The 144,179-nt window shown below is 45.1% G+C and overlaps 1 protein-coding gene across 1 annotated transcript; it reads left to right on the forward strand.

Moving 5' to 3' along the window:
- The first annotated feature begins 5,575 nt into the window (after positions 1–5,575).
- Positions 5,576–115,316, forward strand: GINS3 (GINS complex subunit 3). The gene is made up of 3 exons (XM_069654531.1): positions 5,576–5,837; positions 80,616–80,849; positions 114,668–115,316. Exons 1-3 carry the CDS (start codon positions 5,670–5,672, stop codon positions 114,896–114,898), a joined length of 633 nt encoding a protein of 210 aa, XP_069510632.1. The 5' UTR covers positions 5,576–5,669; the 3' UTR covers positions 114,899–115,316.
- Positions 115,317–144,179: the final 28,863 nt, after the last annotated feature.

Consider the following 144,179-nt stretch of genomic DNA (forward strand, 5'->3'; position numbering starts at 1 on the left):
ACCGGACATCCTAGAAGCAGTAAAAGGGGCAACTATTTACACAAAGTTGGACCTCAGAGGGGCATATCACCTCATTAGAGTTAAGGAAGGGGATGAGTGGAAGACCGCATTTCGTACCCCTTTTGGACATTTCGAATACCGAGTAATGCCCTTCGGACTCGCGAATGCCCCGGCAGTGTTTCAAAGGTTCATTGATCATATATTCTCAGACCTCCTTCTTCATACGGTAGTGGTGTACCTTGACGACATATTGGTATTTTCCAGGAATCCAAAAGAACATCACCGACACGTATGTCAGGTATTACACCGATTACGGAGTAACCACCTCTATTGCAAGCCTGAAAAGTGTATATTCCATCAGACTACAGTCACTTACCTGGGGTTCGTTTTGTCCCCTACTGGAATATCCATGGATCCTCGTAAGGTGACCGCTATTCTGGAATGGTCCTCCCCTAGTTCTGTCAAGGAACTACAGAGATTTCTGGGGTTTTCGAATTTCTATAGGAAATTTATAGCTGGATTCTCATCAATCGTTCTGCCCCTTACAAGACTACTCAAGAAAGGAAAGCCCTTTTGTTGGACAGAGGACGCCCAGTCAGCCTTTGATACTTTAAAGACACTCTTTACTTCTGCTCCTCTCTTACGAATCCCGGATCAAAACTTACCGTTTATAGTAGAAACTGATGCCTCCCATTTTGCATTGGGTGCGGTGCTTAAACAAGCTTTTACTCAAGGACCAGAACAGCCTGTGGCTTTTCTGTCCAAGACTTTTTCTCCCACTGAGATCAATTACACGGTGTTAGAGAAAGAGTTGCTGGCTATAAAACAGGCCTTCCAGGAATGGAGACATCTCCTGTTGGGTTCCCAACATCCCATTGAGGTCCGCACCGACCATCAGAATCTCAAGAGTTTACAGTACGCGGGGACACGTAACAGCCGGCAAGCAAGATGGGCCCATTTTTTCTCTCCCTACAATATCACTTTCACTATTATTCCGGGTAAAATCAATCTTCAAGCTGATGCTCTATCACGTAGAGATCCTGATTGCAAATCTGGTTTTCAGACCGAGAGATTGTTTCCTCATGCTACGTTCATATCTATGGTTCAGGACTTTCTCCACTCTGTAGCAGCCCAAACTCTAGTCTTAATGGACTCCATTAGAGGTCAGGCAGACAAATGGGGACTAAGTCTCGAAGACGGATGTTTCTACCGGGGTCATCTGGTGTACATTCCCTCACTCCAGCTCCGAACGGAAGTCATGCACATGTGCCACGATTCTATGGTGGCTGGACATCGTGGAATAGCCAGTACCCAAGAACTCATACTGAGACATTTTTGGTGGGAAACCTTAAGAAGGGACGTGACTGATTACGTCTCTTCCTGTGTAGTCTGTTTGCAAGTCAAGGTTCCTCGCAGTAAACCATTGGGAAAGCTGGCTCTAGTCCAAATACCTACTCGTCCTTGGCAATTGATTTCCACAGATTTTATAGTTGACTTACCTGTGTCTAAAGATCATACAACCATTATGGTGACAGTGGATTATTTCACCAAATTGGCTCATTTCCAATCCCTACCCTCAGTACCGACAGCACCACAGATGGCAAGACAGTTCATAGACTCCATCTTTTCCCGGCATGGTCTTCCTGACAGCATAGTGTCAGATCGAGGTTCCCAATATATTTCACGATATTGGCAACAAGTCTGCTCTGCTTTAGGCATAAAGAGAGCCTTGAGTTCGGGATACCATCCTCAAACATATGGGCAGACTGAACGTTTAAATCAGACTCTGGAGACGTATCTGCGCTGTTTTGTATCAGCGGCACAGGACAATTGGAAGGATTTGTTACCCTTGGCAGAGTTTGCCTACAATAATGCTCCTCATGCGTCTATCAAAACCAGTCCCTTTCATTGTACCTATGGGTACGATCCTTCTTGCTATTCATCGTCTCTTCTCAGAGCTTCGGCCTTTCCAGATGTGGACGCCCTAATGGGCGATATTCAACAGGGACATCTTTTGGCCAGAACCGCATTATTAGAAGCTCAAGAGCATTCTAAACGTTATGCTGACTTGCATCGTTCATCGGCTCCTGTGATTGTTCCGGGGAATATGGTCTGGCTCTCAGCAAAGTTTCTGCCCAGACATCTGGTTCCCTCTAAATTGTCTCCGAAATATTTTGGACCTTTTACAGTATTAAGAGCAAAAGGTCCTTTGGCTTTCGAGTTACAGCTCCCACCTTCTTGATCCAGGATTTACCCAGTTTTTCATGTTTCGCAACTCAAACTTCACAGATCGGATCGTTTTGGCCGATCTACAAGGTCCGACCCGCCTCCAGTAGCTACTACGGAAGGTCCGGAGTTCGAAGTCTCGGGCATTTGTGATTCCCGTTATCATCGCGGTCGACTGCAATATTTGATCCACTGGAAGGGTTACTCGGTGGCCGACCGTACGTGGGAACCAGCTTCATCAGTTCACGCCCCCTTACTGGTTCGCCGTTTTCACAGGTATCATCCGGGCAAACCAGGAGGTGTTGCCCTTGGAAGGAGGCATACTGTCACGGCTAGCTGGCACCGGCGTTCCCTGTGGCAACGCTGGAGATTGCGGGCACTCGCCGCTTTTCCCTCTTCCAAGATGGCCTCTCATCCTCTGGGTTACGGTGCAGTGTTTTCACGTTCGCGAGTCAGATGTCCTCTGACGTCATCGCGTTTTCTCATGGATTCCGGATATGGTCCAGCAGAGCCGAAGCCCAGAGCGTCGCTACTCTCTACAGACGCTACGTGAGTTCGCAACTAGGGAGTTACTATTCTATACCTCATACCTATACTTACCTTTCTTCTCTACTCTTTCCTACAGCCTTACCATTCTGCCTAGCCTTCCCGTTCCGCCGCCCACAGATAGTCCCCATCTTCCAGACAACATAGGTACTTACCCAATCAAGATATTGATTCCTCTTGTACCTAGTTCCTTCTCTCAACTCTCGTTCACTTATTTTTAATCAGGACTTCACCGAGGTACAGTGACCAGACCCGGTTAATCCCGCAATTCGTGAGGAGCTGCAGCCAGCGGAGACGCGACCGATCCAGCTTCTCATCCGTTCCAGCAGGGTTTTTTCCCCCAGGAGGGTTTCCCTGGGATCCCTTGCACACCCCTTCGGTTCCCTATTTAGGGAGGAGGGAGGTGTTAGGGTCCTCAGGGGACTCCCCAATTGCCTCGTAAATTGCTGCACGAGACAGGTTAGTGCAAAATCATTACACATATGCCCTTACGCTGTACTAGCGGCTAGAAGCAACATATCAACCTTTACGCTGGCCTAGTGCCTACTTGATGGAACAGCCTTGCGGCTCACCGTGCGACCAAAGTGCTTCTTTTAACGAAAACCAACACCCTGTGTACCATAAAGGAACAGCGCGTGACTCACGATAAAATGGAACAGTTTTTGCGGATAGAGATAAAAGAAAATAAATGGCATTCCGAGTTCATATGGCAATTGCTGAATATTCTATAAACATTTAATGTCAAATAAATGTACTTTACCAAATGTACCGTGTTGCTGTTTGATTTTAAAGTACAGTTTCAATGAGCGAATGGGGAATAGCAGTAGTCATCAAATCAGACAAGGGTCCGCCGTTCTGCGGGCATGAATTTGCAATATTTGCCAAGCACCTAGGGTTCAGACACCAGAAATTTACACCTTGCTGGCCCTAAGCCAACGGGATGGCCGAAAGATTCATGGCTTCCATCAAAAAGATTTTACAGCGAGCAAGAATCGAAAATGTAGATCCGCACGAAGCACTATGCAGAATGCTTCGTGACTACCGCAACACGACGCACAAAGCCATGAATAAGACCCCGGCAGAACTCATGGTGAAATACCAAGTTCGCACACAAATAATACGACATCCAGCAAACCAGCCAGAAGCAGATCCCGCGATCTTAAGGAGAGACACAGAGATAAAAGAACATGCTCGCATCCAGGCAGATGAAAGAAGAGGGGCACGCCCAAAGGAGTTTCAAGTCAGAGATGAAGTGCTAGTATAACAAATGACAGTCAAGAAAACCGACTCTCGGTTTGCCCCACAGCCTCTCAAAGTTACGGCAGTAAAAGGAACCATGGTGATAGCCGAAAATTAAGAGAAGGAAATATCTCGAAATAGTTCATTCTATGTCAAGACGGAGGCGAGCATTAAGCTTTCTCTTCTCTTTAATTCACTCTCCAGCAGTTTCAACAAATAAATCATATTTCGTGAAAAAAAATTTGTTTTAAAAAAACTTCAAGTCCCATCATTCCCTGTAGTTCCAATCTCTAGTCTCTGTGCCTTAGCCCTTCCTCTTCATGTATTCCTCCTCTTCTTTTCCTGCTCTCCAGATAACTAGACGTTATTTTCAGAGCTCCGTGAATTATGTGCTGTAGTACAGTATTGTGATGCAGTTATTGATATGACAGGGGCTAATGATATAAGGTTCATTGTGTAGCCCAGCGTGAGCGCAGCGTGCGGAAGAAGGGAGTTGTTTTTTCACGGAGAAGAGTCGGCGGCCCCGTATCGCATTACCCGACACATCAGGGGCCTGCCGATTCTCCTCATTTAGGCCCGCGGCATTCCTTAGCGCGGCCGAGTGCAGGGGCGGGAAGTTTTTCCGCTCCCGCTCGCTCCGGAGTAGCCCCCACCCATGTGGGGGCGGAGCGGAGCACGAGCACACACGGAAGCTCGCGCTCCCGAAGAGAGTTCCCCCCCTCCTTTGCGAGGGAGGAGCGAGCTCCCTTCCTAGAAGCCAATAAGAGCGCGAGCGCTCGGCTTGAGGAGCCCTCCCCCAAGGTTCCCACCTTGACCAGAAATGAAGAGAGTGGCACCACCAGAGGATAACCCAGAAGAAGCCACCAGCAGCTGACCCCAAAGAACTGTGAAGAAACCAGCACGTTTAGTTGAAGAATGCTGATAATGATGCAAGGACATTTGTCGGGGGTGTTGTTGCAGGGCTAGTGTCCCTTTAAGATAGAGACACAGGGTCACGTGGTAACCAGTGAGTCATGACGAAAGAGGGAGGGAGAAGGGTACAGCAGTTAATGTTTGATGTTTCCAATAAACAGATGTTGAAACTACCTCTGCGTGTCTGTCCTAACAGGATCTGTCACTGAAATCTGTAGGCGCTAGGCCTGCTTAAAAAGCAGTAGCCTACTGCCTAAATCTGTAGTGTTGGCAAGTATATAAAGGTTGAGGGCTAATAGCTATGCTATAAGTGCTCAAAGGCGTAGAAAGGGTAGGGCTTGGCCCACCCAAAATCTGCAAATGCACACCCATCCATGGTGTAATCTTATTTCCCAACCCACATCTTTCAGCATACAATATTCACTCATCCTGAAGCTGAGTTATACTCTGACCCCAGCAAACCCTCCCCCTCCCCACCAACATGAGCAGTGATTGTAAAGCATTACTATCCAACGGCTTGTAAAGCCCCCGCTAGAGCTCGTATTCGCTCTCTCAACACAAACGTCTGACTTTGTAAAAACGAGATATACTACAGCATACTCTATGGAAAATATGAAACGAATCCTCAAGTCAGGTGATGTAGAGTCGCTGTTAGGTCCCTTTCTCTAATGGGAACACATTACAGTGGCGGGAGATTTCACTTTTATTTTTAGTTTCTTTTCTTCACGCACACATTTCTCATCGGAATGTCAGAGGCCTACGCTCCGGTGCCCCCCGGCCTGGGCCGAGAGGAGAGTATGTTGTCCCTGGATGACATAGTGATGTCGCACGAGAGGCTGCCTTGCGTGACTGAGAGCGCGCTTCCTCGACTTGGTTTCCTGGAGAAGAGTGGGGACACAGACACCATCCCCCAGGTAATAGGCGAGGACGCACCACATTAAGAGGCAGGCTAGGGGGTTCTGGCGATAGGTGCTATACAACGAGTGCAAATCGGTGTTAATTGTAGATGTAATGCCGAGACTGCAAAAGTGGTGCAGGTCAGAATTAAAAAAAAAATAAGCTGAATGCCCCTTTAAAACAAGCGGACTCCCATGCAAATGTGTTGAATAAAAAAAACGCGCACTCCAAACATTGCAGACAGCTCTCAAAAGTAAGAAGCATAAAACAATCGCAAAACAGTATGCTCGATTGATGTCAGGAGACGTTAGTGTAGTCCTCGTTTCAATGTTGCATTCTGGGACTTGTCATGTATGTCTCCAGTATAAACCTAGTGCCACACGTCCCTGAATGCTCAATTTACAATTATGACTTGGACTACATCTCCCAGTCCCAGCAGGAGTGTGGCACTTTGGTATGTATGATGATATTGTATGTTAGAATTAAACATTGTTATTATAATTTTTATTTATTTTTTTAATTTTTTTAATGGTTTGTTCAACCTTTAAAAAGACAAGACATAACACAAATCACACCATTACACTTGTCCATTTCCTTCCTCCCACCCTCCTAATGGCTTTAATAAGTCCATTTGGTCACTTTATGAACGGAGAAACATGCCCTTGTTCTACCCAGTACAGACCTTTTCTTTATCCCTTTCGATTATTTCTTGTTCATCCAGCCGGATTTTTAGCACTTCAAGAAAATGTATTAGGGCGAACAGTGCTGCTCTATTGGATCCTTCAAAAAGTACTTTCCACCACTCTTCAATGCTCCTTGTACAATGGATATTAATCACTGGGGCAAAACTAAGTCCTCTTTGATGCTCAAGTTCCGGGCATGACATAATCAGATGTTTTAATGTTTCTTTGTCATTGTTACAAAACCGGCAGATAGGATTAAGGTTTGCTTGCTTGGACCAAATACCTATGCATTCTTCTGTTGGAAATGCATTTAGTCTAAATGGCATATATAAGGCCCTTGCATGCTGATTTCGCAGGCGTGTTAGATAATTGTGGCGTTGGTCGTATGCTTTAGCCTCACCCGGTACTTCGTGCATCATTTTGGAATTTGATCTTAGATCGCAGGTCTTGGTCCAGTCCAGTCTCCAGAACTTCCTCTTGGCCGCCTCTGGATTTTCTATTAACTTTGTGGGAGTGATGTCATACTCTTCCAATAAGTCTTGACACAGGCAGTTCCATTTAAAGAGGATGGTGTGCTCTTTATCGGAATCAGGGTTGTGTAAAATGCCGAATTGAGGAACCGGGTCCATCATCATTGTTTTACGATAGACTTCGTAAGTTCCATGAGACTCTTGCGTGGATTGAAATCAGACCTAGTTCAGTCCGTATACAAACGGTTGATGTACCCTTTGGTAAGTTTAGCACTCGAGTCCAGAAGATGTTTTCTAATGAATTCCACAGATTGGACAAGCAGCCAAATGCGTTTTCCCCTCCGTAGATTAGGATAGGCACCGCTTTCTGTTGAAAAAACGTATGGCAGGTAGTGCCTCTTCTGTATTGGTTCTTGTAGGTATGGGATTTATAAAGCATGTTTTAGGCTCCTTTGGACCTTGCATCGCCTGGTCTGTCTCCCCTTGGGTTTTTGGCTCTCTGGTGACCTGTTCCTTTTTGTCATCTCCCTTCTGGTCCATAGCTTTCTGGTTAGTTGCTCTCCTGTAATCTGTGGCGCCCTGGTGAGCTACTACTCGGGTCCATTGTCCCTCTGGTTCGTCACAGTCCTGTGGTCTTTAACTGCTCTGGTCCAGCCCATGTCTGGTCCTTGAGCTCCATGGGAGTCGCTCTCCTCTGATCTTTAGCTCCTCTGGTCCTTGGCTAGCTTGTGTATTTTGTCTTCTGGTCTATCGTGCCCCTTGCCTCTCTTGTCCTTGGCTCCCTGGTGAGCCACTGGCAAAAAAACATAAGCAAAATACTTCCCTTTCTGTCTGATGTTGTTGCCTAAAGTACACTTTGAAAGCCCTATATTCACACTGGTTTAACCATGCAATCACCTTCAGCACTAATGGATAACCACCCTCATTTTTGTCAGTAGGTTTTTAGATTCTATTAAAGACACTGAGGTGAGTATTGTGCATCAAGCTTCTTTACTCGTTAAGCAGCAAAGGGTGAAAAAAGACATTGATTCATTTTCTCTCTCAAAGAAACAGACCTCAGAAATCACTAAATGGAGCTTCTAATGTGTTGGGTCTTGATCCCAGTAGCAGCCTGTCTGTCGTACTGCATAAAGAATCCGGATGACTATTGTGGCGACACGATGCCTTTACCTCTGTGATCTTGTAGGTTACCCCTGTCCCGGGTCGTACACCGCATAATTATAAGAGACGCAATGTAAGTGTTTTTTCAAATAAACACTTTCACTATGGGATCTTTTTCTTACTGTGGTGTCACGATGATGCTGTTCACTTGGTCACTTGTGGTTTCATTTCCTGGCGAGGTTTTACTTGGTTGATTTGGAATGTCTAAAAGGTGTCACGAGGTGTTGGTGATGGTGGATAGTTTTTAGAGGCACCAATTCATTATGGTGCTTCTGATATGTTTGTGGATCTTTGTCCACCTACTTTTCAGTAGAGGATGGTTGCAAGGTATTAACTACCTAGTCTACGCCACGTTTAATAATTACACGTTGGCAGTATTGATCAATCATATAATAAGAGCATTTTCAGCTTGATTGATTCAGTGTTCTTTTGTTTACATCTAGGTGTGTGTTGTTGGGGCATACTACATATCTCTTTCTTGTCCATGTACAATCCATCTGACTCTGCTGGACCATAACACCCCTGAAGAATTTCTGGTTACTGGACGTGATACAGAAAGAAACATGTCGGGTTGGGGTTGTTTTGTTATTTATGAACAAAATTAGAAGTCAAGCCCACCCGAGCCAGTAGAGTTCATAATTACAAGGAAATGGCTTTTAGGTGTTATATTGATGGTCTACATTAATAACGGACCAGATATTGTATGATGATGTTTTAGATTGTTGTATATTTTTGAGGATAAATTGTTTTATCATTGTTTGTATTATGAATGATTCTATTATTGGGCTTGTGTATGTATGTGGTATGGTTGTAGTGTGGTTGGATGTGATTTATGGATGAGAATTTTGTATCAGATCAATCCGACAATGAAATGGAGGGATTGATCCATATGAACTATTGTTAATAATATTGTAGATACCAATGTTATTGTATGTTTTTTACTAAAATTATACTTTTTCTAGAGATTTATTTAACAAATGTTAATAAATAAAAATATTAAATTGTTTGATTGCCTAGAGGTTTGAATTTAATTGTTTCTCCTCATTGATTGTTGAGATAGTGATAGATGCAGATTCTATATTTAGCTTGAGTATGTAGATTTTGTTGCTATACCAACAACAACCACCTGAACACTCTTACTACTCTGACCTTTGATGTTTTTCTAATACATTTTCTATCCAGGCCAGGTCACAGTAGTTGGATATTCCTGGTATCCCCTGTTACTCTAGTTCTTTGGTACTGCATAAAGAGCCATGTAGCCAGCTCCATATCTTCTGTTGCATTTAGAACCACAATAATTAGCCCCACGTTCAGTACCTGCGGACAATTCAGAACTCTGTCGACAACGCAGTATTCTTTTTCATTCCCTTAGCCAGAATGGAGATCAAGTTGTGTTAGTCTGAATCCTTGTCATCTCGGCAGTAGCTGATAACTAAGTAAAGAGAAACAAACAGCGTGTGGTACTAAAGACACTGCAATCTCTATTTTGTTATCATCCATTACGACAGGCTATGTCTTTAAATACTAAGACCACCCATTTGTCCATTTTAGTAAAAAAGTGTAAATATTACTATTGTTTTATAGTCCTGGCATAAGAGGAGACCCTGCAGAAGGTGTTATGCAGGATCGTACACCACAAGGCTAACTTAATGGACATTTAGGAGATAACATTGCAGGTGATGACACTTTACTGAAGTATACAATACTTGTCAATCTTGCTAACTTTAGAAAGAAAATACATATATACTTTTGAGCATATGATCAACTGAAAGAAAAAGTAAATTTCCAGTGGATTAAAAACTGTTAGTCATGTAGAACCATTCATAGTTGACCATGCAACATTGTTTGGACAAAATGAAGTTTTTAAATAAATAAAAATAATAAAAAGTTGAAACCAAAAGGTGTCCCTGAACCAAACGGAAAAAACAGGATCTCATGCGATAAGGCACCATCTTGCTCTTCTCAGTCTTCTATTGGATGTATTCTGCAAGTGTTACCATTTTTGGTTATTAGTTAATGAGTGTACCTAAAGCAGGGTGCATCATTTCAAGTTGGAAGCTAGTAACTTGCCATAAAAAGTCACCCACCACCTCAATTCTATACCTACAGACAGTACACCGCTTCTTGCTACCTGGGAAACCCTAGGGGTCCAGTAGCTGGGCTCAGGAATGCACATATGACCTTTGAATCTTCCCTATTTCCACTGCTGGGGTTGTCAGTAGATGTCCCGGCAATGCACATGGTTGCAGCAGGTTTTTTGGCATGAGCACTATGAAAACGGGATCTGGTTAGCAGATCTCACTTTCAGAAGCCAAATTTCCCTTATTTTAGAATTATAAATCAAAAAGCTCAGGCAATCCTGCCTCACCAGATGTCAAGGCATAAATTCGTTTTTAAAAATTGATTAGCAGAGTTTGCTAAGGGAAAAATCTTTTGATTAACAAACTGACCCATTTGAATAGCAATTTTGTACTAATAAGGTTAATGTCACCAAATTATTTGTACCCATGACATGAAATGACCAACAATACAACAGTTTTGCGAACTGCTGAAATAAGACATTAGTGAGAGGAGTCAGGCCTGGCAAATTCTTTAAACTTCAGCTAAACCTGCAGGTCGGGTAACTTAGTTTACCTATTCAACCTAAGAGTAATGCACTCGACCTATAGCAACGGACAATGCATGTAAAATGCAATTTCTGTAAAATGGTGCATACTACAAAACCATTTGTTTGGCACACTGCTGCCACCCAGAGGCCAGCCATGCACAGTGAAACTTGTATTTGACATTTACTGCAAACAAATTAAATGTTAAATGTTTAAAACATCTCTTGTAAATGCTACTCGCCCTTCATAAAATCTACTCTACTTTGCGAGTGGGTAAAAAGACTTTACGAGCCATAGATGAATGTCTGTAAAATGTAAAAGGTTAGCTACATGAATGGACACATAAATAGATATGCTAAAAAGGCTCTGAAATCACTTTGGCCAGTTGTCTCCTGCAGGTGGTAGTATATAGTATCATAACCATAAAGCAAAGCGAGCTCTGGTGTTTCGTATTGCAGTAGATCTGTAGATGTAGAGAGTGGATGGAACTATTGATCACTACTCTAGTTTGCTTGTATATTCATTATGTAAGACGAAAGAAGGACTAAGCACAGTGGATTGCCTAGCAGGCAGAGAAATGGGCAAACTAGTTGGAATACTGTAGTTGGGATCATCTTGCTCTTAGGGTACCTGGTGTAAAGCAACAGGGTGATAATATATAATGTCAGCAAGTATGGATTCACTCATAGGTTGAGCACCAGTTGCAAGATGTATGCAACCTGCAGGTTGCAGACCTAGGTTGTCATCAAAAGCATTTGATCATGTTCTCATTTACATTAAGTGTTCACTTGTCAATATGATCCATCTTTCCCCAAAAAATGAAATATAATTGACACTGTGAAATTTAGATACACCTTAACTTTATTGTAGAGCATGGTGATGATGCAGCGTCTTACAGTATCAATACTGTAATTATGCATTATGTAACAGCTTACATTTTTGGAATGGAATTGCATGTCTGTCTTTTTAAAAAAATATGAAGTTGACACACACTGGTCTCTGCCAGACAGGATATAGAAAGAGTAATACGAGGATCATCACCATTACTTCTGGTTTGCGATTATTTGAAAAAGTAAAACATTCTTGCCTAGCACTCCCACACATGCCTTTGGCACTTGGGAGTGGATGAGATGATTACTGCTGCTCTTTCTCTGCATTAGCATTCTAAGTGAACATAGAAAAGAGGGTGAAGAGAGCACTGAGGGCAAGTGAGGAATGCAGGGCGAGCTGTGCTTGCATTGAAGAGTGCAACCTAAATAGCTAACTTTGCTACACGTGTCCATTTAATTAGCAAACCTACAGAATTGCATAGCAAAATATTATGCAACCCTGCTTATTTTATGCCTTGAATAGCATTCTAAAACAGGGATTTATTTTTCAAATAGTGTGAACTTAATCAATTCTAAGCACTTTAATGTTTGCTGTAAAGTCACATTTAGATTTAACTATTTGGTTAAATATTGACAATAGTATAATGAAAACGGGGGTAGGAATGCGCTTGACACTGTTAAACTAAAGTAAATCAACAGTCTTGCTGAATACAATGTTTTTAATAATAAAGCTTTCTTTGAAGAACAGCCGACACGTGTTTCGACACTTAGGTCGTTTTCAAGGCACACAAAACTAAAGATCATCAATTAGCTGGTTATATCCGGATCAAAATATTGAAAAAGTTCCCATCACTTGGGAAATATGGCGGATAAATTTATCCTGGTATATATGTTTCTCACTCGATATATCGAGCTATATAATTCAGTCGGCCAATACGGCAACTAGTACCTTGTTCTTTTGCATTTCGCCATATTTCCCAAGTGATGGGAACTTTTTCAATATTTTGATCCGGATATAACCAGCTAATTGATGATCTTTAGTTTTGTGTGCCTTGAAAACGACCTAAGTGTCGAAACACGTGTCGGCTGTTCTTCAAAGAAAGCTTTATTATTAAAAACATTGTATTCAGCAAGACTGTTGATTTACTTTAGTTTAACAGTGTCAAGCGCATTCCTACCCCCGTTTTCATTATACTATTGTTAATTGTTGCCAGCCTTTGTGGATGGGTTGGTGGGTACGGAATTGCTGCTAGAGACGTCTTTTCTGAATATAGTAGTGATAAATAGCGCACAAGTATTCTGTTTGTGACTCCACACATTTTCTTGTCACTGGTTAAATATTGAAGCCAGGATTTTTTCCCACTCTGCAATGTATGCACTTGACCACACAGCTTCCAAACTCGACTTCATAAACCACATTTATGTTTTGGCTTTCAAGGCCTACAATAATTCTTGTCTTGCAGGGTTTACTTTATAAATGCACTAATTACATAGTAAAGCAACCTGACAACTGCTTACTCCTTATAGAAAACAGTTAAGCCAAAACAGCACAATTGTAATATTATTTTTCACATCCTGAATGGAAAATGACAAGTTGCAGAATAAGACAGAATGCAAAAAACCTACTTTGAGCAATGTGAGTCTTGTCTGCCCCAAAAGTAACAACATTAAGCATATTGGTGTCTGCAGTTTGATGATAGAAACTGTGGATACAAAATAACGCAAGCCTAAAAAATATCCTGTTTTGCACGACTGTCAGAATTTTAAGACACACACTAAACCAAGGTATATAATAAGGTCACTTGGATCTACAGATCCCTTTAAAAGCTTCCAGCCTGCTGTTCAGCATGATATCAAGAACATTTGACAATCCACATAAAAGCAAACCCTTTTTCATGATGTCAGTCTATATATATATTTTTTTACTTTCTTTATTGCGTGATTCACGTCTCAAGGCATTTTAACATACAATATCATAATGAGGTGTAAAAGCAGAAGCACAACATATACAAATTGTTAAAAAGCGGACAGTAAGTGGCTAGCAAGGGCCGGGCGATAGGAGCGAGCTCTCTTAGGCTCAGTGCTACAAGGATCCACCTGAGTTGGGTGTCGGCACCCTACTTATGGTTCTTGCCCTGTATCTTGGGTGTCCGAGTCCGTGCCTTCCAATAGTAGGTAGGCCACGAAGGGGCCCCATACATTCTTCGGCCTGATCTGCTGACCACATAAATAGCCATATTCTTTATCAGTGTCAATAAGCCAGACCAAGTCTGTGAGCCAAGTCCTGGTCCCTGGGGGGGAGTGGGCCGGTCCATTTCCTCAGAATACATCACCTAGCGACTATCGTGCATGTCGTAAGCAGTTTCTAATGCTGTTTAGGTATACCGGGAAGCCAGCCAAATATACAGCACATTATTTCAGATGGCAATGTGCGCCCTAGCGTTCTGGAGAGAATCTCAACCACCCCTTCCCAGAAGCTTAGGGCATGCCTACATCATATGGTGAAAATCCGCTGGGTCAGCTTTACACTTGGGACAACTGCTCACCCTGCTGCAATCAAATCGGTACATGTGTGCTGCGGTTGGGTACGCTCTGTGCAGGGTCTTGAATTGGATCAACTGTAATTGAGTTTTGAATGCCCCACTATGTGTATGCTCACAGAGCAGTGCCCATTGCTTGACAGTGAAGGTAACCCCTGCATCCTCCGCCCATCTTCGTTTACACTTCAGGGCCTCCTCGGGGGGGGGGGGGGTAGCCTTGAATTTACCCTACAATATAGAGACCGCGCCTTTCGATGCTGGGGAGCCCACTATGAATTTGAACAACGGGAGTTTCGGCGGCATGCTGGGGAACGATGGGGACCGATACCTAAAGGCAGCTCGGATTCTGTAGTACCGTAATCTGCGCTGAAACCCCACTCCCATTTTTTTGGAAAATAGCTCCTGGGTCACAAATGATCCCCCCGGGTATAAGTCCGCCAAGAGTTCAATCCCCACTCCCCTCCATTTCTGAACTATGGCTTTGTCACATGTTGGTGGCAGGAATGTTCCATAACTGAAGGCCCGGGCCGAAGGGGATATCGACCCACAGCCGCTTCAGGGCCCTGTTTCATGCATGTACTGTACACGCCACTGGATCGAGTTTACATTTATCCAGCACTCTCCTTGACATCAAGACTCCTTGAGGGTGAACGGACATACTGAGCACCTCTCTATGCACACGCAAGGATAAAATTGGGCCACCGGCATCCAGTAGGACGTAAGTATATTTGTGCTTCGAGGAGGTATAGTTCGTTGGGAGGTGGTGGAATGCGGGGGGCCCCACACCTCCGCTTTCCCGGGGGAGAACTAGGGTATCCCAGCTAACCTGCGGGTTCTGTGGGTGCCAGGCCAGCCTGACCAGCTGGGCCTTCAACTCTGCGAAGTAGCTTACTCCTGGCATTACTGGGATGTTTTGGAAAATGTAGAGTAGTTTGGGGACCACCACCATTTTAGCAATCGTTATTCGACCCATGGGGAGTTTACACCATCTCTCCACCTTGAACCTCAGAGCGTTTAGGTACACTCTATGGTTTTCCTCCAGCAATCTGCGGGCATCGCGACGTACCTGACTGACTTCTGCTCCCACCTACATCCTTCGGTACTTGGGGGCTGCACTGTGGCCTTCTTCAATGGGAACAAGATGGACTTTGTCTAGTTTATCCTCCGCCCGAGGCCTATTCAAACCTAGCGACCTCCTGCGATAGTGGTCGCAAATTGGTTGCAGGATCTTTGAGGTACAGAATGGCATCGTCCGCGTACAATGACACCAGCTCCCTAGCACCGCCAAGCGCCAGGCCTCTCTGCAAATGGAATTTCCACAGCCGGGCTGCAGTGGCTCTATCGCAATTGCAAAGAGTGATGGTGAGAGCGGGCATCCCTGTCTAGTTCCGCGGCCCAGGTCGAAAGCCCAAGATTGCTTGCCTCTTAACCCAACTTGAGCGTTCGCACCAGCATACAGCAGTCGCACTGCCATCAGGAAGTTCTCTGGGAAGCCCACCTGCCTGAGCACCTCAAAAAAGTAGCTCCACTCTACGGAATCGAACGCTTTCTCCATGTTTCAGATAGTTGTCTGCATATCGTTTTTAACATTCCCAGATCTAGGGACAGACACCCACCCTACAGGACCACCTTGAATGCCTCTCACATGGAGCTCATCGTGGAGACCGTGCCCAGATTCGCTCGAAAATATGATTTGACCAGACTTAGGTAAACACTACGTCCGCTAAGGCTGCGGCCTTGAATCTCCAAAAGGGTAGAGAGACACCCCCGGGATCCGAGTGCAGGGACCAGAGGACAGGCGAATGGTCCGATAACGTTCTGGGACAAAGTACGCAGTTGGTCGTTCTATATACCAAGGATGGGCTCGCCAGGATATAATCCATGTGTGTAGAGGTACCATGACCCGTTGAATGGAATGAGTATTCCCTGCCCTCCGGCCTTAGGAGCCTCCACACATCCCCCAGCTCCAGCTCACGCAGGCACCTCTGCACCGCTTCCGCTGCTCGTGAGTGTGGGCGCCCCCCTCGTCAGGCCTATCTTTTTCCTGGTCCAAGGTGATATTGAGATCCCCCACCCATACGATGTTGGTATGGAGGTACTTGTGGCATCTGCATAGTAGCGACTAAAAAAAGAGAGTGGTCATCGACGTTTGGGCCATATATATTAACAAAGGTCACCAGCGTGGATCCCCAGCATCCCGAGACTATCACAAATCTCCCCTTCAGGTCGACCACGGCTTCCACGGTGCGAATGCTGAGTGACTTGTGCACAAGTGTCATGACCCCAGACGGATATAAGAAATAGGAGGTGTAATGTTTGAAGTACCCACAGGACCTAGCGACCCCCTCATTCCCCCCTTCCCACCAAGTGAGTTTCTTGTAAAAGGGCCACCTTAGCACTTTGTCTCTCACAGTATTGGATCACCTTGCGGGCCTTCAGTGGATTATTAAGCCCCCGTACATTGCAGCTGATCACCTTACAGCTCTCCATAGACCCATTTGGAATAGTACAGATCTGCCCTTGTGCTCACTCGCGCCGCACACCAGTTACTGTCTGGGCGCAAGAGATGTGAATCATTTTGAATGAACAACATCCAACATCCCCCATACAACAGGGGGCGCTGGACTCTGCTGCCTAAGTACCCGCCCTCCGCTTCCGACCTCAGGGGGAGGCCTTAGCAGAAATAACACTGCACAACAACTGAACTAATTGTTACATGGGCCTGCATATATACAACCCACCAGGGAAAACCTTGTGCGTTTGGATATTGCGGGCCCCAGGATTACTAACAATTGTATCCACCCAGGGGTCCACCTGCCCCTATCGATAGCAATATTTGGCCCCGGACAGCTACTCTTATGCGGGCATGACAGTGTTCATCGTGAGCGGGACAAAAGGTTGCAGACAAGTACACAAGATTACGCTTAGAGCAGCCACACTAACGGCGGTGTAAGACGACGCTCCCTTTATATAAACAAAGGAAATTTCAAGGCAGGGGAGAAAGCACCATTGATTAAGGCCCTACCTTGGCAGGGAGACGGTTTTGCCTCTGCCTGCGATACAAAGAATACAATCAGGAGGCGATTATGCCCGCATGGCGCAAATGCGAGTTACTTCAATAAGTGTAAAATCATTGAAGATTCAGCGAGAGAAAAATTGCAAATTGTGGCATACTATTAAGTGTGTGAAAACCAGAACATGAACTAAGCCCGAGTGCCCTGAAGACAGCACCAACAGGATATGTGTCATGAAACACCCATGGAGCCTGTGGAAGAGATGGAAACAATGGAAGAAGGACTGAGTTCCTCCTTTACCTGGACGTTACGTTCTAGCCTCGCTGGAACAGAGGCTATAATTAACTGTCAGGTGTGGCAACCGGTGCGTTGCAACTGATTTCTTTCCCAACGCTAGTTGACAGTGCTCCTGTCTCGTGCTACTCCTTGTTTTTCTACCCATTTGCCTTTTCATTGTTTGTCTGCCTGCCTTTTATCGTGCATTTTTGCCACCACGCTTCCTGTGGGGAATATTTCTTCTTTATTTTGGACCTTTCCCTGCTCGCACTTTCTTGCTAATTTCCCAGCGTGTGTATTTGTTATTTTGCTGGAGTCAGCAGACACCGGCGTTCGCTTTGGGGCTTTTTACTCAGCGAGCGTGGACTTGCTATCTGCAGTTCTTTTCAACACACGCTTTTCCAAGCAGCTGTCACTTCAACTCGTGCCCCCTGAGTTGTGTGCTTCCTCTGACCTGTGTAACCTCTCCCTCTGTTTATTTTACTCAACCTTGCTCACGGAGTTCTTGGAATCTTTTCCAAAGCTTAGACATTGCACCCAAGTGCATTCTGGTAAATGTAGTACTCTAAAGAAGTGGGATTCCAAGAAGGATTGCGAATTACCCATTCGCTGAGCAGTATTCCAAGAAGGATTGTGAATACTTATTTGAACTTAAGCTGTATTCCAAGAAGGATTGCGAATACTTATTTGAACAGACCAACTCATCTGAAACTACCCAGGGTTTTTCTGCTGTGGTTTTTCCCTGATTTGGGGTGGGCTCCCCGGAGTCCCCGCTGCCGGGCATATAGCCTTACTGGCAAAGTGGCCTCCGGGGGAGCTCGGCCCTATCTCTTCAAACAAAAGGGCAAGATGGTGAAAAAGAAGAACCCAAGAGCCTGGAGAGAGAAACCTGTGGAGACTTCTTCAGACGAGCCTTCGGAAGCCAACTCAGAAACCCCAGGTGAGGTGAGGAGTGGGAGAGTGATACGGGTACAATTGTAGACACTAAACAGCATGAACCTGAGAGATTGCAACGCCTAGAAAACATGGCAAGCCTTGAGCAATACCAGGAATTGGTTAATGCTATTCAAGCCCTCACAGTGGAAGTACAGTCACTAAGAGCCGATAATACAGTTCTGCGACAACAGGTACAACAGAGAGAAGATAACCGAGGAGATCTACCTCCCATTGCATTACCTTGTGGCAAGTTTGACGGCAATCTCCGAAGAATGAAGGAATTCTTGGATGCCTGTTTGGTACACTATACCTTTCGCCCGAAAACATATGAACTGGATAGGGCCAAGGTGGGATTTTTGATTTCTAACTTAGTGGGGAATGCGTTGGCATGGGCTACTCCACTAGTTACCAACTTTGACCCAGCCCTTAATGATTACAGTAATTTTGTTCAACGCTTCCGGGATAGGTTTGAAAGACCCGAAGTTTTGTACTCTACTTTTGAGACTTTATTAGACATACGCCAAGGACCAGCTGATGTTCAAACCTATGTTACCAATTTCCAGAAGGTTGCTACAGAAGCAGGTTGGCCTGAGACGGCACAGCAAGCCATATTCCGTCGCGGTTTACATGACGATATCAAAGATGAATTAGCTTGTGTCGCCAGACCTTCTACTTTTCAGGAACTAGTCTCCTTAGTTCTGCAAATTGAGTTCCGTATGGCCGAAAGGAAGGCAGAAAGGAAGAGACCCAGACTTACTGTACCCATTCCTCACCACCCTCCCTTACCTGAAAAATGGTCTGCAGATGAGCCTATGCAGATTGGTATGGCCCGAGGCCCCATCACCGCTAGCGAAAGAAAGAGGCGTAAGGATCTAGGACTGTGTATGTACTGTGGATCCGATACACATTTATTACGAGATTGTCCTGAGGTTCCACCTAGGAGACAGGGAAACGACAAACCCCGACCTTGAACAGGGAAAAGGGAGGGGTTTCGACAGTGAATCCCTGTGAAACTACTCAGCCAGCTATGATCAATAATTGCAGCCTGATGGTCATTAAGATCCACTTAGACTGGAAACAGGAAAGCCCGGTGGAATGTTTGGCAATGCTGGATTGCGGTGCCGCGGGCAATTTCATTGACGACAAATGGGCAACGGAACATAAAATCCCCAGGCGCCAAAAGATACGCCCAATACCCGTGGAAGGGGTTGACGGTACACCTCTAACCTCGGGTCCAATTGTTCATGAAACCCAGGAATTAAGAATCAGGATGGCGGCTCATCAAGAATACATGACTTTCGATTTAATACGTGCAGCTCATTTCCCGGTTATACTGGGAATCCCCTGGCTCAGACAGCACAACCCTTGTATTGATTGGAAACTGAACACAGTAGGATTCCAGTCTCAATATTGCGAGCAGAATTGTTTAGTACCGGTGGAAACACCTCCTCTGATACACGCGTCCCTTCAAGATACTTCCTGCAGTGTCAACACAGTACCGATACAATATCAGGAATTCTCTGATGTGTTTGCAGACTCTCAACCACGAAGCCTTCCGCCCCATCGGAAGGAGGACTGTAAGATTGATCTTGTGCCGGATGCAGTAGTGCCATTTGGTAGGATGTTCCCGCTTTCCTTACCTGAAAAGGAAGCACTTAAAAAATATTTGGCAACCAATTTACAAAATGGCCTCATCAGAGAGTCATCCTCTTCAGCCGGAGCTTCTCTTTTTTTTATTTCCAAGAAGGGAACCACAGAGCTCAGACCCTGTATTGATTTCAGGAGCTTAAACAGCCTTACAGTATGGGATAGATATCCCATGCCCTTGATGAAAGACATCATAGAGGCTGTCCAAGGTGCTTGTGTATTCGCAAAGCTTGATCTCCGAGGAGCCTATCATCTTCTAAGAGTTTGTGAAGGAGACGAATGGAAGACGGCATTTAGAACTCCTCTCGGCCACTATGAATACAGGATCATGCCGTTTGGGCTGGTCAACGCTCCTGCACAGTTCCAGCGTTTTATGGATAAGATCTTTGCTGATATGCTGTATAATACAGTAGTGATTTATCTAGATGATATACTTGTTTATTCAACTTCCCTAACAGAACATTGTCATCATGTTAAGGAAGTTTTACGACGACTGCGACAACACAGTCTGCTAGCCAAGCCAGAGAAATGCGTTTTTGAGACAACCACAGTTCCTTACCTGGGGTTTATCCTTTCAGCTGACAAGGTGCAAATGGATCCAGCTAAGACTAAGGCCATCTCACATTGGCCTGTACCCACTTGTGTCAAGGACATACAGAGATTTCTGGGACTCTCAAACTTTTATAGAAAATTCATCCCAAATTTCTCCGACATAGTGCTCCCGATCACAAACCTACTCAAGAAAGGGGTTAAGTTTGTATGGGATCTGAAGAGCAGGCTTTCAGACAACTTAAAGAAGCATTTGTTTCAGCCCCTATTCTGAGGCAACCAGACCAATCCCAGCCTTTCATAGTCGAAACCGATGCTTCAAGTGGCGCAATAGGAGCAGCTCTGTTGCAGCAAAAAGAGGACGGGTTGGAACATCCCATCGCATATTTTTCTAGAACACTCAGTTCCAGCGAACGGAATTATTCTGTACTTGAAAAGGAGCTTTTGGCTATAAGACAAGCCTGTGAAGAATGGAGGCATCTGCTTCAAGGAGCCGTTTACCCGTTCCAAGTACGTACCGATCATCGGAACCTAAAGGTCCTTCAGCAGATGGAGTGTCGAAATTCTAGACATGCAAGATGGGCTTACTTCTTTTCCCAGTTTGATTTTGAAATCACTTATTTGCCTGGAAAGGACAATCAATTGGCGGATGCATTATCCCGAAGCCTTCTGTTTATTTTACTCAACCTTGCTCACGGAGTTCTTGGAATCTTTTCCAAAGCTTAGACATTGCACCCAAGTGCATTCTGGTAAATGTAGTACTCTAAAGAAGTAGGATTCCAAGAAGGATTGCGAATTACCCATTCGCTGAGCAGTATTCCACGAAGGATTGTGAATACTTATTTGAACTTAAGCTGTATTCCAAGAAGGATTGCGAATACTTATTTGAACAGACCAACTCATCTGAAACTACCCAGGGTTTTTCTGCTGTGGCTTTTCCCTGATTTGGGGTAGGCTCCCCGGAGTCCCCGCTGCCGGGCATATAGCCTTCCTGGCAAAGTGGCCTCCGGGGGAGTTCGGCCCTATCTCTTCAAACAAAAGGGCAAGACGGTGAAAAAGAAGAACCCAAGAGCCTGGAGAGAGAAACCTGTGGAGACTTCTTCAGACGAGCCTTCGGAAGCCAACTCAGAAACCCCAGGTGAGGAGTGGGAGAGTGATACGGGTACAATTGTAGACACTAAACAGCATGAACCTGAGAATATGCAATAGGGATTATTTGCCTTGCCTATTCTTAAAGATACAATTCTATGTTGGTTCTAGAAACACATTTTTGTTAAAGTGTTGGCACAGTCTGTCTTTGCCCGTATGAATTGGGAAGGGCATGAATAAGAGTGGTGGCTCCAAGAGGAGAATACACCATAGAAAGGCATAGAAAAGGTTTTCCGAGCGTACATTTCTATGCTTTCAGTAGAAATGAAGAAAAATGTACACACAAAAGATATGTGGTTGAGAATGTGTTTGGAACGAGTTGATGAGTTGTTTTAATATTGTAGATTTGGATTGATGACATGTGATAAATATTAAAATATGTGTATTTTTTCGACAACTACATGGTTAAGTGCCCTTTGTTTGGGTTAAAGGATGCAAAGGATTAAGTATACATAATCTAGGGCGGCTCACTCTGAGCGGTAAGGGAAGCAAGCTGATCTGTGGGATTTTCATGATTTTGTGTTTCATTATCCTCACCCACTCAGCCCATAAAAAGAGGATTATTGTGGCTCACAAAAAACTTGATCCGACATCTTGCCTCCAAATCTTCATTTTTATCTCTAATGGCTGTGACTTTCCTCTGGAGCGAGCGCATTGCTTGTGTTACTTCCCCACGGGAATCCTCTAGAGAACCCACTTGGTGCTCCACCTCGGATATTCGCCCACTCTCCTTCTCGATGTGCTCCTGCATCCGATCTACCTTATATGCCATACCGTCAAGTTTCGTGTTCATGGATGCAAACCCTGAGCGCATTTCCATTGTCCTGCCGTTAGGATCCCTCATTCCCCTGGTGGGTCGCAAGTCGGCCTCCGCTCTTGGCGGGTGACTCGTAGAGCATAGGGAAGAGCGGCCACCTTGGCTGCGGGCTCTCCAGCGCCCCCCATGTCAGTCTACTATATAAACTAATCTTTAAACAAAGCTTTATTGCTTGACTCAGATTTAGGCATGTCACAATATTGATTTTGCAGCAGTATGATAACCTGCTGTCAAGGTGACGGTGTAACGCGATTATTACGGTATTGATTCATTGGAAGAATGGAAACCAGGGGGGTCATTATGAGTATGCCGGTTCGGTGAACTACCGGCAGGCATGACCTGGGAACTTACTATTACTCTGCCACCTGTAATACCAGGATATCAGGTGCTAGAAACGGCAATCTCGAAATGACCCCCAAAGTCTTTTGGTTTGACAAAGAAAAGCCTCTGTGAACTTTGTGCTGAACTTTGTTGGATTTTAAGAGAATCACAATACCAAGTGATGGATTGTAAGAGAATCGCAATACCAAGTGAAACACTCCAGGAGTGAAGGAACTTTGTGTTGGAAACAGAACTTGGCTATCGGGAGAAACCTTTGCTTGTTACATTATTATTGGAGTGAACTTTATTCATTGGAACTTTTTTTATTTTGAAATTCTACCTTGATTCTGGGGAAGGTGGTCTGACCCTGGTTACAAGACTAATTTAGTTCTGATTATTATTTTGTTGAAATTGAACATCAACATCAATACCTGAAATGTTATATTTTTGGATGTACAAGTGTGAGGAACAGATACATGTTTATAGAATGTTTTGTTTTCCTTTAGCCTTAGTTTCATAGGTAGGGAAACCCACGTTAGGTTAGGAAAAGCAAGGCGTTTATCAAACCCTTTTAAGTTAATAACATGGTTTCTGTGAAATACCTGAGGGTATTCCCACCTAAACCCCCTGGATCCCCTTCTCAGGTGGCCAGGGAAAGGCCATCGCTCTTGGATCCTGACCCTGGGGGTGGAGAAGTGAGGGAGGATCACCTGGGTGGAGGGTCTTTGGGGTTTGGGAGTGGGAGTGGGGTACACACAGGTGAGACATGGTATCCCCCTTTCCCTATTGATGACCAACCTAACCTACACCAAACTTTATGGGCTACTGCAAGACCTCTTCCCCCCCCCCCCCTTGCCCCACATGTAACATTTAAAAGTACTGGGATGAAGAAAGGGAGACTGAGAGTAATAAACACTACAACTCAATTTTACCACTTTGGCACTGTGACAAAGAAGATGCCTGCCGAGTGTAGTGAGTCAGTCATGTCTCTTTAATCATTGTCGGGCAAGCCTAGGTAAGGAGCCCCACCTGCAACCTGTTAAGTGGTTGCAGGTGTATAAAATGAGGGTCTGAGAACAGAGCAAGAGAAGTAATGGGGAGGCCTGCGTGGAGGCAGTTGTGGTGGGACTGAAGCAGGAGCCAGGACACCAGCAGATTACCCAAGGAATTTGTGGGGTCCAAGACAAGTGGGCCGTATCATTGCCACAGGTGTGGGAGATTCCAGATTTGAGAACCAGGAGCTGCGGCCGAACCAGGGAGAGCAGGGCAGCCATTTGCCTCCGCAGAGAGGCCTCTTAAATTTGACCAGAAAATGACCAGACCGCTGGGCGCATAAGTGAGAGGAAGCTGTCGGAAGGAGGCGCAGAGAGCCGGTGAGTGTTGGAGAAAGCTCTTGGGCACCGGGGCGCTCCTAACAGATTGGAAACCAGTAACGTCTTAAATGAACGCAACAATATATATATATATATATATATATATATATAATACCGAACTGAACAGAAATGTGAAATTCACCATAATTAATGTATCTTAAACCCCGAGCTAAATGGGAACTTGAAAGTTGATACAACAAATGTATATTGACTACCGAACTGAACAAAACTCCGAAATTAAGTGAAACTAATGCATCTGAAACACTGAATTGAACACAAAGGTGAAATTAACCATAACTAAGGAAAAATATGAAAGTTAACATAACGGATAAATATTGAATCCTGAACGGAATGAAACCCTGAAGTTAGACATATTAAATATTGAATGCAATCAATCAAACTTCATGAACAAAGCAAATATTGAAGGACAGCCAAAGTGCACATCGGAAAGTAAACTACTGAAAGAAGGGTGCAGGTGTGAACGAGTTGTCATTGAAAGATGGGGTATGAACAGAACCCTCACAAAGAACTTTTTATGAGTAAGTGCAGTGCAGCAAGGCCAAAGACTGGCAAGAGGTGTGTGGCACGTGATGGCAGAACCAGGAGGTTGATGAGTAGAAGTAACCACAGCAAAGCATAACCCTCTAATCCGCTTGGTGTCATACCACCTATCAATGTTCGATTGCAACCAACTGTTACTCTGTTACTCTGTACCTATGTATGTTTAAGCTTACGCCTGCTGTAAAAGTGCCACAATGCCTCAGGGCAGTTCTGTGCGCTTTATAAATGCAAATAAATAAATAAAAGACCATGTGAAACAAACCAAGGAGAACGATTGTGAATGAGCTGGTAAAGCAAATCGAGAGGAAGCCCAGGCTGACCTTGCGTTATGTTTGACTTTTGAAAACACCGAAACAACCTTAGCAGAGTTAAAGGTCTTGGGGAAGGGAAGCCTGAGATTTTAAGAATTGCATGTACCATCTTGAGAGCGGAGTCTCAAGACCTCCCATTTTGTTTTGAACTGTGTTGCTTGGGGAAGGGAACACCAAGGGTTGTTTGGAACTTGAGAGAGGTAATCTTGAGAATTTTGTGGAACTTTTTTACTTGGGGAAGGGGAGCTGGAAGAAGCTCAGAACTTTGAGTTAAACACCATTTCTTTTATTAATGATATCCCTACATATTGGTTAGCTTTAGTTGTGAGGGCAAGAACATGTTTTGGACACAGTAAGTTGAACTCTCTGACTTTCCTTAGTTTTGTTCTGTTAGGGAAATTCCTCCTTAGTATAGGGCAAGATAGGCCTTCTACCATCCTGACATTTAAGTTAATGAATATCTTTTGTCTGAATTAAGTCTGTTGTCTGTGTCTTGCTTCATGATTTCTCACACGTCTTGTGGAAAACCTTTACCAAGTTGTCCGCCTTGCGTTTCTGACGCCTCACATATGGTGTCAGGAGTGGGATAAGAATCAATTGACACAAATTGGGGAACCCTTAAGTTTGAGAAACATGGTAAAATGCCCAAGGGCTTTGGCGCTCTATAAATATACAAAACACAGCAAGAGAACCTCTGATCCTACCATCGCCACTGAGCATTCTATAGGATTTGATATCTATAGTAGTAGGGGGCAATTGATTCAACCTCGAGACAGCATTGATATCCACAGATTTAATTTGTATTCCTCCCGCTAGCACCTATATCAGACTAGCCTCTAAGTCAGGCCTAGCCTGGCGCTATGACTTGGACGTATTGGTAGGGGTGATTGATCCTGACTCTAGTGGAGATGCCAAAGTATTGATTCAAAATGATGGGAAGAAAGCATATCAAGTCAAGACAGGGGAAAGAATAGCTCAAGGAATATTAGAGAAGGCTCTCTTCCCTAAACCTCAACATTAAAAATAGTGACCAAACTGAGAGGGGAACCCAGGGTATTAGCAAAACAGATATAGAACCTCCCTGGGGAACTCATTCTGAAACCCAATGTTGATGAAGAAGAGATTATCCATGACCTTGCCTTTGCTCAAAGAAATGACCCCTTGGTGGCAGATCCTTTCATTCAGGTAATCCCAGAGGATATGGGCAGGGAAAAGACTAGACAATTTTTTTTTCTAAAATCTGTGTTGCTATATAGAGATGTGGGACCAACCGGTATACCCTGGTCATAAATCTAAAGGCCTCAAGAATAGCATCCTGGAAATCGCTCATTCGCCAGAAGGCCATTTAGGATCTGTCGGACACAAATTGTGAATAGATTCTATTGGACTGGGATGTATGCCGACACAAAGAATTCTGTTAATACATGTGCTCAAATTCCTCCTCCATCTCCCTTGCATGTCTTGCCTATTATAGATGGTCCCTTTTCACAAATAGGAATAGTGTCTGAGCCAAATGGGGTTCCTCACCCGCTCCCTAACCACAGAATTCAAATGGAGTACGGACCTCCCACCTTGGTTGGCACAGGTTCTTGATTTCGTACTCGCAGGTCACCATGAGGTAGCCAATGGGGGGAGGAGATGGTTAGGGAGAGGTTGTGGATAGGTAGGGGGAAAGAGGAACACCAGAAAGAGGGTAAGGGTAACATAATGGACGGGTAGAGTGAGTTTGAGGAAAATCTTGCAGTGTTTCATTTACCAATGCTCTGATTAGAATAAGGCTCAAGCACTCCCTTAACTAGTGTCTAACACCACATAGTACTTGCATGCACCCTGACCAACCTACTACTACTCCTACACATTCACTCTTAGTTGAATGGCTTCTTATTCCCATCCTTATTCTTGCATTATGTTCCAAAAGCATAACTGAACAATGAAATGAAACATGATGAACACATAAAGAATGGCATGAAGAACATTGTGTGACAATGGAACACACGAGACAGTGCTATTTGTCAACACACATTGTCCTAAGCAACTGGGAGCTTGCTGGTAATAGTTGAAAGGCAATATGGAAACCCAGCGTGCTCCCCAAACCCTACGTTCATAAATGAGCAGTCTCTTTTGCACTGCAACACACTGTTAACTTTACTTGGTATGATGATACGAGCGATTTTTCACATTCAATCCAAACTGTTATCCTCGCAGTGTGCTCGCAGTTCATGCCAGCGCCCTTATACTTTGAAATATACTACTTGCGTGTGATAAAAGAAAACCTGACATTTAACAGTGACGGGTTTGTGGTTGTGTACGTATCTTAGGCTCGGGAAGCCATCCGCAGCGTCCCTGAGTTAAGAAATGCCAGCGTGTATGCCACAGCCTGGAACAAGCTGTAGTCTTAATCTCCTGTCACTGCCACGCCGCCGGGCTGGTTCTTTTCTGCTCTCACCGCTATGCCGCAAGGTTCATACCTCGTCCTGCCTGTGCCACAAAGTTCTTCAACTATCCGCAGCGAGGCATGGGTAGGTAAGGCTTATCGAGGTCTGGCGGCACACGTATACAGCACGTGATGCCAAGCATACTGGAATTTTAAGTCCTAAGCGGGTTCACAGCTTCAAATACCTGCATCGCTGTGGCATATGGACAAGTCACAATGACTACGTCCACACCTGACCCCATAAATCCCTACATTACCTCCCCTCCCAGGTCCTACCAAAGGAAACTGTTTTACTAGTCTAGACGCATGTATGGCCTCTGTCGGTTCCCAGGAGCAATCTTCAGGTCTATAACCTGCCCACTCCACCAAGTACCACAAACGTTGACTCTTTCTTGAATCCAAGATCCTCTGCACTTCATATTCCTCTTGCTCATCTTCTATGATGATCAGTGGCTTCTTTGTTTGGACACCAACCGCTGCGGGTTTAGTCAGAGATGCATGAAATACAGGATGTATTTGTAAAGTTCCAGGCAATTTCAATTTAACAGCTGTGTCTGAGATACATTTAATAATCACGTAAGGTCCAAAGAATTGGGGCATATGTTTACGTGCACCGACCATTATGATGTTCTGCGATGACAGACACACTTTGTCTCCCACCATGTATTTAGGGCCTTCCTGTTGCTGTTTATCTGTATACTTCTTGTAGGTCTCTTTAGCCCTCGCCAGGTTTTGAAGTGCCTTATGTCTGAGTGCAAACTGGAGCTACGGACATCAGTCAGTGCTGGTATCTGGACTGATGCTGGGATGTGTTTGGAGAGTATGTTTTGCTCTTGGCCATACAAGCACATGTTTGGTGACCTACTCAATGAAGTATGTTCAGTGTTATTATACACAATTTCTTCTAGCCCGAGAGCTATACCCATCAACCCATACAATCGGCGCGGATATTGTTCCATGGTTTGGTTCACCCGTTCTGTTTGACCATCTGTTTGCGGGTGGTAATTGATGGATAGTGCACAGCTGATTCCTAGCAATCCACAAAAAGCATGCCAAAACCGTGAAGTGAACTGAGAACCCCGGTCTGACACAATGGTGCGAGGCAACCCGTGAATCTGTACTATATGTTGAAGGAATAATTCTGCAAGCTGTCCCGCACTTGGAATACCAATGCATGGGACAAAACGTGCCTGTTTGGAGAAGTAGTCAAACACTACCATAATGGTGTCCAAGGGGGGGATCAGATGAGACCAAGTGCAGAGGTAGACTGGTCGAAGAGGGCCTGGTGCTCTGTGAGAATCTGAAGGAACCAGGCGGCCAGTCTAGAGGCAGAGGGGGACGTTAGCAGGGGAGAGGGAAAGACGAACAGAAAATGAGAGCCTTGAGGGTCTTGAGAAGCTTCCGGAACTTAAGGAGATCCAGTTCAAGTTTGTGGGGCAGGGAGGCTATTCCAGAGGGAGTCGCCTGCGGAGGTGAGAGATCTACCCCCCTCCCCTCTGCTTGGACAAGCCTCTGATTTGCAGAGAGTTTGAGCTAGGAGACCGAAGGGCTCTAGCAAAGAGGTATTTAGGGAGAGCGAGTTGGATGTAGCGATGTCCCAGACCCCAGAAAGCCTTGTGGATGATGCAGAGGGTCTTGAACTTGATCCCTGCAGCAACCGGAGAAATGCGGCCCCAGCGATTGAGGCCAAGGATAAGTCTTAGATTCCTATTCTGGATTAGTTGAAGGGGTCGAAGGAAGGAGTTAGGCAGGTTGAGGAACAGCCTTGGTCCTCATGCATGTCTCACATTGTTGTATGTAGGTATGTACTTGTTTGTGCATTCCCAGCCATCAGAAATATCTTCCCAAAGAATTTTGAGATTTTCCATTCCCCCACATGTCCTGCTAGAGGAGACTTGTGGCACCACATTAATGGTTTACGTCTTAACTGCTGAGTTGGGAGAAATAATTTGTCCGCGAAATAAGGCAGCCCTTCACGCACTGTCCTAACCTTGTTCAAGGACCTCCATGACAGTAACTCTTCTTTGGTGATATTTTTGCTAATGTGTTCCAAAAGACCCAGTGTAACTGCACCCACAATCCTATCAACTGGAATTATGGACCGGGATTCTTGTACTACTGTCTATGAAGCTGGTTGCCTGGTTAGTACATCTGCCTTGCCATTCTTCGTGCCTGGTCCATAAGTGATGATGAAATCAAATTCTCCAAAGTATTGCGCCCAGCGTAATTGCCTAGGACTCAGGGTCTTGGCTGTTCTCAAATACTGCAGATTCTTATGGTCCGTTAACACGGTTACCTGATGACGTGCACCCATAAGTGTTGTGGTTTATTCTGCTGTCACTCTCAACTCGGGGAGTTCCTTTCCCCCCGAAGCAAGGTGGCGCACAATAAAGCACTTCTATTTTAGGTTCAATTTGGTGAGGCCTCCAAACCGTCTCACACCCAACCCCAACAAATACCATGTGTTACCAACGGACTAGGAACCAGGCCAGTGTGTAGTAAACATATCTATTTAATATTTGACACAATGCTAACATCAAACACCAATGCTGTGGCAACACCCAAGATCACACAATAACTTTGTCATATAAAACAACACAGGTGAAATTTTGAAACATGCTATAATAGCTTACACAGATTTAATTTCAATGTCACCAATAGAAAATGTTCCCAATACCATACAAGAGCCACAGAAATAACTTACATTGAAACAATACTTTTCTGCCAGCAACCCCCACAAGCCAGGCCTCAATTAAATGACCCCTTTGATTGAAAGGCTTGGTGCAAGGAGTGTGAGCACAGTGGAAATATCGTTTTCCTGCTGATTTAAAAAGGTGCTGTTTGGGAAAGGAATTCAATGGGAAGAATCGTTTTGGGCCTGTTATTTAAAGGCAAGGTTGGGGAAAAAGGAACTCAAATGAAAATCGATTTTCAACACACTTGAAAATAAAAGGCAGGACTTGATAACTTGGTGAGAGAAAAATGGGAACCAAAAGGGAAATTTCGTTTTTGTACCCACAGACAGATGAGATGCAATACTGTGTAATTCTGATTTAAAAGGAAAGAAGAATTTCGTTTTTGCCCTCTCCACACTGACTTGAAAAGAGGTGTTTTGTGGGTTACTTTCTTTTGGGATGATGGACATTCAGCCCTTTCTATGTGTAAATCAAGGATTTCAGAGACAGTCAACCAGGTCTTTATGGGCTGTACCAGCTCTAACGCATTAGGCATGAGCTATTGTTAGTTTTGAATTCTAACAACCCTCACCCCGTGATTGCCTATATGGGAATTCATTGATTTACTTTAATCAAATGTGCTAAGGATCTACACAGTCCCCCCCCCCCCCACACATTTTAATGGAAAGGTTTAAGGATGGCTGCTCCTAACACAATGCAATTTCAACAGAGGGGGTGTTTTCTAATGGGGAAATAAGTTTGAGTAAGATTTCATAAATCGTGCAAAGGGCCTACCTGGTTCCCCCTCCACCCCCTACCCACTAATGGAAAGGGATAAAGGCAGGTGGCTCCCAACACAATTGATGGCTTTGGGATATCTACTTACATGGGAGGCGTTGGTCAGGGAAAACAGCAGGGCTCCTCTGAGGACAACAGAAGGCCGGTCCAGGGCTTTCAGTCAGGGATTTTCTCCTGCATCCAGACTCCTTCTGCTCCTCTCGTTTGGGTCCCAGCTAGCTTCTCTATATCCCAGCCACTGTCTCGAATGCAAGGATTGAGGCCTCTCTGCTAGTTGTTCCTCGCAAGAGTCCCGCAGCAGCTCTCTCCCGGAATAATTCACCAAAAGCCCAGTTCTGATACAAACCCAGCCTTTTCTAGAGCGTGTGACACAGCAATCTTGTCATAATTCCTGCGGTCAGGTTTGGCTAGCATGTTCCCTTCACCTTGCACCAGAATGCCCACTAGCTGCTGAGAGGACCAGAGGTTGGGAGATATGTATGATGTAGGCTGATGGAGGGGAATAGATACATCATTTCAAATTGACAACGATTTGTGCATCTTTTGTTCTGAAAAATCTCATACTGCAATAACTTGGTCTTTCAAATAACCACATGATGATATATATGTTGTATATTTTACGGCAAATCCGGCCATACTATTTTACTTCGGCCCGCCCTTCCTGAGCGGGGTTACTGTTTTTTCGTGGTTTTCTGCTGTGCCAAAATATCAAAAAAATGGGACAATTTCCAATTTAGACCTTATTTTCATGATCTACCCCTGTGCCAACTCTCCCATTGCTCTGGCGTATGTAAATGGCAAAAATCATACTTTTCCACATAACCTAAACTATGTACATCACAGAAATTTTGTTTTTACATGGTCACAATGGGCTTTTTCTCCTGTTTTTTTCTTGGACACACGCTGATCCACTTATTAAGGAAAAACTGTATTCCATGTTTAATCAATGGCAAAGCATCACATGGCCTCAGTAGGTAGGTTTCCATTTCCCTGAAAACATGTGACCAGCCATCTGGTTTATCTGTGTTCATCTTCACATGTCCTTCTTGGCTTCAAAGGCCTTGCTCGTTGCTTAATGTACAGTTTTATGGAAAGCTTGACCTCAAGGTCAAGCTTCTGCAGGACCTGTTATCAGCACCTAATTGACAACCAGGCATCTTTCTCATAGAGGGCCCAAATCAACAGGTCTTGGGTCACAGTTTTGCTTCAGTGGAACTAACCCTCTGCATCCATTCTTTTCCAAGTACTGCTTTAGTTTTTAATCTGTCCATGTGTAATGTCTTTCGTTAATATAACAGTTGGAATAACATGAGTATCGCAATGCTCCCAGTAGGCCTCTCCTTTTAAATTATGTTATTTAAATGTTGAAAAGTAAGTGTTTTTATTTGTGACAAATGCAACATGCTTGGCTTTACTTTCTGGATGTTGCATAAAGATAATGTACATGCTGCTATCTGTCTCTTTGTAGAAAGTGTAGCTTTCCATGTATTTAGGAAAACAGCATGTTTAGCCACCTATGTATGTTGCCATGCATTGGGCACATACAGTAAAGTTTTCAGGCACGTTTTCCTTCACTCGAGCGCCTGTTCATTTTGGTAAAGTTGAAAGAGGGCCATTTCTGTTAATCTCCTAGGCCTGAAGTTGGAAATAGAAGTGTTTTGGGACTGGCCTGCTTTTTCCAATGGGTAGCACCAGTCGACTTCACTCTTAAATACTGGCCTGGTCTTTTTATTTCGGACATTCAGGGACTCTATTTTACCCAACACATCGTAATGCCTCCATTCTTGAAAAGATTCCCTCATGGCCAATAGCTCCTTAGCAGTAATGGAGTAGTTCTGCTCACAGCTCCTGAATTTGGGTAAAAAAAAATGCTGCTCGGTGCATGACTCCTGCCTGATCTGTCTGTGAAAGTACCACCCCCAATGCCACATTCGAACCATCAGTTTCTACCTGAAAATGTTGCCCTTCGTTTGGATGTTGCAAAATAGGTGCCCTAGTAAAAGCCCCCTCAAATCCTAGAAAGCCTGTTCTGCCACCCCATTCCATGTGAATTGACTTGTTTTTCTGAGCAACCAAGTGACTGGGGTAATGATTTGTGAAAAATGTGCAAAACAGAGGAAGGACTGCACGTCCTTTACACTCTATGGAGATGGCCAATCTCTGACTGTCTACGTTTTTCTGATCCATCTCAATCCCCTTAGGTGAGAGGACAAAACCCAGGAAATCCACCCCACAAGCATGAAGGACACATTTCTCCAGTTTGGCATACAGCCGATGTTCCTTGAGACGTTGCACTACTGCTTGAACATGTTGCACCTGTTGTTCCGTTGATTTTGAATAGATCCGAATGTCACCAATGTATAAAATTACAAGGTGGTCGATGTAGTCCCACAGTACGTCCTGCATGAAGTGTTGGAATGCCAGTGGGGCGTTACCAGATACTCATACAGACCGAACATGGTTCCGAAATGCTGTATTCCATTAGCCCTTGGCCTCAACTCTGATCAAATGATATGCCCTCTTAAGTCCAACTTGGTATAAACCACTGCTGACTTGACCTGATCAAACAAAACAGATCAGTGGCAAGGGAAACCTGTTCTTAATGCTTACCGTATTCAATGCCATATAATATATACAGGTCCTCAAGGTACCTTCTTTTTTGTGGACAAAAAACAAGGGCGATACTAGAGATTTCTGCCTTTCCCTTGTCAGCATATTCTGCATAAACCTCAGGAACTACTGTCTTAACTGCACCAAGTCGTTTTTGACATGCTGCACCTTCCACCAAGAAGGTGGCCAGCCCAGTAAAATCTGGTACATGTTCTATGCATTGAAGGACAATGTGCGTCCCACCCAGTCTATTGTGGGATTATGGGCTACTAACCATGGCATTCCCAGAATTACTCTGAACTGAGGGGCAGCAATTAGATCAAATGTTACTACCTCCTCATGCACTGATAAGCATATCATTTGCATAGGATGAGCTTGAGGGGTAATTGGCTCTGAAGTTGACATAGAGCCGCCCACAAACCAAACTAGTTCCGTTACTTCCTTGACTTGTGTGGGCAATTTCAATTTATCAACTAACGGAACGTCCACAAAGTTACCAGTAGTCCCAGAACTGATCATGGCCAAAATAGTCACTTTCGACCAGGAGAACAGAGTCCCAACTATGTATAGATGAGGTGTCTTGTTTTGGACCGTATTAGCTATGAAATTTGGGAACCCTTCACTCTTAGGACTCATCAATCCCGTTCCTCCTATTGACAAGCCTGCTCTTTTCCCACCTCCGGCTTTGTTTAGAACCTCCTCTGGGACAATTACAAATGGAATTACCCCCTTTTCCACAATAAAGACAGAGATATTCGTTTTGTCTCTTCTCCTTTTCATCTGCTGTGAGTGGACCCTGTATACTTCCTATCTGCATGGGTTCCCCCTCTGTCTGTCGTGTACTCGTTTCTCTACTGGTGACCAACTGGTAGCCAACTGCACAAAAGGAATCTCTGGTCTTTTCCTTTCTCCCTTCCTTTCACTGGTTCTATGATCCAGTTGTAATGCTAGGTAGATTAAGGCTCTACAGATGGTTGGCTGAGGCTCCATCTGCGCTATGGCGTCCTTTAATTCTTCTTTTAGTCCCTGGTAAAAAAGTACTGTTTGTTTGGCCCACGGCCAATCAGTCTCTATAACGAGCCTGTTAAACTGTGTTACCTAGGTCACGAAATCTCTCGTTCCCTGCCAAAGTGGCAGTAATTATTTGTCCTGAGCAAGCAATACATTCTTGTGGTCGAACAACTGCCCATACTCGGTGGGAAACTGATCCCAATTGTACAATAGAGGATCATCTTTCTGAACCAACAGAATAGCCCAAACCGCGGCATCCCCAGACAAATATGAAATGACAAATGCTGTCCTTGCCTGCGCGGTGTCAAAGGCCACAGGGTTACACAAAAAATGTAATTTCTTTGGGTAAGGAAAATTAAATATTTCCGAGGGTCCCCGGAAACACGTTCTGGTGCCTCTAGCGGTACATGTAAGGGCTGGTTCACTACCACTGTTGTTCTACCTGCGGAGGATGATGAAGCTCCTTGCAATGGTGTACCGTGCACTAGCAACCATGCTTGTGCCCCTTTAATGCTTGGGTCTCGTATCTGTTATGAGATATCTCTACTTGTATGTCCTGTAACACCTTTAGCACATCTGCTTGGGTGGCTCATCTTCCCATTTGTGGGATGATCGTTATGTCAGAGCCGAAGGGGGATCCACACCTCCTCCCTAACCACAGAAGCTGAATGGAGTCCGACCCTCCCACCTTGGTTGGCATGGGTTCCTGATTTCGTACTGGCAGTTCACCATAAGGCAGCCAATTCGGGGGAAGAGGTCTAGGGAGAGGTTGTAGATGGGTGGGGGGAAGAGGAACACAGGAAAAGGGGTAAGGGCAACATAATGGACAGGTAGGGGGAGTTTAGGGAACATTTTGCAATGTCTTGCGCCAATGCTTTGATTACAATGAGGCTCAAACACTCCCTTAATTAGTGTCTAACACCACATAGTACTTGCATGTTCCCTGGCCAAACTACTACTCTCCTACACATTCTCTCTAAGTTGAATGGCTCCTTATTCCCATCCTTATTCTTGCATTACATTCCAAAAGCATCACTGCAAACAATGAAATGAAACATGATATACACATAAAGAATGGCACAAAGAACACATTGTAAGCATGCATGTTTTCTGACTGGAACACACTGTTGCCTCACAGCGCGTTAACTTTACTTGGTATGATGATGCGAGCGATTTCCAGATTCAATCCACACTGTTATCCTCAAAGCGTGCTCACAAGTCATGTCAGCGCCAGTATAGTTTCAAACGTACTACTTGCTTTTGATAAAAGCAAATGTGACATTTTGCTCAGGGAGCCATCCACGGCGTCACAGAGCAAAGAAATGCTGGCATGTATGCCACAGCCAGGAACGAGCCGTAGTCTTAAACTCCAGTCCCTGCGACGCCGCCGGGCTCGTTATGTCCTGCTCACTGCCATGCTGCCAGGTTCATACCGCGTCCTGCCTGTGCCACAAGGTTCTTCATCGATCATCAGCGAGGCACTGGCTGGTGCGGCTTATCCAGGTCCGGCGGCACGTGCCGCCAAGCATCATGGGACTTAAATTTCTAAGCGGGTTTGTGTCCCCAAATACCAGCATTGCCATGGCTTATGGAGCCCTATTGATCCCATAAATCCTTACAAATAGATATAGTAGGCCTTTTAGAAACCTGAAAATTAGGGAACAAATATATATTAGTAATTTTAGGTTGCGCAACACGCTATCCTGAGGCTTTACCTTTTTAAGAAACAACACGTCACAACAGATCTTGAAACATTTACTCTCTTTTCAAGAACTGGATTTCCTAAAGAAATGTTGACTGATCAAGGATCCACATTTATGACTAAACCTATGGCTTGTGTTCTTCTATGCACGTCCATTTATCATCCTGCAAACAATGGATTAGTAGAGGGATTAAATGAGACACTAAAACACATCCTAAAGGAGTTGGTAGAGGCGGATGGGAAGAATTGGGACAATATGATACTGTGGGTGAAAAACTCCTCAATCTTCTGAGGAAGTTTCTCCCTTTACACTATTATATGGAAGAGAACCAAGAGATGTGTTCAGATATGTTGTGTGAAATGAGGAGAGAGAGAGCGACCATACCATTATCCCAGAGCACTCAAAGACGGAAAGAACAGATGGAAGCCGCACGAAATACAGTTCGAACTAATATGGTACGAACTCAAGAACATCAAAAGAAATACTATAACAAAGCAGTAATAACATCTTTTTCTGTGGGTCAAAAGGTATTGGTTTTACACCCATCATCTGAAAACGAGATGCTTTCCCTGTGGCATGGCCCTTCTGAACTTTAGAACAGACGGGACTTTTTTAACTATAAAATATCTCAACCATATAGGAAAATCAAAACCCATATTTATCACATCAATTTAAATAGAAAGAGGACCCTATTAAAAACACTTCAGCGATATTAACCATTTTGTTAACTGGGGAGGATAATACCAATACGTTAGTATCTCCTGACTTACCCCAAAATAACAGACCTGATGGATCTCCAGTTCCCTGATGTATTTAGAGCTGAACCAGGTAGAGTAAAAGGGGTATATCAATATTTCTGTACCCCTCCGAGGAAGGCTATCCATCAAAAACCGTACAGAATCCCTGAAAGTAGAAAACAGATCATTCAAGAATTTGGGGTGATGAGAGGAGATATTATTGAACCCTCTCAAAGTTTGTGGTCTTCCCCCTATTGTACTGGTTGGCAATCCTGATAATTCATGGAGGTTTTGTATTGACTTCAGAAAGATGAATGAAGTGTCACAGTTTGATAGCCATACCATGCCTAGAATAGATGATCTGATTGATAGGCTGGGTGATATGTCAACTATTGACTAAACAAAGGGATATTGGCAAGTACCAGTTAATCCTATAGACAAACCCAAGACAGCCATTTCTACTCCAATAGGTTTGTTTCGATTTAAGGTTCTACCCTTTGGGTTACATGGTGCCCCAGCTACCTTTCAAAGATTAATGGACCAAGTTATTAGACCATTCACTTCATTCATACGCTTTTATTTCTTTCTTTTTTGCACCTGGGCTGGCACTACACCTAGGCCTGTCCGCAACGCTGCATGGTGCAGCCTGGATCCTGACCGGCTTGAGCCTTCCATCATGGCCGCCCTGCTTGGCCTTACTACCGGCTGAACCTCGCTTCCTGGTTCAGGTCTATCTGATTGGCTGGGCCTTTGCTACATTCTGCGGCAGACCTGGGAGCCGGCTGGCGATTCCCCCCCCCCCCCCCCTCCCAAAGGTCCACCTAAAAAGGGTCTTGAATACCTCTGTCTGGTCATGTCCAGGCCTGGGAGTGCCCCCACTCCGTTGGCAGCAGCCAGGGCCACACCGGATATTCGCACGCTAACTGTTGGCTAAATCCCATGCTCTCAACTGTTGCCACGTGATATCCCTCATGTGAAGCACCCCCCAACCTCTCTGGCGGCGGCCTTTGCAGTGGCTGAGCCCCCACGGCACTGCTACGTGTCTATCCTGACTACGTTTCTGCATTGTTGATACTTCGCTCTTGCTCCCCCAACCTGAAGCCAGTTTCATCGCCTGATTGCGTTAACATCCCTACCGCACCTCGATCCGCGATCCATGCACCGCCCTGGTTGCCCGCACTTACCATCCAGCGCACCACTTTACCCTCCCAAATTAACCTCATCTTTTCCTCGCCTACCTAAAGTGCACCTACAGACGCCCTCTTGCTGTGCTGATTTTTGGCTGCATTGAACTCCTACACTCAGCCTGTATGGTATTGCCACCTTCTCATCTGTGTACTCGTAATCTGCTTGCTTACTTCAGTTAAACTTGTTCCGCCTCTCACTTCTATCTATATATTAACTTGCCTGTTCCAAATTTGCCCAGTTTATATAAAGTCGCATTTTGACTCTGAAGCTGAAAATCATTTCTTGATGCTGTTTATTATTATCCGGCAGGCTCTGATTCAAATCTAGATGGTGTTTGATTCTGAAGACTTTACTAAAAAATGATATGCTGTCTAAAACCAAATTCCTCTGCTTATGGCAAATGCTATGCTACTCTAAAACCTGCTTCCCTGTTTAAGTGCTGGCATTCTTTATGTCTGTGTGAATCTCAGATCTGGGTGTTTTGAAGTATATGTTGCCCCTGTCTGAATTGCTGCATTTTTTTTCCTGCTTTGGGAACTCCAAATCCTGGTGTATGTAAACCCTGTTGCCCTGTTTAAATAGCTGTCATTTTCATGTCTGTGCAAAGTCAAATCTTGGCATTTTAATCTTGGCTCCCTTGTTAGAATATTGTTTAAAGCACCTGCTTCTATACCTACTTGGCTGCTAGGCTGCTTGGTGATTACTCTCGTGCACTGTGCAGCTCTCTGTCTTCCTCCCCCCATGAGCATTCCTCTGCCCCATTCCCTATGCTGCTTTCCATCTCCCATATCTACTCTAACTGTTACTCTATTACTTATCCTCCCTCTCTTTCGAAGCCTGGAAGGAAAAAGTTTAAGAAGGGACTCCTGGTCTCAAACCCAGGGCTGCCCATTGCTGACATTTATGTCAGTGCTCTTTCCAGGCAGACTATTACTGACATTCTCTTTGTCATTCCCCCTGCGGACCTAGGGACTCCCCATATAGTTTCTGTCCTCTCCCCCTTCTCTTCTTCACCCATTAATGGTGGAACCAGATGGGAAGTGCTCTTGGCACACTTACCTTCATCCAGGTGCATCGTCAGTGTCTACTTGAATGGCACCATCATGGCCCAGGGCTCTCAGCCCAACCTCCTCATTCTTGACAGGTGCCTTCTGATTAACTGCTTCCCTTCTCCAGCCACTCTCCCTTCTTCCATTCCCCCTTCCTACTAGCCCCTTCCAGCAGTGGTACATCGTCCCTGTACCCCTCCTCGAAAAACCTTTAAATGGGGCAACCAGCTTCACTTGGCTATCCTCAATTCTCGCTCTGCTGTCAAACATTCCTCTGACATCTGTCTCCTCCTTGAAGACTTTGACCTTCACGTCCTCGCTCTCACCGAGACGTGGTTCAATGCCAGCTCTGCCACTGCTTTTGACACTCTTCTTCCTGAGTACAGGCCTCACCGGTCAGGAGGCGGAGTGGCCCCTGTCTTCCTGAATGGATCCCTGGCTTTATCATACCCATTGTTTGTTTATTTTTAAACACTTCTTCAAAGTGCTTCAAGGCAGGAAGGAAACAAGGGAATGCATTCATTCTTAGGCCTTAAAGATTCGGAATCATCTCAACAAAACTCGGCCATAGGCATTTCAACTAGTGCAAGTGCATGATGGGAAGGAAGGGGGAGAGGAGGAGGAGGAGGAGGAGGAGGCGGAGGAGGAGGGCATACAATCAAACTACTGTACTATGCATAACGACTAGTCCGATACTGCAAATGCATTACAAGGAGTGGCGAGAGAAGGGGGGGGGCAGGAGAGGGGAAAAAGGACATATACAACAATAAACTACCACCCAGCGACATTTCAGATTGATTGGTGATTGGTTGTCACTAATACGTCTATGTTCGAGGTATTCAGATACAACCAAGCAAGGGAGGGGAGACAGAGGGAAGACGGGACAGACAAACTTGCTAGGCCTAGTGCGTTCACGGTCGTTCATGTGCGCAGACGGGTAGTGCGAGGGAGGTTGGTAGGAAGGGGAGTGGGCCCAGACCAGCAAGGTCCTGAGCTAAGTGCAGTGGTTGCCCGCTCGAGGGTGTTATGAGTACAGTGGTGGCAGGCAAGTGCAGAACTGGAGGGGGAGAGCCTAGGACATGTGAGGTTCTGGAGGTACACCAGGCGACCAGTCAACGAACTGAGCAGGTTGGGAAGAGAAAGCAGGAGGGGGGCAGGAGAGAGTGACAGAGGTTAGCAAGGGCAAGTGAGAAGGAGAGGCAATGAGGAAGAGAAGAGGAAGGTATTAAGGAGTTTCCGGAACTTAAGGAGTTCCGGTTCAAGACGGAGAGAGGCAGGAAGGCTGTTCTAGAGGGAGGCACCTGCAGAGGATAGGGATCTACTCCCAAATCTCTGTTTGGAAAAACTGCTAACCCGCAGAGAGTTGGAGGAGGCCGAGCGGAGGGCTCTAGAAGGAGAGTATTTAGGAAGAGTGCGTTGTAGATAGTACAGGCCCTGGCCCCAGAAAGCCTTGTGGATTATGCAGAAGGACTTGAACTTGTTCCTTGCAGCCACAGAGAGCCAGTGGAGAGATGCAGTCCCTAGGCTTGAGGCCAAGGATAAGTCTTGTGGTTCTGTTCTGGATAAGTTGAAGAGGTCGGAGAGTAGCAGTAGGAAGATTGAGAAAGAGACTGTTGCAGTAGTCTAGTCTGGAGAGCACCAAGGCTCTGGAGACGGTAAGCCGAGAAAAGGTAGAACCCCTTTGAGGAGGTGCAGTTGATGGTGGGAATTTTTGGAGGTGACCTAGCCCTGCTGAAAATCAAGTGCAGATTTGCTGAATGGAAGTGGTTGGCTTCTCGTACATCCCCAAACAAACTGGCCTGTCGCCTGCTCTAAAGGCATTGGAGACTCTCCATCCGGTCCAAGAAGTGGGCCTGTGTCCAAGCCCGCATCTCTATGGCTATCAACAACATGGCTGAACTTTTCAAAAGGAACTTGCCAATCCTACTGCAGTCTCTACTTCTCTTCTTTCCCAGGCCCTCTACATGACTCTGGCATCCCGCTTCACTACCAAAACCCAGGACATCCTGTCCTAACTCTCCTGTACTCCCCTCCCTAATCCACCTGCAATTATGCCTTATTTGGCTCCTCTCTCTCATCTCTCCATCCCTCCTGCTCTCCTCCGGTTACGAAGACTGTTTGCTCTATGAAAGTCTCCTCCAAACCGGTGCTTCCCTGCCCCTCTAGAACTATCAAGGACATTATTGCTGCCCTCGCTCCCTCCTTGGCTGAGTTCTGCAATCATTCCTTTGCCACTGGCTCCTTCCCATTTCCTCTTAAGCACTCCTGTGTGCACCCCCCCTAAAAATTACAGCTGCCGACCCTTCTTGCCTGGCTAACTACCCCCCTAACTCCACCTTGTCTTGGGAAGATAGCTCAGGGGCAACGTGCTCACCTTGGAAGCAAGACGACACGGAGCACCACAGGTTTGATTCCCCCGGGTCCGCGCTTAGAAACCTCTGGGTATTAGGCGCGTTATAAATAACCTATCATATCATATCCTACCACCCCCTTTCTGGCCAAACTATTGGAGAAGCTGGCCATCTCCCAACTAATGTAGCAGACTGAATCTGTTGGCTGTCTCCACAACCACCAGTTTGGCTTCAGAACAGCCCGAGGCACGGAAACTGCTCTCCTGAACACCTGTGAAGACTTGCTCTCAACTCTCCTTCTGTTCTCATCCTTCTTAATCTGTCCTCTGCCTTCGACACTGTCAATCATGCCATCCTCCTAAATCGACTCTTCTTCCTTTCCTCACCGTCCCCCTGAAACTCAATGTTTCTAGGTTCTCTCAAGGCTGGACTACTGCAACAGCCTCTTCCTCAATCTGCCTCTTTCCTCCATTGGCCTGAAGCCATGGACCGCATCTCTCCAGCCCTAATATCTCTCCACTGGCTTCCAGTGGCGGCAAGGATTATATTCAAGATCCTCTGCATCATCCGTAAGGCTTTCTGGGGTCTGGGACCACGCTACATCAATTTATCTCTCCCTAAGTGCCTCCCTGCTAGAGTACTTCGGTCCTCTAGCTCAATCTCTCTGCAGGTCAGACATTTCTCCAAGTAGAGAGTGGGGCAGGAGCCTCCCTCTGGAATGGCCTTGCCACCTCTGACTTGAGCCCGATCTCCTTAAGTTACGGGTGCTTCTCATAACCTGCCTCTTCTCCTCCTTCCCTCTCCCCCTTCCTTGCTAATTACCCACTGCTGCGGCTGGTTGCTTGGTCCCTTCTGAGTCATACAGGGGCCAGGCTCTCCCTCAACCAGTCTGCTCCAGCACCCCCTCACCAGCATGTGCCTTCGGGCACCCTCCCTGACTAGACCACGAAGTCTGGTCCACCCCCCCTCACACTTGACCCTTATCCCCCCCTAGAGCACTTGCCTTCTGGGCTCCTCTTAGCACTTTACCCAGCTCCTGGGCCTCCTTGCCCCCCCCCCATGACCCTCCTCGCACTTACCTTCCTCCCTCCCTGACCTGCGCTCCTCTCCTGCACTTCCTGTTTGCTGCACTTGCACAATACAAATGTCCCAATGCCTAGTATGACTGTTTATTATGCTCCTCTGCTCTCCTGTCCCCTTTTAGTCTTGTGGCGCCTGGAAGCACTTTCTGCTGTATAGGTGCCTTACAAATGTGCAATAAATAAATATATAAATACAATTTTGTGATGCATATACTGATATTATTATTCATAGTAAAACCTGGCCAGAACAAATGTCATATTTATATAAAGTCATTAAGGCTCTAAGGAAAATAGGACTTGCAGCCAACCTGAAGAAATGTCATCTTGCTAAATCTGCTGTACAATATTTAGGTTTCCTTGTGGGAAATCGATTAGTCTAGCCCCAGAATGAAAAAGGTAGAGCAGCTGAAGAAAACCCGGCCACCAAGACCAAAAAGTAACTACGGGCCTTTTTGGGCCTAGTGGCATATTAGACAATTATCACTTCCCTTCTCACAGACAACATAAAAATGCAGAACCACAGAAACGTAAATGGCACCCTGAAGATCAAATATGTTTTGATAAGTTAAAACCTATTTTGAGTAGTGAGCCTGTTTTGAAGGTGGCAGACTTTAATAGGCCGTTTGTCCTATAATCGGATGCATCACTTACTGGTCTGGGGGCTGTATTATCACAAGTCCACGATGGTATAGAACACCCTGTTGTTTATATTGGTCTGCCATCCTTTCCTCGTGAAAAGAGTTATGGCACTCTAGAACTTGAAGCCCTAGCCATCAAATGGGCTATACATTATTTTAAATACTATCTGACCAGTAGAAAGTTCCACCTGGTTACTGATCCTGCTCTCCTTAAGTTGTTGAGTCTAAGAAAAGATACCAATGCTAATGTTACGTGCTGGTTTTTGGATTTACAGCGTTATTGTTTCTCTTTTGAACATTGTAAAGGAAAAGAACAAGGTAATGTTGATTTCCTTTCAAGATTCTCAATCGCGGCTGTAAAAACCAGTGACATTAGGGGAAGGATATGTGATGAATCAGAATTGATCATCCCAGAGACCCTGGCCGGGGCCCCTTCTCATGTGGCCCGGGAAAGGCAGACGCTTCCTGATCCCAACCCTGGGGGTGGTGTTCTCTGGGACGATCAGATTGGAGGGCACTCGGGTCAGGATCATAGGGAGAATCCTCTAAACAACTTCCCTTGTGACCCTACGGTCTTAATGGCTTATTGCAAAGTCAAAATACGTGGTACAAATAAGAATAAGAATGTTGGGAACTTCAAGTCCCCTAATGCCATAGGTACTGGGAATAGCAGTTGAGAGGCACAGAACTGCAATATGTAGTCTAGTGTTCCTGATAATCTACACCTGAACGAGAATTTCGACTATTTAAATCCCCCTTGTGTGCAGATTAGGAGGAATGGCAGTAGTAGGAGAAGTTACCAGCGGCTCTGTATGCAGCAGGGGCAGAGAGCCGAGGATGCCGGCACCACCGCTGTGTCTGTGGTGGGTGATGGTGCTGAGAGAGATGTGAGAAGGAGAACCCAAATTGCAGAGGTCGCACAGCGGGTAACGCTGCTGTTGCAGGTTACCAAGTGGGAGAGAGGCGCTATCTGCACTTTCTGTCTGTCTCCGGTGACTGCGAGCACCAGGACACGAGGAGCAACAAAGACTCCTTCTCGGGAAGGCACGAGTCACGGGACCACAACCGGAGCTCCTAAACCAAAGAGCAGAAGCAGCAGCAGGATACGCAGGCGTGTAGAGAAACCCAGTGAGTTGGTGTCTGACAGGTGACCCCGGTGACCGCTTGTCAAATACCTGAAATGTTCTTGTTTTTCCAACCAGACTTGCCCATCTCGAATACTGACTTGACACAGTAGACCATCGTTTTGACCTGAGCTGTTCAGACCCTTTGACTTGAACTGTCCTGAGCACTGCCTCCATCCACAAATTGCTTCGTCTCGAAGCTGACCCAGCTGTCTTGACACTAGCTCGGCTGCATTAAAGCGACCAGAAGCCTTGCTGGATGATTTCGAGCATCCAAAACCTAGAACTTAGAGGCACTTGAAGAGCCATGTCCCCCTTGTCCATATTCTACAAGCATAGTGTCTTTTCATCAGTCTGCATTCTGTTTCCTTTAATATGGTGGGTCTTTAATATTTTCAAGAAGCTGTGTGCATTAAACAAAGTTCCCATTTTTATAGAAGTATGTTTGGACATTATTTTATTTTGGTACCACCATACTATTGCTTTTGTTGCAACTGCATCACCTCAGCCCTCCTGAAGATATCACCTGCACTTGCACTACCAAAAGAGGTGATGGAGGAGATACCTGTCATGCTATGACTGTTTCACCTTTATGATTGGGATGGATCAATATTCCCTCTAATTATTTTTCCCCAAGTGCAGAAAGGATTAGCTTTCGTGCGAACATTATTCTCCATGTGCGAGACTGAATAACAAGGTAAGCCACTTTGTGAGCATGCGTAGTTAGTGAGGTACCATCTCCGAAGAGTTTGGAAGGCAATTTCCCCTTCCCAACCACTGCAATTCTTTACAACTCAGTGTAAAAGGAGCATCTTACAACCCTTTTCCAAACATATCGGCTAAACAAAACAAATATTTTATATGTGATTATAAGTAAAATTCATCATCCAGTCCAAGACTTCAAGATATGCCATAGTAACTGCCAAGTACTGCTGAGCAGAGCGGAAAACGTATATGCCCAAAAAGGTTTTGCATGCTCAGAATAAACAATAGGTTTAGTTGTGGCTATTCATTTGCCAACACTGCTCAGAGACGACACTGAAAGTGTTTAATGCCATTGGAAAAAAAACTCATGTGTATTAGAAAAAACAAGTATCGCTAATCACAGATGTGGCTTTCAAAGAAATCAGACATTATGCCCTTTTTTTGCAAATGGAATAAAAGAAATGTCAGAAAACGTGTCAATTAGTGTTCATGTGCCACTTTAATGGAGAAATTCAAGGGCATGGAGAAAATGCCTCTCATAATTTGTGTACGGACGATAATTGCATCAGAATAACTGCACCACAGAATATGATGATCAGAATTCATGGACCTCATCTTACTATCCACATTATGTGGATACTGCATATAACATGTGGACTCCCTGCAGTTCATCTATTTCCTTACAGGTACTGCTGCTCTGCTGTTTGTTCTAGGAAAGCATTTTCGTTTTTGCACGTGTAGACACACAGTGCACGATCGCAAGCTGTACTTTCATTTAGCCCCATTGAACTTTCACTTTTGAAGAATTTCTTTGACTGCTAGATACGAGTATCCAGTCACTTACTTACATGAATGGTTGTGTGAGTGGCAGAGAGCAAAGCACTCTCGTTTTGTGATGTTAAGGATTGCAAAAACCGAAAGTAGTTTTTTCTGAACTACATTTCCCAGAACCCTTTGGGTATATTTCCTGTGTTCAGGCGCTTCAGCGCCGGCACTTCTGGGTCGTGCCGGTCTTCACCGGTCATCGCCGCAGCTCGCCGGCTTGCTGTTAATTCTTGCGTTTACAGGGCCAGTGACTAGCTGGTTTGCACATCGTCTCTCCCACAAAGTAAGTTTTAGATACTTTCTGCTCCTGCTTACTCATGTGTTTAAAGAAAACACCAAGACAGTCCAACATGAATAGACCCAAGAATGCGCCGTTGCTAGTTTTGTCTCTCTCTCTTCTTAACACATGCTTGCTATACAAGCACGGTGTGGAAATCTCCGACCTTACCAATGATCTGAAGCCTGATTTTTTTGGTATAACCGAAACCTGGCTCAACCCTGACCTTCCCACAAAGGCCACCCTCTCCTTGCCTGACAACTACACTCTCTTCAGAGCAGACCGTTTGCTGGGCAAAGGTGGTCGAGTTGCAATGATGTGTAAGTCAAGCCTTGAATGTCATGAAATTCCCCACACTTCTCCGGAAGGCTGTGAGAGTCTATCGGTGAAAATAAAAACTTCCCCACACACTACACTAAACACACTCACGATTTATCGTCCCCCTAAAATCATGCCCCTTTTTGAAGAACAGTCTAGTGATCTCCTAGCCCAGATCTGTGCCACCAAAGGCTCTGTTATTGTCATGAGTGATTTCAACTATTGGGCTAATGACTAGCAGGACAAAGCAGGTACCAACCTTATGGATACCATCACCTCCTTTGACCTCACCCAGTGGATGGAGTCTCCCACGCAAAGCAAGGGACACACCTTGGCCTGGCTTTTGTCCCAAAATACCAACATTTCCGATATCTTGGTCACACCGTGTATTTGGTCGGACCATTTTCTCATCCAAGCCAAGATTTCACTGCTGCCTCCTCCTCCCAAACTTAATACGAACCCATGTATTCAAAAAATGTCTCGCAACCTAAAGAATCTAACAGCCCCTAAACTTACTGAAGTACTGTCAACTAAGCTTCAATCCCTAGACTACTTTGATGATCCCACAAAATTGATTAACCATCTGTCAACCAACATCAAAGAAGCAGTTAACGACCTTGCCCCTCTGAAGGTGAAGACAATAAAGACTGAAACCACAAAGAACACGTGGTTCAATAAAGAAATTCTTACAGCCAGACAAGAAAAAAGAGCTCTTGAAAGAGCCTGGAGGAAAGACCCCAACGATAATACCCTGACAAAATATAAAAAATCTATCCTCCACTATAAAAAGCTCATTACAGAAGCAAAGGCCACACACTATAACGAAAGAACAGTGAATGCTAAATCTAACACCGGGGAGCTATTTAAAATCTTAGCGGAACTCCAAAATCAGCCTGGTCCCACGAACAATATTATCAAGGATGATAAGTGGTGTCAGGGCATTCATGATGCCTTTCTACTTAAGATTGATTCTCATAAAGAAAAAATCAGTAAAGCCATTGGCAACGTAGCCATTACACAATCCACTACTGATACCACTTCACCCAACACCTGTGAAAATACTATCCCTCCATTCTCTTTCACGCACTATACTGAAGATGAAGTATTCAAAATCATTCAGGACCTCAAAGCCACATCTTGTCCAGCAGATGACTGCCTCACCAGCATTCTTAAGGAGTCCTTAGAGACCCTGGTCCCATGGATTACCAAACTGGTTAACCTCTCCTTTGATGAGGGTCTGGTGCCAGACCATGAATCACTCCTATACTGAAAAAAGAAGGCCTTGACCCAGCCCACAGTTACAATTACAGACCCATAACTAACGTGCCCTATGTTCTCAAGATACTTGACAAACTGGCCTACTTACAGCTACAGGCCCATGTTGAAAAATACGACATCTTGGGTACCCGTCAGTCGGGATATAGAGCTTGTCACGGAACTGAGACAGCTATGCTGGATATCAAATCTACACTTGCTAGTATAGCTGACAAAAACCAAGCTGCTCTGCTCATGCTATTGGACCTCTGCGCAGCCTTTGACCTAGTTGATCATAGCTTACTAGTGTCAAGAACTGTGCTCTATTGTCCACTGCATTGATAAATTCAAGATTGGACTATTGTAACAGCCTCCTGGCGGCCACCACAGCCTCTAACATCCAGTCCTTACAAGTGGCACAGAACAGTGCCGTGCGTAATATTTTCAATCAGTCACGTCACACACACATCTCTACTTTTAGGAAAAAACTCCACTGGCTACCCGTCAAACACCGCATAACGCATAAAATGCTTACTACGACCCATAAATGCCTCAGTCTCAGCGGCCCAACCTATCTGTCATCCCGTATAGGCATCAAACCTAACGTGAGGAACCTTCGCTCTTCTTCTCCGGTCACTCTCAATTATCCTAAATTTAGGACCGCCAAATTTGGAGGTACTACATTGGATGCTCAGGGTCCCCTTTTATGGAACACACTTCCAGCTGGTATACGGCAGATCCAGAGCTATACAGCTTTCAAACATGCCGTAAAGCCTCAATTATTTAACCTGGAATAATCTCCTGACTCGCTTCTCCATCTGCCTCTTATGCTTGTTTGTCTTTGTCTTGTTCTCGTTCTTTGTGCGCCCTGAGGCCCACGGGCATGTTGGCGCGTTACAAAAATTAAAATAAATAAAGATGTTTTTTGTGTGAGTTTCTGACATTTACTCAAAACAGCTTTGCAGCTAAAAGCCACATACACTATCTCTTTTACTCCCAACAAAAACTGGAAACCATGAACATATAGCGATCTACCCCCTGCTTCTACCCACAAAGTTCCACTGATATCTTTTCGAAACAGTGACCAGCAGAGCAGTGACAATGGTAGAAACTCGAATAATGCCCGATCTCAAGAGGAATTTTAAAGGGAAAGAACATATTTTAATAAGCATGAAATACCCCTACTAGCAAAGGCAATTACTTTTCTTTTAATCCCTGAAAAATCTTTTGATTTCAAGTATAGAGTAAATTCCTATCGCAGGCCTGCTTGTAACCCTCACAAAGGAAGTGAAATTACAGGGTACATAATATAGCTTCTAGTTTTGCCCACCCTTGCTCACAACAGCGACGGTTGCAGATTGTGTGAAAAGCATTCTAGTTATCAGAATATTGTTGCCCTCATTTTATATACGTATAATGCCGGGCAGAGTCCATAACAATTGGCTCTTGCAGGCCAAGTAAATGATGTTGCAATCTTGCTCTCCACTTATATGCTAATGTTAGCAATGCTAAAGTAGGAGATGCTGAGCATGACATTTGGCTACTCAAAATCCTTAGAGGGCAAATTGTTTCATAATGCAGGAACTTGCCAGGGGGCGCTTCAAGTGCGTGCGTGACATGGGTACAAACAATAGGAAGGATGGGATGAGGTTACACATCCGAGTAGCCTGCTTACTTAGTCAGTATCTGATATTTAAACTGACACTTGGGTTACATATAGTGTGGGTAATGCTTTTGCTAAGGCACCGTGAGTAACCGAAATTCTTGTGCTTGAACGTCATTCATATTATTAACAAACCTAAAACAAGACTTGTACCTAAGTCTGGTAACCTTTTGCAGAGCTACGGTAGGCAGAGTCAAGAATACCTGGTAATATCTGAATGTTGCCTGAGGCGGAGTTCAAGTCATACAGTATAAGTGTGGTAGAGCCAAATATGGGTGGAAAGGGAAGATCATTTGGATAATGTGTGCAGGCATATCTTAGTTATATGTTCTGTTCTTTGAGCCAATTTTTCATATTAGTTTTTAACCTCTTGTCTGTACATTCTATGTTTAGGGATTTTAAGGTCAAGCTTGCATAGTAGGACAATGTAAATAGGCTAGACCAGACGATCAAGAATAGTTAATATAATTTAGCTTGATTTTGAGAAAAAGCAAGTATTAGGAACCTGCAGTGGCTTGTGCGTCATTACATCTTTTAGAATAGGTGGGAATTGTCTGTGTGCGCTGCTAAAAGTCTTCTGAGTGGCATACAGAAGGAAGCTGGGCAAGCGCATATGTGCACAGCTTAGAGGGAACATTGATTGGGATCATTACTGGTTTAGTAGTAGTTGGGCAGAGGAGGCGGTTTAGCCACTTCTCATCCCTGTACTCCTGCATAGTGTTACAGCTTATCAACAATGAGCAATATATCAAAATTAGCAATGTTCACTTAGATGTGATATTGTCTTTTGTAGTAATGTCTGTTGTAGTTTTCATTTTACTATTCAATCTATTGGTCTGTATCAATAGAACAATACAAAGACTCAGAGTGCTGAAAGCTCTAGAATCTGATTAATGAAGGGATTCTAGAAGGGGAGCGGAGAGAGATGGTTGCAGAGAGGGAGAGCCATGGACTCACAAGATGGGGCTGTAAAAGCTGTTACTTCCATAAAGATCTTGTACTCGACATGGTGGAGAGCGAGTCTTAATACTGGCAACGAGTTGTACAATTAAGAAGTAAGACCGCCTCAGTGCAGTGTCCATGAAAGCCCGGTATAGCATATACAAAAAGCAGAGTGAAACAAACTATCTGGACGCAGTGAAGACCGAGGATTGGCATATACAGAACAAGGGGGATCTGAGATTGTGAGTGATGCTAGCCAATGTGTTAGGGGAAGTCTGCATGTGGGCAATGTGTGGGTACAGATATAGTGTGTGGGTAGTGGGTGTGCATGGGGAGTTTGCGGGCAATGTGTATGGGTTTGTGCTTATGAGGGGAGACTGTGTGTGTGTGTGTGTGTGTGTGTGTGTGTGTGTGTGTGTGTGTGTGTGTGTGTGTATGCGCGCGTGTGTGGGTATAGTTTGCATTGGTGGGATTGTTTGTGTTTGTGTGTGTGTGTTAGGGGACAGGGGGAGTGACCAGTGTGTGAGCAGGGAGTGTGGTTCAGGTGGGGGAGCAGTGTTGGTGTGTACGTATGGCCAGTGCGTAAGTGGAAAGCATTTGGGGGCAATAGGTTGGCAGTCTGTGTGGTAAACTAGTGCTAGAGGCAATAAATGCAAACCCATAATTATAGTGAAAAGCCCTCAGCAGCTTAGCATAGAAAGAAATGGAAGGTGCACTTTCCTAGACTATTACTATAGTTTCCTCTCCTTTAGCAAACAAACACATTTCCTTCACTGTAATGTACTGCCAAAACATCTGATTTGGTTTTTGTAATGTTGCTGATTTGTTCTTCACTCATGTGTAGGGTGGTTGTTTGTGGTGCAGTTGTTTGGCAGTGCGAAAAGTGTGTGGGGTACTGTCTGTGTGTGAGGGGGCAAGTGTGTGTGTGTGTGTGTGTGTGTGTGGTTGTGATGAGAGACTATGCATGTGTGGGTAAGGTAATGTGCTTAGGGAAGTGGTGGTGTGTCTGTGAGGGCAGCGTGTGTGTATATATATGTGTGTGTATTGATTGAAAGAGAATCAGCTCCAGGGTCCCTCTTTATCCATACAGTCCCCAGCCAGGCTGGAAAAAAATAAAAGCACTATTAGTTTTTTTTAAAAAAAGGTCCAAAATACTCACAAAATGAAACGAACAAACAAACGGGACATGCCTTATAAATGCAGCTTCCAGGTATGGGAGTTCATGTGCAGGGACCTCGAAGAGGGTAGTCCATGTCGTGACCCACTGGGGGGAGGGGTCATATGTCAGCTTTGTAGGGTCATATGTCAGCTTTGTAGTGCCTCTAGTTTCAATTAGCTGCACATCGCAGGCATGCTGATAAACATGCAGCTGATTGACAACATGGTCAGAGTACACAATGGGCGTCCTTTTGCGCAGAGGTGGGGGGCGGGCGGTTGGGATAAGTCACATAGGCCTTAGCATGGCCATTGACCTGATGGAAAGGACACATAACCAAACATTTGCTGGCTGTGTCCTTCCTGCCAGCGCCCATGTATCTGCTGTTCCCATAATAGTTCAAGCTTTATAGGTGCGAAAAACTAAAAATATCCAGGTAGTCTCATACAGATGCGTGCAAAGATTCTGAGAGTTGTAAGCAACACATGCCGTCAAACCAGGAAAACGCAAAAGATACATTAAGGCCAGAGCAGCTAAACAATCACTCGAAGATGGCTGCCAACAACTAAGTAGAAAGTTCTCACTGTAATTGTCATTGAATGAGTACCACATGTCTAAATGTCTTACACATGGCCGCCACTTTCTGTTTTAGGTTTGTTTTTGGCACGATTAATCCCTGTGTTATCAAAATTGGGGAACTTCCATATCCTTTTGCACGGAACTTCCCCACTAAGCAGGGAAAACTTGCTTAATATTTATTTATTTTATTCACATGAAAGAGTGCTAATTGAGGGCCAGTTGCCAGGCAGCCCTCAACTAGCAGGTCCAAGATCGAGCATGCCACTTTGTCACGCCCCACCATATGTCAGCATCCAAGATCACAAACTTTTGCTTTCTGGCTGGAGTCCAAAGGAGATGATAAAGAAAATGTTGCTGAGTGTGCCTTGAGTTTAGGTCCGCTGTGTTGTGGAATAAGTTGTATCCCTCATCGTTCCCACTTGTGGTTTAGATTGGCTACCAATTTTGGTGTCCGCAGCTCCCACCTCTCACTATGCTCCTGCAATTCTGCATTATCTGTTGTGCGCAATCTCACTATTTGGACAAAAATGACATGGCTTTAATGGACACAGAAATCTGTTATTAAAGAAATCGGGAGTGTTACATACTTGCACTCAATACTGAAGTTGAAGCTGAATTCATGTGTAAGAAATGGAGCCGCTAAAAAGTATTCCCTCCTTGTGTGGCTTATTTATTTTATTTATTGTGCATTTGTTAAGCGCTTATACAACAAGTAAATTGTGTTTCAAAGCGCCTACAGGGCAACAGGGAGGAAACCTGCGATGGAAAACAATTAATACACTGAAAGATAAAGACAAACCTACTAGGCCTTGTGAGCATTCAGAGCGCGCAAGTGCAGAGAGAGGAGAGGAGAGGAGAGGAGAGGAGGAGAAGGGTGGGGGAGGTGCTGGAGTGTCTGTACTCATGAGAGAGTCCTGTGCCTTTATCCAGCACACTAGGGGATACAGCTTGACATTTAAGAGAAGAAAATGAGCCCTTTCCGCCCCTGGACCTCTCTGGTGCATCCTCATGGACCAGGGAGAAGTTTGAGGGGTGTATGGACAGACTAGAGAAATATGTCGCTATTTCTGAAAAGTTTGCTCCCAAGAGGCCTCGGGAGGACCTTCCCTTTACACCTATGGCCAAGTTTTGACGTACCTTTTGACGATCCTCATGAGGAATATACCTATGACCTGATGACCAGGTCTCTGTGGACACTTATGTGCAAGATGATGCCCCTTCGAAGACGATTACAATATGGATGACCCTGCAGACCCTATGGACAATTGGGAAGACAGCCGCCAGGTTGTGGATCAACCTTGGACATCCCCTACTCCCACCCCAGACCCCGATGCCCTGTGTGTGAATTCTCCACCCCCGTCCGCCAAGCCTCCCCTATGGACAATCAAATGGCGTTTAACACCATTTTGAAAAAGGCAGCTGAACATTTTCAGATCACAACACAAGAAGCTTTGCCGGACTCAGATTTTGTGGAGGACATCCTCAAAGAGAAGCCTCCTGCCAGCCAAGCTATTTCTTTGTTGAACTCTCAAGAGAAGATTTGCACCCTCATTTTTGACACCAGCTCAAACCATAGCAGTGAACCCCCGGGTGGAGAAGTTGTCCGTCCTTCTCCTACCGACCCTGCTTACATTAAGGGCCATGCCACTCCAGATTCTTTAGTAGTTACCACTACTAGGAAACAGGTGGGTGTACCCCTGTCTACAGGAGAGGCACCACCCGATAAGGAGTCCAAGAGGCTGTGTGCACTGAGGAAGAGGGTCACAATTGCTGCTGCATTTTCCACTCTGAATAGCCAATAACACCACCCTGTTGGCTAGCTATGCAGACGTCCAGTGAAACCTACTGCAAGAAGGCCTTCAAGAAGTACCGGAACCTTTACAGGCTAAGTTGCTCGCCATCGTATCAGAAGGCAAGCAAGTAAATCTGAATGTGCTTAAGAACACTTTAGATGCTGCTGAAACAGCGGGAAGAACCCTGGCACAAGGTACCTTGCTCAAGCAACATGCCTGGCTGAGGAACTCCGGGTTTAAGCCGGAGGCCCAGGCTGCCTTGATAAACAAGCCCATTGAAGAAACCAACTTGTTCGGTGAGGCAGTGGACTACGCACTGGAAACGGCCAAGAAAGAACATAAGACACTCAAGTCCCTTCAACAGATTACCCAGAAACCTTAACAGAAAGGGGCGGCTCTCGCCAGCCCTTTTGTGGGCAATCCCGACCCTCTCAAACCAGTATAGTTCTGGAAGCAACTGGAATTCAGGGCAAGGATCCATTACCACCACCACCTATCCACCTATCCACCTAGAGGACAGCAGCGTGGAAAGGGTAGAGGGCGAGGCTCCACCCTTAGGGGCTCCCTGGCCTCAGGTCAGAAGTGACCTTCAGATCCAGGTCCCCTCCCATGCCATCCGGGTCAGGGGGTGTCTAACATCTTTCCTTCAAGCATGGGAGGGGATAACAACAGACCAGTCCGACATCCAGTGGTAACCCACGGGTACTGCATAGAATTTTGCAGACCACCGAAATCAAGACGCCTAACTCTGGAACACCTGCGCATCCTACTGCAAGAGGTGGAAACCCTTCAAAAAAAGGGCACCATAGAAGTCGTCCCGATTCCACAGGTAAACAAGGGAATTTATTCAGTGTACTTCCTTGTATCCCGAAAAGGATCTCACCATGCGCCCTGTGGTAGACTTGCGCCCAGTGAACACATTTGTCAAACCTCAAAAGTTTCGTATGGTCACCTTACAAGAGGTAATCCCGCTGCTGAAACAGGGGGATTACATGGCAACACTGGACATGAAAGATGCATACTCTCATATTTCAATGTTGCCAGCGCACAGAAAATAGCTACGATTCATGATGGAGGACAAGCACTATCAATTCAAAGTACTCCTTTTCGGCATTGCCTTGGCGCCAAGAGTTTTTATGAAGGTACTGGCAGTGGCAGCAGTGCACCTGCGCAGACAATCCGTCCAGGTCTACCCTTACCTCGATGACTGGCTCATAACGGGAATCCTACAGAATACTCAGAAGACCATAGACCTCTTATTCAGTCTGAGCTTCTCCATCAACGAGAAGAAATCCAGCCTAGACCCCACTCAAGTCAAACAGTTTCTAGGGGCTCTAATTCGAACAAAGAACGGTCTCGTCTTCCCTCCAACAAGAGGGTTCACAACATGCTGTTTCAGATCCCTCAGCATGTAGCCAGTTGGGAAGTGACGGTACGCAAGGCCATGCGACTGCTAGGAATGATGGCTTCCTGCATTTACTTAGTTCCTCACGCACGTTGGCGCATGCGTCCCACGCAAGAGTGGCTCAACAGCCAGTGGTGTCAGGCAAGCGGACAATCGGAAGATCTGGTAGTTGTCTCACCAGCCCTCGTTGTTGGGGAGAATTCTCTTATAAGGCTAATTTCCCAAACCTAGTGAGTACCCCAGCAGCTTTGCTGGATTTTTGTTTTTTTTTTTCTCCTGCTAAGAGTGAGACTCTTTTCCTCCCACTCTTAGGCATGATTTGAGGTATGTCTTTGACTTTGTATGTGCTTATGGGCTATGGGGTTTCTTTCTCCCTAGGGTATCATCTGTTATTGTGTATGTATTCCACAGCACCCTCAGTGCAGTAACACAGGGGTGTCCTAGTGACCCCCAAACATAGACTCCATACCCTGGGACTGACTACTGTCTCCCAGGGCATGTAAAGTCACCATTGACTTTACTAGTCCTAATTTGTGAACAGAACCAGTACAAACCATCATATTGTGGAAGTGGTTACCACGCAAAATATTCCACCGGAATATTTCCTATGGGATTTTCCCATTGATTTTGAATGCACCACTTTTTGGTGCAATGTTAAAGATACCGCCGGTTTATTTATTTAATATTAAATCAACGGTTGGGTCTTTTTGCCAGAACTCTTTTCTAAAATGGAGTGCGTGTCTGTCTCTGTAACTCTAACAAAGGTCGAGTCCTTTGTTCCACTTTTTGGCGGGCTTCTCCACAGAAGCCCTCCAAATGGTGCCACTCTGTCTGGGTTCCACAGGATGTGTGGGGAGGGGAATTGGCACCCTGGACTGCGTTGCCTTAGCAACTCAAGTCGCACTCTATTCTAATTGGCCCAGTGGTGGGCCACCCGGCTCACCACTTAGCATGTGTGAGTGACAGCTTGGCTGTTGAATGGGGGTTTTTCTGCATAAAAGCAGGGCCTTTGGGACTGGAACTTCAGAAGTCGCCACAGTACCTAAGAATCCGAAGAGGGAAGAAGCTGAGCCATCTGCAACAACGACACCACCGGTGAAGCCCTGCTGCAACAAACTCACCACTTTCCCAACGACAAGAGAAGATCTTCTGCTGGACGAGTCTTCTTCCTCTGAGCTGGTGGGACCAACCAGTTCACCCCTTTCGCCTTCCAAAGACGTCTCTTGGTCGAATCGCCCGTGCCAATCACCCCAGCGGCCGGATAGCCAAGCTTCACCACTTTGACCGCGAATCAAAGGAACGCACCTTTTACTGACAAACTCAGCGGCTGGTTTCATCCCTGTGCAGTGCATCGACTCCACGTTTCCTCCTCGACGAGATCCTCTCTTCCCCTGGTCGAAACAACGAACTGCAACCACAGCCAGGAACAACTGCCACCGCTGGGGCTTCCTCTCTTTTTAAGGTACTGTGTCCTGCCTGGCCTCCCTTTCTTCGGTTTGCCCAAGGTGACCCTTAAATCCTTGGCTTTCCAACTGGGTTGGCCCCAGACCTTCTAACTTTAACTTCTTGAATCGCCCCAACCTCTTTTGAACATTCTGCAAAGACTTTTAGTGCATTTTAAACCGTGTGATCCTGGGCACATTTCGCTTCGCTCCATTTAAAGTGGGCCTGGCCTATGAACTTTGGCTCTACAGTGTATACTGCCTTTATTCCCTTGCTGAGAACTCCTAAAAGTGTTGGCACCTGTTTTATTTCTATGCTCTGCCTTTTTCTCTCCCTTTAACTGAACTATTGGAGTGCCATCAGGTTACGCGCTCACATCTGTTTTAACAAATCGTGGTGTTTTAACTGTGACTTGTCTAATAGTTATTAAGGAAGGTGTGTATACTTTACCTGTGTTTTAACTTTTTTTTGATTTAGAGTGCTAGTATATTGCCTAAAGTGTGTTTTAAATAAATAATTATATACTTTTTATACAAAGCGCTGGCCAGTGTTTGTTTGCTCTACTGTGTTTTTAGCCCTATTGTGTATACTCTGTATATTGCCTTACTCTTCTTGAGAGAGGTCTGACTGCTCAGCCACAGCTACCAGGTAAATCTGGGTGGTACAGACTGCTACCAATTGGGTTTACTGCTTACTCCTGTAGTCTTAATCTTTTTACAGGTTTCCCCAAGGGAACTGCACAGGATTCTGCCTAACACTCGTTCTCTCTCTGCAGTGGTGGCCGAGTGAAAACCTCTTGAAGGGGAAGACCTTCACCACCCCGCAGTAGAAGCCACTCTCACGACACTCCTCTCTCACTGGGTCGGGGGGGGGGTTCACCTGCATCAGCAGACGGCGCACAGAGTGTGGTCTCCTCCAGATGTAGCGTCCAACCACATAAATCTGCTAGATCTATTAGCTGTTTTCAAAGCACTGAACGCCTTTCAGACACAGTTACAGGGGAAGACAGTCCTGATCTTGACAGACAGCACCATGGCCATGTATTACCTGAACAAACAAGGGGGCACTCACTCTCAAGGGTTATCCAAGCTGTCCCAAAACATTTGGATATGGGCTCTCAAACACAGGATGTTCCTGCTGTCCCAACACGTTTCAGGGGAACTCAATCTTCTGCCAGAGTTTTCCCCATAGACTTCCCACTTCCCGCAGAGTACGAATGGCGACTACATGAAGACATAGTTTTCGCACTATGGGTCTTCCCAGAGTCCGACTTGTTTGCAACTCTTGAGAACGCCCAATGCCTAGATTATGCCTCCAGGTAGCCCCAGAACTGCGCCATGGGAATGGTCTCTGGATAACATGGTCAGGAAAAATTGTTTACGCTTTTACCCCGACTCCCCTGCTCAACAAGATCGTGCACAAGATGCACCAGGAACCAGTCACCGTGATATTGGTGGCCCCTATGTGGACCCGCCAACCCTGGTTCTCCCATCTGATGGAGATGTCCTTATCTCCTCCAATGAAACTGCCTTGCCCATACAACCTGTTATCTCAGGACAAGGGAGAAACGCTTCACCCATGCCTGCAAACCCTGAATTTAGCGGCCTGGCTCCTGAGGTCATAGAGTTCGGACACCTACAACTTCCTCAGATGCATGGACTTACTTAGGGAGGCAAGAAAACCTAACGACCGATACTGCTACTCCAGTAAATGCAAGAACTTCGTTATCTGGTGTAATGCCAAGGGCATCAATCCCATTGATTGCTCTCCTACTCACATTGTGTTGTACCTGACTCACTTACTAGACTCGGGCCTGGTTTTTAATTCCCTGAAGGTTCACCTAGCTGCTCTCTCAGCCTACACTACGTCACAACAGAAGGTGTTGTGGTGGAAGATAACAGTTATTAAGGCTTTTATGGAAGGGGTTAAAAGAATTCATCCCCCCATTTCTAACCCGGCTCCCGGATGGGACCTAAATGTGGTATTGACTAGACTCATGTGGTCCCCCTTTGAGCCTATGCATAAGGCAAGTCTCAAGGATATTGCCTATATAACAGCCTTTGTAGTGGCTATTCTATAAGAAGAGTTGGTGAACTACAGGCCCTTTCAGTTCTAGACCGTTTTGTTACAGTACAGGGATAAGGTGGTTCTGCGCACTCACCTTCGATTTGCGCTTAAATGTATTTCCAAGTTACATGTGAACCAATCAATAGAACTGCCTACTTTCTTCCTGAACCTCACTAACGTGGCCGAAAGAAGCCTAAACGCATTAGATGTGCGTATGACAGTCATGTTTTACCTCGAAAAGACCAAACCACCGAGGAAAACAAACCAGTTTTTCCTTTCAGTGGCAGCTGGTAGAGAAGCGAATCCTGTCTCTAAATCAGCCATCTCAAGGTGGATTGTAAAATGCATCACACTCTTGCTAAAAGAGAACTGCCCTTCAAGCCTAAAGCACATTCTACTCGAAGCATCGGGGCTTCCATGGCTTTCATTGCAAATGTTCCCCTTGAGTCCATTTGCAAAGCGACAACCTGGAGTTCTGTAGACACCTTTACAAAACACTATTGCCTAGACTCTCATTTTAGGTCTGATTCTCAGGTGGGACAAGCTGTACTAAGACATCTTTTCACTACTGTTCTTCTCACAACCCACTTCCAACTCCGGTATTGCTCGCTAGTCTATGCACTGCATGTGATTCTAAGCAGATTAACAAACCTCAGAAGACATACAGCCATCAGAAATGCTATTACAGTGAGTATGCATCTGCTTCGATTCACATGCGCTCCTCCTCGCTCGGGTAGAAGGAACATAGACGTCTTACTGCTTTCTCTCTTATGTACTCCCAATAGTCACTAGGCTCCCTCATGGCAGAAAAAATACTATCGGAGGGACCTCGACGTGTGAGGGATCTTGAGTACACTACACGTCACGTCGACGTCCCCTTTCGATCCTTGAAAGACAAGATGCAATACTCTGCGGTTACCACTGGATGTCGGACCAAATGCAAAGCATGTGAATCTAAGCACATTGAACAATCAGAAATGCTATTACGGTGAGTAATGCATGTCATATCCGCCTATTTGACAACACTCTTGCAGTGCACCATTTTATTGGCCTGTGAAGTCCCAGGTACCTGTCGCTGAACCCACGTTTTGTAAACTTGTATTCCAGAAACCTTCAATTGACTTGATTGAAGGCCTTTCCAGCATCTGAAAAGACCACGTGTGTGGCATCATTCACAATCGCTGACAAAGAGTAGGCTCCTGATATTGTCTTACCCATATCTGTCTGGTACATTACTTTGTTTTTTGCAGCTGAAATATAGATCCGAATGTATTAATGGAACATTTGAAGCAAAACTTTATATTCCAGTTCTTAAAATGTTTGCACAGTAAACCCAAAATGAATGGTCATCTGCTCTGTAATATTAGGCACAAGAGTCAGAAGTAGCTCCTGGTAGCTGTTGGTTTCAAGCTAACCAGTTTCCTCTTGGCCGTAATCAAGAGCTGATAGCTCCCAGCTCCTGGCAATTTTGATCCTTGTAAGGGGCATGGTCTGTGGGAGCTGCGGCCTTGCCCTAGCTGCAGCGCTGATACCCACAATTCATAAAGGACATAGCTTTCTCTTATATGCCCAGACCCCATCTTGATTACTTTGCTGTCTAGTTTGCGGTCGTGACCACCACCTTCTTTCACTGAGCATCTTTTATGACACCACTCTGGGAGTATTTCTTTACTTTATTTGGTTTATTTCAGAAAAGGCACACACAATTACCTTTTTTTTTTTAACTTGTCCTTCAGCAAGTGAACCCATTAATAAATGCGTTAAGTAATCTCTCAAACATGTGCTTCAGAGCAATTACTTAATGCGTGCTTGTCATTTCTCGTTATATACATAGTTATCAAGCTAAATCTGTCTTGTGTTGTCAAATGTTCCCCCAATTGGTTATCTATCTGACTGCTAACACATAATATTTCAATCTGGGCCAGTGTGCTCTCTCATCTTGAGAACCTTCTCTGTTCAGGGCATGCCTACGCAGTAGGTGTTGGGTAACCGGTGTGCCTGTGCTTACTCGAGAAATGTAACCTTGATCCCCGGTTTCACCTTGAACAGCTTTGTGTATAGGTTTGCTTTCTGGTGACCTCATCCAGCCCGTGGCACATAACGGTTGAGCTGCTCTATTTGCAGTCCCTCCATCTGATCCCCGCAATTGCAGGAGTGGTGTTAAGTGTCCCAGTTCCCCTCCACAATTATTTCTTCAGGGAATTTGCTTTTTCATAGGAGTTACAAATAGGCAAGACAATATTCCAGGAACAGATTTGAGATGTGATGTGCAAGAGCTAAAATCCTGGCTATCTGGCTTCACGCAAGAAGCAGGTGCCACTTCTGGGGATTTTGTGAAACTAGTAGATTACAATCGAACAAGCTCTTGAGATGTAACCTACAACTTTTTGTCGGTTTTTATCTGACCCATTCTACTTTTAAATGTCTTGTCGATGTGTATAACATGAACTGGGACCCATTTACCAAACATGGTTAAAGCCACATAGGTTTGTTGCATGCTTATATGGCAAAAGTTGGCACAGGAAGTCCAAAGTAGCTACTGGTAGAAGTTGGTGTCAAGTGAAACAGATTCTTCTAGTCTACAAGCATGGGCTAAAAGCCTTTCAGTTCCCAACCTTCCTGTTACCAACAATTTCAGACCCTGAATTTACTGGCCTGCGGCTAGAAAGCATCATTATTCCCTGTTGTGTGCACATGCCCACCTCGTTCATGCTGGATAAAAGTCTGTTGGCCTGCTGTAGCCCATAGTGCAAGTAATCCACATATCCAGGCAACAGACTCCTGCAGCACTAGGCAGATGTCAAGAGGAGCTGCAGAACAGTGGTCCAATGACTCCTATTCAGTGGGCTGTTAGCTGAGATGTGTTAAAATGAGTGGGTACTTTAGGAAAGATCAGGAGTCACAGAAAGGGGTATGTAACTTCTTTATTGAGTTTCCAGTTACAAAGTCTTCAGGTTCCAAAAGACGGGTAAGAGCAATAGGTAAGGGGACACAGACATCCAGCGGCACCCTATCACTTGGGCAGCTAACTCTCCAACTGGCATAAGTAGAACACTCACAGGGAAACGCACACCAACATTCTGCCACTCACTTTCCACAGACATACAGGCAGCTCACATGCTCACAACATAACATAAGGGAAATGGGCACATCACAACATATCTCCCTCCTTTACAAACAGCCAAAGGAAGATATGGAAAAGAGAACAATTCAACTCGGACAAATGTCAAAAAATGACAACACTCCATTCCCAAACATCCCAGGAGAAAACACTTCCACCAAACCAGACCCTCACTGTCCTGCAGGGTGAAAAGAATCACAGGACCAAAAGAGTTCACACATGCCGGCTGGACAGCAGAACAACTCCCACTACAGGGACCATCCCTAAACGCTCCAAGCAACCCACAAATGCCAACAACGCATCAAAACCAACAAAACTGTGCACTAAACAGCACACATAGAGACCACCTAAAAACTCCCCAAGATACAACTAAAAGAGATAAGGATTAACAGCCCACACAAACCAAAGAGCGGGTTGAACTACTCCCTCGCAAGGTACCGGAGTCCAAACTCAACACAAATGGCATGGCACCAACAGGTGCAGGATTTCTAATGACAGTGCACGGTGCAAACACTCACCACTGAATACCAAACCACAACAGTGCACAACCGAGAGAAGAATCAAAATACAACACTCGCCACTCCAAACCACTGGTGTCCACCACAAACACAATGACCACAACAGGTAAATACACTACCATCATTAGCCACAATATCCACCACAAAATAAAATGTAGGCATCCACGCATACCTCCCAAACCAATTGGCAAGGTTCAAATGAACCCCCAAAAGTGCTGGGTGTCTAATACCCCAAAACAACTCGTAGATGTGTGCGGGTCCACCAACGACAGACACTACTCTACCACACTCCCAACCCAATCGGCATGGTTCTAATGAACCCCCAGAACCAGCTCCTGGGTGTTTGGCATCAACCAGTAGGCAGGGGGATAAGGAGCTAACCGAGATGCTCCTATAACTTTTCGTCCATTTTGTATGAACCATTGTGTTTTGAAATGTGTATTAAAGGTGTTATAATTCTTCTTTATTAACATTCTCAGTTAATGCCACATTTACATGTTTGGAAGTCACCGGTTGGCCCTAGGAGTCAAATTGTTCCTGGTAGCTGTTGGTTTCAAGCTAACCAGGCTCTACTATGCTAGAAGCAGGAGCAAAATAGCTCCCCGCTCCCCTCAATTCCGCACCCTGCACACACCACTCCAAACAATGCGCAGGAAAAAAGGATATCAAAAACATGGCAAATGAGAGAATCCTACTCTCCTGAAGTCCAAGACTTGTGCTAGCAAAGTCCACAACAATGTGGGTTCTGTGGAGGCAAAATGTACAGAGAAACGCATAACAAGGAGCGTTGTCACATATTTCTAAACTTGCACAGAGGCCACGACATACACCCAACACACTCCACCTGTCAGTGGTCCCCAACCCGCTCACACAAACTTCCTCAAATTACATGACACTACTCATCGGGGGTCTGCACTGACAATTCCCTAAAGAGAGCAAAGAAATCTAATCCAACTCCTGCAGCACTTGCAAATATTGACTCCTTGGATCAGCCAAATTGTTCCCACAACCACGGCAGAAACCCCATAGCTCCTCCCAATGTGAAAACAACTCTTCCTTTCCCGACAAACAATATCCACAAAGTAGAGTCCCAACACAGTACCTTCTGCAGGCTGCCACATCGGACCTTTGCGGCCTGATCAGGGTGTGACCGAGTCCCCACTTCATTACCACCAACTTCACTTCAGTCTGCACAACTTACTCCCCGACCTGGGCAAACTCGATCGCCCTCCACACTGTGCTGTAGAGACATCCACCGGCACCCTCTCACTCAGGCAGCTAACTCTCCAACTGGCATAAGTGGAACACTCACAGGGAAACACACATCAACATTCCGCCACTCGCATTCCACAGACATACAGGCAGCTCACATGCTCACAACATAACATGAGAAAGAAGCACATCACAGCAATAGGCTTTTCGAATTGGCATCCCATTTAATGGGAGGGTAGGAGCAGTATGGGTTGGAATTAAGCATACAATCCCTGCCATTTAACTGTCGTCTACTGGAGAGGCGGGTTGTCCTCTGACGGGCCCATAGGTCAGAGCACACCCTCTAGTACCTGTAAGACAAAATAGCTGCACCGTGTGAGGAATGGGGGTGCAGGATTCACTTACTCCAACACAACTCATTAATGAGGACTCAATAGTTTGGCAAAGGGAAGTCCGTTTAATGACAAGTACAGAAAACGGTGAAACAAATGGGAATCAGCAGTGATGCGATCGCCTGTCTCGCTTCAACTTCCTCGAACTTCATACAAACAGTAACTTTTATGCTCAAAACTCGTCACCATTGACGTCTAACTCTACAAGTTTGTCATGCAATATAATTGGTTGGAAAAGGTAACTTAATATTGGTGCTATAATCTGTATATGGTAACAGAGCATGCAGATTGGATAACTTTTATCGGGTCCCCTATATCACACGTGATAGACGTCACTACAAGTACAACGTCCTATTGGTTCTACTATCTATAGGACCCTAGATAACTTGGTCCATTGTGATTGGGCAGGTTACACCCCTAGACGTAAATCTCCATTTTAATTAGCAGCATGCAGAAAGGACACCCAGATGCCTAGTGCCCCAAGATTCACCCTGCCTCCCTTCCATCAATCAGTGCTTTTGGGCTATGTGTCAATTAGTTGGCTGGGTATGGCCTCGAAACTGTAGCCTCTTATCTGGAGAAGTTATGGCATCCTTGGATCTGGGTCACATCAGACGTTGGTAACTTTTCGCGCCTGGCTGGTCACATGTCTGTTCACCGTGAATCTGGTTCAGTTCCAGCTTTTTCTGTATTTGATTCTTCTTTAGCCTTGCCACCTGCCTGGGGCCCCCTTTATCTTGACCTTCACAGGGCAGGCTGGTATGCTCTGAAGTTTCGATTCTCCAGCGTTGCCACACCCCCATTCCTTGGGTTGACCTCGAATTCCCAGGAATGAGCAACTTCTTTGCTGAGTTTTGATTCCGCTCTTCTTTCTGGCTTTGGCTGGAATATGAAACCTGGCCTGATAGGCTTCTGGCTTCCTGGGCACACTTCTGCTTACAAAATGGAGTCGCACTTGTATAACGTGCCTTATTGAGTTAGATATATGGTTGGCGCTTGCCGCTCTATTCTTCTACTAAGCATTGCAAGCAGTACTGTTTTCTTAGCTTCTTGCGTTCCAAGCCTATTTACACGCGTTAGCTGGTTCGCTACTTCCATCTTGCCTCATAGCAACGTTTCCTTACGTTTCAACATCGTCTCTTCTCCTGTGTCCATTACATCTATTTTTCATAGCTACTCGCAATGGCGTGCTATCCTTGATAGCCGTTTTCTTTCATCCGCAAGTCTGTCCAGGCCCTTGTGTCATTTCCACTGGCCATCCATTAAGGCTCTTTGGGTCTCTTCGTGGACCGTCTGTAGGTACTCTTCATTTCGTCTCAGCTGCTGGTATGGTTGTCTAAGAGGGTATTGTGCAGCCCATCGTTGTCTAGTTACAGGTGCTTCAACAGGTATTGCTCTTCTGATGTACTCTGGGCAGAGCCCGAGTGCTGCTCTCTGTTGGTTCATTTGCTCCTCATATGCCACATACCTTGGTGAGTACGTTTCTGGTACCTCGAAATGGAGGGCAGGGGTGCAGGCCATGACTGGGACCTCCTCTACACCCCCCCCTCTGGTCGGTTCATCGACCATTTCTGCTTCCTCCTTTGTATTAATCTTTTTTTGTTTATCTGTGTCTTGTTCGTCATCTTCAGGGTTTGTACAAGATGGTGTGAATGTGTGTATCTTGGGAGTCCATATTTTTATCACACCTTTCAAACTTCCTGCTGTTTTTACATGTTCGTCTTTATTAGCTGGCATTGTCCATTTGGGCTGCAATAGATCCATTTACCTTTGGACTTTCGTTTCTTGGGATATGTGAATTTTGTTCCTTCTGGCGCAAATTCACTGGCTTTCACAAAGTCTGTTATTTCTGCATCAGTCAGATCTCTGGGCTTCCATCCTGGTTCGACATCGACCATGATTTTCATCCCAATGGCTTTCTTCGCAGTTTTCTGGCACTGTGTGATGATTATTTTGATAATACAGAATCCTAGCAGTATCATTGCTAGTAAGGCTCCCAGAAACTTGTATATATCTGCCATCCATTGCGGGACCCATGAGAACAGGGCTCCAAACCAGCTGTCGTCGTCCACTTCAACACTTTCATCGATCATCTGGTTCTGTAGGTTTGTCAACATACTTATGGCTCCTGTTAAGGTTCCATTTTCTTCATCATGCGAAGGTATAAACGTGCAACACGATTCTCCGATTTTTGCGCAAACACCTCCATCCATCGCTGTGATCATGTCTAGTACATATCTGTTCTGGAGGGTCATCAATCGGATTGCTCTTAGTTCCTCTTGATCGCGTTAAATCCTTTTATAGTTGTGTTGATAGTCTGCAGTAACTCCCATCTGGTTATCTGCAACCATTTAGCATTCACTCCGACTTGGATGTGTGGCAAGAGTAGTGTTGTGAATACTGTTGAGGTGAGGCTAAACAGCCTGTGTTCATATGGGATTGCATGGAATACCTCTTCTGATTTGGCAAAAAAGTAGTTTTCTCTTTTCATGCGGGATACCAGTTCCACAGATCTCCTTTTGCTCAGATGAGCATCTGCTTTCGGGAAATTGTCAATATTTAGGTCATTTTTTGGGATCACTAGTGCGGGAACATGGACGTTCACTAGTGTGCATATGCCTCCCCAGTTTTTCGGTAGTCTTATATATGCCTTGGATCCACATGCCCAGTAATGGTCCATGATGACTGCGGTTCCTTGCGTCATTCCTGGGGCTTCAAAGATTTGTCAGCAGTTTACATTCTCTCCCATCTTCCTCGTGCCATTACTTCTGAAGCATAGCTTCGGGCTTTCCAGTGGTACTATTTGCAGGGATCCTCCTCTGTCTTTGACCCATGTTAGCAGCTTTATCAATTTCGGCCATAGAGGTTTGCATAACCTCTGTGAATTCTCTATCGCTTCTTGGCAGGCTACAAGGACCATCCATGCTCGGCAGATTACTACTCCTTCTTCCCATCCATTTGGGGAAACCACTGTTCCCCATATGTGCATTTGGCCTCCGTTATTACAGATTTGAGCCTCTTCTGCAGTTTTTCCTTGAACATTCAGTCTCTGGTTTATTTCCCATCTTGTTCCTGATACTTTAACTTCAGGGTTCTCGTATCTGATCAAGTGATTCCTGGTGTGTCCTCTGTTTCTTGTTTTAATGTCCTGGACGTAGCCGTCTTCGTCTGGGAAGTCCTTTTCAGTGGCCCATATCAATGAGGCGTCTCTCCCCATAAATTGTCCTCTGGTGTTGCACATTGCTACGTGTGACATACAGTGTGCTGTAGGGACATCAATTTCTACAGCTACAAAGATCTTGGATTTTCCCATGCTTTACGGTAGAAGTGCACAGACGAAGCATTCTCCTTCTGAATGCCTTCTCCCCACTTCCTTCATGTGTTGGTACCAAATATTGTTTCCGAGATGGGCTGTGCTGTCCAGGTAATCGTTGAGTTCATTGTTATCTTCTGTGGGCTTCTCTTGATTCTCAGTGTCTTTCTGTAGTTCACTATGAGTATATCTTTAAACGTGTCTGTACTGCTTTTCCACCCTGGGCCTCTCTCTGGCATGGGTTTTGGTGGAGCAGGTTTCATGATCTGTATCGCTGTGGTAGGAGAAGGTTTTGTGTTTCTTTTCCTCCACTTTTTTAATCTTTCGTAGACTTCCTTTAACCACCATTGGCTTGCCATCTGCCCAACGCGTGGCTGTGTCATGGGCCTGGTGCTCGTTTCTTGCGTTGGAACCGGTGTGCTTGTTATTACAGCATTTGCAGGTTTGTCTTTCAGTTCCTCGTGCAGTTTCTTTGCTCTAACTATAAACGGAAATAAATGATCTATCAACATTTGTGTTTTTTCTGTGAATTCTCTTGTGGCTGCTTCAGTCCTTTTGAGTGCCGTCGCTATCTCTTTTTAATCAGCCTTTCGCTTGTTTCTTCTTGGTAAGTTCCACTGTTTTCTGGGACTGGTTGTTCGGTAGGCAGTCTTGCACCCTCTGTTGCTTTTGTTCGAGGTTCTATAGCCATTGACACTTGCCCTGGTTTGTGCGCATCCTGTGTGTGGGTGCGTGCAGTGGTCGGTGCTGAGTTTTCACTCATTCTGTGCTGACCCTGTCTCCAGCTTTTCTCTTCATTCGTTACCTCAAATGTGTATGAATCACTGTTAATTACATTTAATTTTAGTTCGTTAACCTTACCATCAGGTTTTCTTGGAACTGGAATAACTATATAGGGTCTGGGTGCTTTTGTGGGACTTATGCAAACGTTATCTGGTGGATTCACTGAAATTGGGACACTTCGTGCACCAAAGAAGAAAGCAGTTCTAATAGTCAATGACAGAAAGACAATGATAATTACTATACATATGCACATTATCGTTCGATAGGACAACTTGCAGCATTTTCTTCCAGGGAAGTGGGGGTGCCCCTTCGCCTGTGGGAGGACTAGGTTACTGTTCTGGGCCCCCATTTCGAACATAAGTCTATCGTCAGTGTTTATTTCTTTTCACTTACTCCCATCTCGTTTCTTAAAAGTTTGTAACAATAAAGTGCCGAGTGCTTCTCAAGTGTCCCCCCCTCTTGCGGGTGATGACGGTAGTCTCTGGTTATGGGATATAGTTCCCTTGCTAGACTGGAAAAAGGTTAGGCTAACATCTTTGGTAAGCCATTCATTATGCATATCTACAATAGGTAAGATCCCAGTGCACTCCTGGAATTTGCTTTGGTCCTGAGGACATGCTGGAACCTGTTCAATGCGAAGGAATGAAAAGATGGTACTACTAAAAATCACACAAAAATAAAATGTCATAAAAATAAAATATAAAAATAAACATGGAAAAATAAGAAAAAAGAAAAACAAGACGGTGAAGTTCTCGTCTCTGCTCTCCTGGATCTGTCCCTCGGTGGAAAGTCTCACTGGAATCTCCTCAGGTACTCTCTCTGGAAGTTGGGCAGCTCCACCTGCGCATGATCCCATGGAGGAGTGTGCCCAAATGTGCGACATTGGCTGGAGCTCTGATGAAGGTGATGACGTCAACATCGGCAGGTCTCTCCGCCATTTATGGAAAGTCAGTGTCTAAATGAAACAGCACGTTATGTGCCAGCTGGCTGTCCTCGGGTAATAGGGACATTTGTCCTGCTTTGCTGGGTCCTGGATCACAGGCCTTTCTTTCGACGTGAACAGTCTCTGCACTTGCCTGCTGCGTAGATTGCAACCACGTAGTTTAGCTTGATCCACAGTTGGTTCAGGTATTCATTGTTTTTTGGATCTCTGATGAATGTTAGGGTAACCATGGTTCTCCCAATGAGTCCTGGGCACTTCTCTATGATGCAAAAGAACTGCGTGTATGTCAGTTCATCGATGACCACTTGTGGTGGAAGCATTTGTGTCCTTTTTACTGTGCTCGGGTAACTCGGCGAAGGCTTCTGCGATGACAGTCAGCAGTGCCAGATAACATTTTTGTTAGCAGGATCCCGAATAAAGTCTGTGACACTGGTTACTCTCCCTACGAGTGACGGATATGATATTACCACTAACTGGAAGTAAGTGAGTACATCCGACGTGAGATTTCTACTGGGAGATACCATAAGTTCAATAAACACAGTCTTGACACTGGTTGCTTCAGGATACTGTGGTAAGCTCTTGGAAAAGTCTTGCTTGCAGCCTATCAGAGTCTTGATTCTTTATAATGCTTGCTTGGGACTTGATTCAAAAGTTCACGTTATCAACGTTGTTGTGGCTTCGGATGTGCAATTCTCTTCTTCACCCTGCAACTTGTTATGCACAGAGCGTCCGTTTTATTGTCCTTTATCACCTTTCTTTCTTTTTTCCAGCGGAAATGTCCAGTTTTGAAAGCCCCAATTTTAAAACCGAGTTCTTTTGCCTTGAATTTGCTGCTCATGCGTCCTTCTTCCTGGCCATGGATCTTGTCTGCACATGCTTAGGTTCTTCCCCGTTGTCTGTGTTTTCTTCACGGTTAGATGCAGCTGGAGGGCTCTCTCCTATAGATGGTTTAATGTCATTTAGGAAGAGCCATGCCCTTCTGCCCTGGACTTTGACAGCAGGAGTGCAATCCTCCACAATGAAAGCGACATTAAATCTTGGTTCATCCCACCTTTTCCTTGTATGGTTTTTGATTAAAACTGCATCACCAGGGAAGACGAGTTGTGCACATAGAACTTGAATTGGGTCTGTCTCAGCACCTCCTGTTATGTTTTGTGCTGCGCTGCACCCTTTTCACCGTTGCTGCAGTTGGCCTGAAACGACAGAGAGGCTTGATGTCATGCAGTTCAAATACTCCTGCAATTCTGTCCCCAAGACCTCTCTGGTTGGTTGGGCATCACATCTAGCTCTATCTCGGGGGGGGGGAGCTAAAGGGAGGGGGTCCTCATTCTTCTGCCCGTGACTATCTTGTGCCGCGTGAGATGATGGTCAGAGCCTGGCTGGTTCCGAAGTGCATACAATGCCAGTGGTAGACCGTGCAGCCATCCCTTTTTTTAAAGTGAGTTTCAACTTGGCTATCCTTTAGCCTCTCACATATGTTGTTTCCCTCAGGATGATACGCCGACGAGAACTTGTGCTTTATACCAAGCAACAAGCTGATCTGCTTGAATACTACATTAACAAAGTGAGCCCCGTTATCTGACCTCACTACCTCACCCCCCCCCCCCATCTAGGTAACACTTCCCTCACCAGGAATTTAGCAGCACATGTTGAGTCTGGGTGTGCACAGGGACCTGCTTCTATCCATCTAGCGAATGGACACACCACTTCAATTAAGTACCTGTACCCGTTGCACACTTGAACCATGTCGACATAATCGATATGCAAGTGCTGAAAAGGCCCATTGGGCCGGAGGATGACTCCTCTTACTACTTTTAATGTGTGCCCAGCAGTGAATTGCTGGCAGATTATGCAGTTCACCATAAAGAATGGAACATGCTCCGACAAATTCGGTGTAAACCAGTCTTCTGCGAGCATTGCAGTGAGATTTTATTTTGACATATGGATAGGGTAATGTAATTGCTCCAATGCTACCTTTTAATAGGGTGACAGGCATTACTGGTTTACCAGTGCTGTCTTGCCTCCACAACCCGTCAGAGGGGATCCATAGATTCTTCTCTTCCTGAGGTGTCTCCCCTTGGCTCCATCAGTTGAGTTTGACCCATATTGCTATAGGCTTCTGGTGTGGCTCGTGTGACCATCATTCGCTCATGGGTATGTGCCACCTCCACGTCCATGATTGTTTCGCTCTTGGATGCCATACGCTTGGCTTCCGTGTCCGCTTCATGGTTTCAACGTGACACAAAATCCGTCCCTTTGGTGTGAGCAGCACATTTCATGACCGCTATACCCACTGGGAGCTGTAGTGCCTTTATCAACCTGTCCAACAAGGCTGCATGTTGCACTGGCGTGCCGTCCGCTCGGAGGTAGCCCCTCCTTTTCCAATGTGCTAGTCCTGCGTGCACGGTGGATGTCACATAGGCAGAGTCACTGTACACCGTTACTTCCTGATCTGCATGATTCTCAATGGCAGTATCAACGCCATTAGTTCTGCAGCTTGTGCTGAATAGTGAGATGGTATTGGCGCACTAACGAGTACTTGAAACTCTGCATTTGATATGTGTTTTACCACGGCTACGCCTGTGTATCTTTGTCCATCCTCTTGGTCGATTATTGATGATCCGTCAATGAACACGATCTCACCACCCGCCACGGTATTCTCCTTTACCCTGATATAGAATTCCTCATAGTTTGCACAGTCGTGTAGATGTTCTCCCTCAGTGACTGGCTCAGCTATGAACTTAGCTGGATTTACAGTTTTACATCGAACTATTTTGATCGATGGGTTCGAGATATATCACCTCATAGGCAGACGCTCTCTGCGATGTCAGTGTACCCTTTGGTTTCTCTAAAATGGCGAATAATGAGTGCTCGACGTATAACGTCATGGAGCATCCCATTAAAATGGTTGACGCCTTCTCTATGGTGAACGCGGCGGCAGCTAGATTTTGTTCGCATGGGATGTGGCCTCTCATAACTGGGTCCAGACTCCCACTGTAGTACGCCAAGGGTTTATACCCCAGTGAGGTTCGCTGAGCGAGTACTGCCGTCATAACATTGCCATCAGTGTGTGAGAATAGGTAGAATTCCCCTGCGTAATTAGGAATCCCAAGAACTGGGGCCTTACAAATTGCCCCCTTGAGATCTGCGAACCCCTTCTCCATTGCCTCAGTCCACTCAATCTTTTCCTTTGTTGCCTGTGCCCTCCTTAGGGGCTGAAGCAAGGGCTTGTAATTGAAGACCCATGCTCTGACATAATTGCACAGGCCTAGGAAGCTCTGAATTTTCTTTATCGTGAGCGGCTTAGCCGTGTTCATGATAGCTTCTGCCCTTTCTGGGGTTACCTTTTCCCCTTGTGTGAGATTAGTTGGCCTATGTACAGCACTTCTTGTTGACAGTATTGTAGCTTTTCCTTGTCAACCTTATATCCTTTCTCAGCCAATATAGTCAGTAGCTGGACTGAATCGCGCCTGTATTGTTATTCAGTGGTGCTGCAGATCAGAATGTCATCTACATACTGCAAAACAACACTGTCTACTGCAATGTTGCTTAGGTCCATTTGAAGGACTCGATTGAAAATGGATGGAGACTCACAATACCCCTGTGGCAAGCTCATGCTTTTCAGGCGCATTTGTCTGAAAGTAAATGACGTCAGATCTTGTGAGTCACAGTGCAACGGGATTGAGAAAAACGCATTTTTCAAGTCAATCACCGTGAAATATTTTGCCTCAGTGGGTATGTTGCATAGGATTGTGGATGGATTAGGGACTAGGGGGAACTCTGCTTCAACAATATCGTTTAATGCTCTTAAATCTTGGATTAAACGCCAAGACCCTCCCTTTTGATTTCTTGACGGGGTAAATCACCGTGTTACAGGGTGATTCTGACGTCACCAGCATTCCCTGCTCCATCATGGCGAAAATTGTCTTCGTGATCCCTTCATCCGCTTCTCTGGACATGGGATATTGTCGCGCTCTAGGTAAAATTTCTCCTGGTTTCAGTTTAATTTTCACTTCTCCTGCCCCTTTCAGGAGGCCTACATCATAGGGCCCTGTAGTCCATACTGTGACAGGTACTTGAGCCATGTCATCATCAAAGTATTCTGGACGTATCCTTGCCAACATCATTCTCTGTGGCACCTCTCGTCTAATCATTTTGACCCAAAATAAGAGACTCACTTCCACCCTCGTCTCTTCTAGGTCTGATTACTTTGCACACGTTTGAATAATGCATCCCTGGAGTGGAGCATACTATGCCATCCTCCGTAAACAAAATAGTCATATTCAACTTTGTCATTAAGTCCCGACCCAAAATATTTACTGGGGTCTGGCGTGAATATAATAAGAGTACATTCATCTCACACTCCCCTACAGAGACTGGGAGATTGTCCGTAAAGGGAACTCTACTGTGAGCTCCTGTGAAACTCTGACTATCTATGTCCTAGCCGGACAAGGAAAACTTGCCTTCTCGTATGCACGAGCGTGTTTTCCCCGTGTCAACTAAGGAGTATTCTTTCCCCCCTATGATGAAATTTACCCTTGGTTCCCTGTTAGGGTCTGGTGTCACTGATAGGCTAGAGCACATCAGAGTTTCCTGTGAGCTGTCCTATTGTGTATATATAGGTTCGGTCCACTGTGTACTTGTGGATTTCCCCCATTTCCAGGGTTGACTCCTCCGAAGTTAGTGCCCTGAGACATTTGTGGCGGTGCCTGCTGGGATTGCCCTTGTGGCATGTTCCCCATGTTCGAGGGTTGAACCCCTTGCTGCGCACCTTGCTGCAAACCTGGCGCCTGCTGCTGCACTGTGTGATTCTGTGCACCGCCTTGTTGTGGGAGGGCAGGCTGATTCACCATGCCTGTTCTTATTCCTTGGCCATTTTGCCACATGCCTTGGCTTCTGCACACGCGCGCCACATGTCCTGTCATTCCACACAGCCAACATACTGGCGGTGGTCGGGCCATCTGTCCATCTGGCATAGCTGGACTGCCCATCTGCGCGTTCTGAAACCCTCCCTGATTACTCTGCCATCCTCTTCCTCTAAATCCCCTACCCCTCGGGTAAAATCCTGTGCTACCATGGTTATTCTGCGATGGGTTAGCCGCTTGTTGTGCATTTGGTTCAGCTGGGCTTGTCGTCATGGCTCCCTCGAGAGCATACTTTGAGAGTTTATTTTGCACCAGCTTTGCCTCCTCAGCCTTACAAGTTGCCTCCTTTTTTCGGTTCTTTTCTTTCAACAATCTACAGTAGTGTGCAATTGTCAATTGGATTTCGGCCCATGGTTTGGCTTCTATTCCTACCAATTTCTTGAGCTGTTTTTTCACCGGTTCAGGAAACCCTTGGAACAATATATGGTAAAATACAGGGATAGATTGCGTCCAAAATTCTGGATATAAATCAACAGATCCTCTGACTCTTTAATTTTCCGAGTCATTATAGCTCCCATATCGGAAGTGTCTGGGTACAGCGTTCGTAGCGCTTTCCACACTGCTGCTCTACAATTATTAAATGGTGCTCCGTCATGGGAAGTGTTAATTATGGTTACCCTAGGGTACCCGGCTCGTTTCCATACATCGTCTGCCCTTTCACCAAGTATGGTGATTAGGAGGCCCTTAATGTCCCCTATAGCTAAGGTGACTCCCCCCCGTCATTTTCTCTAGCTCATGTATCCACTTCCCGGCTCCCGATGTCAGCATTGGAAGCTTGTTTTTCAGGGTTTCTCGATCCATGTGTGGCCATGGAATATATTGTGGTCTTGCTCCCCCCTTTTCTAGCGGCGGGAATTGGAATGCACAGTCTTCCTTCTCTTTCCCCATAGCTCTCCTGTCTATCGCTGGGGTAGCATTCCCGCATCGCCGTCTACCTGGCAATGTCCTCAATCTGTCTACATAGGCAGGTGCTGACGCCCCCCTCTGACCGTGGGGAGTTCCCTCATGTCAGCCAGACTGCGCGGCAGACTTCGGTGTCCTAGTTGCGGACTCGCTAGCGTCTGACTGTCGTACCCCTTGGTCTCCCTTCTTTGTGTGCCTCGTTCGCAGTCTCTTCCACCAGAGTCGGACGCTGATCGCTCCCAGTTCACGCAACTCCTTGCATTTTCTTCGTTCTGACCAATCTCCAGCATGTCTAGGGATAGTCCCCTGCTCCCACTACTTCAGGTGACATCCTCAGTGTCATATAGCTGAGTGCTCTCCAAGCACTCGTCTTCCCTTCCCCCTTGGGAAATTTGGTCCAGCCCCATTTCATTGTATATTCTATCAATCGTTTCTGGTGTCGAAGTAATCTTCAATATTTGTCCCACTTGTACCTGGTACAGAGTCATTTGCAGGAAAGAATTCTTCTATATCTTCCCATTCTACAACAGGATTGGGTTTATTAACTTCCCGCTCCAAATATTCCAGATCTCGTGCCCTCTGTCTGCGCTTGCGTTCTATTTCCTCATCTACTTCCTTGCGCTTCCTCGCTTCTTCTCTAGCCTTATCTTCTTCCTTTCTCCTTTCATTTCTATGTTCTTTTGCCCTTCTAACTTCCTCATCTTCTCTTCTCTTCACTCTCTTTTCACATACTCTTAGCTGTTCGTCCAACATTTGCTTATTCTGTCTGTACTGGTCATAGGCTGCCTTCTGTTTGCGATCAAGCTGTTTCTCTTGATCTTTACAATATAGTTGTTCTCGCTTCAGCCTATCCTTCCTTCTTATTCTTTCGTCCCTCATTTCCTTCTCCTTTTCTCTCCCTCTTCTTTGCGTCTCATCAGACTTCTCTCTCGGTCTCACATCATCACTTCCTTTTCCATCGAGTTTCAATAATCTCTGTCCTCCCATCCATTCGTCTTTTGCGAATGCTATCTCATCTGTTCTGTCTTCACTTGCTTTCCATTTCTTTCCCTCTCTCTCCTGAACGAGAGGTGCACAACTCTGTGCCTGGTCCTTTCTTTCATCATCGCGTCTCTCCTTGTCTCTCGGGACTGCGGAGGCAAGATTAATTTCCTGCTCCTTCTCTTTGATTTCGTCACTACTGTACGTAGGTGACTCATATGCAAGGTTGCTATACCCCGTGGCTGCCTTGAGTATCTTCGCGGGTAGAGTCCCTCTGACTTACTTCCCTCGATGACTGGCTCAGACGGGGCTGGTGGCGCAGTAGGCGTCTCACCCCCCTCCGTGCATACGTTTAATATCCAGTCTGCGGATGGTTCTTCCTCCTTCGCCTGTTTGAACATCTTCCAAAGTTCTAGAACAGCGAGGCGTTTCTCTAATTTTTTGCCTGTGTATGTGGCATGTAGGTAAGTCGTCATGTGTTGTAAGATGGCTTTAGATAAGGACCCATTTTGTGGCCAAGGCATAAACATCTTGTGGGCGGTACCCTTAACCCACTCTGTACTGTACTTAAGCTTAGGTGCATGCTTGGGTAACTGCTTACACAGATGTGCAAGTGGGGTAACCACCTCCATTCGCAATTTTGTTACCAACAATACTTATGCAGTGTCAACACGTTCACCAGTATGAGCGAGAACCAAATACGCAAGCTCCAATCCAATCCCTTCTGCCAAAATTCTATACATCAATTGACTTAAGACCAACAAACCACTGGCCATTCCCTCTTAGTTACAGAATCGCGTAAAGCCCAAATTTAATTTTAAACAATCACAAGATACAGTTCTTTGCATTTGACATATAACAGGACACATAAAACAGACATTCGACAGACTAGACGGACACCAGCTGGACATGCATATTCCTGCCTTCTAATCAATACCCCATCATGGAGTTTAAACAAACTCCCTTTGTACCGTCCTTAATCGTCAACATAGTCTAATTGTCCCCCATTATGTGGGCTATGAGTTCACATTTCTTCTGACCGCTGTATTAAAGCGCAGGAACAAGGCAAATCCTTTTTTATCTCACGTCCCTCCTGGTATCCTTCGTTTTCTCTCGAGTGTCCCCCCGGTAATCCCTTGTATTTCTCTCGGGTGCCCTCCCGGTAACCACTTTTTCTCTCGGGTGTCTATCCCGGTAACGACTTTTTCTCTCTTTATGCTCGAGCCATTAACCATATATTCTTCTCTATTTCTGACTATTATATTTTTCTTTCTCCGCCACCCTCCGTTACCTTTCCCTTACTTATTCTAATGCCTACAAGACATTTGCCAAAGTAACGAGTTTATTGTTTCACTCGCCGCTCGCATCTTTTTCCTCTCTGGGACCTTGTGATCACTGCCCCTTCCTCTTCAGCCTCTTGCAGTCTTTTCGTCCGATTGGCTGCCCGTGGGAATGAGAAGGGTTATGCTTGTAAGGCAGGTTCCTTCAGACCCACTGCAGATTTTTCAAAGTTATTCTATCATTGTCCATGGGAAGCTTCTCAGTCTACTCAGCCAGAATGGCGAAAGAACTCGTGATATTGCTGAAGGCCTAGAGTTACATTGTGCCGTCGGTCTATAGGTGTCTCGAAATTATATAATCAATAGTTGATGGCCGAAACCATCCTCGCGCTACCAAGTGTACTGGAGAGGCGGATTGTCCTCTGACGGGCCCGTAGGTCAGAGAACACCTTCTAGTACCTGTAAGACAAGATAGCTGCACCATGTGAGGAATGGGGGTGCAGGATTCACTTGCTCCAACACAACTCAATAATGAGGACTCAATAGTTTGGCAAAGGGAAGTCCGTTTACAGTACAGAAAACGGGGAAACAAATGGGAATCAGCAGTGATGCGATCGCCTGTCTCGCTTCAACTTCCTCGAACTTCATACAAACAGTAACTTTTATGCTCAAAACTCATCATCATTGACGTCTAACTCTACAAGTTTGTCATGCAATATAATTGGTTGAAAAAGGTAACGTACAGGTGCTATATCTGTATATGGTATCCGAGCATGCGGATTGGATAACTCTTATCGGGTGGGCGCCTACGCCCCTCCCTCTATATCACACGTGATAGTCGTCACTACAAGTACGATGTCCTATTGGTTCTAATATCTATAGGGCCCTAGATAACTTGGTCCATTGTGATTGGGCAGGTTACACCCCTAGACATAAATCTCCATTTTAATTAGCAGCATGCAGAATGGACACCCAGGTGCCTAGTGCCCCAAGATTCACCCTGCCTCCCTTCCATCAATCAGTGCTTTTGGGCTATGTGTCAATTAGTTGGCTGGGTATGGCCTCGAAACGGTAGCCTCTTATCTGGAAGCATCCTTGGATCTGGGTGACATCAGACATTGGTAACTTTGCGCCTGGCTGGTCACATGTCTGTTCACCGTGAATCTGCTTCTGTTTCCAGCTTTTCGTGTATTTGATTCTTCTTTAGCCTCGCCACATGCCTGGGCCCCCCCTTATCTTGACCTTCACGGGGCAGGCTGGTATGCTCTGAAGTTTCGATTCTCCAGCGTTGCCGCTCTCCCCCCTTCCTTGGGTTGACCTTGAATTCCCAGGCATGAGCAACTTCTTTGCTGAGTTTCGATTCTGCTCTTCTTTCTGGCTTTAGCTGGAATATGAAACCTGGCCTGATCGGCCTCTGGCTTCATGGGCACACTTCTGCTTACAAAATGAGTCGCACTCGTATAATGTGCCTTATTGAGGTAGATATATGGTTGGCGCTTGCCTCTCTATTCTTCTACTAAGCATTGCAAGCAGTACTGTTTTCTTAGCTTCTTGCTTTCCAAGCCTATTTACACGCGTTAGCTGGTTGGCTACTTCCATCTTGCCTCATAGCAACGTGTCCTTACGTTTCAACATAGTCTCTTCTCCTGTGTCCATTACATCTATTTTTCATAGCTGCTCGCACTGGCGTGCTATCCTTGATGGCCGTTTTCGTTCATCCGCGAGTCTGTCCAGGCCCTTGTGTCATTTCCACTGGCTATCCATTAAGGCTCATTGGGTCTCTTCGTGGGCTGTCTGTAGGTACTCTTCATTTCGTCCCAGCTGCTGGTATGGTTGTCTAAGAGGGTATTGTGCATGTGCACTGGGCAGAGCCCGAGTGCTGCTCTCTGTTGGTTCATTTGTTCCTCGTACGTCACATACCTTGGCGACTACATTACTGGTAACTCGAAATGGGGGGCAAGGGTGCAGGCCATGTCTGGAACCTCCTGTACACTTGTTCCACATGCAACCTCACCAAGGCCTCTATCTCACCACCATGTAGGAGCAGGAAACGTATGATGATTTGTGAACACAAAGATGACATCTGTGAAAAACTTAGGTGGGTGCAGTATCCAACTGCCTTCAGGACATTTTGTTGGGTATTCTGTTTGGCACTTTACAGGTCGACCTGGTTGCTTTAATGACAAATGCTGTAACGTTGGAAGGGCAACTTTGAGAGTGAAATCACGAATGATGGAGTTGGATGGGCCAATATCTGGGGGTGGCTTAGTAGGATATATTGAAGAGGCACAAACCACATTTTTGTTTGTATGCAAAGGGAGGTTGAGTGGGTGGACGCCTTTTGCATGTTCCTTGCCCAGGGCTCTCAAACTATCTACTATTGGCAATGGGATATCCTGGAAGTCACTTTTGTGATGGTAAAATGTGGACCAGCCACAACCTGGTCACTTCCTGGTGGTTCTTCTGGAATGCAGCTCTGTTGGACACAATGCTTCCAATGAGATCTTTTTAAGTTTTTTCAAAGGCAGTAAATTCTTCGATGAATGGCTTCCAAAATTAGGTGCCAGGAAGTTAGGTGTACGTGGGTTGTAACACGCTTAATATATCATTCTAAGGTTTGGCACCTCAAAAGTACGCTTGTTGTATGACGGATAGTCTGTTTTGCGTAAATTTCTTCCTGAGATGCTGCATGTGGTTTATTTTCAGATTGTCCACAGTACATTCACAGATGGAGCGATTATGTAATATATCCTCTCTCTGCAGGCCTGATTCTTCCAAACAAAGCATTTGTGTCAAATGGAAGTCTTTGCCTGACCCTTGATCTAAACTATTTACTTGTCCTTCTTTCTCATTGAAATCCTATACTCCAAAAATGTTCAGTATGGAAATGTTTGGACTTTGAAAAATAGTGAACCTCTTTGTCATTGTTAGGTTTGGTTTTGACCAAATTCTCACCCAAAACTGTTACTGACAAACTGATTTGAAGGAAGTGTCCAGTGATGTATTATTATGACCGAATCTATTGGAGAAGTGTGTGCTTCCTGAATAGCACTAGGGGGATTGTAAGCGCCATGATGCCCTTGGGTGTACGTGCGCTTGACAAGTGCTATTAACATAACATAACATTAAATGGCGCCCCTATATTTCCCTTTTTGAGTTCTGTTGGAAATGTTCTGGAAAGTCTGAGAGCATAAAGTAGTTGTTGTGGGCCTTGTTATCATTCTGGTGAGTGGGATGTGCTGCTGGCTTGGAGGATGAGGCGTGGGATTCTGTTGTGGGAGAACATTCTAGCTGTTCTGCTTAATGACGTGTTTAAGACTTAACTTCTAAGTTCATATTCTGTTCTTCTCTAGGGTTCAAAGATGGAACTGCCGCTCTGGCTGGTGAAAGGTCTCTATGACAACAAACGGCGGATCCTCTCTGTGGAATTGCCCAAGATTTACCGGGAAGGCTGGAGGACAGTTTTCAGTGCAGATGCAAATGTTGTCGACCTGCATAAGATGGGACCTCATTACTATGGATTTGGCTCCCAACTTCTTAACTTTGAAAGTCCTGAAAATACAGAGATTGCAAAGACCATCTTGCAGGTAAGCATCATGTGTGGTGTTTTTTAAAAATCTTTAAGATTTGAAGGGGTTCATCTTGTAATGTGGCCCCCTCAAAAAGATTGAAATTGAGTCTTGGGAGCATGTTGCATGCCAACATGTCTTAACTGTGATATAAATTGTATGCCAAAGAATTGGTCATGCAGTGACACACTGCAACATTTGGACATACAGTGTTCCAGGAGCTAATGCCTGTCTTCAGTCAGTCCTTTTAAGCAGCAGATTGATGTGTCTCTCTCACAGTTTTACAGGTCAATCATCTTTCCTGGGATCGATTTACACGCGTCTGTTATGTTTCTGGTCCACTTTGGCCTGCTCCATTTCTTGTTGGAAACCTTGTAGAGTTTGTCCATTTGTATTTGTGTCCACCCAGCACGGTACTTTCCTATTTAAGTTCCACCTGATAATTTAAAGAGTGTTCTCGTTTCATTGCTGAATTGGCTCCCAAGTCGTTTTTCAATGAATTCATGTAGTCAAATAGGTCCTGCATTTGTTAAGTGGAGTTTGGGGGGTGGTGCGGGTGGGAGATGACATCATACTCCATTCTACACAGGGCCTTCCAGTTTTCTTGGCTGCTTCACATCCATTTGTATTCCATCTTTTCTACATTTCACAGTTGATTGACTCACTGCTTCCTCACAAGTGGAACTTTGTGGAATGTTGTTCTTAGATACATATTTGCTCTCCTGTCTATTTAATGTTGGAGTTGTGTGAGGTATGGTTCACTGAACAAGGCTTCCCAAATCACCTGCCCAGAACTGTTCAACCAGTGTGTGGGCACATGAGTAAAGTTATGGTGCCAGCAGGACATTTGCTACTGGGATTTCCGTTAAATCACCCACTTCTCAGAGTAATGGAGGGCTCACCCGGACAGTAACCACTCAACTTTGCATGCATGGCTGTAATACTCGAGCTGTTTGGGCATACCTCAGGAATCCCTTCCTTTTTATAGAATTTGGTTTAATAAAGCCTGAAACACAAATAACACATTACTGCAATGACAACATCAGTAAGTAGCTCACAGCTTAAAGAAACACTGTCACAGGAGAGTAATTGACATCAGAGAGATTGTGTTTATACTGGGCTAATGGGAGCCTCCTTCTTTGCCAACCAATAACTCTGCAAACTGACAAATATGAAAGTTGTCCCTTCTGGTGGTACTTTAACTTCCTTCTGTTAATACCTGTTTTTATAGGGGCCATAGATTTTCCCCTCTCAAGCACTGCCATAATAGGGTAACGAGGAGGAGCCTGTACTGTTGCAGTTTAACATTTAGCAACATCAAACAATCGTGTACCTACTATTCCCAAGAAAAATTGACAACAGCTGGCTGCAGCCTTCTTAAAATCTAATGGGGTCATCGGATTAAAGCTGGCTTTCTTTTAGCTAGATTTTGTCCTTCTTCCTTTTAAACTGATAGTCTTCTGTTTACTTGAACCCACCATTGGGTGGGAGGGTTCAAGCCAAGCAGTCTACCTACAACAGCCACTCCCGATGGTAACAATTTCAATTTGCAAGCTGCTAGCCAGGTATAATCTCACCTGCCCCGCAATTCTGTACATGCGCACAGCATGACATTTCATACTTGCAAAGAGCACATTTTCACTTGCCAATGGGCAGTGGAGAGTGCACATTTTGAGGACTAGTCTTTTAGGCTTTCTGATGCAGTGAGATGGCCGCTTTTGGCACCCTTTCGTGAAGGAGCACAGAATGGCTCTCTTCAGACTCCACCATAGCTCTTCGCCGTCCCTTACTTCTGTGTCTCTGCAAAGATGAGTGTGTTCCCGTGGCCACTATAGACAGAGCTACCATGAAACTGAAGTAAGAATGTGTGCCAAAGAGGCCATCAGGAAGGTTTGTTGAGTTTGATTGCAAGGAGGGTGAGCTCCAGACGGTCCTCAAGATGAGGCCTTCGATGAGATCGCTCCATCCTTGTTGCCTTACCTCCACCAAACCAAAAATCTCTTAATCCCTGCTCAAACCCCAACATACTTCTTTCCAGCAGGAAAGACCATTTGCCCTTTTAGATGTAAAGGGGAGTGGAGGGGTGGGGCACTTTCCAAACAATCTTATTAAGCAGTGCTTTTCCAATCACTAACTGTTACCTGGCAGATTATTCCCTCCCTCGTGGGTTATGTAATCGGAACAAGAACCTTGTCCATCTCCCCTGCATGGCTATTTCTTCCTTTTTGACACCGCATTCCACCAGCTTTCGCCAACTTCTCTGGTATATCTCAGAGCCGCTCCTGCTGTTTGTTGGTGAACATCCAGCACTAGTTCTGGTTCTGCACATGAGGTGCTCTGAATGTGTTTACTCTCAAGCACCGCAGAACTGCCGTTTGGGTGCTGGGAGTTCCACTGATGTAAAGTGTGTCCTATTCTTCTCCCTATCTGGAGAGTCAGTGCTTCGCGTTTCTCCCTAAACATTCTCTTTGCATCTGTCCTCATTGTGTTCAAACCTTCATCGTCCTATCCCCTGGTTCTGTGAGTGCCCTGTGGGTGTCGCTTGTCTCCCATGTCATGCCAAGCGAGATCTCCCAGCCTCCTTCTGAAAGTTCCTCACTTCTGACTGAAAGCACTGTAGGCCGGTTCCAGGGATCTTGCCAATCTGTGTGTGCGTTGTCTGGGTTTCCTTCCTCTCATGGCACGTTGAACTTACTGACTCTTCGCTGGATTGCGTTTGAGTCTTTAGTATTCCATTTGTCTTCTCCCTTCACTACTTTCTCCCTGGGTGCACTGTGCTGAGCTGCCACCTTGCATGGAATCTTCCATGCTGGGAGCTCTTCTGCGCTTGCTTATCTACGTTGTTCATTGATTTTACGCACCTTCTGTTTCAGGCCTTCTCTGCACAGTTTGTTTCTATAATATCCCTCTTCTATTCAGGCCAGAACTATGGCAGAGTTTATATACCAGATTGTAGGTTTTAAGTGCCAGTACTGATGGAACTCTGTGAGGCTAGGGAGGTGAGCCAACTATACAACATTCCCCTAGGGGGTTGCGGTAATCAGGACCTCACAGGGGAGGGACTCCTCTCTTGGGGATAGGGACTCCTGTTCAATGAAGGAACTCCCTAATCTTCTTTCCTATGGGACCCTGAGACCCTCATTGTCCCAGGAAGTCCAACCTGAAATAAATACTGGTTGCTATTGTAAGATCTCTTCTTTTACTCAACCAAGATCTGAAACCACTAAGAAAGGAAGAGTAAAAGAGACATAAAGAATGGCTGGAACCCGATAGTACTGAGGAGAGTGAAGGAGCAATAACTACTCCTCCTTCAGTGAAGATAGCCAGTACTGGGAAGAGCTGGCCCCAATCAAGGAGGCGTAAAGCATACCTCTTGGATCCTCTGCTGGGGAGGACCTAGTAACAGAGGATAGAAACAGAGAAAGAGCTTGCTAAAGAGAGAAGCTGGTATTGAGCCTGCAGCCAGGGAACCTCGAACTTGGGAACCAGAAGGTCGTGGAAAGAAGCTGGTCCTCTGTCGAGGGGATGACTGGGAAAGGTAAGAGGAGTACTCGTGGCTCGATGGAGAACCATACCACTTGGAAGCTGGAAGAAGTCAGGCGGTGTCATGACCTCTGGGAGGTGGACTCCATAAACTGCTCCGAGGTACCTGGAATGGCGTGAGACCAGGTAAGGGTTCGGGGCGAAGTAAAGATTGCTACGGGAGTAATCTCCCTCATCAAAGTGATTGCGAGAACCAAAACAGACGTAAAGATTGCTACAGGAGTAATCTCCCTTGTCACAGTAATTGTGAAGATCGCAAGAAAAGCCAATAGCCTTATGGGAGTGATCTTCCTCCACACAGTAATTGTGAAAACCATAAGAAAAGCCAAGAGTATTGAGTGATCTCCCCGGTCACAGTAGTGAAGACTGTAAGAAAAGGGCAAGAGTGGTACGGGAGCAGTCTCCCTCGTCACAGTTAGAGGGGAAATCCTGAGAAAAGCCAAGAATACTATGGGAGGGATGCTCCCTTATCTTAACAGAGGGAAGAGCCAATATCATTGGACACTGAAGAAAAACCAAAGAAGTTCCCAGAGAGAATATCGGAATAACAGTTAAGGAAAGGACCGTTTTGGACATTGAGAGCCAGGGGATAATCTGAACAGTTAAAGAGACTAGAAGATCGGTCAACAAGGCTGAGCCAGATAGGCCAGGAGAAGGGAACCATTTTCCTGAGCCCCTTTATTGTTTTCTAAATCTTTTTTGATTAGTGGTAGGGTCAGAAGTAGGTTAGGGTTTGGACAGAGTTTTTGCTTTGAGCAAACCACCCTGATGACAAGCATCCTAGTTAGTTCTACTAGGTAGGGCAAACCCTTTAGTATAAGGAAAGGTAGGTCTTTTTCTTATTAGTTTCAATAAAAGCCTTGTGTAAAATGCCATCCCTTTCTCCATCCTGCAGCCTAGCTGACAAAGCATGCATGGAACTGTTTCAGATGGGACTTTTAAATTCACTAACATTTGTTCTTGAAGAAAGTGCTGAAGAAGGAACCGATCAGTCGCTAACACTGTTCTAGACCATGAAGGACAGGTTACCAGGTTGCCCGACAGTTAAAGTGAGGTTCATAGAAGTTACAGAATTACATAAAAGTACTTGATGATACTGTACATGAGTTACATCTTGCGCAATGCGGCGTAGGTTACGGTGTACTTGTTGTAGTTGTTAAATTGAGGGTTTCTGATGGAGAGTTATTGTGTCAGTTCCTGTGTGAGGAGTCACATTTTCAGGTGTTTGCGGAAGGTCCAGAAGGAGACTTCTGACCTTAGGGTGGCTGGTAGGGTGTTGCAGTGTTTGGGAGCTACCACTGGGAAACTGCTGCCTCCAGAAATCTGGAGCTTGAAGCGGGGTTGGAGAGTAGGGGAGAGTATGTTGAACTTGTAGGTCTAGTAGATTTGTTAGGGGTTAATTTGTCTGCAAGGTATTTCGGGGCTGACTTATGTAGACCTTTATGGGTCATAGTTAGTGTTTTGAAGAGGATTCTCTCTTGGATAGGTTGCCAGTGGGGGTTTCGTCTAATCAAGGAGGCGTGAGTCTTTTTGGGTATGTTTAATGCTGCTCTTGTTGTTTTGTATCACCTGCAGTTTTTTGATATTATAGTTCATGGTGCTGGCATAGAGGGCATTACAGCAGTCCAGTCTAGACAATATGCTCTAGCTGGCATAGTGCAGCTGTCAGGGGACAGGAAAGGCCTGGAGGCAGTGATGAGTTTCGACGTGTAGGCAATCGCTGAGGCTGCGGCGTTGTCTTGTCAGAGTGAGGGCTGAGTCAAGTTAAAAACAAAAGATGGAGGTTTATATGTATTGTGACGAATCCCAGGCTATTGTCCCTGCTCCCATGGGGGGAGCCCCTTCCATGAGGCCAGGAGGTGAGACTTCTAGCAGTTAGTCCCCCTGGGGGTGGTACTCAGCGGGTGGATCTCATTGGGAGGGATACACTCCATGGGACCAGTGATGACTATGCTGGGAGAATGCGGTGTATAAAAACCCCATCTATGTCCCCTCTATCCTTTCGCTCTATTCAGCCCTCTCAGGTTCCCCACACATCTGTGTACCTCTGTAGTACGGAGGACCCTGTCAATATAGGCCATACTGGGACCAGGACGAGTGAGTCCTGCCCAGATGGAGTTGACAAAAACACTGAGACGAAGAAGAGCTGGCCAGGAGGCAAAATCCCACTGCAGAACCAACATACGCGGTACAGTCCTCGGGCCGGAGCCAACAACAAAAAGAAAAGGACTATGCCTTATTGACAGATCCTCCCTGGAGAAACCGAGAGCTGGCTGAAGGCTAGGCATGGAGAACATTAAAGGCTGTCTGAGCCTCGCGGGACACACGCTGTGTTGGCAGTTGCCCAGGCTCGAGACTTTGAGGCCCGAACGAGACCGAAAGCCGGACCACGCAGTCAGACCGAGAAGCACACACCAAGTAGGACCAGACCTGGAAACGCTGTGAGGACATGCAGAGATCGCTCGCAGGTGTGCAGTTTTCCGCAGCAGGAAGAAGCAGTTGCACAAAGCCGCCAGAGCAAGCAGATAACACCACACAATGCACCTGGGTTACCATAGCTGGTGGTGGAGGAAAAAGAGAGCAGTTGGGGAAGGCTGATGACCCCATCCACCTCGTATCTGTACCTGTGAAAAAGTAGGAAGAATGCATCTGAGAACCAGTGCCTGACCGGTTAGTGAACTGGGCCTGAGCGCAACCTGCAATAAACCGTAGATTAGGGTATGGTACCAATACGAAGTCTGTGAAGACCCGCAAAAGCAGGACATCAGGATATGGGACCCATACAGAGTTGGAGAAGCAAAACCCAAGCAATAAAAGGTGTCTGGAACCCACAAGCACCAAAGGGAGCACACAACCAAGGGGCTGGGGACCACAAGAAGTCGGGGAAAGTCCTGAGGCAACACCGAGAGGTCTGGGACCCATGCAAACGAAAGAACCTACACAGCAAGTCGGGGAGACCCTGAGACAAGTTAGAGGAGTCTGGGACATGTATATATTGTCGAGGACCCAGTGCCAAATGGAAAATATTTTCTGGAATAATCCTGTCCGCAGTCGAGTTTGGCAGAATAGTGAATGTGACTTGGCATTACATTTGTAAACTGGAGAAGGTGAACATGAGAAGAGACTGAAACACCCCCCCCCCCCACCCACACCCCCCAAGAACCGTTTGAAAGAAGAACCTCTACAGTCAGGTCTGAACCAGACCTGATGTTACATTGGTGAACTGGAGAAAAAGACTGGGGGAAGAGTGCCCCTTTTTGATACTTGAAAATTGTGTTTTGTAATCTACAACAAACTGTGAAAGAGGAGCGAAGACTATTCCCCCAGTAATCCTGTTATATTTTGTTTGCGTTTGGAGGATCATCGAACCACTCATTGTGCCTTTTACTTAGAACTGAATATTTGACCTAATATCCAGATCGAGAAGAACCTCCTTCTGGATTTATGAGACACCCAGTTTTCCTTTGCTAATCTAGAGTGTAAGGGATGGAAATAGGTTTGGACAAAGGACGGTGGACATATTATTTTACTGGACATCCTGACAGAATCCTTCCTTTTTTTTGTTGAGGTAGGGCAACCCATCATAGAAATGGGGCCAGACAGGTTTGTCCTTTTATTTACTTTTATGAATAAATAAAAGTATTTGCCGACAAACATGCCACCATCAATGTTCCCTCTGATTATTTTCCTCTTAAGTTCGGAACTGGTTGCCTTTCGTTCACATTTTATTTTCCACGTGCGCAACAGACAAAGGATGTAAGCCAATTTGTGAGCATGCGAAGTTAGTGAGCTATCATCTCCGAAGAGAGTTTGGAAAAGAATTTACCCTTCCCAACCAACGCAATTCTTTACAAATCTTTGTAAATGGTGCATTTTACAACCATTTTTCCAAATACATAGGTTAACAAAACAAATATTGTATATGTGATTATAAAGAGAACTCAACCCGTTCAAGATCTGCCACAGTAGCTAGCAAATGTACTCGTGTGCAGAGAGAAATGTGTGCTTTATGCCACTGGAAAAACTCATGTGTATTACAATAAACAATTATCGCTTTTCATAACTGATGTGGCTGTCAAGAAATCAGACTGGATACAGTATGTGTAGATGGAATAATGGCAACTAAAAGAAATATGTCAGAAAACATGCCAATAGGAATTAATGTGTCACTTTTAACTAATTTAGGGGCCAGTAGAACATGCCTCTCATAATTTGTGTAAGGATGATAATTGCATCCAAATAATTGCCCCACAGAATATGATGATACAAATCCCCTAGCTTCTGCTTACTAACCACATTACATTGTCTAGTGAGTTGTGACAGCACTTACTGAAACCCAGCCTTGCAGCTAAGAGACATATCCCTAAAAATGGGCCCATCAAAAACAGGAAACCATGAACACATAGGAGCCAACCCCCGGCCTCTGTCCACAAAGCTCCTCTGATATTTATTTCGAATCAGTGCCCAGCACAGCTTTGGCCAGGAAGGAACTCATTTCTGCCCAATCTCAAGATGAATTTTAAGGGGAAAGAACATCTTTTAATAAGCATAAAGTATCCCTGTTGGCAATGCTAATTATGTTTGTACTCCCTGAAAAATCATTTCACTTCAAGTAGGAAGTAAATTCTTATCAGAGCCTTGCTTGTAACCCTGACACAGCCTATACTTTTGCCCACCCCTCCTAACCACAACCTAGACAAAATTCAACAAGAGGCTTACTGAGGTGTGTTCTGGAGCCCGGTGGAAGAAAATCTGAGGTTAATAGCATTAATACTTAGAGGTACAACACTTTAGTGCATTCTTCTGTAGCTAGGGATCCCTATGTAATTCATTGTTCTCAGTTAAACAAGATGCAGCGTTATGCTACAGTCAATAAATGAAGAACACATGTTTATATTGAATTTGCTCTCCAGCTGAGCACAGAAAGAAACAGACGGTGCAGTTCTCTAGACTGTTACTAGAGTTTCCTATCCATTAGGAAACAAACTTCTTCACCTTAATGTACTGTCAAAACAACTCACTTGGTTTTTGAAAGTTACTAATTTGTTTATTAGCCACAAGGAGTGTTTTTCTCTCCTCTGCCCTTCCACCTGTACGCCCCACTGACCTCCTGCCTACTGTGCTAGCCTCCAATACTAGTAGACTGGGCTCTGTAGCAAGGGAGGGATAGAAGCAGCAAAATATTCACTGGGATATGTACATCCCCATGATACTTTGCAAGCAAAACAAATGTAGTGCCTCATCATGTTATTATTTTTTTTATTGTGTTCTAGTCCAAAAAACAAATTTCGACTTTTCACCAAACTGTAAAATTCACATATTAAGAGTAACTAAACATTTCAAATCTAAACACATTATTGACATAAAAAAGGGAAAAAAAAGATTTTTCCATCATATCGCTTTCATAATCATTGACATGCCAAACGAAAAAACTAACAGCCTGATTCGTGGAATTATTGCGTGAAAAACAGATTTGCGCGCCTTTATGCCCGAAAATCCCTGTTTGAAGTATGGGGATTTTCGGGCAGAAAGGCGCACAAATCTGCGGTTTTGACGCAAATAATTTCATGAATCAGGCAGAAAATATAAAATAAACTATCAACATTTTTCTTCATTATCCAATAAATTAGACCCTTTCCTTTCTAGATCCAATGTTATTTAACTCTTAAAGCGATCTCACCAAGTTCAGCTCTTGCAAAACTTTGACCACTTCAAACGTTAAAGATTCATTGCCCGAAGCTAATCTTTTCCAGAAACAATCTGTTTCTAACCACCAGATGTGACATACAAATCTTTGTAACCTTTGGACCCTCGGGTCCAACGTCCCAGGACACACAACCAGTAGATGTCTTAATGACTGTATCTCTGCCCTGTCACATTTTTGCAAATATGCCAGTCATTATATCTATTCCATCTCTTATATGTTGGATTTCCAAGGTAGGCAATAGATTCAATCGAAATCTCAAAAAGGCAGCCCCACTGGATGGATCTGGCGATTACTTCAAGTCAGTGGGTAGAACAGCTCTTGGTTACCATCAGTTGGGGTCATGGACGCAGAGATTTTAGAAGATCTCATTGTCTCAATAGTTCTGTTCCAGTCAATCCTTTTCATGGATTCTTTGACCTTCATGGGATTTTGAATCAGCATTTCTTCCATACAGTCTGACTGCAATAGAATGTTGGTATATATCTCCCTCAAGCTATTCAGATATGTATTACAAAGCCCATAAAGGGAAATTGCCACATCTTCATATAGAGAAGGGGACGGGGGATCGAGAATCAACCTGTACACAGACAACTACACCCCAAACATGCTCTTAGTGAGGTAAGGCCCAGCTTGTAGCGCACACTGGCAATAGGGACACCATCCTGGAGACCCAGGACTCGTCTCCATATTTTACCCTCCAATCTGTCCCAATCAATTACATGTGATTGAAGGTTGGTGTCAAAACCATACAACAGTGGTGGAATTATTTTACCAATGTAAAATCTAATGATTGGGACGATGGAGAACTTGCAAAATGTATTTAGTATTTTTTTCATTTGCGAGCCTAATTGCAAAATATTAGACTCGAGGCTCGATGTTATGAGCACCTTTGTTGGGAAGGATCTAACAAGGAAACCTAGATAAGTTGCCTCCTTCACTATTGGCATTTTTTGTTTCTTCAGATGCCAGATGAAAGGCTTGGTGATCCTTAGGGGGTGTTTAAAGACCTCAATTTTAGATTTTTATCAGGATTTATTTTTAGGTCATTTAACTTGCGCATATATTTGAAAGGCAGAGAGAAGCTGTTGCAAACCAATCTGACTGTTATCTAATAACACAATATAATCGGCGTATGCCAGGCAATTGATTTTAATTCTTCCAAGTGTGGGGCTTAGCAAACCTAAGTCTTGTAGCCATTTAGCCAGATCACATAAGTACAGATTGAATAGAAAAGGGGCTACTACGCATCCCTGTCGTACTTTTTATTTTTTTTATTTTTTATTTTATTTTGATGGATTTAGAGAGTGTTCCTGCCCTATTCAATCTGACTGAAAGTTCTGAATTATTGTGGAGTTTTATCAAAATGGCCAAGAGGTTATCCGGGAGTCCCCATTGTCTTAACTTTCACCAAAGGCAATCCCTATTAATGTTGTCGAAAGCTTGGGACCGATCTATTCATGCCCCAAATAGAGGGGGACCGCCCTTGGAGAAAGAACCAAAACTAATGCTTCTCAGGACAAGGCCATTAATGGATGTTGAAAGACCTCTCTTAAAGCCTATCTGGTGTTTGGGAATAATGGCCTGTGCTTTGGCCCACTATTCCAGATCCCAGAGAACAAGGCCGGTGAAAACCTTTCCGTCAGCATCCAAGAGAGAGATTGGGCGATAGTTGGAAGGAGCCAAACGATCTCTCTTGTATAGCGGAATAATATTCTCCCTTTTCCAAGATTACGATATTTGATTTATGTCAATTATTCTACCAAAAAGGGCTGACAAGACCTGGGCCCAAAGATCAGGATTTGATTTCAGAAACTTAAGCCATTTGGTCCTGGGGATCTGGAGGAAGAAGAGTTTTTTTTTTTTTTAATTTTATTTTTTATAATGGTTTTTATATCTTCTTGTGATATGTACAGAGACCACTCTGTCTCAATGTCAATCTTAAGATTATCCGATCCAACATCACCGTAAAGCTTGGAGAAGTGGTCCATCCAAACTTGTTCCTGGATAACCCCATCTTGTGCTGTGTTAATGGGCCCAGCCAGTGACCCAATAATGGACCAAAAATTGCTTGAGTTCTTTAGGCAGATTGCCTTTAAAATACGTTTGCCCTCTAATTGTAGCAGATGGAATTTAATCGATCTGGACCAGTTCCTAGATCTGTTATTCAAGACATAGGCTTCCCTCTTTTAGTCTTGCACGTTCTTATTCACCTTTTTTATTTGCCTTAGGAGTTTCCTTCTCTCTCGTTTTTTCTCCCAAATCTGGACATCAAATTGATGTTTATTTGGCGGCTCGAGGGGCGGATATGTATTCAGGTGGATTCATTTCCCATAAGAATTCAACACATTTGCTGGGTTGACACCGATTCGATAATTCCCCCTCCGTCAAAGAGCTGGTAACCTTCCCCAGTGCATTAACCAAGGCCCGCCCACCCTTTTTAAACTTCATAAGTCGGTTCCCAGCATTATTCAAAGATGGCTCTTGTGTGAAACGAAGTTCTAAACTCTCTAGTCTTACATCAAAGACAGCCTCCAGTATAGCGTGGTCACTTGGGTCCCCGTTATTGGCGGAGAAGTTGAGACACCTATTAAAAAGACTCTTTGAGAGGAAGATATAGTCAATCATCAAATAACGTTCCTCCTTCGTCCAAGTGGGGGCCTGTGGAATATCCCCCCATAGTATTCCTGTTGAGCATAGCTAAATCCCATCCCAGCAGAAAATTATGCCACATCTCCCCATTAGTTGAAGGTAGCTTACAGATCATAGATCCTTGGGCTCCCCCTTTATACACTGGGAATTGAAATCTCCCATAACCAAAAGTTCGTAAGAGGGGAAACTGGGTCGTATAACGGATAAACAAATATGCTAATTTCTGATGGAAATCCAACAAGGCAGAACTCAAAGGGTTCCAATAGACGTCTACCACAATCCATTTGGGACCACTTCTATCCAACCTTGATTCAACTCTCACCAACAGGATACATGTGTCCCTGTCTGACAACAAAACAGAATGGGTAAATACTTCATTTCTGCAGGCGATAATGACATAGGCCCCCTGATGGCTGTGCCGCCCCCTCCCCAGAGGCCAATTCATGAAACACAGCCCAAAAGGGGTCTTCAACCATGTCTCCTGGAACACTATCACGTCAAATGTATCAAATATATAAGCCCTTTTATTGTCGGAGAAAAAGGATTTATGGCCCTTAGTATTCCAGACCAACACTTTAATGGTCTCTTTCACTACAGCAGCAGCTTCTGCGATTTCTTTAACTAGAGCGGCTGCTCAGGCAATCTCAACTTCAAGATTTGAGAGACAATCTCAGGGACCATAGACTACACATTGGAGGACGTGTCTGTTTTTGGGAGGTTTTGCATCTGGTTTTTGGTACATTAGGTTTGGTTATTTATACGTTGCATATTTTTGACTAAGTGGCAAATCGAAAGAGACCACATAGCCCCTTCTTGACCAATCTGTTCCGGCTCTGCAGATAGCATCCACTCCCAGTCTGGACTTTAGTCCAAGCTCCACCGTATCTGTCGATGTCGACAATGGAAATCTAATTAACTCATTGTCCGCTGAGGTGAAGAACTGCAAGTCTGGAACTCCTTTCATTATTGAGAGGATCGTACTCCGATTCAACCAAGTTCTTGTTTTGTTTGTCAGCTCCAATCTCGAGATGATAAGCACATTTGGCACCCTGTTCTGAACAGGGCCCTGCAATTTGTTCTCTTGTGCCAGGGAAGGTTGGTCTGTACAACTCCTTAAGCATGAACAGGTTGATTGTATGGGAGCAACTGCATCCCCTAACCTTTGTGAGGTTTCCATTATTCAGACCTCGGTGATCAAATAATTCCTTCTAGGAATAACAAACACCTCCTTTACAGGCAGCAGTGTGGCATTATCATTATTAGGAATTGGTGGTAAATGCTGACTAGCCGGGAGTGGCACAGTATGAGTCGTTTTTTCTTGGTGGCCTCTCAAGGTGGTGTCCCCTACGGCTTTCATAGTTTCAACTCGCTGTTTGCCTCTCAAGAAAATCGGAGCATTCTTTAACGGGTCACAAAGGATCTTGGTTTGGATCCCTACTGTTACTTTTGTGAGCGCTAAATTAGTGATCTCTGTTCCAGCCGTTTTATCTTTTTCTTGCTTGTTCTTTTTTTTCCCCCCTAGTTTCAATGGAGGTGTTAACCCATTCTTCTTGGTCTTACCCACTTCTTCTAAGTCAACCCCTTTAAACTTTCGAATTAAGTGATTTGTATCAGCACTCCTATTTTTATTTTTGCATGTCAGATGTTTTGTTTACTTTTATTCTCCTACGACAGCTGGTAAATCGTCATTTGAGTCCAAGTGGCGCTTCTTCCTCTTCTTTTTAGTTTTTTCATTTGGCTTCTTATGTTTGCCACTAGTTTCTATCCCCTTCTGGTACATCATCATCATCAGGGAAGCATTATCGTTGGAGCTAAGATTGTCCGGTTCCTCCGCCATCTGGTCTAGATGGACAAATTCTTCTTGAGTTGAGGCTGATAGAGGGGTGTCGACTATAGGAATAGTCTGGGCATCACAGGGCAATAATGCTGCGCATCGTGAGGATCTTTGCTGATGCAAGCAGTACCTCCCGAGAGCATCTTCAACCAAATTTGAGTTCAGTACCATTAGCTCCTCCTTGGTCCCCTTCTATTATTTCAACAAAAAAACAATTTTTCCAGATTTGTTTTTTTGTGTTGTACAAGGTCTCCCCCCACAGAGTCGTTGATAGCTGACTTCAGGGCTACCAAAGAGATTTCGTTAATCTCCAAATCCTTGGTATGTTCCAGGAGTAATCCCGAGAGGTGTTGTACCTCTGTTTTCTAAGTTTTTAATATTTTGACTAATGAGCTGAGGACAAAATTTAGAGTTGTGAGCGTAGGTGCTGCATCCTCTTGAATCAGATTTGTTTCTGGGGTATTATGTTTTGATGGGGACCTGTTTACTCTCTGTTTTAATTTATCCCGGTTTTCTGTGGCCACTTTGGAAACCTCTAATAGTGCTGATATTGCGTTAAGTTCAAATGAGGAGTCTAGGGTTATATGGGGAGCTGGAACTCCACCACCCAACCCCTGAATACTAACACCGTAGGTTGTATTGTAAAAGTCGCCCTCCTTTGGTACAGGTGGGTGACTTACTGTTTGATCCAAAGGAACTTCATTAGCACATGACGGTCCTTTCAGTGGTAAAAATTCTGAGATGGTATTTTTAAGCGTGGAAGCAGTAAGTGTGTACTCCAAATTTGATGCCAGCACGCGTTTCAGATTCTGGTGTGAAGGTGTTGATGCCGCAGAAACTCTCATCGACATTGGGCAAGGCCCTCGTTCCTGACTCCGTAGGTACTTGATTATCCTACACACACTTTTGGGCGGAAAGAACCTTCCACCCCCCCCCCCTCCCACTGGGTAGGGTTTAAAAATGGATCTCTCCACCACTGTGGGATTTTTGTCCCACCCAACTGGTTTGTCGAGTTCTGGAGCCCTAAAGTCCTCGCCTATAACACCACTGCGCAGATTATATGAGCCTGACATAATGGTCTTAGAAGTGAGTAGAATAATACCTTTCCCTGCCGGTTGGCCTTCACACCTTCACAGGGGGAAAGGCAAATATAGCAAGGTAAAGTCTGGCAAAATCACGTACTTGCAATCTGTAGAGGTTCAGCCCTGCAGCTCTGCAGCATCTGCAACAACTGCGACTTAGCACTAACTTTAGACGCGCTTTGCGCATGTGCAATGGTTTTGTATCAGTTCAGTCAGACACGGAGAAGGCTGAGGATGCCGAGCAATCAATAGCTCCCGGGCTCCCAGGCTTAACAGTGGATAGCAGAGAGGTTCAAATATAGGTTCCTATGCAGCCAATTATCAGCACACAGTAAAGGTATCTGTAACAGGATACACAGGATACATAAAGAGCTTCCCGCACTAGTCGCTGCACAACTGCGACTTAGCACTGACTTCGCTTATTTGACCTATGTGCATTTTAAGGAAATGTAATGAATCTGCATGTACATCATTATTTTGCAGTGAATACAAGAATGTTTGCAACTTACCCCACCCTTATATCATTGGGTATGATTATACAACTGATAATTGAAACAGTTTTGTATAGCAGCAAGGTACAGAATAATCTGATAAGGCCTATGCCCAATGCAACTCTGAACACTTGGAAAGAATGCAGATTGTGTCAAAAGCATTCTATTGTCTGAATATCTGTTGCCCTAATATTATAGACTAGTAATACCAGCCATAGCCCAGACCCATTATCCTTTCATGGCAAGTAAATGCTATTGCAATATTCCTCTCCACGTATACGGTAATGTTGGCAATGCTAAAGTAGCAGACGCTGAGCATGACACGTGTCTACTCAAATATGAATTTGATCTCTAAGGATTTTGAGTTATATAATGCGTACTTGCAAGGGGACAGTTTCAAAGTGCTTGTGTGCCATATGTACAAAGAACAGGAAGAATAGGAAGCATGGGATGAAGTTATACATCCAAGTAGCCTGCTTACTTATCGTCAGTATCAGATATTGGAGATAATAGTTGGGTTACATAGTGTGAGTGATGCTTTTATTATTGTTATAATTATTAGGGTATTTATTGAGTGTGGAGCCAGCTTTGGGAGCAACTGAGCACTTTACAATCATAGGGTGAAGGATACAGTGAGGGAAGCAGAGAAAAGGTGAGTGGGAGTTAATGGGAGAGGGCGAGGATGGGCAATTTGAAGCAAGGGATGTACAAGCAACCAGGGGAGGGGAGACAGTGGGGAGCAGATCAGAGTCTCGGGTACATTGGGGAGTGGAGGGTATGTGGACCTATGTTTTACAGAGGAGCCATTACTTGAAGAGAGTACGTTCTGGAGCTCTTTCCTGAACTGTAGCCACGATGGGGTGAGTCTGATGTTGACAGGAGGAAGTTCCAGAGTCTTGGAGCATAAACAGAGAAGGCTGGTCTTCCCGTTCTTTCCTTTCTGCACCGTCAGAGTTCAAGTCTGAACATTTCCTTAATTCTGTTGGACCGCAGACCTCCGGAGATGCTGAGTTTCTCAGGCAGATAGTTTGGGGACTTCGGGGTGACAGCCCTGTTGATGTTGCAACAGGATTTGAAGATGAAATGGGCTTGCAGCGGGAGACAGTGCAGTTAGAGGGGAGTTCGGGTGATGTGGTCGAATTTCCAGAATCCTTTCATGAGTCGTGCTGTAGTATGCAAGACCCATCTCAGGGTGGCCAGGGTAGTTGCTGGGAGAATAACAAAAGTTCTGGTGCTTGATGGTTATTCAAATTACAACAAACCTAAAAAAAGTGGATGTAGGTACAAGTCGGGTAACCTTTCACAGAACCAAGAGAGGAAGACTCAAGGTTGTCTGGTAATATCTGAGTATGTTCTGGGGCAGAGGTTAGAGTAAACGCGTGGTAGTGAGGCATATAGGAGCCATGGGTGGGGAGGGAACAGTATTTGGTTAATGTGTGCAGACATACCTTAGCTTTTTCTGTTCATGGAGCGACTTTTTCGTATTCGTTTTTACCTCTTGTGGCTGTATTATTTATTTATTTATTTATTTATTTATTTATTAGGGGGTTTAGGTTTTTAAGGTCATGCATGCATAATGGTGTAATGTAAATTAGCTAGAATATCACGACTAGTTATTTTAAGAGAAAGCAAATATCAGGTAATTGATGTGGCATGTGCCTTATTAAATCTTAAGAAGGTGAGAATTGCCTTCGTGCACTGCTAAAAATCCTCTGTGCAGCACCCAGAAGGAAGCACCCAGAAGGAAGCGCAGCTTAGAGGGAACATTGGCCACCACTGTGTCAGACTTGTACTTCTGCACTCTTACAGTCACAGATGGAAAAGAATGTGTTTACTGAACTGTACAGTTACATTTTGCTGAAAACCTTTCTTTGGTACGTTTCATAAATAGAACTTCATTGGACTAATATTTTATAGAGCATTTTTGGAATATGAGACCAGATTAAATCAAGTGTTCTATCCTGTTTTGGGAATCGAATAATTTGCTCCAAATTGTTACTCTTAAAATACATGGTTCATACAATAAATAATTTGGGGAACATATCATATGGCCTATTTTAGTTTGGATCATATTATGGTATGAAAATGTGCACTAGATGGTAGCAGTGATCTTGCTTTTAATTTTCAATTTAATACGGAAATCCATATATAGCAAGGTCAGCGCAGCCATCTAGACTACCTTTTTGCACATATTTGGATAATTCCTTCAAAGGGAAAATTCTTTTTGGTGGTGGCAGAAATCAGATTAAATCTGATTTTACTGAAATCTAAAAAGCCTAAAAATGGCCTACTATAAGGTCTTGAGAACTCAAGGACCAATGAACAGTAAACATTGATACACAATGCCGGCAGCTAAGGGAATGTTTGAAGGTCTGTACTGCGAGCCAACAGATTGGCGACCTAGTCCACTCAAAAGGCTAGGCACTGGAAGAGTTTCTGTCCCGATGAGATGAGACTGAGGCTCTCCAGGCCAAACCTACTGACATAGGGTCTCTTAAACAAATGCAAGACCTTTGAGAATCATTGCTGACAAAGGGTAAATCTATTTATAAAGGATCCTGAAAGAAGGTTTAAGAAGATAGCAAGGGCTGCCTAGGTGAAGACTGGCTGGTGGGGCATAGCGACCGAAAGAGCAAATAAACTGGGCTGTACGCTGAGGGAAACTGATGAGCAGCAGTTATGAGACCTATTAGTGAGATTCTTCCTTCCAAGTAAAGGAGCAAATCCTCCGAGTAGCTAGACCTCTACCACTAATGTGCTTTGCAAGTTCAGACGTAAAACTGTACTAGGATGTGGCTCCAAGTAAAGTGTAGGAACAATCAGTTGATCAAAAACAACTGATGAACTGTCGCAAAGTACAGTGAAATAGTTGGGGTGGGGCACTAGAATAGGTAGAGCACTGCTCTTGATCTTGTACCTTCATATATTTACTTTGCTGCTGGTGATGGGGCTCAAATGAGAAAGTGCCCTTCTTTCTCCAAATGGTAAGTTTTGAAAAGTGGTATTTGAGCCCTGTTCAACTGAGCGCTTGGTTTATTTGAAACTGAGCTATTGTTCTGATATATTTTATTTGTATCGCGCTTGTACACAAGTGTTTCAGAGCGCGACTAGCCAAAGGAGGGGAACAGGGGAGAACACAACACAACAACAACAACGATCTTACTAGGCCCAGTGACATTGAGAACGCGCATGGGAAAGGGAAAAGGGGAAAAGTGCATGGAAGGGGGAGCGTGGAAAGTGCAGAGCAGAGGAGATTAGATAAATAATAATAAATACAAATAAATAGAAAATGAAAGCAATAAACAGTGGTAGTTCAGCCAGCAAGTGGCAAGTGCTGTGTTTAAGGCAGCAAACTGGGTAGGTCTTTTCTTAGTGCAGAAAAAGAAGAAAAAATGTGGTGGCGGGGGTGTGTGTGTATGGGTACAGATACAGTCCCCAGTGCAAGGAGTGGCCAGGAGGCAGTGCAGGAGGGTGGCAGGGTGAGCAGGTACCTGGGCCCAGGGGACAGAGGGTGGCCAGGTGCACAACGCCAAGAGAGCAGATCAGCAGGGGACGGGGAGCAAAGGCAGAAGCAAAGAGGAAGGTCTTGAGGTTCTTCCGGAACCGGAGATGGTTCTCAAGTTTTAGATTGGCAGGGAGGCTGTTCCAGAGGGAGGCACCAGCTGAAGATAGCGATCTACCCCAGCTCATTTCTTTGAAAAACGATTGACCCGGAGGGAGTTGGAGGTAGAGGAGCGAAGAGCTCGAGAGGGGAGGTATTTGCGGAAGGATAGCTGAAGGTATTTTGGACCCAGGTCCCAGAAAGCCTTGTGGACAATGCAGAGGGTTTTGAATTTAATCCTTGCATCCACTGGGAGCCAATGGAGAGATTTCAGGGCTGGCGAGATACGATTCCAGGGCTTGAGGCCAAGGACAAGTCTCGCAGTCGTGTTCTGGATAAGTTGCAGAGGGCGGAGAGTAGAGGCAGGTAGATTTAGAAAGAGGCTGTTACAATAGTCCAACCTAGAGAGAGCCAGAGCTTGGGAGACAGTGAACTTCTGAGGGAAGGAGAGGAAAGGCAGAGTACCTCTGAGGAGGTGCAGTAGGAAGTTTGAGAAATAGGTTTGTTGCAATAAATAGGATTGAAACCAATTGTTGGTGCTGTATTTATTGTTGGTCAGCCGACATGTGTTTCAACCCTCGGGGGACTTTCTCAAGGCGTGTTGAGTAGAAGTCAAGTCATTGCTGGGTGGTTGTGCGAGTAAGTCTAGGATGCAATTTCACTTTCTAGCCCCGGTATGGTCAAAATCCCATGTTGTCCCTGGTATGGAACAGTGGCCCGTTGTCCATGTTAACACCCAATTTGATGTTTGAACATTTATTTTGCTAAATAGCAAGAGCTAGGACCCCGGTAGGGCCTGTGGTCCTGGCAGCAGCAGTCATGGCGATCTGTTGATGATCTCCAGGCCACCTGTTGCAAAGTACAGAAGGCTGCTTTCCATTCCTTTTACAATTTCAATGTGTAGGCTGCTCACATGATCACAAAATGAAGTGAGAGATTGGCCCTTGTAGAGAGCCGAGTCTAAACCATTGAGTCCATGTAATTGGCAGTGGGTGTGTGGAAAGTGAGCCTCTCTGAGACCATGGGACAGCACATGATGATGTGGTGGTGACTCGTCCCATGATGGTCAATATATCAGATGACCACCTCAATAAAGTTTGTTTAACCACTCAGGTCTTCCAAGATGATTTTTGTAACTGTCCCAAAAAAAGAAAAGAAAATAGGGGAGGAAGTATTCCATAGCGGGGGCCTATTATAGCATCTAGATCTTTTGACATGGAGAAGATTAGGCTTGTGGATTCGACTATAAGGGTGATTGAGTGTATGCTGCTGACTGGAGTTTAAACCCTTCTAACCCAGGAAGGAGTTGCCAATCTTATGCCTCAGCTACTTTTTCCTCATGTATTTCATATGGGTTTGTTCTCATTTTGTTCATATGTTGGAAACCCCTTCAGTTCTACTCTTCTACTGACCATTCACATGAGGTGGTGGGACAGAGTCATCAAACACTTTAAGCCCAAAGTCATCCACAGTAATGGTTAAGTTGGTATCCTTTAAATATCAAGGCTTTAAATACTGAGGGATGAATGCACAGATGTGTGTTTCCTCCAAGACATCTGCTGTACAGGGTGCAGCATGGGTTCAGTTACAAAGCTCTGCCTCAGATTTTAATTTAATCAGTAAAGGCGGACAGGAGAGGCACTGATACATTAGCTTTTCACAAGAATGCCCCCTTTGGCCTAACTGCTTCAAAGATGACTATAAAAGGACGATACATTCTAGTAACTGGTGGTGAACCAGCAAGGCATCTTATCTTGGAAAGCACGTCTTGAGTTGGCGGCACCCGCGCATAAGGAGGAAAAACTCCACTAAACCACCAGGGATTTGGTATAAGGATACCAACTAGCCCACCATGCAATCATTATTATTAAAATGCCTACTGTAAGGTCATAAAGCAAAGGAACGAACGTGCTCTTTGGATTATCCTACTGCCCATGTTAGAAACGCAGTAGAGCCGCGTGGAGAAGTTGTTATGCCCCTGAAGGTCAGGTTGAGTGATTGGCTTTGGTAAACCGGCAAATCGTGGGATTAAAGGTAAATTTGAGAACTGTCTAGTGTCCGTTGTACTTGGGTGAGAACTGAAGATGGAGGAGGATGTCTGGAGGAGGAGAGTGTGGAAGGAGTATGCAGGTTGTTGATAGAGGAGTATGTAGAGTGGTTCTGAAGGAGTGTGAGGAGGGATTGGAGTAGTGGTAGAGCAAGAGAAGAGTTAGTGGTAAGTGAAGGTAATGGTAGTGCTGAGGGATATTTGTTGTAGAGGTTGGTGTTAGTGAGGGGGAGAGAAGAAAAGCAGTAGTAGGAGAAGTGAAATGGTAGAGGTAGTAGTGGAAGCAGAGAGACAAGGGGAGGAAGTAGTTATGGTCATGTAGTAGTGGTAAGAGCAAAGAGGTAGTTGAAGTAGTGGCAAGGAGGTGAAGTGGTAGTGAGAAGAGGGGTAACAACTGTGAGACTAGTAGGACAGTAAATGCAGGTAGTGTTAATAGCGAATGGGGCAATAGAGAAGGGAGGAAGTCTGAGGAGGAAACGGTAGTGACATCAAAGGGTGGAGGTAGGAAGGCAGAGTGCAAGATCGGAGGGATAGTAGTGGGGTGCCAAGGAGAACACTGTGAGACATCAGTGTAGAAAAGGGCCAGGCAAAACTGTGCATGCGTGCCCAACATGTGAGCCCATGTGAAAGAAGGAACCATTTCCCAGTCTCGTAGAACATTAAGCAGGCCTACAGGAGGGAAAGATGGAAGGCCTCTATGGAGTCAGTCAACTAATCTTTAGGGAGATGATCATAGGCCAAGCCGAACAGACAGGCAGTGGACAGGTTGAGGGTCTCCTGTACATAGAATTAACGTCTGTTATTGACGCCTGGGCAGAGAGGAGAGCAAGGCCCGGGAGTCGAGATGGCCCTAGCGCCAGATACCCTGTCGACCCTGATAACCCATGGTTTCATTAGCTAGACATCTGTTATCAAATAAACACCCTTGAACTGGCAGATGTTGTCAGAGTGGTTATTTGTGGTGCACCAGTCACATTAATTACCAAACGTGTTGGACAGAAAATAGAGAAATAAGCTCCTACTTAAACTCATCGGTCCCTGCTCACGAGTAAGGATCCTAGTGAGCTGTTAACTATAACTTTCCTTCATTGAGGAGGAACCCTTCTATTTGTATGTCTTCCCTTGGCACTACCAATGCTGGGGTGTTCAGATGTACAAGTGAACATATATTTCTCCCCAGTTGACCTGCAGGCCCAGTAGTGGTCCATGTTCCTGCCTTCATGCCTGGTATCTTCAAAATCTGCTTACATCCTTGATTTTCCCCAACCTCTTCTTCGCCATCATTCTGGAAACATAAAACCGCTCCCTTGAGCGGTACGATGGGCATGGGCCCTGCTTCGTTTTCAACCCATGTGAGCAGTTTAGCACTTGCTTCCAATTCCTTGAGGAACTTGTCATTTTCTTGCTGTACTACTTCAACTGGATAGCATGTGCTTTGCTTCCAACCACTCCTTCTTTCCATCCGTCTGTTGTGTATACTTGTGGCTACACCAGCATCTACGGTCTTTCCCAGCATCCTGGCATTCCTCCTATTTCCGTGGGTCAATGTCTTGGGACACTGTAACTCCTTCTGCATCACTGTCTGTACTTCCCCCTTACGTGGTCCCTCTGTGATGTACTTTTGTATGAATTCCAGTAATCGACCAACACTTCCTGAGTCTTCATGTAGTTCTCTTTGTATGGGAACATCTTCTTGGACATCCACCTTAGTGAGGCAAGCTTCCTTTGGAATCATACTCTTGTGGTGCAGAGCGATAAATGAATGGGGCCTTGTGCTCTTGCTGCTGGAATTTCAGTTGCCACAGACGTTCTGGATGCCCTCATGGCATAGGGGGTGAGAGAGCAGACCTAACTGCTCTCTTTTGTTGTTTGTTTCCCCACTTTGGCCATGTGGCTATGCCACATGTTTGATATGCAGGTTGAATTAGCTATATAGGAATTTACCTGGTTAAAATCTACTCTTGCACTGCACCTAACACTTCCTTAGCAGTGCTTATCGCCTGCTCGGATATGGCTTTCGTAATAGCATGGATTGGGGTTACATTAGTAAGGGTCAAGGCCTGTGATTGGGGAAAACAACAATCTTAGTAGAACAAGGAGTGTAAAGAGGTAGAGACGGCAGAAGGCACAAAACATCTTCACAATATTACAAATTATATTTTCGATGTTATTCTTGCAAATTTCTTTGTGTTGGTCCAAAGGTTTGTGCAAGCCTGAGAAATGCTTTATTATTGTGTTAGTGTATGTTAGATTAAGATCTACGCCTATAGCATTGGGCGAGTGCTGCGAAGAGAAATTGCTCCTGCACTGTACGGATTCTCGAATCACCAAGCAGCGTAATGATAGATGGATTCCCAAGTGTCCGCTGTGGTGGGTAGGTGTGGGCAACATATAACAGAAATGCATGCAAAAATATCCTTGGAGGAATCGTTCGTTGAGTCTCTGCCGTATCACAGATCAGGCAAAACATTCTTGGAATGCTTTACGTCTATTGAAAATCAAATGGCTTGGACAGTCTTTACTTTCTCGACGAATACCTATTGTAAGGAAAAGCTAGTGTACCTAGCCTAGATGTGCGTATTGTCCTTCCCTAACTCTGGCTCTGGACCATGTTATCTGCTGGTGTTGTTCTTTGTCTTTCTTCTTGCATCAAATCGTCTTTTAGAAAGGAAGAGGTCTCGCCTCGGCAGGGCTTAACGTCTCCAATGTAATTCCATACTTTCTTCCTTTTCAATTTAACTGCATGGTCTGTGGCTAGCTCTACCACAAAGGGGCCCCTCAAATGTAAGATTGAACCAGGGCCTTAGAAAACTCTGCAGTAGGGCAGTGTCCCCTGGATAAAGTAGTGGTTGTTTGAGGATTCTTTCACTTGTGGCTGGAATGATATCTTCCTCACTGTTCTTCTACCTCTTCCCTGCACCTGCAGTTGGCGAGAAATTAAAGACCCACTGGCCATCAAAGAAGTCACATAATCGTACATTTAATTTCCAAGAATAGCAGATTTTGCATCTGCATCTGTCAATACCTTAATGGGAGAAGCCAGGGGTAGTCTCAGACGCCGTCCTGTTACCACCTTATTGGGTGTTAAGTGGTGGTCGGATCTGGGCTGATTGCGCAATGAAACAGTGCTAAGGGCAAACGTGAAGCTATCCCTTTTTTAAAGTGGCTTTTATCTTTACAATCTTTTCTTTGAGCAGGCTGTTGAGATGCTCACACATTCCGTTCGCGTGCGGGTGATAGGCACAGGAGAATTTGTGCTGCATCCCCAGTAGGGTTGTGATGTGCTCAGAAATCTCCACCCGGTTTCCCGATATTCGCGGCTATATTAAACTACAGATAACCGCGGCTATCTGTGGCTCAAACATAGAATTACTACAGATTGCCAAGGGTATGTGTAATTCCGTACCCGCAGTTATATATTTCTTTCTTCAAGATATTTTTACAGCTATAGGGACGTCGGGAGTGAATAATCGACCATGGCCAGTGACACTAAAGCCATCCAGGTCTGCCATCCATGCAGTAACCAGGACAGACTCTGCTTATCTTCAAAGTAAGGAAGGGGGGGCCAGCCTCCTCAGGCCATGTTGCCTGATAAATGAGCCAAAGTTACAAGACCACGAGGCTTAAAGGGGATGGCCCTTTCATGGCTTTGAAGCTAAGCAGGGTCAGCCCCGCTTACTGCGTGGATGGACGACCGAATGGGCATCCTCATTATTTATTTTTAAACCATGCTACTGTCAGTCCATGAATGTTTTGCACTTGGAGAACTTTTTTTGCCTTTTGCTCGAATTGCATTCTGGTATTTGTAGTCTCCCAATCAATATGGAGGGGGGGATAATGCCACAATTGTACACTTTTTGCCTAACAGTTCTATAAGTATCTATATGTTTGAGTGAGACTATGTTTACTTTTCAAGTTCTCTATAAAGCAGAGTATTGTTGAAAGCCAGACATAGGGGGGTGCGCAGGGGAAATGAGAGTAAGTCATAAGTATTTGTTCACGATGTGGCAAGAAAGTTTCCAATCATGTGCAGTTATTTTCCCCTGATTATGGCTGCTTTTCAGGGCACAAGTAAAGGACACGTGTGTGTACAGTATAACTTTGTTTCAGAGGGCGGATGCAACCCCTTGGTTTTGTTTGAGGTTGGCAAGCTTGCTCAAGCATTTGGCTACATGGAGTTTACTCGGCTTGTCATGTTCCCAGTGCAGACGCTTACTCGCTAGACCACAAGCACTGGTTTCATATTGGGATTTTGTTTTCCAGGGAATATTTCACGACAGATTGCTGGGTTTAAAAGGTGAGCACCTTTTTATATTTTGCCAGCATATTTATTGGAACATTTCCTCTTAGGTTATTTTTCTGGTGTTCATTACTTTTTTTTTTTTAAAGTCCAATGCTATTTTGTCTTGCACACTTTTTTGTAAGGGGAAAGTCAATTGAACTGATTTTGTATATTTCACTTTAAGATATATTTTCACTTACTGAGCATCTATTCATGGGTGCCACCTTTTTGATTTTCGCAATGGGGGCAAAGGTACCTCAGCATATGTTGTTATTCTTGCAGCCGGTCTTTTTTTTGTGCTGCTTAAATGTGGGTAGTTGGGGGTTTTACAATGTATCACAACAGTCACCAAGAGACCGGCCATAAAACAAGGGGCTTGTAGCATGCTGCTTAACCAAAGTGTGATACACCGCTAACGATTTAATCTCACTGTACTGTGCTAGAAATGACATTTACCAAGAGGCCTTGGTGTAGGAGAGAAAAAGTGACGTTTGAGGAAAGAAGATCGGAGTGGTCATGCCGGGGTAAGAGCAAAAGCCTTGCAGTTTGGAAAGTCTTCAACAGCGGAAGGAAAGTGAAAGGAGGGAATTCTGTGAAGGTGTGATTGAAGGTTGAGGAAGGGAACACCCACAAATTGTGATTGAAAGGTTTGAGCCCAGTGCAGGGAAACGTGTACTGAATTGTGGTAACCAGAAGGAAACAAACTTTTGTTGAACCGATTACTGTGGAAGGCCAAGTGGGCCCTGGTCCACGAAACGAAAAGCATACTTGTGTCCGAAACCAGAGTGTGTCGCAAGATTGAAGTGTGCCACCTTGCCCCTTGCTACAAAACATGGGGAAGGGAGTTTACTCAGCCATACTGACATCTCTTTCGAACACTGATTTTCGTTTTTGCATTACACATCCCCTTTACACATTTATTGCATTAGAAAGAGGGCTGGCATTAGATTTATTAGTAAAAGCCTTTTTATTTTGACTAAGGACTTATAGGACTTTATTTTCTTTTTTTGTTTGATGGTCGAGAAAACTCCCATCTTAGTTGTAGGGCAACATAGGAGTTTTCCAACCCCTTTTAAACCATCAATAAAGGTTTTCAAACTTGCAGCTCTTGTGTCCGTGTCTACTTGTGATACCATACCTCCCGCACAGTTGCAAGTGTTTTAAAATATTGAGTGGCCATGCCCACCGGACATGGCTGAAAGCCATGGCTAGTGGTCTGGTAGTGTTTTAAAATGGCCAGTGGCCATGCTGGCCATGTGCAGAAAAAAATCTATGGAATAATGAAACCCTTGAAATTCAAGGAAAGAACTCTCATTGCAGGGACGTTAAGGTGAGAACTTAACGCAACAAAACTCCTGAAATTCAGCTAAAGCTACCTTAACTTTGCGCCCCCTGTTGCGCAGCCTATGACCACAATGATGACATCACTGGTGACATCATCTATTACCTACACAAAAGTCAATGGGCCTCATTGCGGTTCCGGCGGTACCCCTGCCGGTGCTACGGGCGGGATGCCGCCGGACCCATAAAAAATGACCGGCTCCTGACTTCCCAGTGCCACTGGGCTATTCCAAGTCCAGTGGCCCGGAAGTAGGCGCTTGTAATTCCGTTCGTCCCCATTCCCATAGAGTCCATTAGGACTCTATGGGAATGGGGACACAGGAGCACCGGCACCATTGCTAATGGTGCAGGTGAGCCCGTGAAAACTCTGCGGGCGGGTGCCGTCCCGCCCAGCAGAGTTGTACTGCGCTGGTACGGAAACAACGGTGCCGGTAAGCTAACCAGCATGTTGTTGCAAGACCGGCACACTTAGAATGAGGCCCAATGTAATAACAAATTCGATAATATTTAAAGATTACTTTTACTTAGTACAGTATGTGTTTTATTTTAATTTTAACATGTTAATCACTTACAAAAGACATACAGAAAGAAATATACATCTATGTACAAGTTTTCAAGCAAATGATGATTAAAAACATTCTTTACTATATATATATATTTAGAGTAGTAATCACATTTTTTTTTCCAATACTCCTGTATGGAAATCTTAAAATAGATCTAAATACATAGTAGTTTCTTGTTTTAAAGCACTTCTCATGTCATTTAGAAAATGAATGGTCTACCCATTTTTCGTACAATAAAACAATTGAGTATTTACATATGTTTATTTTAAAACGTAAATAATTAGGGTTCAACATGTCTCTTTCAATTTCTACTGATTTTGTTTGTAAATGTACAGATTATATTATAGTGAACATGTCTTGGATATATTTGGCACAAACAGAAACATTCTAAGCATTGTACCATTTATAATTCAGTTACTATCTTTTACCAAAGTATTACAAAGGAAGGCTTCACAAGTAGGGATATGATGCATATGTAGCTGTTTACTGTTTTAAACAATGTGCTCATTGTTATGTACTATTCTAAAATGCTAATATTGCATATGAAGAAACGTAAGGGTGGTCTAAATCTGGGTAAATACCTAGTGATCTTACAGCTGATGCCACCTTTATTTAAATAATCATTATTCTCCAGCATGGGGTCTGGCATGGATTCACATGCTCATGAATATTCCCGTCGTCAGGCTGGGAATCCTCAGTGAAGAAAAAATCGGTATTAGTTTTGTTTCTGATCGGTCTTTCTTAGTAGTAACCAATCACTGGTCTCTGGGTCATGCTGCCCCCAGCCAATGACTGCCCTCTCCCTAAGCCCCGCCCCTGGCAGCCATCCTCAGATTTTTACCGCATGTTCAAGTGTTGGGAGTCCTCGTGCTATAGCTCTCTAGCGATTACTGCGTTTTGCATTTTTTTTTTTAAAGAGTTTAATCTCATTTTTTCGGTGAATCGAGCCTCAAGCTCCACCGTTTCTACTTCTGATCAACGGGGACCCATTTTGTAATTTTCTATGCCCCTCAAGGGTGAAGTTTCGTTGAGTTACGCTTCTTGGAGGATTCCAGAAGATGAGGCCTACATCATGGACATGGCCCAGGACAAGGGAAGCTCGACACCCGGATCCAAGCTGTTCAGGAACTGCCCTGGATACGGATTACAGAATGTTTCCAAGGAGGATGAGCATTCGAGATGTCTCTACTGCCTTTACGAAGACAAAACGTATGTGGAAAAGGACTGTGCGTTTTGCAAGAACTTGTTGGAACAGACTATGAGGGATTGTCAGATCCGCCTCGCCAGCTGGCTGGAGAAGGGCCCTGCAGGTGAGAATAATAAGTCCGAGTGATCTTCTAAATCCTGTGAGGGCGCCCAGGTGACAGGGGCCCAACAGAAGGCAAAGCACTGCGAGTCCGCAGGCACCGGGAGCGCCGAAGGGTCGGGCTCCTCGGCTGCCAGGCAGGGCGCACTCTCACTGACGACATCAACCACGAGCCAATGATCTGGCTCGGGGAAGAGAAAATCCGAGAACCCGGGTAAGCTTCTAGAGAGGCCCCGGTCGATCTCGAAGGATTCAGCCAAGGGGGAGCGAGGCGGTGACCCTCCCCCCAAGGTGAAGGCCTCAAGCACGCCCAAGGTGGTGAAGGCCTTAATTCACCCGGCTAAGGCCTCTATCGAGAGAGTTGCGGTGGCCCTGGCGAAGCCTGTGGAGGCTACCCCAGTGGAGGCGACCTCGAGGCCCTGAGTTTCCCTGCCACCACGGAGGGAATCCTCTTTTCAGCTCATCGATAAGACCCCTGTGGAAAAAGAGGTGGGGGGGGCTGGTGGCCGTTACGGACACGGATACAGCCTCTGAGGAGGAGCTGGTTGAAATCGTGAAGGGCCTCAACAAGAGGTTCGAGGAGGTCCGGTCCCATGGGAGGAACCCCGAGGAGGTGGACGAAGAGAGCGACGCTGGCGCCGACGAGGCTCCCGTGGAGGAGCAACCATCACGCCCGTCACAGCCAGTGCCCGAGCCTCAGGACAACTCAGTGGCCATTTTGATGGCAATCCAAACCTTATGCCCGGGAAGGATGCCTCTAACCCCAACGGACGACCCGGCAGAACAGGGCCTCCAAACAAGCAGAGGAGAGTTCATCCCCCCGCCTTTCCAACCCTTGTGGCCCGCTCAGCTTTAATCTCCTTCCCCCTGATCCGAGGGATGACACGGAACAGATATGGCCACGACGGGGACGGATGATGACGGTGGTGACGACGGGATGGGCTTCCCTGCCCGACGAAATTGGCTCCTTCAACGCCATGATTGCCAGGGTATCTGAGCTTTTCCAGCTCTGCCCTGAAGAACAGAAGAAGGAAGGCTTCCTCTATCAGCGGCGTGAGGCCAAGAGGAAGATGGTCCTTGCGGAGCCTTTGATTGACGATATCTGGGACGAGGGACTTGCTCTCCTGAAGAACCCGTCCACAGCGCCTGCCAAGAGGGATCGGTACGAGAAGTACCGGGTCCCCGATTCTGCCCCTTTGCGCCTTTGGGCACAGCGACCCCGGATTCGGTCGTCTCAGCGGCGGCCAAGAAGAAAGCGGCGGGGGAGACGGCTTCAACTTCAACCTCCTCACCTGACGGCGAGGGAAAGAAACTGGACGCCATGGGACGACGAGTCATCTCTTCTGCAGCGATGACAAATGGCGGCCAACGCCCTAGCGATTGTGGCCTGCTGCGACAGGGAGCTGTGGTACAAGATCGCTCCCCTCCTGGACTTCCTACCGGAGGACAAGAGGGCAGAGGCCCTGGAGATCCTGCAGGAAGGTGAGGTGGCGTCGGACCACGCCATAACGATGGCCACGGACATCGCTGACACCGGGTTCCCCCAGTTGGGCAACAGGGTTTGCCTTCGACGGCGGGGATGGCTCAAGGCAACTGATTTCCACCAGGATGTGCAGACCAGAGTTTTGGACATGCACTTCGACGGGAACAACCTGTTTGGAAAAACAGTGGATGAGTCACTTCAGGCCATCAAGACCGACACAGACGGCTCGGGCCTTGGGAGTTTTGCAGCAACGACGGCCGCCCTTTCAGAACGCCAGAGGCGGACAGGGTGCCTCCAAGGCATCAGGCGGCGGCTCCTCGACGTACCCCACCAAGCGGCCCGCTCCTCGTTGCAGGAGGCCTACAGAGGACGCAGCAAGTCAGGAGGATCTCGTCGTCGTCGCAAGGAGGCAAGGCCGCCGCCAAGCTGGACTGAATTGGCCGTCGCGTCGGGACACCACCTGAGCAACCCGGTGGGAGGCTGGCTGGCAAGGTTAGTCAGCGTGTGGGAGTCCATCTCCACCGACCGTTGGGTGCTGGATGCTCTGGCCCACGGGCACACTCTCGAGTTTCTAAAGAAGTGCCTCCGCATTCCTCCCATGGCCAGGAAGGAAAATCACGTCCCTCAACTGCTGTTAGAAGTAAGGGCGATGCTCAAGAAAGGTGCCATCGTGCTTGTCCCGAAGAAGCTCCGGGGCTCCGGAGTATACTCAAGGTACTTCCTCGTCAGAAAGAAGACAGGCAGTTGGCGCCCCATCCTGGACCTGCGTCGGTTAAACAACTACATCAAGGCCCAAAAGTTCAAGATGGTCACCCTCCAGCACGTGCTGGGACAGCTGGAGGAAGGCGACTTCCTATCGAATAAAGAACACCATCGCCGACTCACTCAGCAGGGAGCTGCGCTCGTGCTACAAGTGGGAGCTGCGTCAGGATCAAGCGGATCGACTCTTCCAACGATGGGGCAATCCCCAGATCGACCTGTTCACGACGGCGACGAACTCCAAGTGCCAGAGGTTCGCCAGCAGGTTTCCCCAGCCGAGGAGCATGGGTGATGCGTTCTTGTTCCCGTGGGACGGCCTGTTCCTATATGCGTCCCCCCCCCCCCCGTTGCCGTTGCTTCTGCGACTCGTCAACCAACTCAAGAGGACTCGGTGCAAGATGATCCTCGTCGCACCGGCGTGGCCGAGACAGATCTGGTTCCCGAACCTTCTGGACTTGTCAGCGTCCCCCCCCAGTCAAACTATCGACGGACGCAGATCTTCTCTCCAGGGAAGGAGGCGCCATCCTCCATCACGACCCGGGGTCGCTGAACCTGCAGGTCTGGCTCCTGCGGCACTAGAGTTTGGAGGATACGATATCCCGGCGGACTGCAAGGAGGTGCTTGCAAAGGCCAGGGCGTCCTCCACTCTCAAGTGCTATGGACACAAATGGAAGAGGTTCTCTGTCTGGTGCCGTGCACAGAAGATTAACCCTCTGCGAATTACAGCCCCTCAAGTGCTGCCGTACCTGCTGTCGCTGGCCAAGGCGGGGCTGGCTCATGCCTCCATCAAAGGCATGCCTCCCCAGCGTGGGAGCTCAACGTGGTGCTGACCAGGCTCATGGGGGCACCTTTCGAGCCTCTGCATTCGGAACCGTGGAAGTTCCTATCGTGGAAAACAGCATTTCTTGTGGCCATCACCTCTGCACGACGAGTGGGAGAAATCCAGGCCCTATCCTGCAAGCCTCCATACTTGACTTTTCACGAGACGAGGGTGGTGCTGAGGACGCACCCCTCCTTCATGCCCAAGGTGCCGTCGGACTTCCATCTCAACGAGCCTTCGGTGTTACCAGTTTTCTTCCCATCGCCGGCCGAGAGGGCTTTGCAGTCGCCGGATGTAGCTAGAGCGCTGAAGAGTTTCCGGAAGACATCACAACTGTTTGTGACCTTTGGGCCTGTGAACCAAGGGAAGGCCCTCTCGAAGGCTTCCATTTCCAGATGGCTCTCTGGCTGCATCACGCACTGTCACCGGTTGGCAAACCGACCGTTGCCAGGCCGTCCAAGAGCCTATTCGACCAGAGCGATCCCTGCTACCACGGCGTTCCTATCTGGTGAGCCCCTGCTGGACATCTGCAGGGCTGCTACGTGGAGGTCGACGCACACCTTCACGAGATTCTACTGCGTTGACCGGGATTCCAGGGAGGAGTCCAGAGTCGGCCAAGCAGTGATGCGCAACCTGTTCGCCTGAAGGTGGGCCTGGTGAGGAGGTAAGAGATGCTTAATGTTGAGTTTATGTAATGCTTAATGTTGAGCCTTGCCACCTCCCGTGGTTGTGAATGTGTGTACTGCTGTATGCTTAATGTTGAGCCTTGCCACCTCCCGTGGTTGTGAATATGTGTACTGCTGTGTATTCTTATATTCATGAGCATGTGAATCCATGCCAGACCCCATGCTGGAGAAGGAACAAGTTACTTACCTGTAACTGTTGTTCTCCAGCATGGGTCTGGCATGGATTCACATGCGAACACTCCCTCCTACCCCTCTGCGGCTCTTCACTTGGTCATACTGCCACTTTACGTGCTACCAAATCTGAAGATGGCTGCCAGGGGCGGGGCTTAGGGAGAGGGCAGTCATTGGCTGCGGGCAGTATGACCCAGAAACCAGTGATTGGTTACTACTAAGAAAGACCGATCAGAAACGAAACTGATACTGATTTTATTCTTTACCGAGGATTCCCAGCCTGACGACGGGGAATATTCATGAGCATGTGAATCCATGCCAGACCCATGCTGGAGAACAACAGTTACAGGTAAGTAACTTGTTCCATGTCATATATGATGCTATTAGCGATGTCACCTTTGATGTCATCTGCGATGTTGTTATTGTGATCCTAGGCCGCGCGATAGGGGACGCGAAGTTAAGGTGGCTATAGCTGTTTGTGAGGTGTTTTGTTGCAATAAGTTCTCACCTTAACGTCCCTGCAAGCCCATGGGGTGCTAGTTCCTTGGTGCTGTTGCGAGAGACTTCTTTTTTCTTCTTTGCACACACTTCTGAGTCCCCCCAAAACTTGAATTTTATGTTTTCTCCAGCTTGGGTGAGGAGCATTGAAGACCCAAAGGAAAGTCAAAGGTTGTGTGCCTGAGTTGTTCATTCCCTCTGATCCTCCGTACTCTATCCACATTGTTCTTTTGTTCCATAATAAACTACTTGGTAGTATATCAGAAGGAGCCATTGTCGTGGTTTTGTGTTTAAACTCTGCCCTGTTTGACAAAATAATTCCACTTAAATATAAATAAGTTTACCATTGGAAAATTCATTAATTGCAGCGTTTGCACATTCGTTTTGTTCGCCGGTCCATAATTAATAATCTTGATTGATTTAGATTTTATTTTAAATGCAATTGTAATTTACATTAAGTTGCTGACCCATCCCGTTGCTACTCTCTTCTGTCGCCTAATATTGTCCATCTGCTGTGGGTGAGGTGACGGTCTGTAACCCTCCTGTTTAACACCGGGGGCCTCATTACGAGTTTTGCAGTAACAAGAAAAACAAGTGGTAACTGTATTACCACTTGTTCTTTAAGTCTGCCTGATAATGGGTTGTAAACTGCCTACATCTTCCTGGCAGTATTCTGTCAAAATAAATGTTTGCAATGTGTGTGGGTGTGTGTTTTCGTGTGTGTTGTCATTTGTTCTGCATGTGTGTTCTGTACTCCTCATGTTTGAGTTCCAACAAGGCCAACTTAGCCTCTTATACTTCAGGGGTCGGTAAATGAGTGCCAACTTTGGCTGGGTAAAAAAAAAACGGTATTTAAGAAAGTTCTGTGTATGGTGCATTTGCTAAAGCACAATGTAAGCAACTATCATTATAAGTTATTCGCCACTTACCTTTGTGTTGGTGCCTCTTTTAATTCTTCAATTATTTCTTGCAGACGTTTGTTGGAAGATTCCGCAGAATCATGGACTCTTCCCAGAACGCATACAATGAGGACACATCAGGACTTGTCTCGCGGCTTGATGAGCTGGAGCGTGCCTTGTTCCAAGCTGGCCAGAAAGGACTGAACGACTTTCAGAGTTGGGAGAAGGGCAAGGCGTCCCAGATCACTGCCTCTAACTTGGTCCAGAACTACAAGAAGAGAAAGTTTGCTAACACAGAAGACTGAGCTGGAGGTGTCTGTGTAGAATCCAAAGAACCGTTCCAGCAGAATAATGCAGCAAACTTTCCACAGTGAAGATGCAGAGCTTTCAAATTGGAAACAAGCTGTGACACTGGAGAAATAGAAACTTGTACCTGCATATTCATTTGGCTTCCAGAATTGGCACAAATATATGTACACAAACAAATCTAGTGTTTGCATTCCGAATCTCTAAGTTGGATGCCGTATTTAAGACTGCATCAATATGCTCCCCAAAGAGCTGTACTGTGGCTTTTCTAAGATACCAAATGGTAATTGTAGCTAAAACATACATTGGTGATACTGCTGCAGAAGCATTGTAGATCAACTCTAAACTGGCTCTGACCATAACATTGTATGATCCCTCATGTTTGCCTATAATTCAGTAAAAACATATTGCACACCACAGGCTCCTATGTTTTGACTGTTGCTTTTGCAGTAGTAGAAGAATCATTGGAAAATGCTTGTAGCTGGCGATGGTAGTAGGAGCTGATTGGTAAAGGACTACGGCACTTTCCGGTGCCGAATATAGTGTGAGGGACCGTGATGTACTTTTTGTGCGTATTTTGTTTTTTTCTTCTACAGCACAAGCCTTACTTCCTTGAACCAACGACTTATCTCCCTCCTACTGCATAGCAATGGGCAAGGATTTTAAGGGTCTTCGAGGGCTTATCACCTCCCAAAATCAGGTATAATTGCCATGGAATGGGAGTTGACAAAGAGAATGAGAAACAGTCATCATAAGAAAGGAAAAAGGAAGAAATCTAGTGATGGAAAGAAGGGGGTGGGTTGGCTAAAGACAAGGAAAGGAAGGAAGAATAAATCAATGAGATGGTGGAAAAGGAAGAATCGACCACATACCATACAAGATTATAAAATAAAAAGGGAAACTAGATGAAACAAGAAAAGGGAGAGTAAGAAAGGGAAAAAAGGAACATACGATACAGAGAGACAGACCAGGAATAAATGGAACAATTGTGATATTAAAAAGGAAATGGAAAAACTGCTAAGGAGAGGGTAAGAAATAATCAATGAAAAAGTAACGGAAAGAAAGGTGGTAGAAGGAAAGAAAAGGAAGAGCGGGTGGAATGGCAGATGAATCTATCCACAGAAAGATAGGTGAAGGAGGGCGGTCCACATTAAAACAAGCAGCCTAACTGGGCTAAAGGATGTGCTGACAGATTAGATTAAATAAAATAAAGATAAGCCAAAGTAAAGAGTTGAGGCAGGAGGGAGGGAGAGACTAGAGGATGCAATACTGTATAGGGTGAAAAACTGGAGCATGAGGAAGTTGAGGGAAGCTGGCAGAGATGGAACTAAAATTGGAGAATAGTCTGCAAATGACAGGACAGGCAAGATAGGATCTGGGGTAGTTGGAGGTTCAATGGCAATTTGGAAAGATGGGTATGAGCAAATCTGGAGTTGAAGGAGAAGTGGAGCTGGCAAGTGAGGAACAAGAGGTTTGGTTTATAGGAATGCTAGGGAAGATAAAGGTGGCTCTGATGCAGAGAAAGGCAAAGATGGACTTGAGCGAAATAAGTGGTAGAGGTAGAAGAGAACTGAGGGACGTGGTTGCCTGATAGCTGGTCAAGGCCTAGTACCTCTGCTGTTTCATCCCGGTCCTCCATAGTTTGAGAATTGACTAAATCCCAATGCCAGATTTCAGTGAGACCATGCGTTTGCGGTCACTGGGTCCGGCCTGCATGAGGTTGGATCCCTTTTCTGGATGTATCCAGTCCTCTGGCATTTGAAAACCATGTAAAGAAAAATGTTTAGATTTCTAGTTCAACAGATGATGACAGCCATTGCATCATGTACCACCACATAAGTTAAAAAAAAAGAAATACCAGATGAATTTCCAGGAAACCAGCAAAAAGCTCATCGCTGTTTTGTGCTGTTCCTGAAGCAAAACCATCCAGCAGTTTGGCCTGTGCGCCTGTTCATTGAGTGCATTTTTACAGTGCCAAAAGCAAAACCTGCGCCTGTTTTCCCGCTTCAGAACTTTTAAAACCATTGGACGAATTTGCACCATACTTTCCAGTTTTTGGATCCCGGGTCCAAAAAACTCTGGAGATTTTCATCTAGATGCATCAAACGAGTTAAGGCATTACCGAATTATTTGCATCGAAAATAACATCCATCTTTTACAACTAAATATTTTCCATTGAAACACTATTGAAACTGCATATTCATCGAAAAATATGCATCACCAATGACCGTAGGTTCGATTAATAAGTATAAATTAGGATTAAAGAACCCTATACAAGCACATCAGGCAAATTGACCGTTGATACTAACAGTGCTTTCACGTTTACCGACTGTGAGGTGATAGGATCAAAAGGAAAACGGAAAGCGCTTCAGTTAATATCCTCTAACAGTGATACTGGTAAATTATTTGTCAAAAAATGTGTACCATTCGACAAATATGATACTGCGATAGCTATCAAACGACAAACTATAAATTATATTTCTCATTCATTTTCTAGTCAATCAAAATGACAGAATGTATGGATTTTGTTGTCTCCAAAATGGGAAAGAAACAGCTGGCATTTATGGGATATAAGTATAACAAAGAAAAACTGAATTAAAAAATGTATTGGAAATGTTCCGAATATTTCAAAAGCCAGTGCAAGGGCAGAGCGATAACTCATGGTGAAAAGGTGGTTCATCAAATGGAACACAACCACTTACTGGATGGCACCAAAATTATGATTAAAAGAACAATCGCACAAATAAAAGAAAGATCAAATGAAAATATAGATGAAGCGAGTGGATCAGTAATCAAACATGTATGCGCAACTCTACCTTTTCATGTGGCTGGTCAAATGCCGCAAATTAAAACATTGCAATGTCAAATAAACAAAGACAAGTTCAAACGAAATTTCCAAAAGCACCTGAAACATATGCAGAAATTGAAATACCACCAGAATTACAAATAACGGAAAAAAATGACAACATTGTACTGCTGAATAAAAATGTAAACAATCAAAAATAATGATATTTGGCACATCACTTAATATAGAATACCTCAAAAACTCCCAAATCTGGCATGTGGATGCAACATTCAAAGTGTGCCCTAAACCATTCACCCAGTTTTACAGCATTCATGGTATGATCGATGACTCTCTAATTCCTTTGATATATATACTGATGCCAAACAAAACCGAGGATATCTACAAAAACATTTTTAGATTCATTCAAGAACATATTTCCCCAAAATCACCCCAAATCATAGTTCTAGATTGAGTTGCAACACATGCCATTTACTGACATTTTCCAATCATGCAAAATACCACTTCACGCAAGCAATTTGGCGTAAATTACAGAACATTGGAATGCAATCGAGATATATTGAAGATTTACATTTCCAACATAAAGTGAAATTATTGTTCTCATTAGCTTTTGTACCCATTAATCACGTAGAAAATTATTACAAACATTTAACCGAATCACTGTTTTTTAAAGACAATGAACAATACTTAGAATCACTGTTGCGACTATTTTGATAGTAATTGGATCGGACAATTAACAAGAAGGGGGTCAAGAAGGAGAGCACGATATGATAACAAACTGTGGAACTGTTACGAATCGCTATTAGAGGGACATGCCAGAACACACAATAAGATGGAAGGAGGGCACAATGGATGAAATCAATCCTTCAAAACCCATAATCCAACGTTGTGGAGTTTTTTAAGACACTTGAAAATGGAACAAGCGAACCAGGAAATGCAGATAGCCATTGCAGGAGAAAACACAAAAACAAAGGAAATAATACAGAGACACAGAGGAAAGATTGAAACAAAGCATACTGGAATTCGACAAAGTAGACAAATTAACATACTTAAACAGTGTGGCATTTAATATAAAATGTTAACCTAACAAAAAAAAACAAATCCAAAGGAATCCACAGACAAATATGCAAAGTAAAAGACAGATCCAGCCACAATCCACGGGGAAAACCATTAAAAATGAGCCAAATTAAAAAAAAAAAAAGATAAATCCATGCACCAGTAAAATCCCAGTAAAAAGTGTGAGAATCCACAAAAGTCCAAAGGAGAATCCAGGAAATGGAAGCAGAGACCCATGACAAAACACATCCAAAGGCAAAAACACATTCCAGGAAATATCCACAGCTGAATCTGAAAATGGAACCCAAAAATCCATTTGAAAAAATCCACAGGAAATCCAGTGAAAAAATGTTATCCACGATGAATCTGCAGGTAAAGCCGAGACATGAAAGCAAAAATCAATTGGGGAAAAAAACAATCCACAGGAAAAATTAAACGTTTCGACGCGAAAAACGAACAGGAACTCCAGGGGAAAACTCCTATCTGGGAAAAAGAACTTTAAAAATGGTGATTATGTACAGTAGAAACGCATTGAATCATATGGAGAAACTGAGCAAGACCGCGACACCAAGTGGCGAAAAATATATCTACTTTTTCTCAATTCTGAAATACAATAAAGTTATGAAACATATTTAATGTATATTAGTTATAATTTATTATTGCAATAGATTTAGTAGTACAGTAATCAACCATTTAATCTACATTAGTTATAAATGCTGAATGTCTTCTAATTTGATGGAAATCAATTCTGTGCAAATTACATTCAATGGAAGTTCAATTCATTTAATTCGATGGAAATTCTTTCTATAGAGAGAATTTCGATGAAAAGACTGCATACCGTTAAGTTATTAGGATTGTACGTTGGTAAATCAAAGTGAATTACTTTGTTGTAATCAATGCATTTACTTTCTGGGTTTTTTGTTGGTTCTTTTTTTCTTTTTTTATAATGTTGGTTGGTTACCCATATACCCTTCTAACACCGCCTCCCCACCCCCTTATAACTTTTATCCTGTAAACATACCTATTTAAATGACTTTGCCACAAAGTAATTGCATCGAAGTGATTTGCCACAAAGTCATTCACTTCGATTTTACCAACGGTATACGGTTATCAGCAATAGAATTTTCAGAAAGCCATGGATCATAGGTTTCAGCTTAACTATAGGGGTCCACTGTGTAATATATACATACAGTAGGTGTATCTAGGCAGTGTCCTGGCCTACAGTTTCAAAAGTAATGTCTCTTGAACCCTGTTTAAACAATTGGTTCATTGCTGCTCCCAGACAAAAACGCCCTGTAGCTTTGGGCATGAATCAAGCAATGAAAAATGCGAAACAGAAGTTCCCCCGTTGATCTGAGAAATTCAAATTGAAATAAATGGTTCTCGGTCTGCACCGCCAAACTCAAACTTGTTTTTATTACTCATACATGTTCTGCTGCTGTTACTGCCCCATTATCAAGTGGGCTCCAAATCCAACACTCAAGACCTTTTCAATTCTGCATCCATCTGTAGAGATTTCAATTCCTTCAGACTTGATTTAAAAAAAAAAATGTTATATTTAATTTTTAATTGAATTAAAGGTTCAGGGCTAAAGTGATTGAGGGGGTTTTAATACAGAGGGCTTCTATGACCAGACGTCTATGGGTAAGAGTCTGTTTTCCATCTCGGTTAGGTGCCCGGTGGGATTGAGACTCACTGAAATATAAACCACAGTATCACACGGTAGATGATGAACAGTGACTGCTTACTCATGCATGATGGGCAACTCGTGTCAGCTCTATATGGTTTTCCTGCACTGCAAGGTGATAAGTTTTGTTGAGGTGCTGTTAAATTTAACAGCACCTCAACAAATGTATTGTAGCAGTACAATGCCTACAATAATATAACATTTCTAAACTGTGGGTTAGTTATTTAATTTCCAGTTAACTGGATAAAACTAAGGTAAACTCCCCAAGACCTGCTGTTCATGAAACACAGGGAGGAGTGGAGGAGGCTTTTATTGCTAAATATGAACTGGATTTAAAGACATGTGAGCAATAAAACAAGATTTTGCATGACAGTTGAGAACATGGGACTGAGAACAGTTGAATTGGGGTGCGCTGATCAATGGGTCCCAACCAAAGAGGATTACCAGTCATTTCCGACAATATGATCAGAAGAGATTAAGACAGATAGATGCAAAATACAATTTAAGACCGCTCAAACACAACTAGGACCTAAAAGAGAGGCGCAATGATCTTGCTGCTGAAAAACAGCAAAATAAACTAGTTTCTTCTGACCAACACTGTACAGAGTGTGTATAAAAGATGCAAAGACGATCTGATCTCCTTAATGATTAATACCAGTAATTGGGGATTAGCCCTCAAGGTATCTCTGTGTTCAAAATCTCAAACGCTCTGAAATGGACAGCATTGAGATGTTTTTTATTGTATTTTGGAGGTGGGGTACTGAAGGAAGATGCAAAGTTAAATGTCATTAACAAAAAAAGCTTAAAGTGAGTAAAACGGAGGCGTGTACTGGTACACAACATCCTGTTGAAGCTCTCTTGATGCCCACCAACATTTTTGAAATTATCCATTTGCACCAAGGCCTGACTGAGAGCTCTCATATGCAGGAAATACCATTGTACAATTATTGAGACACTCCACAAAAAAGAAATTGGATGCTATTGGACGTTTTCTGAAAGAATGGCCTTATATTTGGGTTAAGGAATCTACCTTGGAGTACGGTGCAGATATCTTAGAAGAAAAGACCCTGGTAAATCATGGAAATATCAAAAAAACAAGTCTTTATTCAGGGTTTGAAATTGCTGGGAGCTGTTTAGAGCCTGCTTCTACCCTAGGAGAGCTTGGTTAGCTTAAAACTAACAGTTACCAGGTGCTACCTTTTGGTTTACCAGGCCAACTAGTTCCTTATAAACATGTGTATGGGACATTAACCTGGAGTGTTTGAGAATGTAATTAAAGAAGAATTGGGACAAATCTAGGACACATTTAAATATAATGGGCAAAACGTGCATATAATATAAAATTTTGATTTTCAGTGTGCATAGTGCTTGCTCCTGGTTCCCCAGCGGTAGCTCCTGCCTACTGGGCGTTACTGGATACCCAGGAGCTGGTTTTAGCTCCTGCTTATCGGTCTGAATTGCAAGCCCTGCTCTTCATCTGACAAGTTCATGATTTGAATGTCAAGCGAACAGGAGTGCCGGGAAGAGTGGTGAAATGGGGTCCAGCTAGAAGGGATCCTCTAACAAAAAGACCAGCAACAAATAGCAAACGACCACGCCCCCAAATAAACAAAGGAACATGCATATTGTAGACAGATTCCTATCCTTGCCAGCACCACCACTAGCTGAAATGTTGGGATTAAGGGCCTGAAGGCTTACCTTTTGAAAAGGGAAAGCAAAGGGTAACAAATTGTGAGGGTTGAGGCAATGACAGAGGGAGGGAGGGACGGACGGACGGACAGAGGGAGGGAGCAAGGGAGGCAGGAAGGGAGGGAGAGAGGGAAGTCTACTGATAGTTCCACTCAGCCATAACTTTAAAATAAATCATACTCTCCTTCCCACGGAAAGACCTCCAATCCACGAATCAACTTCTCCCAAAGGTTCTCATATCAAAGCATTCAAGTAGAGGTGATGAGAGTTTCTGTTGCTGCTCCCTCCCTCTGGAACTGTCTTCCTCTCAAGATTCACTAAGCAAACTCCTCTCGTCAGTTAAGAAAAGTACTCAAAACCTGGCTTTTCTCAATTTACTTACCCCCCTCGTACCCCCTGCTGCATTTTTCCCCCCTTTTACATCTTTTTGATCGAAAGTGCCTAGGAACAATCAATGTTGTATTGTATACTTGGTAAGAATTGATAATTAAGTAAGGGATCATAGGAGCTAATAAAATGAAGCTTCAGTTAAACACAAAAGTATAAATGTACTGGAGCTTGGTTAGACTAGTATGTCTAGCATAAGTTGGAGAACAGAACCAATTTCTAAATACATTGATAGCAAATTGAGAGATTATGTGTACAAATTAGACTCGTTCACAAGAGGCTCAATGGATATTCTTCTACTTTTGGAAACCGTGGAGTGGCAAGAAAGCTACATTCTGGTAACATGCGATGTTAAGGCTTTATACACTTCAATCCGACATGATTTAGCGATTCAAATAATCAAGTTCTGGTTAGGAGACATCAGCATCTCACTATCAGTATTGCAAAATGCTAATTAAATTGTTGGAATTTCCAACAATTTCATCTTTGAAGGCCAACACTACACTGAACGGACAGGAGTTGCTATTGGAGGAAAATATGCGCACACGCTAGCCAATTTCTTTATGGCTCTTTATGAAACAACGCATGACTTAGCACCCAGCAATGTGCTAATAGAAAACATGCCCTTGTGTGAAAAAGATACATTGATGATGTTTTTGTCATATGGACAGGGAATACTAATGAGTTAACAGAATTTACCACCAAACTTAACATTAGCCATTTCCAAATGTAATTGACATGTACACACAGTCGGACCAGCATTTCCTTCCTTGATTTAGAAATTGGCATTTTAAACAGTATTGTTACCAAGACCTACCCTAAATCAACAGAAGTTAACTTCATTCTTCATGCCACCAGTGGACACAAATTGAGTATCGCACCTAATATCCCGAAAGGGGAAATGCTGAGATCTGCAGCTCACCAGAAGATTTTGAGAAGGAAGTCCGCCGATTACACAAAGATTTGGAAAGACAGGTTGCAAAGATAAAGACATTCTAACAGCAATAGACAAAGTGAAAAGAACAGATAGACATCAACTCCTAACACCAAAAACAAAGTTGCGTACAAAAGACAGAGACCATGTCCGGCTCGTAACTAAACACACAGCACATATAAATGGGATCTACAGAATCCTAAATGAGCATTGGAAAAATCATTCTTCTTGGTGACGATTTAAAAGACTACATTAGTGACAAGCATGGTGAAGTATTAACTAAAGCAGGAACAGTAGGACAACAATCAGTCCTAGTTATTTGCCAGCCACAGTTCCACGCACTAACGAAAATTGGCTCAGCAGACCTACAGGTTTTTATAAATGTTGCATATGTAACCTGTGCAAGCATGCAGTAAACAGAAATCACCCAATATACAACCTACAGTAATAGAAAGGTCTGTATTCAGGGATTTCTCAATTGCAAAACAACCTTTGTAATATACATGATTGTTTGTGTCTGCAACAAATTTTACATCGGGAGCATGAAAAGAACTCCGCTTGAGGTTCCGGGAACATCTCTATGCAATCCAAATGGGGATACCACAGTATGATATGATATTTCATTTATATCGTGCTCATACTCAAGTGTTTTATTCAGTACCCATTAGCACCACACTGGTTTTAGGAAGACATTGAAAACGTATGATTCTTTGGCTTCAAGAAGTGCGTCCGCGGATAAAGTTTGGATGATTGAGAAACAAATGAGAAAAAAAGAGGCCAGATTCATTTTTTAACTCTGAGCAATCAAGTATGGTCTTAATAAAGACAGTGAACTTTAATATCTTCATTTGCAGTAATTGATGCCCTCCAAAGGAAGTTGCAGAGTTTGACCATTGTCTTAATCTCACACAAAACAAAGGATGCACTTTTAAATAGCCCAAATCAAAAAGAGCACTTGATACTGGCACCTTCTTGCTTAGACTGGTGTATAGTGAACGTGTGTACTATTCTCCATAGCGATGCACTGAGAATGTCGCAATTGGTATCCTGCAGGCATTTGTCTCTGACTGAATTATCATTGTGCACCCTTGAATATGAATATTCTCCTCCCTCCAAACCCCATGATCCTGCTCTAACCTATCTGGCATTACTGACTACATTCTGACCCCAACTTGTAATATGACCTATGAGAATACACTAATAACATGGATTCAGATACACATCTTTTTCGTTTGTTGAACACTGCAGTTTAATCTCGCAATGCGATCCATGAGAATACACAAATAATCATTCTAATGGATCTCAAACCCAAACTTAAAATTCTTAACACTTCGGCAAGGCACACTCCTATAATTAATATTAGAGTATTTACACTGTCTTTGACAGTCCAACATAACTGCCAATACTTCAGTTCTTTTAATTATATTGAAGCAGTAACACAAACTACCTGTTTTAACACGCAATGCATGTTATAGAATAGCCTTACAAACTGGCCCTCGGTTTATTACTACACAGTAACACCCTTGAAATCCACAGTCCTTCGTCTGTCTTTATGACCAGGTGACGTGAATTAATTTAAATGTTAAGATGGCACGCACACACCACATGACACACCGAACGGCGGTCCGGAAGGTGGACAACTCCTACCACTAATTACGGGTAAGGGAATTTCACTAATTTCAGGTAAGCTCCTAAGCATGGATGCACCTTAGTTAGGTATCGATTGACTATCATTCACACTTTAGGACTAGATGACAAAGACTGATTCTAATGCTTATATGGTTTTTCACCTTACATAGGGAACGGATTTGTGCAAACGTACACAGATTATAGGGCTCAACGGCCACAAGATAACCACTGTTTGACCTATAGCTGATTGAACTTAACTATACAATTATAATGAGGAGGTTGGTGTATTGATAATAATTCTACCCCTATCGGTTCTCCTTATAATTGCACCAAAACACTTTACTTCTTGTACTATATAGTGCAGCACAATAACCTATTACTTCACCTTAGATTGCAACATCAATTTGGAGGCTTTGAATTCATACAATGAAAATCCTGTGTACATCAGGTAACCCCACAGTAGTTCAATGCATCAACATTAAGTTCACAATACACGCAAGAATCGTTAGAGAGCTCACCATGTGATGCCAGGTAGCAATAACATGTGTTTTTATAATATCACTTGATATGGTGAACCTCATTGGATTGGCAATTTATCCAAGTTTGACTGCACCAGGTATTTCCCAATTGTACCACCCACGGGTCCAGAATGGTATGTCTGGGCATTTCAAGTAATAGACGTAATTAAACTAACAAAACCAGTGACTACATGGAGCGGAAACTATTTCTGATTATGTACGAAGGAATTGTTTCTTGCTTATTTGCTCTAACCGTATTCTTTAACTCATGCATGAATTACTTCTTTCTCTTATTATTTCATTTGGTGAGATTGTACTTCTCTCTCATAACGGTGGGCATAATTTTCATGGTACTAATAATTGTCCTATTTATTATTATTTTTTCTTGTGATTCTATGTTCATTTCCACGCAATCACTTGCTTGTGACACATTAATGAATATATTGTCATTCACTGCAAACTCTACAATTTTTAAGTTGAATCTTATTTGCACAACTGAGCATATAATGTTTTAAGAACCCTGAAGAAGAGCGTAGTTCGAAATACGTGAGTGCTCATTTGGTTACTGATAACTCATGAACTAAAGGCACAATATATTGCGCTTTACTCTTAAGGCAGAATTGAGTTTGAATCAATTGGCAATGCTAAGTAGAGGTTTTTTATAACCAGTATAAAGAATTCGAGGGGATTGGGTCCTCCGACGTATTACATATCTATGACATGTAATCACCACAGCTGTGCTGCTTCGGAAACTTTTTTCTGCGTCCTGCGTCGATGCGCCGTCGTCGAGGACCTCGTCCGACGTCATCCGATGTGATAAGTAGGACGCACGACGCCCGTAGCCTCAGTTCCGTTTTTTTCCGCTAACGTGTTGCTTCGTGAATCTCAGTTAACGCCTCGACTCTTTGGAGTTCTGTTCTTCTCGGTTCTTCGAACCTGTTCGTTTTTGTGAAAATCCTTCGTGTGAAGATGTCTTCTACTTCGTCTTCGACCCCGCATCCGGGCTTCAAGAAGTGCGGGGAGTGTGGGTCCAGGATGTCGGTGACGGACTCCGGACTCGCACGACGCCTGCCTCTGGTGCCTCGGGGAGGCCCACGACACGGATGACTGTATCGACTGCCAGTCGCTCACGTCCAAAGCCTTACGCGAACGTAAGAAGAAGTTGTCGGTAGGTCGGGTGTCCAAGCCCCAGAAGTCGATGTCTGCGGGGCTTTCGACGGATGATTCGAGGGGTGACTCTCCGTGTCATCGTCGGAAGTCTCGTGGGTCTCCTTCTAGGAGTCGGTCTCGCCACTCCTCAGCCTCTTCGAGGCATTCTCGGAAGCGCCGACACCGGTCGTCTTCCAGGTCCTCTTCGGAGGACTCTGCCCGGCACGTCGCTTACCCCACCAGCCGTGCGACGCCGGAGGAATGGGCTTCCTTTGGGAAGAAAATGCTGGCGATTCTTGAGTCGCAGGGTACTAAGCCGTCCGCGCCCCCGAGTGGGGTCGGTCGTGAGAGGTCAAGAGACACCGCTCGCAAGAGTGGTCGGCACGAGTCACGGGAGAGGTCCCGTTCGGACAAGGAGACTCGTTCTCGACGTACCCGTTCCAGGTCCCGGTCCTCGACGCGTTCGAGATCGTGTGCACCTGTGAGGTCTTCGAGGAAGACATCGACGTCTGAGGCGTCAAGGGCGTCGACAGGCTTTCTCGAGGCTCCGGCTATGAGGAAGTCGTCGAAGCCGTCGACGCTCAGGTCGTCGAAGGACAAGCTCGGGGCTCCGGCTTTGAGGGCTGTGTCGACGCCGCCGATGCTGGCGGCGCTGCATCTGACGTCGACGCCGATTTCCTCGACGCCGATTCGCTCGACGCCATTGACGCCTTTCGTGTCGGAGGTACCCCGTGGCACGGGGGAACCCCCTAGGAAGGCTCTGGTTAAGAGCAAGCACTCTCGGGTGCCTTCTTTTCGCCACCTGGAATATATTTCAGAGGCGGATGAGGATTCTGATGGCCTGGTTCCTAGTCAGGTTCCAGATGAAATTGTCTCGGGCCATAGTCAGTTTGACGATTTGAGGCAGTCACTGCATGATGCCAGTGGACTGGACACCTCTCCGGAGGTGGAGTTTTGTAGGCCTGAGCCTGGCTCTCATGCCGATTCCTCGTACCGGCGCCTTATGGCTAGGGTTTCTGAGTACTTGGGATGGTCTGCTCCCCCAGGGGAGTTTGTGCAGGATGATCTAATGGACATCCTTGATGCTGGTCCCCCAACTGACCCGGTACTGCCGTTCCATATGGCTTTACAGAGAAGGGTGGCGGCGGCTTGGACTGCTCCGGAGAGTCTCCAGGCGGTGGGCAGATCCTTGTGGCGAAAATACCGTCCAGCCAGTAGCGACCCCTGCTACTTGACCAGGCACCCCACTCCGGAGAGTTTGGTGGTGCAGGCGGCCACGGCCCCGGCAAAGCAGGCGTCGTACCCTACCATCCCTCCTGATAGGGACGACAAACGTTTTGATGGCTGGGCGAAGAAAGTGTTTTCTTCTGGTGGTATGGCGCTTCAGGCGGCCAACTCCATTTGTGCCTTCTCTCGTTTCACACACACTCTGTGGAACGGTGTTGCGTTAGCGGCTGAACATATTCCCGAAGGGGACGAACGGGATGGTTTCCTTGCTATGGTCCAGGATGGTAAGGATGCCATGTGTGAGTTCGTTCAGTCGGGTTTGGACTTAGCTGAATGCATCAGTAGGTCCATGGCGGCGAGCACCGTGATACGCAGGTTTGCGTGGTTGCGGAAGTCGGGGTTTGCTCCTGGTTTGCAGTCCCGGCTCCTCAACATGCCCTTTGACGGTGAACACCTTTTTGGCAGCAAGGCTGACGAGAGCCTTGAGAGGTTGCAGACCTCAAAAGCTGCAGCGAAGTCGTTGGGCGCTGCAGTTCGCCAACCTCCGCCTTTTCGTCCTAGGGGACAGCAGTGGAGGGGTGGTTCCTTTCGCTATTACTCGTCCTTCAGTAAAGCGAGAGGAGCTGGCAGTCAAAGAGGCCAGCGCAGGGGTACCAGAGGTGGACGACAGGGTACCCGTGGTGCCAAGGCCGCTCGGGCAGTTGCCCCTTTGCCCTCAGGTAACGCCGCAGCCGCTCCCACTCAGTCATGAGGCCATGTCCCATAGTTCGCCGGTTGGGGGAAGGCTGGCGCAGCATCTTGTGGAGTGGCAAGCCATTACTTCAGATGTGTGGGTCCTGGAGATCATAACCCACGGCTACTGTCTTCCCTTTCGGCACAGGCCTCGCGACAATCCACCGGGGAACCTCTCTTTGCAGAGTCCGGATCCGCTCCTTGCGCAGGAAATTCAAGCCCTGCTGGAGAAAGGCGCCATAGAACTGGTGCCTGTAGCGGAGAGGAACAAGGGATGGTATTCCCCTTATTTTTTGATTTCGAAGAAAGACGGGGGATTGAGACCCATCATGGACTTGCGCGGTTTGAACAAACTCCTCAGGAAGGACAAGTTCAAGATGGTTACTCTCTCTCTGAAGTCCTCCAAGCCCTTCAGCTTCAGGACTGGTTGGTGTCACTCGACCTCAAGGATGCTTACTTCCATGTGCCGATCCATCACAAGCACAAGAAGTACCTGAGGTTCGCGGTTGGCGACTCGCACTTTCAGTTTCGGGTCCTGCCGTTCGGATTGACCTCCGCCCCGAGGGTTTTCACCAAGCTCATGGTGGTGGTGGCAGCGCATCTCAGGCAAGGGGGGATTCACGTCTACCCCTACCTGGACGATTGGTTGATCAGGGGGAGCTCTCCCGAGCAAGTCCTGGATCATCTGTCCGTCACCTGCCACTCCCTTCACAGGCTGGGCTTCTCCCTCAATTTAAAGAAGTCCCATTTGACGCCAACACAGCGGCCCCAGTACATCGGAGCAGTGCTCGACACTTCCCTGGGGCAGTGTTTTCCTCCCCAGGTGAGGGCTCTTCACATTCAGCAGATGGTGCACAAGTTTCAGCATGCCCAGACGCTCCCAGCGTTCGAGTTCTTGAGGTTGCTCGGCCTCATGGCATCCTGCATTCTTCTGGATCCAGAGGCTCGCCTGCGGATGAGATCTTTGCAGTGGGCACTCAAGACGCAATGGTCGCAGTCCTCCGGCAGGATGTCGGACCCGGTTCAGGTGCCGCCCTCGGTCGCCCGGGACCTTCTGTGGTGGGCCGTCGAAGGCAACTTGATGAAGGGGGCTCCATTTTGGCTTCCCTGGCCGAAGGTGATTATCGTGACGGATGCATCCCTCACGGGATGGGGAGCTCATGCCAACGGGCGGACAGTCAGCGGTCGTTGGTCTCCGTCGGAGTCCAGACTCCATATCAATCTGTTGGAGCTGAGGGCCGTCAGGCTAGCCCTGAAGGCTTTTCTGCCGACTGTGCGAGGAAAGAGTGTCCTGAACCTGACAGACAACACGGTGGCCATGCACTACCTCAACAAAAAGGGGGGGGCAGGGTCACTTCCTCTGTGCAGGGAGGCGATGCAGCTCGAGTTCTGGGCCATCCAGCAGGAAGTTTCGATCTCGGCAGTTCATCTGGCCGGAGACGAAAACGTGACGGCGGACGCTCTGAGCAGGCAGAGCGCGATCTCTCACGAGTGGGAGTTGGCCCAGGAGATTCTCCTGGAGATCTTCGCCCTTTGGGGGACCCCTCAAGTGGATCTCTTCGCCTCCAGTGTCAACCGGAAGTGCAAAAGGTTTTGCTCGTTGGAATTTCCTCCAAAAGGAGCCTTAGGAGACGCGTTCGTGGTGGAGTGGTCATTCCCGCTGCTGTATGCGTTTCCTCCAGTCCCCGTCATCCCGCAAGTGCTGCGGAGGTTACAGAAGTTCGGTTCCCGGATGATCCTCATTGCCCCGGCGTGGGCTCGGAGGACGTGGTACCCGGACCTTCTCAACTTGCCCATCTGCCCTCCACGTTGTCTTCCCTACCGAGACGATCTGCTCTCAGGGAGAGCATGGTTCTCCATCCAGAGGTCAGATCCCTCAACCTTCACGCTTGGCTTCTGAAAGGTTGAGGTATAAGGATTGGGACCTCCCTGAAGACGTGATGGAGGTGTTGCTTTCGGCCTGAAGGCCAGCAACAAAGTCTCTGTACCGTTGCCGTTGGCGTAAGTTCTGCGACTGGTGCAGAGTTCAGAATGTGGATCCTTTTGCATGTGACATCCCCATGGTTCTGTCCTTTTTACTTTCTTTGGCCCACAGGGGCTTGCAAGTGGGTACCATTACAGGTTACCTGGCGGCGCTGTCCATCTTTAAGCGCTCGTCTGAAGAGTGTTCTTACTTTAAAATCCCTTTAATTTCACAGTTTCTGAAAGGGCTCACTAATGTGTTCCCTCCGTCACCTTTCCTGGTGCCCGGTTGGGATTTAAACCTTGTTCTTAAGTTTCTTATGGGTGCTCCGTTTGAGCCTTTACCTTCTTGCCCTTTGAGGCTGTTAACTCTGAAAACTGTGTTTTTAGTTGCGGTTACTTCCGCTCGCAGAGTGAGTGAGTTACAGGCACTTTCAGTTAAGCCACCCTTCACTGTATTTCACAAGGACAGGGTTGTTCTTAGAGTTCGTCCTTCTTTTCTTCTGAAGGTAGTGACGGAATTTCATTTGGCCCAGAAGGTTGTTCTTCCGGCATTCTATCCTCCTCCGCATCCTGGTAAGGAAGAGGAGAGGCTCCATAGGCTTGATCGTAGGAGAGCTTTAAGCTTTTATGTTTCACGCATGTCCCGGGTCAGAGTGGACGATCAACTCTTTATTGGTTACGCTGGAAAGCGTTTGGGGCAAGCTGTGACAAAACAGACTTTGTCTCGCTGGATTATTTTGGCCATCTCGGAGTGTTACCGCTTGGCGGGTAAGGACCCACCGGCTGGCTTGCGGGCCCATTCTACCAGGGGTATGGCTGCATCTACTGCCCTGCAGAGGGGTGTTCCTATTCGCAACATCTGTGATGCAGCCACCTGGGCTTCAGTACATACATTTGTATGTCACTATTCCATCCGAGGACAGGATCTGGCCTTTGGCAAGGCGGTCCTTTGCTCTGCTATTTGATTGGCTATTCTAAATTTTGATTCTAAATTCTTTCCCTCCTCCTTGCTCTGGTACTGCTTTGGGAGTCTGTCATAGATATGGAATACGTCAGAGGACCCAATCCCCTCGAAGAACAAGTTACTTTCTTACCTGGTAACGTTCTTTCGATGGGATGGTCCGACGACGTATTCCATATCGCTCCCGCCCTGCCTTCCCCGCTGCTGAATTTCTTTTGCGATTGCAGCTTACGTTCCGCAAGGCTTTGTGTCTGACTGGCAGTTGACTAATGTCACACGTTCTGGGGGAAAAAACTACAACTGAGGCTACGGGCGTCGTGCGTCCTACTTATCACATTGGATGACGTCGGACATCGGTGGAGGTCCTCGACGATGGCGCATCGACGCAGGACGCAGACGCCGAAAAAAGTTTCCGAAGCAGCACAGCTGTGGTGATTACATGTCATAGATATGGAATACGTCGTCGGACCATCCCATCGAAAGAATGTTACCAGGTAAGAAAGTAACTTGTTCTACTATCCTATGGTAGGCGCTTTTAGAAACCAAGTAACCTTTGCTATTATGTGTGCTTGTTTGTGTGTGTATTGTGAGAAACCTGAAGGTGTCTCACCTGCTAGTCCCCAGAGATCTCTCACCCATGTGGCCAGGATACGGCCATCGCTATTGGATCCAATTCATGGGGATGGACCAGTGCGGGGGGATCACCTAGATGGGGGATCTTCGCGGAGCGGAACTGGGACACCAATCGGTGAGATGCGGTACCCCCTTCTTCATAGTACCATTTCCCCATCCTACCCCTCAGGATACTTAAAAGCTGTGCCCCCGTCCCTTTTCAGACACGAGCACTTTCTTACACCATGAAAGACAACAGACTAACACCAGAGCCGTTTACCTGACTTGTGTTCGGAGGAAAGGTCTTTCTGAACCCCCTCAACATTCCCGCATGAAATAGATCTCATGTTTACCCAACGGTGGGAGACGTCCCCGTGTTTGTTCATCCGCTTTTATGATTTAGACCAAGTATTAACCACAAATAAAACGGTAAACAAAACCATTTGGTGAGATATACAGACTCCATTTTGTGCCACCCTACCCATACGCCATCTTTTTCTAGGCCATACAATGATCTCTAAAAGGCCATCTCTCCCTTTGTCCAGTGCCTCACCCAGAGAGCCCAGCCTCCACCCCCTGGCAGCTCCGCACAAACCCATTTCTCACGGACGTTCAGCCATGTATTGTTGCAAATACCCAGTATCCTTTCTCTTCCTATGAGCTCACTGCCCTGTGTGTGACTGGAGCCAACCCCGGCCTGCGTGCCCATCTGTCTCCACTAACCTGCTTGCGCTCACCGGACCTCCACCTCTGAAGTTAGTTCACAGAGCCCCTGACCCTCTATCTCTTTGATGCTGATGTATATCTAACCCTTTGAAGTGGCGAAACAGAGTACCCACAGCAGCCTTAATCCCCCCACACCATAAATCAGTTATACCAACAACATATGTCAATTTATATCACGAGGCATCAGAAAGATCAAAAACCCCCAAAAGGGACACCTGGGTCCAGGTACTGTGGTTTATGCATCCTTAAGGGTAAAGGGTAGATTAACCATATACTTGTTAGAATGGACTTTACAGTCAACTGTTTGATGGTCATTTGTCTCATGTCTTTAGTTCCTGTTTTTGTAGAATAGATTAGTCAGAGATGTTGCATTCTGTGAGTCTGACCTTCACCCCGCGAAGACGAGCCCAGCTGACCCACATGCTGCCTGCCGAACATCCCAGCTACCAACCAATCCTGTGTGACCGGCTCATATATTCATATAATGTATCCATATGTCTATCCTTTCGTGTTCAAGTATTATGCACCTATAGTGGAGCGTTGGTAGGGATGTTTCCAAACCTTATAATGTGCTGCCTGTGTAATGTTTGGCAGAGCGCTCTCAGGCAGCAGAGTTCTCTGCAACTTTGTTCAACTTGCAATCCATTTCCTGGTCTCATTCCCTACTGCCGTGCTTCCTTTATTTGGCTTGTTTTGGTATCGTGTTGGGACCAGGCGCCTTAACTTGTCCCAACACAAGGGTCAGGCAGAGTCAGGCAATTAACAATAACTACACACACCTCACGGCTCTTTCCCTTCCCCACAGGGATAAAAGCACCAACGCACGAGGAGGCAGCTATTCTAGGACAACAGTTCAAATGGAGAAGAAAGGCGTTGAGACTGGAAAGGACAACAAGGAGGGAAGTGCCTTTGCATTTCACAACCCCAGCCTGCGAATCCTCTGTGAATCCTCTGTGAAAGGAATCAGACCAGAACTACAGCTGACGTGTGGTGTAACAGATGTCCACAGTGCACAGGACCCTCCCGCACTGATAACCGAGGCATGGAGGTGCGCTTGCTACCGTGGTACCGTCCTTGACTCCAGAAACGAGGCGGTTAGCACAGCAGGTGAGTCGAAGGGAGAACCGATAACCAAACTGGACAGTGGTCAGCAAAGGTTGCAAATGGCAACTTATCATGAACAAAGAACGTGTGTACTAATGACATTTTAAAACCCAGGGAAAGACCAGCTACAGAGTGGTCCAGCGCCACATGGGCATCCATTCAAACTACTCTGGCTAGTCACCTTTTCCTTGTGAATAAAATAGTAACAAGAGGCCGTAGGACAAACTGGCAAACAGAGTTAAGGTGATCATACAAGGGTAGAGTCGTCATCCCTTGTACAATCGAAAATCCTGGACCCATTACCAAGGCTGTGACATTGTGAAACTGGCGTGTGCGCCCAGCTGAGGGAAAACGCTGTATGAACGATAAATGTGAAAGCCTGACTGGGGGCTAGAAAAAGCTATGGGAAGTGAATCTAGCAAGTTATTAAGAACTGGCAAATATGAACCTGGCTGAGGGATGCCTGCAAAGGAGAGCAAAATGTAACCCCCGTAAACATTGTGTCGACAACTGTGAACCCGGCTGAGGGATGTCCATAATGACCGGTTGTTTCTTGAATGGTGCAAGTGCTGATATCTTGAATGAAAGGCTGTAGTGAACCCGATTGAGGGAGACCCACATTGCAAAAGGGATCGGAGCCTGGTTGTGGGGGAATCACGGGTGAGGGGAAATCACCCAACAGGAAGATTACTGAAAGGAACTTTTCTGTTTGTTGTTTATAGTGCCTCAGGCCCTCTGAGGCAATGGACTTGGTGTAAAAGAAACTCCCACAGAAGGCCCTGATAATTCGGAAACTGTGAGCTTGTGCTGAAGAAGCCCAGGAGTGTGCTGTGCTCGAGAGTCTCTCCTTGTCAAGTGCTAAAAAGGTGGGGAAGGGAGCCCCAGTTGTACCATCCTGATTTATTATTTTGTGAACACTTCTTTCTTTTGTGGTGAACATTATCCCACACTATTTTGTAACTTGGCGGTAAGGATTGGCAGTGGTTGTTTTTTTTCTTCTTTTTTTAGTATAGGCCCATTTTATTTGCCAAGACGCCGCTATGACTGCTTTATTATAATTTGATGGTCGTAGTTTGCTCCCATCTTAGATTTAGGTTTAGATTAAATGTTTTTCTCACCCATTTATACTGTTTAATAAACACCCTTGAACTGTGATCACTTGCGTCTGTCTTTACTGTTGCCACCATGAATTCCTTACAGTATATATATCTCGAACATAACCAAAGAATCCCTTCTATAATGAAGGTATACCCTCAGGTGATATTACAACAGGCCACCTCCATATTAATTATCCTATGTATTTTTCATTAAAGCCTTTATATGCTTGACATTTTATAGCTCAATATTGTTAAACAGTGTACATTTATTGACCCTCCTAGCATTTATATACACCTCTAATAACACCTTTACATTTATTAACTGTATCTCATGTTTAGTATGATGCCTTAGTTCTTCCGATTTGACCATGTTTGTAAATGTAATATGTTAATTATATAAAATTTCACTTGTGTTGTCATAATGTTGATACAGTTTGGTACCTTAAGTATCTATCAATGTCCTTCACTTCATAACTATTCTTCTACTGGGAGAGCAATCTGTTGGAGACCAGTCTGACATAATCTGTCTCCCAAAAATCCCACCTTCTCCCACAGTGGCACTTTGCCTGAATGTATGTAGCTTTTCTTAACATGGTGCTACAGGTCCGTGAGGAGGCCCCCTAAATATCAGAAAAGGCCTTGCAACCCATTCTACACATGGTATCCTCTTCTCAGGTGGCCAGGGAAATCGCTTTTGGATACAGACCCTGGGGATGTATATGCGAGGGAGGATCACCTATGGTGGCGGAGACCTGGGGAGTGGGGAGAGGACTTCCTTGGGTGAGACATGATATCCCCGATTTCCCTTTCACAACGAACCCTGCATACCTCAAGCCTTTTATAGGCTTCTGTCCGCCCTTTCCCTGAAGTATTCCCTAAAACACAGCAGTATGCAACTGGAACAAAGCAGAGGACAACTAGAACAGCACATCCTCATTTTTTAACCCAGCCAGATACTGAGATGCGGTGGAGGACAACCAGAGTAAAGTGGGACTACCTGTGCATTATTTTGCATTCTTTATTATTGCATTGATGTAACCCAACACATCCTACCTATACCCCACCCCTCTAGTTGTCTTGTCACTTTTGGGAATATTACTTTCCAATTTATACAAATTAACTGTAACATGTAAGAATTTTTGCAAAACATGTTTTATGTTTATGTAAATTGGTACTAATGTATGGATATTTTTGACCTATATAGAGTGACTATATAGCCGGCTGTGAAGAAGGCCACCGGCCGAACACGTGTTGCATTAACGGACATCACTTATTTAGACCTATTCAAAATTTTGTTTTGCACTGGCGCAAACTGTGTTGTGGCATCAGTTGATTTTGTACTTAAAGAGGCAGTGGGAGTTCTCTTTTGCCACACGCATTGTGACAGTGAACATTATCATCAAGTGTTAATGATTGTCAGGGTTCTGGCGCACTATTTACCTCTCTATACCAACCCACAATAGAGAACTCTTCATTTAATACAGTACTTTCATTTTTTTTCTCCAAGTGTGTTTTTCAAGTTTGGAACATGATTTATTGACTAAAACAACTATTCGGCTTAATCGTGCTACTCACTATTCGGTATTCGGCTGAATACATGTATAGTATTCGGGACCCCCTTAATGCCCATCTTAACATATTTGACTAGAGACACAGAAAACGCTACTAATATAACCAAAATAGCTGGAGCAACACAAATAAACTAAGGCATCTGAAAATACTGAGTCAAATTAACACAAAAGAATGTTACTACACTAGCATCAAAGAGAGAAAAACGGAACCCTCTATGGCTTAAAGCAGCCCTGCTAAGATAAGGGCAACAAAGGGAACACAATCCTGGCACAAACAATGAAAGAGCAAAACAATCACTTGAATACAAGAAATTTGAACTAAAGGGGTGCACAAAAAATGGAAAACCAAAATTGTAACAAATTTCCTAAATATTTTAAAATCTAAAGAGATGATGTAAGGCGGGGGTGTGGGGGGGTGACCCAACTGCCCAAGACTAACCTCTGGACACGATTTTACCCCCAAAGGTGGTGGGTGGTGTGTTAGTCTACTGAGCTGGTAGAACTATCAAAAAGATGCAGGCAATCAAAATATCTTTGGATACAGAAGTCCTGGCAGTGCTTTTACAGGATGTGCAGTCCAAAGCTTATACACCCGCAAAACAATCTAATTACATTCTCTACACTGATAGTCACACGCACTAGACGTCTGACTGAACAGGAATTCCAAAAATTGGGAAAGATGAGAAATGTTTCCTATAGGCCCTTGGCATTTCCAGATATCTGTGCCAAGCTTCCCTAGGGTTCCTTTCTAGATCAAACCCCCTTCCCGCCCACTCACTGACCCATTCTCACTGTTCTGGTTTTCAAACCTTTGAGATTATGGAGAACTTTCACCTCAAAGGTTAAAAAAGAAGAAAATATCCATGCTAACCTCCCTGGGGGCAGATAAAGAATTTGACCCAGTAAGTTGGATGTTTATGGAAACTGCTTTGGAGTTGATTGGGTAGAAGCTGGCACATGAACAGAAGTGTGATGGCAAACCATTTCCTCTACAAGAATGTGCCTAACCTCCTTACCTTCTCATCTCTAGAGGCACTGTCAAAGCAACTTGGCAATAACAGTGCTTGTCCTGATCCTGCGGCATAGTTTGCCTCCTTCAACACTGTGATGGTGAGCAGCTGTCACTTTGGGCTGGCCCGTCTCTTGCTGAAAGGAAAGTCCGTTCTTACTGACCTTATGATGTCTGATTAAAAAATGAACGTTTTTATGCCTGGACTGAGCCTATTGCGTGCACACACCACGTAACATGCCGACAACAAAAGAGGATGTCTGGGGAATGCGCACGCAAACGGATAAGCGAGTAAACAAGCAGCGACAACACAGTGAGAGACTTACAGCGGAGAATATAACAATGCACAAGTGAACATTTAAAGTACTACCAAACTATAATTGAAGTCAAAGAGAAAAGAAAATCGTAGCAACAGTTGTGAAAAAGTAACAAAAGTACATGCATCATATAGAAAAGACAATTCAATGAAAAAGGTAGCACGACAACAACAAAAAACCCGAAAATACACATTCAACAATAGAACTACAGTAACACACCCTTGCTCCTTTCTGGCCACTCCTGGATAACCCCCAATTCCTTGGGAACAATGTAAAGATTAATTTCAAGTATATCTGCAGGCCAATGGAGGAACAAAGTTTAACAATGATCTCAAGAAAGCCTCACTTCTAAACTGCCCGGGTAGTGAAGGTTTACGTATTTCTTCACAGTAGCAGATATAACACCACAGGAAGGAGGAAGTGATGCAACCTCAGCATCACCTAAGAGATATGACTCAGCAACTGCAAAATTGGAGCAACATTTCAGTAATAAGACCAATGTTGTCATCAAGCGTTCTTTTTAACCAGAAAACAGCACAGGGGAGTCAGTTGACAACTATATAGCAGCTTTGAGAGGATTAATAGCAACGTGCACTTCACTGGTCTAGCCAATGTATACATCAGGGTCCAGTTAATGCTACACCCCGCAGAAATGTTTCCAGAAGTATTCACCAACACTATTGGAGAATGTAAGGGGTTTAATCATCGAATAATAATCAAAAGAGATGCCAAGCCGATTGTACACAAAGTACGCAACATTCCAGGGGTACAAAGGATGCCCTACAAGAACAGATTAAAAGATTGTGCAGTGAGCAAATAATTGAGCCCATTGAATCCTCTGGCCCCAGTCAACAGCATCAAAGTGTGTGTAGACTTGAGAGATCTCAACCCCAGTATATGGATCGACGGGCACCCACTTTCCAAAATTAACGGGATGTTACTGATAAGACCAGCCAAAACATTCACAACTCTCGACTTCTCATCAGCGTACCACCAGATTGTACTTGAAGGATCGAAACACCTTACCTCATTTGTAATACCATTTGGAGCATTTAGGTTTAAATGAATGCCATTTGGTTTCAGTAGCTGCCGTTTTCCAGAGATTGATGCAACAGTTGTTCGTGGGTCTTGAAGGGGTACACTACTTTCAAGACAACATATTGATTGCAACCATGACTGAGGAACAACAGGATGCAAAGTTGCTGGGAGTTCTACAGACTATTCGAGATAGAGGACTCGCACCCAAATTAGAAAAGTGTAAAGTCAAAGTAATAGAAGTGACATACTTGCAACATGCCATAACTAAAGATGGAATAAAGGCCAAAGTCAAATTAGTTAAAACAATATCAAAGATACCGCCATCAATGAATAAGGACCAACTATGCTCAATTTTGGGCATGCCTGAATATTATTTGAAGTTTGTTCCTAACTTTACCAACAAGACTGAAAACATGAGAACGCTTATGAAGAACACTTATTTGAGTGATCCGAACAATGTCAGAATGAATTCATGCAAATCAAAGAGAAGGTGAAAGGGGCTCACAATGAAGATGTTCTCCCCATCAGCTCCCAACAATTTAAAAGTTGACGCCATTGGCATTGGTTTAGGGTGTGTACTTAAACAGATCCTTGAAGAAAACGATGTAACCATAGAATTTGCCTCACGTGTTTTAAATAAAGCAGAAATTAACTATTCCACAATTGAAAGGGAGGCCCTAGGAATACATTGGGCACTTTGATATTTTAAGACATTATTTTGGGGTCTGCCAGTAACGATCAAAACAGATCACAAACCATTGGTTCATATCATATCCTCTTCTAAATCACTATGTTTCTCCAAAAATCAACAGGTGGTTAGTGTTAGGGAAAGTTTGTATGCAGTACCCTCTGGGAACACTACAAACAACTCTGACTACAGGTATAGGAAACCCAACCTTTGGTATAAGCTTGTACTACACAGTTTTGGTAGCGTGTTGAGCAGCCAGGGTTATCTCAAGAGGGGTCAATGTGAGCTGTATTTGAGTTACACAGAGATTTACTGTTACAGGTATTCAAATAAACTCGCACTAAAGGTTTCTTGCATAAACAATTATTCATTTATTCGTCAGTTAGAATAAGCCTTCTTCAGAAGGGAGCAATATAATAGTAACACACAAATATACTTCAATAATGTACACTTTGAGTTTCTATAATCAGTAAAGACCCTTTTGGGATGGCCCACAGACACAACCTACACCCACAGGTGACTTCAATAGCTAGGGTGCTGGGGACATTAATATCTTACTGTTTGCATTAAGAATACTCTTAGAAGTTGGTAAAAGGCAAAGGTTATTAGAACAACAAGAGACCGCAAATATTCTTAAGCAGGCAAATACTTTGGACTCCCCTAGAAGAGTCATTCAGTTCAATAGGCTAAGCCAAAGTCAATGTGCAAAAGTCTTGTATAGGATGAAGGACTTCTGGTAAGTAGATGGAAAAGTGTTTGCACAAGTTCTTAGGAGTCTTTGATGAAAAGGATCAAATGTAGGGCCACAAGCTGATTAGACTTGTGAGTAGTAGAAGATGCAAGCAACTCTACAGCAAGCAGTAAGTTCTCTCAGACTTTTTTTCACAGTACCTTAGAAATGAAGAAAAGATGCAGCAGATGACTTCTGTTCATGTGCAGCTCTGCAGGTCTCGCTGTTCCTGATCCTCTGTCGTGGGGACAAGAGGGAGGGCGTCGGGGGACTCCTGCAATGCACTGGGACGGTCAAAACTCGCAACCGGCAAACTTCACTTTCAGTGGCTGTTCAGCGTTTCAGTTCTTCGCATCTACCGCAAATAGCAACACTGTGGTTCCTGGCTGTCGAGATGGACTTTCCTTGCTTCTGGGGTCCCACACTCTGTTGAGGGGGCTCAGGCTCGGTCAGTCCTGCTTTCTGGGAGTCCGGAGGAGCTTCCTGAAGCTCTAGGCCAGCTTAAATAAAAGCAAGGCACACAACTTGGTGTTCTTCTCGCTGGCTATATGGTTTCCTGCAGCAACCAGCTCCGAGATGGATGTCCAGGTGGCTTACTTTGGAGTTGATTGGTCCCACCAACTCAGGGGGAGAAGTCGTCCTTGCAGGGGATTCTCTGCCGATATGAATTTGGAGTTTCAGCACAGCAGCAGGGCTTCACTGGGCAAACCAACGGTCCAGGAGTTGCAGCAGGCACCCTCTTCAAGTTCTTCTTCGGTTCCTTCGTCTAGTGGTAGACTGCCTTCCAAGCCAAAAGACTCACCTTTTATTCAGTTCTCTACCATTCCTCCCAGCCCAGCTGTCAGTCACCCAGCAGGGGACTAAGCACTGGGAGTTTCAGGCACCTCCCTCACTTCCTGCCCACCCCAGAAACCTGGAGCCAGAGGCGGGCTTCACTCGTGAATCCCGCAAGGGCAAAGCGAACAATGGGACCAAACCTCGTTTAGTGCGCAAAGTAAATCTCAAGAAGGACCTTTCCACAAAGAAATGGCGAAAACAGAAGACCGGGCCATTTTGACAAAAATGGCACCCTTGGGTGCTTTACTGTTGCTGTGAACGGTGCCCACGGTAACAGTACACCATGGTAGTTCAAACAAAACCACTGCCACCAGCCATTCAGTGCAAGAAGGGTAACATAAAAAATGTTACATGAGAAGCTAGACAAAGGTAACTCTACCAGCACCCTATTGTGAGATAATGTGTGCTGGGTCTAGAAAGTTACAATGGTAAGTAAAGTCAATTTCACTTTACTGCTCTTGGAAACAGTAGTTTATCCAAGAGAAGGTATTTAAACCTTTGGGAAATCTGAAAGACTCCTTGGCCAGTGCACTGAAGGTGCTGTGTGACACAATGTAAAAGATGATGCCTATGGAGTTTGTCAGACTCCACAACCAAAAGACACATAGTGTACAAAATCACATTAAAATACATGAGAGAGTGGGAAAAAGGGTCACACTCTCTCCGGGTTAAAAAAAATCAAAATCCAGAAAAATTGCTGAGGGGGTCTCTAAGGTGGAGGGAATAAGCACATTTCTGGGAATTCTCCCTAACAGTTAGTAGATATGCAATATAACATCAAAGTGACTTATGTTCCAGGGCATGAGAATGTTGTGGCAGACTGTCTAGCAAGACTACCATGGGATGATACAGAGAGTGAAAAAGGAGAAGATGATCGAGAGGAATGCAAAAATTCATCCAGACATTTCCAAAGAAGAATGGGAAGAGGCGAAAAAGGGAGATGAAGAGCTATAGCTAGAACGCATTATTCCAGAAAGAACACACATTTCAAGGATATTCCCAAGTGAACAATGAAATGTGTGGATCGGGGATGTTTACTCCGAGATGAGCATCTGATTCCCCCCACAATGCCTCAGTGAAAAGATCTTACAATTAGCACATGAAGGTCACTTGGGTAAATACCTTACCAAAAGACGTTTTAGAGAAAGATACTGGTGGCCGAGCATGATGAGCGAAGCAGAGGAACTTGTGAAAACATGACAACCTTTTGCAAATAGTGACAAATCGAAAAGACTGCATAAAACACCTTTAATTTCCAATAAGAATACCTGTCAAAGTGTGGTGCAAATTAGCACTGGATATCACTGGCCCATTTGTGATACTAGGAGATTACAAGATTTTCATTATTTGCCTAGTGGATTACACTTGAAAATGGGTGGAATGGGCTGCAATGGAAGATTCCATTAACACTAGAAAAAGTTATCACATTTTTGATGGAGGTATTCAATAGAGAGGGACATCCAGAGAAAATAGTGACATATATTGTTCAGTTTGTCTCTGATCAAATGCAAGAGTTCCTTAAAAACAGGTGCATAAATCACAGATGCACATCACTTTATCACCCCATGGAGAATGGCCTAGTGGAACGGATGAATGGTGTAATAAAAAATACTATACAGCTGGCAGTGGCAAATGCCTTATCATGGAAAGAAACATTGAAAGAGACACCCAATGCATACAGGATGGCACCGCATTCCTCTACTGGCGTCAAACCATTTGTAATGATGAGGGGTAGAGCATCGTGCAATAGACTTAATCCATTTTGAACAGAGAAAAAAACATGTCAAAAACATAGACATGGAAAGTATACTCCAGAAAGTCAATGAAAAACATTAAATACACGGGTGTCGGCAATCCGTCATATAAAGTAGGTGATTGGGTGCATGTCAGTAATCCGCAATGAGTATTGAAAGGTTTGTCAAAATACCATGAAAAACAGCAAATAAAGGATGCATGATGTAAAAGCATCCAATCTCAGGATGGTACAAAATGGTCATTTGTCGACATTGTCCCTACTTCAAGAGAGAGGTTGAGCACTGAATCTCTACAGGCCGATAAATTAACTGTTCCAACTACCCAGGGAAGGAAGAATGAAGTAGTATCAGTGATGACATCATTTGTTCCATTCCCCTCTCTTGTTTTTTTTAAAATTGTTTTATGGTGTGGAGATGTTATGTATATGAGTTCTAGAGCCCCCTGCGTGGCAGCTCTAGGACTCATGTGAAGAAAACGGACGTTGGTGATTAACTGGGGAGACATCATCCCTGCGACCGCTGCTGCAGTCCCTATTATATACCCTTTTGATGCACTACTGTGTCCGTGAGTATTCGCAACAGGGTTCTTCCTGCAAACAATTGCTTATGCCAAATATGCTTCAAAATACATCTTCCAAAATTGCTTGGATTTGATGGACGGCTTGTGCAGGTTTAGGATCACAGGGCTGCTGTTCAGTGATATTTCTGGCTGTGCACCTGTGGATATAAGAGTAAGTGGTAGCAGCAACCATTCCTTGTGGTCAATCGGGGACCTACTAAGGAGATCTGCCCAGTTCAAACGAAAAAACATTCCTCTATTCCTCCTCGAATAATCTGTACGTATTTAAATGAGGCATCGTCCCACCAAGGGTCGCCTTGACTCACTGGGTAACAAATGTATCTCGTCATCCCTAAATTCCTTGATGATATCCATCGGTCTTGGAATTGATAGTCTCAGATTATTCAAGTACAATAGAGAGATTATCTGCATTTAGCGACACCCTGTCAGAGGGCCAACAGAAACCCTCCAAAATGTTCTAATCCATTCCTCCATGTAGGG

Source organism: Ambystoma mexicanum, chromosome 1p, assembly GCF_040938575.1.
Source record: "Ambystoma mexicanum isolate Mex_15411 chromosome 1p, UKY_AmexF1_1, whole genome shotgun sequence".
Lineage (NCBI taxonomy): Eukaryota > Metazoa > Chordata > Amphibia > Caudata > Ambystomatidae > Ambystoma > Ambystoma mexicanum.

Excerpts from the sequence above, each read along its gene's own strand:
- GINS3 (XM_069654531.1), top strand. The coding sequence starts at position 5,670 with ATGTCAGAGGCCTACGCTCCGGTGCCCCCCGGCCTGGGCCGAGAGGAG. Across the intron at positions 5,838-80,615 it reads ACACAGACACCATCCCCCAG|GGTTCAAAGATGGAACTGCC; the intron begins GTAATAGGCGAG and ends GTTCTTCTCTAG. Across the intron at positions 80,850-114,667 it reads TTGCAAAGACCATCTTGCAG|ACGTTTGTTGGAAGATTCCG; the intron begins GTAAGCATCATG and ends TATTTCTTGCAG.